This window comes from Ruditapes philippinarum, unplaced genomic scaffold (genome assembly GCF_026571515.1).
Source record: "Ruditapes philippinarum isolate M1 unplaced genomic scaffold, ASM2657151v2 ctg812_1_1_1_1, whole genome shotgun sequence".
Lineage (NCBI taxonomy): Eukaryota > Metazoa > Mollusca > Bivalvia > Venerida > Veneridae > Ruditapes > Ruditapes philippinarum.
Genome location: NW_026862783.1, coordinates 515,053 through 659,231, shown reverse-complemented (window position 1 = coordinate 659,231; position 144,179 = coordinate 515,053). Strand labels below are relative to the sequence as shown.

Below are 144,179 nucleotides of genomic sequence, written 5' to 3'. Positions count from 1 at the left end.
CACGGAAAAACGTGCGTTAACCCTATATTAACGTTTTGAGATTGGAAACTGATTTTATTGTTCAGATTTTAAATTGTTATTGATTTAATTAAAGATGTTGTAGATAGAACACCTATGATATATAATTTCCGTTTGTTTATTACAGCAAATGTTGATATACGACCCTGCTCTCAGGTTATCAGCAAGAGAGACATTAAATCACCCATACTTTGCCAACCTCGATAAATCTGCTCTACCAGCTAGATCTTAACAATGACCAGATAGCAGTGTCATAATAACCAGTGGTTTTGTTATGCTCAAAACAAACGTTGTAATTGTAAAACAGAAAGACTAGAAACATCTACGTGCTGAAAAAAACCCAACTTGTTGTGCATCATGTTTGTTTTCTCTCATGCGCTGTTCTTGTTAACCCATCACAGTCATTTATGCAGTTTTTCTCAAGTCATAGGAATCGCCTTTTAAAGGGCTTGTTAACTTTGATGTAAATGAAATTAACAGAGACTGGTAATTAATTATCATAGTATATTTTTGTCTGTCGGAGCTTTATAGTGTGTAAAGTCAACTAGATCATACCAGGTGATTTTAAAAGCATTTGTATGATGAGCAAAAAGGAATTATTTCTAGTAACAGATGAACAAAAAAGAACAAAAATATCTTTAAAGACAAGAAAATAAAACGAAGTAACATACATTTTAAGACTTGATGTTATATAAACAATTGAATTCCTACATATCAAGTTCATAGGTACCGTTTCTGTGTTGATAGATATAAAGAATCAATAGTAAATGCACTTTGAAGCATGAAATATGATCATTTAAAGATATATAAACTTGTTAAACATTCTTTAAACTTAGTCTTACCATTAGCCTTCAGTATCAAGTTATACTTATTATAGGCCAACAACCACCAGTGATCATGTGTTCAAATTGTCTCCTCTTCTTTTTTTTCTACTATTTTTTTGTAAATTGTTTTGTGTTCATCTCTTATATGTGATAACGTGTAATAATTGTGAAATACTGTTTGACCTGGACATTTTTATGTTTTCATGGTTTGACAATACTGGTATTTTATTTTGTGCGAGTGCTTTTGAATTGTTTTAACCATTCAGTGCTTAATGTATATATTTATATATAACAGTTTTGCTTTGTAAATTTTGGTAAATTATGTTATTGAAGTAAATATACACTTAGTAATTTAATAACCTACATTTAAAGTTTTCATCCAGCACAGTTATAAGTCGATCTCATTAAATTCAGATCATCATTTTCGCTCTGTTATTCATCTTTTGTACATTTAGACCTATCTGATAGCAGTTTTAAGACTTCAGTGATTTAATGCTGAATAAAGGCTAAAAGTATCATGCCTAATAAAACAGAACAGGTGTGCATGCTGTCCAAAATGCACAAACTGGCAGCATTAATCTGTTACCATAAAAAAATCTGGTGTCTAGTTCAGGGAGGTCAATGGTTTTACCCATGTGTTTATATATGCATATAATATTGAATTAAGAGACAGCATTTGTTACATTTTTTGCAGTAAACTCCAAACACATTTGGATTATAGGAATATCATTATTTGAAACTTGCATTAGACTAGATTTTTTCAGGGTAGGATCTCAGAAGACATGCAATGTGGTCTGTTTGAATAAAATTATGTTAAAGCAAAATTGAAGTAATAGATCAAGATACTTATAAAATAATACTTTTGTTATATACATGTACCTCCTAACTTTATATTCAACCATAACAAAATATTACATATTAACAATTTTTCATATCGTACTGACTTGTATATAAATCTATTGTATTTGTGCATGTCATACAGTTGCTTTTTGCACTAATTTAGCTTGAAGGCATGTTACATTCAAACTTTTCAAGTTGGATTTGAAGAGTTATAATAATTGAATATTGAAATGATGTATTTTATTGTGATGAGTGAATGGTTATGTTTGATATATATACTACTATATATAATCTTTTGATGTTCTAAATCAGTGAATGTTTGCTCTAGTGTTTCTATTTACATTTTCTCTCTATAAAGTTTTCCTCTTGTACCAATCTCACCTGTCTGTTACATCCTTCTCACTTACATAGTCTGTCTGTTTGTCTGTCTGTCTGTTTTATTATGAGCGAAAAAGAACACAAATAAATATCAACAATCTGTTATGCTTTGTGTTTTTATAATGTGGACCTGAGACAATCAGGGACCTGTATTTATCTCCTATTTTCACTATCACTTACATGACCCATATCTGTCCTAATATAAATAAATTAAATTATCAGCTAAGAGGATTACAAGAATTTCAGCACAACATATATGTCAACAAGTCAAGGGCAACATTGTCGCAAAATACGCCTGTCACAAAAGTTTTTGTCAGAGATGTTGGTATAAAACATATGCTGTGGGCAATATCTTGATATTTTATCATCTCTAGTGATTTTGCAAATAACCTAAATTACATGTGTCATGATAGTTATCATTCGTGTTACAATCCATCAACGAATGATGACTAAATGGTCACCGTACACAAACTTTGACCTCTCGATGTGATCTTGACTTTGGTAGCAGGGACCTGAATTATGTGCGAAATACTTAGCTTCACAATGGTATTCATAAAAATGATCATCTGTGTTTCAATCCCTCAATAAATGATGACTATATGGTCTGAATACACATTTTTATCTGAACTTTGATACCTATTTGTGACCTTGGCCACAGGCATTTGAATTTTGCACGCATGTAATTTTGCTCTGGACAAGCATTTTTCAATAACCTCTAAGTGACCTTTGACCTAGAGCTGGTTTATATGTGCTACACAGCTTCACATAGTGGTAAACATTTCTATGAAGTTTCATTAAAATTCCTCAATGTGTGTAGATGTGCTCTGAACAATAAAATACTGGATGCAGTAAGGAAGACAAAACTATGAAAGAAAAATCAATTATGTTTAATTATGTATTAAGTTATAGTAAAAAATAACATTTGTTTACATAAAGTTCAAGGGGAGTAATTCTGGAAATAGTCACACTAGAGTAATAAACCTTGTCACACAACGTGTGTAATAAGAAATATATATTTGCAGTAGATACCTTGAAAAGTAAAGAAGTTATAATATTTCTTAAAGAAAATCCTAAGTTCAAAGAGAGATAAATCTAAAAATATTGCTTCAAGAGTTATGACCCTTGTCACATAAGATGTAATTGATGATAAGGAATAAGTATTTGAAGTTTGAGGTAGATACCTTTAAAAACTAAAGAAATTATAGTCAAAAATAACATTTTTCAAGTAAAAAAATCGGGGAGATAATTCTTGCGATATTGGTGCTAGAGTATTGAACCTTGTCACATAACATGTGGTTTATGATAAGGAACATATATTTGAAGTATGAAGTTGATCCCTTAAGAAATAAAGAAGTAACGGTAAAAAAATAGTATTTTTTAAGGAAAATTCTAAGTTCAAGGGGAGATGAATCTGAAAATATTGGTGCTAGAGTTATGAATCTTGTCACATAAGATGTGGTTGATGATTTGAAGTTGATACATTAAGAAATGAAAAAGTTATAGTGAAAAATATTTTACTGCACCAAAACTTTGATTTGAAATCTGGATGCTGACGCCGGGGCAAGTAGGACAGCTCCCAGCTAAAAACTAAGTACAAGAATAGCTTCATGTTACCACCCTTTGTATTTAAATTTTCTTATGGAAGTATTTCAAGGGATTCCATTCTAAAAATGCTTTTCAAAGAAAAGCAACACCGTTATAAATGCAAAGGATTGGAAGTTACAATGTATATGCTTCTTAATGGGGAAAAACCATGTCTTGACATTGGGAATGCCTCCATTTACTGAAAGTGACTATCACTACATTGTATTTATGGCACATAAAGGATATTGAATGAGAGTAGGTTCAATACTAACTTTATTGAATGAGTTGAATAAAATTATATTATGCCAGCCTTTAGCGATCTTAATATTATTTTATTCGAGTTCAATAAATTTAGTAATGAATCTACATGAATATTCTATTTATAACATATTCAAAATAAGAACTTTTCACAGTAAAAAAGAACCAGTTTTTCATTGACGTGCTCATAGTGTAATACTATCTTTAGCATGTCTTTACGCTATGTTTATATAATGCAAATCAGGAGCGAAGCCAGCTTTTTTCAACTTGTAGGTACATAAAAGGGGGTCTGGGGGCTTAGCCCCCGGAAACCAAAAACAAGTTCAGATTAAAAATAGCAAAATGCATGTTCCAAAGTATGTTCAAGGAAAATTATCAAAACAATAATTTTAAACTATGAATTTGATTAGATGCATACTTTACTGAGGATGGTAAATCATGCGCACACACTTGATTCAACTATACCGCTTGAACTCACCAACTCCACTCTCGCTTGTTTTATTGTATTTTTGGGACTTTTGAAAATGTTAATTTCTTGACCAACTTGTAGGTTCGTGACTATATGGCCTAATAGAAGCTACGCCACTACAAATGACGTCTTGTAAAAATATATGTATGGATGTGCAATACCATTTTTATGGAGTTACGGATATGTGATAAAGTCCATTATCAATTTTGAGAATAACAACATAAAAATTTAACTTTAGTCAGCCAAGAAATTAGAGCACAATCATACTGTATGGTAGTGCAGGCTGGCCAGGCTATACTGGTGGTAAAGGCAATTTACACTTTCAACTTTAGTCGGATAAGGGTCAATGGAGTCTTGCCAAAGTTAAAAATGGAAATTGTATTTTAATGTCAATGGACACAAAAAACAAACACAATATTAAATCAATTTGATATTTAATTAATGACATATAAAAAATACAAAAAATTATTCCAGAACAGACATACTTCGTGACCGTTTCAGTAATGATCGTCGCTTTTTTTCCTGTATTCTTTTCTCATTAGCTGCTCTTTCCCTGAAAATAAATTGTAGTTTTATTTAAAGTTTTTATGATACTTTCTTTGAAAATAATTTCAATATTAACATTGTTGTTTTTAAAAATATTTTGAATTTTGATTGGCTCTCAAGTCATAACTTTGACTTGTTCCTTTTTTTGTAAAGAAATACCTCTGCTGCCTCTATGTTATTCCATTTGCTAGCAGGATACACCTGTCAATGTCATAAAGGTTTCTCGGATATGCCTTGAAAAATCTCACATGCTTTGACAAAGAAGTTCATGCTAATTTAGTAATGGTCTATGCAAATGAGATACTTAATACTAATTCTCAGACATAAAGAATGATTTTTTTTTTCAAAAACACACACAATAGTTAACTTATTTATACAAGAAGAACAAAATGGTACATGTACAAGGATTGATCAAAAAGTCCTTGGCCCGATGTACTTCCAGGAGTCAGAAAACCCAACTAATGGTCTTACTTTTAAATATAATCTTCCTATACATCAATGCACTTTGCCCACCTATCAGTGATTTTTATCGGAGTCTGTTAAATAAGCAAGAAAATCACTGCCTATGCTCCTACTTGTTTAACCCTTAAAAATAGAACTCTCTATTTTGGTCCCCAAAGAACTTACTGACCGCCTCCATGACACCTTCATTGCTTCAAAAAGGTCTACCACGAAGCTTGGTTTTCAGTTTCGGAAACAGGTAGAAGTCAGAGGGGGCTAAATCTGGAGAATATAGGGGATGGGGAAGAATCAATCTTAAAGCCGCAGTCAGTTGCAGCAGCCATCACAACTTGGGATGTGTGAGCTGGCGCATTGTCTTACCGGAGCAGAAGGCCTTGAGTCAGTTTGCCCCTCCATTTTACGCCCGATTTCTTGATGCAGAAGTCTTAATTTGTCTGCATAGTACGTACTGTTCATGGTATGACCTTGCTCAAGATAGTCAATCATGATTATCCCCCGACTATCCAAAACAAGAGGGCCATGATGGCCCTGAAATCGCTCACCTGTATATAGGCCCTTGGGGCGGGGCTAATTTTAAGCCAGAGGCTTCTTTTTTAACAAACTTGGTAGACACCCATTAGAAGATGTTTTATGATAAATATCTAAGCTCTAGCTCTTTGGGGTTTTTAAAAGAAGATTTTTTAAGTATTAACTATAGACATAAAAGGAAAATCAGACCCCCAGAGCAGGCCAAAATTGAACCCTGGGGCTTTTATTTGAACAAATTTGGTAGACCCTCACTAGAAGATGTTTCATGCTTAATATCTAAGCTTTAGCTCTATGAGTTATTTAAAAGAAGATTTTTTAAGTTTTTACTATAGACATATAAGGAAAATCAGTATCCCCGGGGTCAATTTTAATCCCAGGGCTTTTATTTGAACAAACTTGGTAGACACTCACTAGAAGATATTTCATGCCAAATATTAAAGCTCTACCTCTTTCGGTTTTTCAAAAGAAGATTTTTTAAGTTTTTACTATATACATAAAAGGAAAACCAATTACCCCCTGGGGCGGGGTCAATTTTGACCCTAGAGCTTTTATTTGAACAAACTTGGTACACTCACTGAAGATGTTTCCAAATATCTAAGCTCTACCTCTTTGGGTTTTTTAAATGAAGATATTTTAAGTTTTTTCTTTCGGTTGCCATGGCAACCAGAGCTAGGCATGGAATTAAATTCTTTGAACAATTTTTAAAGGTGACCACCAAAGGACCATTCCTGTGAAGTTTTAGTGGTTTATGAGGAGATGTGGTTTAAAGTAAAAGTTTACGGAAAACAGATGAAAAGTGATCACAAAAGCTCACCATGTCACTTTGTGACAGGTGAGCTAAAAACTGAAGCCATCATCTTCCCTGCTGATGGCATCCTCTTGAATTTCTTCGGAGGGGGTGAGCCAGGGTGCTTCCACTCCATGCTCTGTTTTTTGGATTTTGGATCAAAGTAATGGACCCTTGTTTCATCCTAAGTTACGATCTGGAAGATAAAATCAGGTTCATCTCGTAGCGAGACAAAAGACATCTTGAATGTCAAGCCTGGTCCGTTTCTGGACCTCAGTCAACTGTCTGGGGACCCATCTAGCAGAAACCTTTGACATGCCATAGACATAAGTCAGAATTGCCTGATCTGAACCAAAGCTTTTACCCACTTCCCTAGCAATGCTTCGCAGGTGTCGCCTTCTGTCTCACATCACCAGATTGTGCACAGCTTCGGCAGTTTCATCGTTGGTGGCATCTTTTGGCCGCCCATCATCTCCAAAGCTCTCCCTGCCCCTCTTAAATTCAGCAGCCCATTATTTCACAGTGCTATAGGAAGGGGACTCTTTCCACTTTCTCCATTTGGTCTAAATGACACACCCCTCTACTGATCAAAGTGTGTTTTACGTCACTTAATCTGTGTAAAATCATGTGTAACTCAGTCAGTAATCTTCAATAAGATATCAGTATCAACTTATTGTGTGTAAATGTCAGTGTAGTGGCTAGAAGTATATCGGGCCGAAAAGTTTTTGATCATACCTCGTATTTATGAAATATAAATGCCTAGTAAATTTAGTATAGGTACATTGACCTACAAAGAACATGGGTTGTAATTTGTTACAACTTACAAATTGATTTATTGAAATACAGATCTGTTGATAAAGTCCTACATATCAACTCTTAGTTCAAATGACCAATTAAAACAAAATTAAGAGAGTTTGGCCCTCCTTCGTGTTCTATAAGTTGTTTGGCCCTCCTTCGTGTTCTATAAGTTAATAACCTTCTGTTTTCTTATTTGTTACAACCATTCCAAAACAAACAGTCAAGTTATACCTTTTCTCTATTACAGCTTTTTGTTCTGGAGTAAGTTCTTTAGGAAGTATAGATGCCTGGAATATCATGTGTCTAATTTTGTCCAAACAGTCTGCTTGGTTTAATATCTGTTTTCTTGTCTTTTCTGAAGTCACTATAAAATCTCCATTTTTCGTTATTTTATTTGCTTGCTGTAATTGTAAAGTAAAATATGTTCACATGCCTGGTTTTTTTATGCATTAAATTTGCTTGGGAAAAAATGTACATTATTACATAGCAAAAAGTTCAATATATATAAATAATTCAATATATTATAAATAAAGATACCAGAAAAATATACATGAAATAGGGCAGCCATTGCACTGTTTTTATAATATATATATTAAATATTATATTCTATAAATACTTATTATAAACTTTCTACAGAAACATGTATGCAAGTGTCTTTGCCTGCACTGATCCCACCTTACAAGTATACAATGTTTACAATTCATATTAATCTGCTATATTCACCAGAGAAATTGTATAATTTCTGCACAAGCCCCACAATATCATGTTTCATAACATAAACAAATAAATACAAAAATAACTGATAAGTTTTTAAAAAAGATTATTGAGTAACATTTCTTTTTTACACTCATGATACAGCAAAATTGATTATAAATGGAAAATTTTATATCTAGGTCCCACGTCAATACCTCCACCTTAACTGTAGTCTCAAAAAAGATACAGGGACAGGTATGAAATTGTCTGCCTAATTTTCTAGAAACAATTACATTAAACATGTATTAAAGAGGGGCAATATTATTGATTCATATAAATATCATAAAAACAGTATGTTATTACCTGTTCTTTAATCTTTGGTTTAACCCAGTCTGGTATCCAGTCTGCATCATCTACATTAAATCTTACGAATACTTTAGAATTAACTGTAAAAACAAAATATGATAATTATTAGATTAAACAGATAAAAACTCTCAGGTTTATGTCCAATTAAAAAATATTTAGTAAGAATAACTAAAATAAAATGATTGAATGTTGGACAGAAGCTATCATGTCCAATCTGATAAAAATCAATTGTTTTCTTTCTTGGAGGCAATAAACAATAATGTCATTTAACTTAACAAAACTATTATTTCAAAATCAATTCTTGAATGATAAAATTGTTGACAAGAACAACCAATTTTAAAAATCAAATTCCTTTCAAATTAATGGTGGCAAATGTGAATCCTGCATGCAACACAGTCTCAATGTGCCACAAATGTATTCAATATTAACAAATATAAGTTAAAAACAATACCATCTATTTACAATCATATCACGACTTTGGATACAAAAATTGACCTTGACCTTTGTGATGGAGACTGGATTCTTAAATGTGACACATCATCACCATGTCAAAATGTTGACCATACAAAATTATCAATGCACTTTTATGAAAATTACCATTAAGTCTTAGTGTGACCTTGACCTCTGACATACAAACCTGGGTCTTGAATGTGATACATTATCTCCATATCTCAATGTGCCACACATTTAAGCAAAATAACTTCAAACACCATCAATAATGACAAATTCATGAACTGAACAAAAAGAAGGACTGGTGGATGGATGAATAAGCAGTCAGACGATGAGACAAAAAATATAAATATTCAGACCAGATCATAGATTTCTGTCTTCTCCTTTACCTCCTCAACAGCAGTGTAAATGATGGCTATGCCATGCCTTGAATTATTTGGAAAAGTTTTTTCAAAGTCTAAGAGATTTAAATATCACATCATCTACTTCTGATGGTCATGTGCATTTTGAAATTTAATATGGGCTTGACGAAAAAACTCCAACTGACTTTTAAAATATACTTAGTAAGTAAGTTCATTCAGTTCCTTTCTGAAAAACTTGACCTTTGAGGCTTTGAACTTGGGTCTAAAAAAAAAACATTGCCTACTTATGGTTGTCATGTGTACAAATTCAAATTTAATATTCCATCAATTCATGCATGCAGAAGTTATGGACAAGTCACAAAGTATACACACACATGTACATACAAAGGCAACACTATCTGCCCCCTCCACCTCATTTACACTTTATGGCTAAGGGCATGAAAACTAAGCTACCAATAGAATAGACTTGAGCATGGATGTTCAGGCTGGTCTGGCTCTATACTGGACTGGTGGCAAAAGGTAATAACTTTCAGTTCCAGCAGTTTTACAATTGAAGATTTTATAAATATAATTGTATACCTTTATTAACATTTTGTCCTCCAGGACCACTAGATCGACTATACTGTATCTGTATTTTATCTGAAAATATTTTTTTTAAAGTAACATTATTTGTTACTTTACATGTATAAAGTTGATATTTATGGCATTTTCAGACAAGTGAAAAGCAATTTGCTGATAAATAATGAATGCAATAAATGTACCAAAAATTAATTTTTTGGTCAACTATATTTTCAGTACAATTCCATATTTGCATTTATATAAATGACCATTCAAATGTTTCAACCAGAAAAGTTCTTGATTACAAGCAAAGAAGTGATTCCGTATCAACAGATTCCTCTTTTCTTAAACATTTTCAGTTCCTCAAGATGGATATGTGATATATTGTGACAGCCTATAATTAACTGGTACATTGGAAAATATAAAGGTAACATAAGACTTACCTAAAGGTATGACTCCGCTAAATTTTTCCACATCAGTATCTTCATCTATTACTTGTATGTTATCAACCTTGAGAACAAATAAAGCACTAAAAAACTTGACGCAAAATGTTGCTGATCAATTTTCTGTGGCTAATAGATAAAATGTTGTAAGTTAACTGTGAATTGTCTTTCATGATATAGCCCGGGGTTCTATGATATCAAGGTACTTAACATTTATCGGAAAATATTTAAATATAAATATCATAAATGAATGAGATTTTTCTAACCTTCTTATAAATGAACCTTTTCCAGAACTGTTTCTCAAAAAATTATTTCAAAAGAACCAATAAAAATGACATTATTTAGAATATTTTCAATGCCTGCCATTTTGGGTCATTTCAGAGGAGGTTACTACGGTATCAAGGTAATCCCCAAAAAAAGCAAGTATGGAAGGATTGATGGGTCAAAACTTTCAGGTTAAGTTGTGAAAAACTTCCATCAGTTAACTTGCTATAAAATTAAAACTTTATGAACAGACTATATGTCAGTATATGTGTTTATAACATATTTTAATTGACTGTGTAAAAACCATTAAGGAAAATGGTAGTCAAATATGAAGATTTTATAAAATAGTTTTCTTGCCACAAATAGAAATCTACATTCATTATTCACCAAATTAAATTTATTGGCAGATGAAAATGAATCTAGTGTGCAAGTTTTACAAAAATTAGCATCATCGTGTGTTGCTTTTACTAGCAGTCACAGAAAATTTAAATACCTTGATATCATAGAACCCTTGATATCATAGGAACCGAGTATATGTTTCAAAAATATTCTTCAAGTTGTCAGGAGTTCAATATTTTATCCAAAAAAAGGAAAATTTACAAAAAAGTTTATTTGTTGTTGAAATAATATTTACACTAGAAAGATTCACAGAATGAGGGTAGCCCAACAAAGTGTACGCTTTCGGGCTTTTTATTATATAAATACACATATATCCAAAAGTTCCTTATCCGAAAAAGTATCAAGTTTTAACTAACCTTCAGCTTTACAGGTCCCTCTTCCTGTTTTTTAGAATAGAGATTTGTCAGGGATATTTTGCTTGTGTATACTGAAGACAAGAACCTTTGATTATTATTCTCTATAAGAGAATGTGCCCTTAAAATAGCCCTACAAGCGCAGGCAAACATTTTTGTCGTCTAGCGGAAGTTGAAAATGAATTTGGGACTGGTTCCCTTGCTCCGTCCTAATTAAACCGAGCATACTTGAAAACATAGGGATTCAGCGTAAATATTATATTGATTATTTACAAAACAAATGTATATACCTCTCTAACTTCATGTGGTAGCGTGGCCGAGCGGTCTAAGGCGCTGGTTTAAGGCACCAGTCTCTTCGGAGGCGTGGGTTCGAATCCCACCGCTGCCAGATTTTTTTATGGAAATTGAATAAATGGCTACTGTACAGTATTTATTAGCAGCTTGTATAATGTGCATTTTTCAATTTTACTTTAAAACTGATGACATGCATCGATTGTTTTAGTCTATACAGTATTGAAAAAGTGGAAGAGGAAATCGTTCACTGTTGTGGGTGCCAATTAAAGTATACTTACAAAAGAAAGTATCACAAAACATAATGTTTTCACGAAATATGACAGCACAACGATGTTTAACATTCAAACAAACCTTTATTGTTAAAAATATATATTGAGATTAAATTGGCTTTAAACAAAATAATCGCCGACCAAAATTGCAGTTAAGCTTCATAATGTACTGAAGAGATGACATAAACAATCATCAACGTAATTACGGATCAATTACATAAAACATTCAATAGTTACTACTTTTTGTGTATCATTCTGTAATTTCAGCTAATAATTGAACAAGAGGGCCATAATGGCCCTGAGTCGCTCACCAGAAACAACTGCTTTTCAGTAAAAGATAAAAGACTACCTAAGAATGCTACAGACAAAGTTTGGCGATCATCTATCAATTAGTTCTGTAGAAGCAGACGTTTAAAGGTATTTCTATTTTTAGCTTTAGCGGCCACTAAAAGCGGCCAATCAAATTTGATAAAACACTACCTAAGAATGCTACAGCCAAAATTTGGTGATCATCCATCAATTATGTCAGTAGAAGATGATGTTCAAAGGTTTTTCTACTTTTAGCTTTAGCGCCCCCTACAAGGAGCCAATCAAATTAATATGAGCAAACATGATAATTTAAGACTACCTACTAATGCTACAAAGTTTGGTGATCATCCATCAATAATTTCAGTTGGAGATGATCGATGTTCAAAGGTTTTTTCTATTTTCAGCTTTAGCGGCCCCTGAAAGGAGCCAATCAAATCAATATGAGCTAACTTGATAAAAGACTGCCTAAGAATGCTACAGACAAATTTTGGTGATCAGCCATTTGTTAGTTCTGTAGAAGCAGACGTTTAAATGTATTTCTATTTTTAGCTTTAGCGGTCCCTTTAGGGGCCAATCAAATTAATATGAGCAAACTTGACAAAACACTACCTAAGAATGCTACAGACAAAATTTGGTGATCACCCACCGATTATTCAGTAGGAGATGATGTTAAAATGTTTTTTCTATTGTTAGCTTTAGCGGCCCCTAAAATGGGCCAATCAAATTAATATGACAAACTTGATAAAGCACTACCTAAGAATGCTACAGACAAAATTTGGTGATCATCCATCAATTAGTTCTGTAGAAAGAGACGTTCGAAGGTATTTCTTCTTTAGCTTTAGTGGCCCCTAAAAGATCAAATTAATATGAGCAAACTTGATAAAACACCACCTAAGAATGCTACAGACAAATTTTGTCGATCATACATCAATTAGTTCTGTAGAATCAGATATCTAAATGTTTTTTTTCTCTATTTTTAGTTCTAGAGACCCCTAAAAGGGGTCAATCAAATTAAAATGAGCAAATATGATACAAGACTACCTAAGAATGCTACAGACAAATTTTGGTGATCATCCATCATTTAATTTAGTAGTAGAAGATGTTTAAAGGCTTTTTTTTTCATTTTTAGCTCTGTTGACCCCTTAAAGAGCCCAATTTAGCTCTGTTGCCCAACCCATTTGCATTTTGATATATACTCATTATTTGTATAATATGTTTGTATACATGTATTTAATTCAATAAAATATTTTTAAACTAAAAGGGCCCACTTGAAATGACATGAGCAAATTTAAGTGTTACTGTCACAAGGATGCTACGGTAAATCTGCCCATCAATTTCAGGGAAGAAGATGATTGTTGACGCACGACGACGGAGTATCCCCCTTTGATACTAATAGCTCGTTCTGATGAACTAAAAAGAAAAAAAAATAGATAGATTTTCCGAAGTCTCACTAGAAATGTATATAATTATATTATTTATAGAGAAAGAGATAAAAATAACATTCTGCATAAAGGAACTCCACTGAGGCCCAAAAGCATATAAAATGACTTTCTTATACAGATCAGCTGATACGCAAAAGATAATTAAGAGAATACACTCAGAAATAAATAAAAATTGTATTTTTGTGTTATTCTTTGCTCTATTTGAGTGAAAAGCGTTGTAACAATTTTCCATTTTTTAGCCAATTTTCACAGTTAAAATAATTATTCTGGAAATACGGAGTGAGCGAATGATATGAGCTTTTGCACACAAGTTATTGGTCTAGACCTACATAAAATGGAACATTAATCTCAAAATAATTCCATTTTCATTTTACACGTACTACGTGTAGGAGCTGGTATATTGTCACATATGCTGACGTAGAATTAAAAAGAAATAATAGTGCTTCAAACTTTTAGGTGAAGTTCAATGTGAGCTTCATCTTTCTTCTCATTAGAAGGTACGATTATGAAATTGTATATTGTGTGTATATTAGTACAATAAAATATTATATGAAATATTATACAAGTTATTAGTTGAATTAGTTACAATAAAGACGTGAACTTGTTAAATAGTTCATTGACAATCGCAATCTGTCGTAACAATGGAGATGCCTCACTTACATTCCTATAAACATTACACAGTAGCTCTAGTTTATCTAATAATGTGGCACATCTTTTCGACAAAAATGTTATATTTTAAACAGAGTGCACATATAAATTTGACATTTACGTGTACATTATTTCTACAGGTTTAGCACGAAAGTCACGAAAATTCATAACATTAGTAATTACAAGGCTGCTCACTCACGATATTTGAGAGAGTGGTGTGTATACATTGGTCAAACATTATGTAAATAGGTCGAGACAAGGGTTATAAATGGAATTTCTTTCTATACGTTTTTACTTATTATTACTGAATAATGTACATTATGTATTCTGATATTTTGAGTTTAAGTTTATTAGTGTACAATTTTTAGTAAAGTAATATGATTATCATTTTTGCAATTTTGTATCTGCGGCCCCAGATGCCAATACTCATGACCCCACCTTTCTCCCACGAACCCTGCCACCGGAAAACTAGTAAAATGCCCGACTGCTTGTGGGATATGCATTACCTCGTCCATGAATCATATTTTTTTTTCTCTTTGTAATACAACTTTCTGGATTACTAAGTTATGTCTGCGTTAAAATGTACAAAAAAGTACCCTAAGATAATTTGGTAATTGAAAAATCCGAAGGGAAATACCAAAAACATTTGTGTTGTTAGAATGACCAAGAGCATTTTCAAATACCCTAGCCGAACCTCACATGTCTTCTTAACGGTTCGCGCGTTGCTTATATTACCGCGTGCGCACGACCTTTACGCGGGAGTTTCATTTTGTTTGACATAGAGCTAGTAACGTGTTTATTAAAAAAAAAAATGGCGGCAAACGAAGGCACAGCGGTGGCTAAGAAGCCCAGCACAAAAACTCATCCAACATATTTAGAAATGGCAAAGGAAGCAATAACTTCTTTGAGTGACAAGAAAGGATCAACTGTTCCGTCAATTCAGTCGTATATCGCTGGGAAATACGCCATTGACGGAGACACCGTGAGAATACATTTGAAACCAGCGCTAGCAAAAGGTTTGGAGAATGGCACTTTGGCAAGACCGAAAAATTCAGATGCCAAAGGATACACAGGAAGATTTAAAGTCGATAAAGCTAAGGCCACTAATGAAGAAAAAGAAAAGGAAAAGAAAAAGAAACTGAAAGAAAAGGAAGCGAAAGAAAAGGTATGTTTACAAATCACTGTGATACATTTTTATGCGATATATTTCCAGGGGTGTTTTCCTCTAAATTTCACAGACTTTACTAGCCGGTTGTAATTCCTAGAAGTTTAGTTATTTACCTGTCAGCTCTGCTGGGCACATGAAGCTTTGTGTCAGTCCAGCAGGGAACATGCTAGCTGTTCTTCTTGGGGCACAGACGCTTGGGGGTCAGATCCTGCCCCAACGTGATACACCCCTGTATCAAAAATATTTTAATATTTAAACACGAATGGGACACCTGTTACAACGATAAAACTGGTTTTCAAACAATTTTTACATATATGAAAAAATACTGTTTACCATCAAATCTCTATAATGTAAAGATTGCAGACTCCAAAATGTACATACGAATTCCCTAAACTAATAAAACCTTATAAATCATTATTAAATAAACCTTTCTGCAGGGTTTTATGAGACGCAGAATTCTGCGCCCCTATATATACGCATAAATTTTGACATGTTTTGGTTGGAGACCATAAACCGGACATTTTTTCAACATTTTTTCATACAAATTTCATAATTTCAAACCTAGAGACCTGAAAATTTGACACGGTTCAGCTAGGTTCTTCTCCTAACTAACAAACTAGTTTGTTTATTTCTGATTACATTGACGCTTGTATCTGAGGCTCGTCAAGGAGGGTATCAAAATTACCTTAATTGTCTACACTACAGTACCATGTGTCCAGACAGATATGTACATGATGTGATTTAATTCTGTTAAATGCTTTGGTATTTTAATTTTTCATTTTTAACATGATAAACAATATTTCAGCAGCAAATGCTAAAGTTTTGGATATTTTATTGTTTACTCTGCAAATGATTATAGCTGGTATATCAGGTCAGGTATTGCACTCTTAAAGCCCAAATTTTCAACACCAGCATTCTTGAAATAGACAAAATTTAATTACTTATTTATAGAAGAAACATGCAGTTACTGTTCTGAAAAAAAATGTCTGATAGACCGACAATCAATGAACAAAGAAAAAAAACTAAATTAAGCATTTTCGGGGCTGTCCAGGCTTGGTGGTTGTCAGGTTTTGATGGTCCCCAACCAGTACGCATGCAAGTTATCCACTTGCGTCCAAGTGTACGCACAAAAATAATCCTAGACAATAGATATTATTGTTTCTGACCCGATATGATTTTATCTCTTTCTTCTCGAAGCTCGCAAAATTCCAGTTAAAATCTTATATAGCGAGCAGAAAATGCTTGTATTTGTTCATTTCGGAAGTTAACATAATTGAAATCTACTGCGCATGCTATTGGCAAGTGCCCGCTGCAGAAACTGATGTTTACCGTGCAAGCTACAGCCTACAGTAACTGATGACGTTTACCGTAAAACTATTTTAGGTAGCTGTTTTTGGTTTTTCTGTGGCTATATTTAGACAGACTATTTATAACAGGCAATTACTATTGTTTAACGTATCCAATGTCAATCTACCGGTTCGTATTTTGTATAATAAAAAAGGCTGTGGTTTTTGCAAACTTATTTTCATAGTGTTATAGAAATTAAGTCACTGGGTATGTAATTATCGTTGGTGTTATAAATATAATGGTTTTGGCGAACTTAACTTATGAGGAGGTGCAAAAGCGGTTTCGGCGGCCTTGTGTTATATTTTTTAAAAACGCAACATATTTAGCTGACTGGTCTGTAAAGATATCTATTGCGTGTTTACTAGTACAGCTAAAATATTTACAGATAGATTAGTACAGTTTTCAGTCTGTTGGTGTAATCACCTATCAATAACAATATATGCTACTAAAACATGACATTCCAGCCACTCAAAGACTAAGCCTTTGAAATAGCACATGATATTATTGTAAAGGGCTATAATAAAAACCAAACTAATTTAAAAAGTGATAACAGATACTGATTATGAAAACAGTACAATATACACGCTTGTATCATAGTTTGGGTACCTTTCTGTTGAAAAAGTGTAAGAGTTAAATCGTATACATATACATGCACAGTGCGGTAACTGGAGTGCGGGTATCAGTTACCCGCACTCCAGATAATGCCCGTGGATTGGTTCATTTTTGCCGGGGTTTACATATTGTGACGGCAGAGAAAGGGAAAGGGGCAGAACTATTGTATTCAAATGCTCGTTCATTGGTTATTTTTTTTCTGGGGTTTCATATTATGACAACAGGGAACGTGCTGTCATGTTTGACTATGATACAAAAGAGAAAGAACACCAAAACACTCGGCAATCTGATTTATACTCGGGGGCTACGCCCCCTCGTACAAATCAGATAGCCTCGTGTTTCGGTGCTCTTTCTATTACATATTTCTTAAAGGGTAAATAAATAATTTTGAGCAAAATTGAGTGGTCTTCATAGTCTTTTACAGTGAATATAATTTTGGACCCCTAAAATTTAGACCTGGACCCCTACTTTTCTAGGCTGTGCATTCACTGGACCCCTAGAATTTCAAAGAGATGTAAAACCCTGCTTTCTGTGACTTTTCCGGTGTAAATTGATAGAATTTGGAATTATCATCTAGTTGCAATCAGAATAAACATTTATAAATCACATTTTAATATGAAAATCAATATTTAATTAAAACCGAAACTAAATTTTGCAATCTGTCCAAGCATTTCAAGAAGAGTATCGGGTCTGCCTGGAGCGCTTGACAAGCAGGTACATGCTTTCGACTACTCTAGCATTCTTTCGTCATGTCTCGCGAGTCAGCTGTCTGCAAGCCCTTGTTTAAAAGACATTAATTTGTAATAAAACTATTTCCAAGATGCACAGTGTGTTGTTTCACAAGTTTTTTATTTTGTATAATGTACAATATAAATATTTGAATTTGGTCATATTTGGTCTCCCGATAGTGATGAATTTGATACAAGTTTAGTTGTGAGATAATTATATAGTGTTTAGTCCCAGCTCAAAAAGTGAAACAAGAGCGCAATCATGTTAGTCTCAGGTCACATATTGGTTAAACTGTTGACATTTTGGAGTCTTCAATCTTTACTTTCTTGATACTTGATGGTACAGTGATTTTTTTTGCAATTTTCAAAACAACCTGTGGCTTTCTGAAGGGGAAAATATAGCGCGATAAATCAGAAAAGGGGAAATCAAATACCAACAACTGAAAATGGAATTAACCCAACATTTTATAAAAATTTCAATTTCATTTCAATTTAATATGCATGGTACATAGCAGAGGCTATCTATAGTAACAGCTTTATCTGCTAGATGATATTAATCAGATGCTGATAAGTCATGGTTCTGGTGAAGAATGTGTACAGGGCATTTTAGGGGAAAATATTAGCATTTTTAGGGGAAAATATACCTATTTTGGGCTAGGAGAAACAGCCTTTATTCGGCTGTAAAATACATGAAAAAAAATCACTGTGGTATATGGTATTTTTTTCATGTATGTAAAAATTGTTTGAAAACCAGATTTATCGTTGTAACAGATGTCCTCCTGTTCATGTTAAAATATTAAAATAGTTTCGATAGAGAGTTAACAGGAGCATATCACATTGGGGGGCAGGACCTGACACCCAAGCGTCTGTGGTTTGGGGCAGGGAATTTAGCAGTAATGATGCACCCCGAAGGGTGTGCATATAGTCGCCATTTTGTCCGTACGCCCATTCCCTATTGTCCTGGACATAACTTTGAAACAACAAGTGGTATCAACATGAAACTTTGTAGGTAGATCGATCTTTTTTGGTAGAAGTGCAGTGCAAAAGAGCTTTAACTCTTCCTTGCCTAATCTTGGAGTTATTGGCCTTTGGTAATTTTTTCACTTTGAACTTTGTCCGAGACATAGCTCTGAAACCATAAGAGGTTTGTAGGTAGATTGATCTCATTAAATAGAAGAGCAGTGCAAAAAAACCTTAACTCTGCCTTGCTTAATTTTGGAGTTATTGAACTTTGTTCATTTTTACACTTTGAACTTTGTCAGAGAAATAACTCCGACACTTCAAGAGGTATACTTTTCTGTGTCCAAAACCTACTCCGGGAACATCACCCAGTTCAACTGGTTCTTGTTCAGTTTTGTTAAGAGTTATTACCCTTGACTTAGTATAACCCTTGACTTAGTATAAGTTTTCAATTTTTAACTTGTTTATGCATAGTTCAAAAAGTATTTGACCAGTAGGCCTGAAAGTTTACAAGAATGTTGTTAAGCATCTGTATTTTTATGGTTTTGCTCTGTATCAGGGCATGAATGATTGTTACAAATTTTAACTGCTATACACCTATTCTAAGACAACAATTTGGGAGATTGTAAGTTTTGAAATAGCACAAGACAATTACGCCAGTAATCCATTAAGTCTGAAAGTTTTCATATTATCATTAGCGGCCGGTATCTTAGGGCTGTTGATTAATAATGCAATATTGATGTATCATGTTAAGTGAAATATCACCATTTTGCTATTTTGTATAAAGGGGAAAAGCCACCTTCCCTTTTTATATGCCCAAATTTTGGGCATATTCTGTTATACCCCCTGGCGTTCGTCCGTCTGTCGTTAGCAATTTGGTTTCCGGAGCATAACTTAAGTTCCATTTGGCCCACAATATTCAAACTTCATAGGATGATTGTCCATATTGGGAACTTCATAGGATGATTGTCCATATTGGGAACTTCATAGGATGATTGTCCATATTGGGAACTTCATAGGATGATTGTCCATATTGGGTAGAAGACCCCTATTGATTTTGGGGTCACAAGGTCAAGGTCACTATTAACTTAAAACTGAAAACAGTTCCCGGGGCATAACTTAAGTTCCATTTGGACCACAATATTCAAACTTCATACAAGGATTGTTATTTGAAGGAGGTAATACTTTATTTAATTCCCATGTCTTACAAATGCTTCATCTTTACTTTAAAAAAAAAATTTTTCGGGCATATAATGCTCCGCCTAGCGATGCTCTTGTTTAAACAGTGGATTTAATTTCAAGGGATCTGTAAGATATAAAACCAAATAAACATGCTTTCTTTTGGTATGCTGTGTTTGTATGTATAAAACATGTTTGAATTACACCAAGATGACAGTCTATTACACATATTCAAATAGTTTCCTCTGTACAAGCAATTTCATTTGATATATTGTTGATATTTGGCTTTTGAGATATCCATACAAAATTTTCCCTCAATGACAGTCCTACTGTATCTTAATTGGACCAAACCTAAAACTTTGTTAAGATGCTGACATTTTCCTTATTTACAGAAGACTGCTGCAAAGAAAACTGCAACAAAAACTGGTGAAAAAAAGACTGTTGCAAAAAAGCCTGGTGTAAAGAAGTCGCCTACTAAGGCAAAAGCTGGAGACAAAGCAAAGAAAGTTGTCAAGAAAACAGCGGGCAAGAAAACACCAACTAAACCAAAGAAAACACTTGTTGAAAAGAAACCAAAAGCAGCTAAGGTACATGTATTTAAAGTTATAGAAAAGTAAAATACATGTATATGAATTTGTCGGTGCCTTTTTCAAGTGGGTAGCATAAAAATTATGAGAATAGTTTGACTTAATAGTTTAGTTAAAATATATTTTATTTCTCCAAGTTTAATTATATACATGCTACAATTAACTTTATATATTTGAGGCATTTTAAATGAATATTCTTACAACAAAGGATTCAAATTAAAAATACACTCTTATAAAATTCTTCTACTCAAGTTCTCAAAAATATGCCAGATCTAACCTTTGTAAAGTACTTAATAAATTGTTTCACTGAACACTTCAATATGTTTTAAATTTCTTTGACCACAACATCTGTTCATAGGCAAGGGTAGATAACTCTGTTATTATGGTTTCAAAGATTCCACTTGCAAATTTTTGCGAGTACAAGAAAATCTTAACTCTCGAAAAACCAGACAGAACTTGCATTTTTTTTCCAACATAGTATTTACCAATATATGCATATACCTGTATTTGTTTATTGTGGCAGTGCAATTGCTATTTCAAATGAATTTCCGTTCAGAGTACCTGTATAGTTTTTGTTAAAATTTCATTTTTTACAAAGTTATATCAGTTTATGCTCATTAACTATCTGCTACAGTAGCAAAAGTTTGTGAGTTATGGTTAGAAAAGTTAGTGGCGTTTTTCTAATTGACTGCAACTTTACAGTAACTGCTTTGTTAAATATTGTTCTACTAACTTATGTAGCATTATGAGAATATAACGATAAATATTGCACTATGATGAATTAATTGGACTGCATGTAAAAATATTAAAACAGAGATTGTCTTTTCAGGCAACACTGAAGACACCAAAGAAAACAACCAAATCTTTGAAAGCAGCAAAGACAAAAACACCTGGATCAGCTTCAGCCAGCAAGAGTAAAAAGTGATTAGGACTTTATAATAATGTGAATTACAATGCAAGACTGTGATTTTCTAGTGCGTTATTTAATAGTGAGCCTTATAGTAGCTATATGATATTGTAAAAAGTGCATAATTTATATTTAATTTGATTTTTTAATCAATAAGAACAGTTGAGAATTATGAACAAGTGAAAATTACATGTAAATGCTTTCCGAATTTTCTTTCAAGATTACACGTAGACTGACTTCATTGTAAATATCATTTTGTTCTAATGCTCATAGATTACAATCATGGTTTTCTGGGTTGTTTTTTTTCCACTAACTGAATTTTTAAATTTGTACGTAATGTAGAATTTTTATGAACTAATCAATTCATTACATGTTTTAAATATTCAATAAATTGTTTTTAAATAAAAAGAAACTTTAACTATTGTGTAATCTATTCCCTTCCTCTTAATACCTTGTAGACCTTAGCCATGTTTTTATTCCCCTCTAAAAAGGATGGGGCATATAGTTATTGTAGCGTCTGTCCAAACTTTGTCCATTCCATAGCTTTCTCATTAATGGATGGATTTGAAATATTTTTTGTATAAATGTCTGGAGTATCTTGGGTTTTTCCTAGGCAATTGATAGGTATGAACTTTTAAAAGTTACAGCTTCGAAAATAATTGCACATGTTGACTAATCTCTTGAAGGGTAGTGCACTGTGAAGCTATAAAAATGTTTTTTTGTACCTACAGATTAGCTGGGAAAAAACCCACATTTGCGTAGTTCCTGATCACATTTATAGGTCGGGCCATAATAAAGTACACTGATCTTCTGCGGTCAACAATTGTCATTCCTGGAAGGATTCAAAAATTATGCCTAAATGTGTTCGCCATAATGACAGTGTTGAGCATAAGAATCTGGTTCCTAGCTCAAAGGTTGAGGTTACACTTGTAGATCAAAATTCATGATATAAATTGTTACAAAAAGTACACTGATGTAAATGTCTGGTCAACAATTCTGTCGTTCCTGGATTGATTTGAAAATGATAAAACTTGTTGGACACAATGACTGTGTCATGCGCATGAATCGGGTTCCTACCTCAAAGGTCAATTTGGCATACTGTGTAACACATGATGCATCATCGAACAGGTCAGGTCTACAGTTCAGTCACACTTTTATGTCAAACATGATTGTGAATAGTTTGTCTTTTGTGCATAGCTTTGACATTCATGGATTATCAGCACTTTGAAATTATTTGGCATAAATATGCTTCTTATCAAGATGATAATTGTGTAATGAACAAAATTTAGCTCTGCAACCTAAATGTCAATTTCATACTAGTGTCAAGTCATGATATAACAGTGCATTGATGGTTCAGAACTTGGCTTAAATTTATGGTTCTTTAAAACAATTTGTGATTAGTTTGTAGCTTAAAGATCAAGGTTACGCTAGGACTTCTAAGGTTTATAGTTTCATAAAAGTACATCACTGGTTATATCCAGTCAACAATTGGTCATCCATGAATGGATTTTGAAAGAACATCAAAATTATTTTAAATAATTATTTAATATATATTTAATATATTAATTAAATAATTCAAAATAACATCAAAATTCCTTTTGACAAAGGAAAATTTGTCACATGTCAATGCCAGGTTGAGAGTTTTAAAAGGTTAAACTTTAATGTCAAAATAGTACACTGATGGTTGTGTTTGGTTATATTTTTGTCATTCATTCATTCATTGATGCTTATAGAAATGATTGGGCTCACTGAGAAAATGAGAAACTATTTGTTTATGTTTCTATATTCTTTAAACACACTTTTTATAGTAACCAAGCTGTTGATGCAAGTCAAAGACTGAGTTTGGTAGCATGAAAATCTGCACCTACTGCCAGTACAGACTAGAACATCTAGCTGGCAGTAAATTATTTACAGCTGTAAGGAGGCTCACCAAGTTTCAGCCTAACAGTTGCTCCAGAGCTAAATATTCCTGTCTGTGCACCCAGTGTTTGATTCTTTCTCTTGCATACAACATATAAGTCATATTTCAAAAAAAAAAAAATTAATAAATACAAAAACTAATATTTTCACAGTGTGAAAAGCTTGGAAAAAAAGAAATTTGTAATATCCAACCATTTGCATCTTGACTTAAGGTAGTACACCCCTAATGCACTATCTCCTCTTTGAAGAGTATTCAAATAGGCTAGAATCACTGTAAAGCGTATTGAAACTGAGGGGCGTGGGTTCGAGCCCCAGTTGGGGCAACTTTTTGTTTTATTTCTTTTTTTCCTTTTTAACATTTTTAATTAATCTCTCAGATCCCTAATGGAAGAAAAAAGTGATTCATTTTAATTATTCTATGTATTAAATAATGCCAAATTTAAAAGCAAATACGATACCAGATATTTTCAAAGTTTAATAAAATAAAAACTACACGGTAAAAGTATTTTATATTTTGTAAGACCAACCAATATACATTAGAGAAAATTTAAGCAAACTTTGAAAACAGCCCCTCATTGTGGAAAATTTTAGGGATATTTTACAAAAGGCTTTTTACACATGGAAATGGTCAAATAAGTGTTAAAAGTGGGTGGGGTAGGGTAACATTTTTATACATATTAAAAACATTTCGTTTAAAAACAATCATTTTGCTTGTTTAATTTGTTACCTAAATGTCATTATTTGTTTCTGAACAATGGGCATTAGGAAAACATTTTTCATAATGATGATATTATAGATTATTTTGAGTTTCCTCATTTCTGAAAAAAGCCCTTCTAATGGCAAAGTTTAAGTTCAGAAATATGTCCATAACTCATAAACCACACGGTAAATTGTGTTTAAATTTTGCATACAGATGACATTTAAGGCATATAACTGTCCTATGTTGTCAATTTAACAGTTCCTTATAGGGCCCATTAGGGGTGTACTACCTTAAGCTAATCTCCACAAATAAAAGCCAGCTGCATGGTTTTTGCACTTGAAGAATAGGGTTGCTATCCTAGGCATCAGCATAACATTTGGTAAAAGTTAAAGTGTGTTAACCATGGGACATATTCAAATGAATCTTTGGAATCACTTGACAATGACCAAGATCACCATAACCAACATGCATTTTCTTTATTGGCATTTAATCCTAGACATTACCTGGATTATGACTGAATTAGTCCTTACCTACACAAAATTGATTGTACATTATCAAGGCTTTGTATCAAACCATCTTCTGGTCCTTTAAAAAAAAAAGCAAAAGTAAACCTACAAATGAGTCTAAAAAGATACCTTTACACTCAAGGGTTGTGTTTTTGTGCAAAACTTCATGGCACTGGTCTTGTTCATGCTCAGCAAATTTCAAGCCCACACAGATCATTTTGAAATGTAAGTTTGAGATATTTAACTAACTTAAGTGACAATCCATGCTAGAGTTATGAGTCTAGGACAATTAGTCACATCTAAAGTTATATTTAACATCTAGTCATTATTTAAAACCAAATCTTAGTCTGAAATATGAAGAGGGCACAACACAGTAATCAGGAATGCTCTAAGTTCACTAAGGGGAAAAATAAACTCTTAACTTGTTGGAATTGAAGTGTTTAGCTTTTGCCATCAGCATACAGCCATGCCAGCATACGCATCTGTACAGTCTGACCAGCCTCTGTATGGTGGGAGCTTGTAATTTTAAACTGATATCCCTTAAACTTTGTATGGACTGTTCCAAATTCAACAGACGACAAATCAATTAGACAAACTTATCAGGTGAAGTTGTAGAAGTGATCTACCAATGTGGAATTCCTTTATTGACTGATTATTTTAAGCAACATTACTCCAGATTCATGCCAATTTTCATGAAAATTTTTAAAATGTATTGATATATAGAATATTGTCAAGTGAACAAAGAAAACCTTTATCATGTGTTGAAGATGTGTGTAGGATAATGACCCTTTTTTATGAAACTCAGACTGGAAATAAAATAATTCTGAACATAATTCTTTAATACAAAGGCCTAGAACACCTAGAACAGAAAACACTAATAACTGGGAAAAGCCTTTTATTTTCTTTTTCTTCTTGTTAAATTTAACATATTGGGATACAGCCCTTATGTAAAAACTAAACAAAACAAAAGTAACATGGAAGAGAATTTTTATTGTCTTTATCTAAAATTGCAATAAATAGCAATCACTGTATTTACAATTTACAAAACAAGAGTTGGTTACAAGCTCAGATTAAATGTGTGCCTGAAAGAATTCCACTATCTACTATTGACAGTCTTTTTCACATCTGTACTTGTACCAGCCTTTAATAGTATGAAGAATTCATCTTGTTTCTGATCCTATTATTAGTATCAAATTTGATTAGTACCAAAGATGTGGCATTTATTATCTTAATCCGTCATTTGTGACTGTTTTGGCACCAATCACTAAGTTGATGTATATAAGGAAATTTACAAAATAAACAAAATATCACTGCATATCAGATACTTCAATGTGACTTCACTCTGAAATAGTGAAATTTGTCATTGTCACTGATTTCACTCGGAAATAGCCTTGTGATATGAATAAAACTCAAGAGAAAATAATAAATAAAACAAATAAAATAATAAAAGCCATGAAAATATATAAAAGAATGATCTGATGTTACAATTATTTGGTGCATTTCAAAAACTTGGCAAAAAAAAATCAAATAAGCTCCTACTTGGAATATTTTTAACAAATTTGTTATCTTTTGGGCAGATCATAGATTTCCACAAAGTTCAATCTTATAAGACACATAACGGTACAAAATTATATGAAATATGGCAATGATACATTAAGCATTTCAAACCAATTATTTAATTAAATTTTAACTTTTAATTTACTAGGCCTGCTTGGAAATATTAAAAAAAATAACACTTGAATTTACTAGACAAGATGAGTACTTCAAAACTCAGATCCTTAATAAAGTTTGGAAAAACTTATAGAATGATCAACATTTGATACCGAAAATCTGACCAAAAAGAAACAAAAACAATTATGTGTAACTTCATCCTACATTTCACCTTAAATAACATTAATGCTGCATTATGCTCAACACAAGGGACAGAAACATTTACTTTTAATAATAACAAATAGGCACTGCCTTAGGGATTCAAAAACTAAAAACATGACATAGTATCTACTTTAAAACACCAATACCTCTATACTTCCAGATTATGCAAAACAAAAATATTCTAGACATTTTGCCATTTAATAAAGCACTACTTGAAATATGTAATTCTGAAAAATATATACTAACTTAATATTCATATGCGCAAGAAATCACTTTTACCCCATAATATAATAATGCTATTTCTTAAAAATCATGCTCACATATAACAGTACAAATTCTGGACAAGTTTCATTCTTATGTTTGCCATTTGGTTAAAAAAGCTTTAATAATTTAGATAATTTTAATAATATTACACAATAGAGACAATACAGAAATATACATTAAATATCATCATGTGACCTTTCAATTACAACAGCTTCCGAATTACTGTGCACCAAATATTACAACATGTTTGATTGGATGTTCTTGTACAGATTTCCTTAAATGAGAGATAAAATACCGCACAGTGCAATTATAACAAAGTAGAAAGTAACACTGTAAGGCAATAAAAATATGAATAATTCATAATCAAATCTCACAATACTGAATGATCACTCGGATGTGTATTAATTCAGATCAAATATTAAATATCCTTTTAATATGTTGCAAACGCTAAAAAAATAAGTCCAATTTAACTAACAGTCAGCCACAGGGTTCAGTCCAAAGATAAAACATAATAAACCATCATTTTGTCATAAAAGCTAATTCATTATTGACATAATTATAGCTTTTCTTTTCATTAATGATTGAATATATACAAAAATTATGTAGTGAATGTTAAAAATAGTGTATTTCCTATTTCCTTATTTCAGTAAATGTAACAGTTTTGCTGTTGTTGTAACTTAGTTCATCTGCATGGCATGTTTCATGAATTCACCAAATTCCCACAAATGTTTGCTCTTGTTTCCTGTAGCTGTTGCTGCCGATGGGTAGCGACCAATATATCTGAAACAGAAAGGTAAAATTACATTATAATTGACACTTAATTCATCAGTTATGATAGCTTTCAAGCTCGTCATAACATTTTGCCTGTTTTTGTACAAACTGATACTATAGAAACTGGTAGGCATTTATCAAACCAGCATTTTTGGCTTCAGTAACCATCCCTCCAGATATCAAGTAACTTTCCTATTTCTACTGATAAATATATGAATTGAATTACCATTTGGCAAATGGTAGTTCAATTTGTCACTATATAAAATTGTACTTTGTGCCAACCGTTCATTTTATTAAGCCATGGTTCACATATGGTCAACATTTGTCCTTATTTAGAAAGTGATGCACCTATTATATTCACATTCAAGCAGATGTTTCACCATTATAAATGTAATGTGAAGCAATTCTCTATTTTTAATTTTAAATCATAAGTATTTCTAACTGAGCAATACTCACTCTACTTTCTTTGAAGCCATTTTTTCATTTGCTTGATCAGTTGCAGCAATTTTCCTCAGTACTGTACGCATACGAGGCTCAACATAAAACCATGCCCCCATATTCTTGTGTTCTTCTTGCACCCATGCCATTCTTGCACCTGGGTATCTCAACATTTCATCTTTCACAAGATCAAATGGAAATGGTGAAATCTGAAATATATCAAAAATATGTATCTTTAATACTTTTCACTGGTCATTAATGGAACAAATAGCTCAGGTCTTTTTTAAATGGATACATTCATAAAGTAATATTATCATAAGTTTCTGCAGACAGTATTAATTTTGGTTAAAACATTGTAGTTTTCATGTTTTCCTACATAAGTCTATATAAATATAATGAACCCCTTGCGGGGCAAATTTTGATACCAAGGGCATGATTTCTATAGATTTCTATAAGTTTTATAGAGGACAACAAGGTGATGCTTCCCAGGGCACTTCAGTTTCAGAAGACTTTTCAAACATGTTTACTTTATAGCTCAACTCTATACTGGTACAAAAGGCTAATAATTTTCAGTTCCAGAAGGTTAAAGGTTTATAATAATTCTATTATTCAGTAAATCAGTTATAATCAACATTTCAAAAGAAACCTCAGACTAGCAAAGTATTACTTTTTTAAGTCATTATCTCTGCATTTGTATTTTTGACCATACATTGCTTGATTGTGAAAAAGCTTTGTAAGCTAATAGACATTATTTTGTGCACAAACTGGCCCCTGGGTAGAACCACTGATGTTTTGTAAGCATCCTGGATAGCTTCCTTACTTGAAAGAATCTAGTCCCTACCGGGATTTGAAAACACAGCTGTCAGGGGCAAGTGGTTTCAAGTCAACAACCTCAACCACTCAGCTATGGAGAACCCCAAAAATGTATTATAAACAATTGCAAGTAATCACCTGTTCAATTCTAGCAATGGCTATTTTATCAACCAAATCCAACTTTTCCCTTTCCTTCACTAGATCGTAGTAAACTTTGCCTGTGCAGAAGATAAGCTTCTTTACAGCCTTGGGATTTTCAGATGGCAGGCCTTGCTCTGGATACATCCTGACAAAGCCTGTGCCTTCTACCATCTCATCAAAGCTAGACCTAGCTTCAGGCAGACGTAACAAACTTTTTGGTGTCATAAGTACAAGCTGAAAAGAGAAAAATATTCAATTTTTTATTCTTGTCAATTTTATTTGTTTAGTTTATAAAAATTTCTTTTAGTTTGTGTTGGAAGCTGTTAGCTTATTGAAACACTCTCGAATCCGTTCCTGGAACCAACTATTGCTAAGCAATGAGTGTAAAGTTTTATGCTCAAAAGAATGTTGGCTTGACTCTGACAGGGTTTGAACCCACAGTGCAAGCAATCTTTAGATTACTAGGCTGATAAGTTAACCACTCAGCCACGCCACCACTCTATATTTATTTTGATATTCGTAAAATTATCTAAGAATGATATTTCCTGTAGTAATATCTAACTCAGTATTTCAGTATTTTAAATAGATAATGTAATTTTCTTTTTTCTATAAACATATGTCTTTCAATCAAATTATTTTACAGAGAGAGATGTTACTCACAGGTTTTCTGAAAGGTAGGGCAATCTGTCTACGCAGGGCATGGAAGTAGTTGGCAGGTGTTGTCAGGTTACCAACAAACCAGTTGATCTCATGAAGCTGCTGAATCTCAAAGTCCTCACTCTCTTTCTACAATGTTAAATGTTCATGATATAACTATATTACGTTACGACACATTCCCTTAAATGAAAGCAGTAATTCATGGGCCTTAGTCAACAATAGGGAGCAAGGTCAGCCTCCACATCTGTTCATAATGACCATATTCTATACTGTTGGTGGCTCAATTTTTGCAACTTAAATAAATGTACATTGCATCAAAATGTCTTCAAACCATCCATGTCAGTTCAAAACCAAAACTAGGCCAAGTTCAACATACATATGTAACTTCAATGTAGTTAATTGCTACTTAAGTGATTCCCATTTTGTAAATATTTCGCAGATAATTTGTAAAATATAATAACATGTATAAAACCTGAAATGAAATTAACAAAATATAAAACATTTTAACTTGAACTTGACCTATATAATATACAATCAATTTTAAATTCAAAATGCAACCCTTTATACTTTAAGGCCTTTCATGCCTTATTTTAGACAGGAAACAAAGACCTGTCCTTTAAATCTCCCTTTCAGTTCACATGTTACAAGAAAATGAAAGATATGTATATGATATTTCAGAAAGCTGTCTCAACTGACCACATCAGGAAAATTGATATTTACAGCAAGATTTATTTTCAGCTGGTTTTGGTGTCACGGTACAAAAGACACCTAATCCATTTTAAAGATGATAAAGACTTGAAAACAAAAGACAGGGTATAATTGATTGATTGCCATAGATCAAACACATCAGTATTTATGTTGCCATGACAATAAACATGTAAAGTTATGAAATGACAACATCATGAAGTTTATACAAATTCCAGGAAAGCATTATTTATTAGGAAGCAGCACTTTGCATATGTACTTAGGCCTATAATCCTTATATCTGATATTATACTGGAAACGGCAAAAGATATCTTACATATCAACTTCATTTTCAAAAGATAGAATACCAGTAACAACAGTAAGGAACAAGAACATGCATTTAAATATCGAAGCTACCTCAAATTTACCTGATTTAATCCAGTTTTTTCAAACTTCTGAAAGAGCATTTTGTATATCAATCTACTAATTAAAACTTATGATCAATTTTTTTTTAATTTTTATTATTTTGAAGTATCTTGTGCAAAATATAACTGTGGATCTAGATCTACCTACAATGCTGCAAATGAAGCTGATTATCACTGTGCTGAATTTACAGTGTACAATCAAGCAAGAATATCACAAATTTCAAAACAAAATAAGGGATGGAGAGCACCTTCTAAACTAACAAACAAGATAAAATCATTCCCCTTGTGATGAAATCCATGAAATATCTCTTGCAGGATGTTAACAAAGTACAAATTGCTGTCACGAATCAATATCAGTCAGTAATAATATATCAAAATATCCCTCCATTAGCTCTAACTTCCGTCACAGCATTAATAGATTTATTTAAACCAGCACACTTCCAGATTAATGCTAATTTTCATGAATATTATGAAAATGTATTTAAAAGTAAAATACTATTTGAAGTGAACAAAGTATTTAAACTTACAATCCACGTAAATTATCAAGAAGAGGTCAAAATATGCAAAATAGCTATATAACGCACTAGAAATATTGTGATGAATACTGCAAAATCAGTCATTAATAACACATTACATGTAATTTATGACCTGAATTTTTAATATTTAACTATTCTTAAAATCTTAGTACATTTTTCTCAAGTTTAATTATCTTGAAATATTTTGGCTCATTTGGAGGCAGCTTTAACAAGCCATCTTGGGATTGTGACTGACTCAAAAAAAGAATTCTTTACACACTGGCAAAACAGTTGTCTTTTAAATCAAACAATACTGCAAGGAGATACTTTTCAGCAACAAGTCTATATCTAGTCTGACTTGTTACTTTGTAGTAATCTGTCTTGTGTTGAAAGATAAAAGAACATGATAATGGATGTATGACAATGGGTTTCAAATATCACCAATAGTAACATACATGCAGCACAGACTGGTAACTACCAAGTTGACATCAACATACTATATGATAATGTATGGTACACAATGGCAACAGCACATCATCATTATTACTATAACATTAATTAATAAATTAATTAATAAATTCCAAATGTCCCTCACATTATGCATGCTATTTTACTCATTTAAGGGCCACAACGCTACAAAATATTGAAGTCCTATATCATTGAATCCTGCCAAGATTCTTAGTTATAAACAGATGTCACCCAATACTTGTAAACAAATAGCCAACAGACCAATGTACTGATGTATAGTGAAGTATGCATTAAAAAGCATTAAAGAAATCAATATGGCTGCATTTTTAAGCCAAGAAATTTTATAGCATGAAAAGTTGTATTAATTTATTATGGACCAAGATGTCAAAGCAACATTGGAGAATATTACCTTCTTACAATCTGAGAGCATCTAACAGCACATAATATACATATATAATAAACATAGCATCATTCTTTTAAAACGTTCATAATATAAAGTTTTGGGATTATTTTTTTATTAAAATCTATCATAAAAAGATGTCAGTGTTTTTTTATTCAATGACATACTTTTTAGAAGGACTTGAATTGAAAACAATAAGCAAATATGTGTACAGCCACAAAGATAGCAGCTAGAACGTATTCATGCTTTTAACTTCTGGATGTCTCATATTTGACTTTAATACCATAATAATTGTATTAATTTTGTTTTTATTTTCAGTTACTGACATTCTAGAAATCATTGCAATGCTAAATGTTAATCTGCAACAATTCAATTGACACATAATTCATTAGAATAGTGTGTTGTATCAAATTTAAGGGGTAAATATAACAGCCAAATATTCACAATGATTGTATATATCAAGACCCTGCACAGAACATTCCTGTGAAGCTTTGTTGATAACTGAAGTCTTAAAACTGTAGCCAAAGGTAAAATAGCTGCCAGATACAAGACAGCAGGTTCTTGCTTTCACTCATTTCTTCCATTATGTATTAATCTAATTACTGTCATTTAATGTCATTGTAGATTGATACTTAGAGAGCTGTCAAGACACACTAGGCGCTGATTCTATATAAACATATATCTTTTACTTACTGGGAAATGCTCTGGATCATCATTACTCATTTGAAGGAATCGCTCAAGACGTGCACTAGAATGTTCAGGTCCCTGAAACATAAACATAAGTGACACTATGAATTCCTGCATAGCATCTGTGTATGACATATAAATGGTAAAACAATTAATTACACAGTGATTTTTTTCACTGTATTTTACAGCCAAATGAAGGCTGTTTCCCCTAGCCCAAATGAGGTACATTTTCCCCTAAAATGCCTAGTGCTCTTCCTCACCAGAACCATGACTTAACAGCACCTGACTTATATATGACAGAAATATGTCCCTATATATAGCCTCTGCTATGTACCATGCATGTTAAATTGAATTGATATTAATTTTTTACATAAAATGTGTGGGTAAATTCCATTTTCAGTTGTTGGAATTTGATTTCAGGTTTTCCCCCTTTGTTGATTTATCGCGCTATATTTTCCCCTTCAGAAAGCCACAGGTTGTTTTGAAAATTGGAAAAAAAAACACTGTTACAAAACTGACTGCATCAATTACAGAACCAGTAATAGTAAATTTACTGAGAAAGAATACATCATAGGTAACAGCAAAAAATGTTCATATATCAAGATACATAACATTATGGCATAAAGAGAAGCAAACCTTCAAGTCACAAATATATATTTTAGGTCTAGCTTAATTGGTTTCATCGGAGATAACATTTACATTACAACTTCAATGACCATCAATGTTTGCAATGATATTTAACAATATTTTGGGTACTTAATATTTCAGATTGCAGCAATAATAAGAGATCTATGCCATCAATTTAGAGCCAGGCGGCAAGCTTGCACATCCATATAGTCTAACCAGACTTACATTGCTAATTTAGTCACAAGTGAACTTTAACCTTTTACATCCTGGAACCGAAAGTGACTAACCTTTGCCACCCGTATAGAGCTGAGCTAGCCTGCAAATCAGCACAGTCTCTCCAGGCTCTATACTGTTGGCAGCTCAATTTTAGTATTAGCTTTTGAAATCCCTTAAAATTCAAATGGACTGTTCCAAAATCAAAGCAGGGCAAAATCCATTACATAAATTCAGCAGTTAAGAAGTTAAACTTCTAATAACTACTCAAAATACAAAGCATATTAATTCAATAAAATTTACCGATCCAATTTTAATTGAATCACATGTATAAAGCTGTTATAATAAAAGTATATACACACCATTCCCTCATAGCCATGAGGAAGAAGGAGAACAATACCATTCTGACGGACCCATTTTGCCTGTCCACTACTTATAAACTGATCTATCACACACTGGGCTGTGTTGGAAAAATCTCCAAACTGAGCTTCCCACAGAATCAAAGAGTTGGGATTGGTCAATGCATACCCAAGTTCAAATCCTGAAAAATTACAGAAACACTTAAAAAACCCTACCGCTTCATTTATTTGCAGAAGCACTTTTTTTTTAAAAGATGGTTATAACAAGAGGGCCATGATGGCCCTGAGGTCGCTCACCTGTATAAAGCCCCCCCCCCCCCCCACACACCCATAAGAAGATGTTTCATGCTAAACATCTAAGCTCTAGCTCATTGGGCTTTTTAAAAGAAGATTTTTTTTAAGTTTTTACTATACACATATAGTTAAAAACAATGACACCCCTGGGGCGGGGCCAGTTTTGACCCCAGGGCTTTTATTTGAACAAACTTTGTAGACACTAACTAGAAGATGTTTCATGCTTAATATCTAAACTCTAGCTGTTTGGGTTTTTTCAAAGAAGATTTTAAGTTTTTGCTATACACATATAAGGAAAATCAATGACCCCCGGGGCGGGGCCAATTTTGACCCCAGGGCTTTTATTTGAACAAACTTTGTAGACACTCACTAGAAGATGTTTCATGCTTAATATCTAAACTTTAGCTATTTGGGTTTTTTCAAAGAAGATTTTTTAAGATTTTGCTATACACATATAAGGAAAATCAATGACCCCCGGGGCGGGGCCAATTTTGACCCCAGGGCTTTTATTTGAACAAACTTGGTAGACACCTTTAGAACATGTTTGATGCTAAATATCTTAGCTCTAGCTCTTTGAGTTCTTTAAAAGAAGATTTTTTAAGTTTTTACTATATGCATATAGGGAAAATCAATGACCCCCTGGGGCGGGGCCAATTTTGACCCCAGGGCTTTTATTTGAACAAACTTGGTAGACACCTATAAGAAGATGTTTCATGCTAAATATCTAAGCTCTAGCTCATTGGGCTTTTTAAAAGAAGATTTTTTTAAGTTTTTACTATACACATATAGTTAAAAACAATGACACCCCTGGGGCGGGGCCAGTTTTGACCCAAAGGGGCTTTTATTTGAACAAACTTTGTAGACACTTACTAGAAGATGTTTCATGCTTAATATCTAAACTCTAGCTATTTGGGTTTTTTCAAAGAAGATTTTTTAAGTTTTTGCTATACACATATAAGGAAAATCAATGACCCCCGGGGCGGGGCCAATTTTGACCCCAGGGCTTTTATTTGAACAAACTTGGTAGACACCTATTAGAACATGTTTGATGCTAAATATCTTAGCTCTAGCTCTTTGAGTTCTTTAAAAGAAGATTTTTTTAAGTTTTTACTATACACATATAGTTAAAAACAATGACACCCCTGGGGCGGGGCCAGTTTTGACCCCAGGGCTTTTATTTGAACAAACTTTGTAGACACTTACTAGAGGATGTTTCATGCTTAATATCTAAACTCTAGCTATTTGGGTTTTTTCAAAGAAGATTTTTTAAGTTTTTACTATATGCATATAGGGAAAAGCCATGACCCCCTGGGGCGGGGCCAATTTTGACCCCAGGGCTTTTATTTGAACAAACTTGGTAGACACTCACTAGAAGATGTTTCATGCCAAATATCTAAGCTCTAGCTCTTAGGGTTTTTTAAAAGAAGATATTTAAAGTTTTTTCTTTCGGTTGCCATGGCAACCAGAGTTCTGCATGGAATTAAATTCTTTGAACAATTTTTAAAGGTGACCACCAAAGGAACATTCCTGTGAAGTTTGGATGAAATTGGCCTAGTGGTTTATGAGGAGATGTCATTTAAAGTAAAAGTTTACGGACGACGGATGGACGCCGGACGAAAAGAGATCACAAAAGCTCACCCTGTCACTTTGTGACAGGTGAGCTAAAAATGTCCTAAAAAAGCTAATCTTTAATCCTTAGTCTTCAAGTCTCTTTTTTTTTACCAAAGGGTAGATACTGTGAAACATATTGTAAAAGATAACTGTTAAAAGTTGGTAACAATAACAGCTTATTTTATGATTTATTAGTTTTTCAAATCATCACTTACAAGAAATGAATAAAATATAATATAATTTACCTCATCAGTAAGTTACAACAAGAATTTGTAACAGAGTTAACAACGTCCCCCGCCTCGGGGAAGTTTTATATGAAGCATAAAATTGTGTTATTTCAAAAGATTGAGGTATGGATGTCAGGACTTTCATTCCAAAATTATAATAAATGCTATATCTGCAAATGCAACAATGAATTTATTAAAGAAATACTAGTAAAATGTAACACGGAATGTAAAATTCTATCATGTTAACCTTTTACCTCTAATGGTGACCTTGACCTTGGAGGTAGAGGTGCAGGTGTTGTGCATGACATATCATCTAATTAATATTACTATTTGTGTCAAGTATTTTCAAAATCCCTTGAACTATGTAGAAGTTATAGATCGGACACAAAATATACCCTATAACAGACTATGTCAATCTTTGACCTCTAAGTGTGACCTTGGAGGTAGGGACCCATGTTTTGCGCCTGACATATCATCTTATTATTGTGATTTTTTGTGCAAAGTATTTTTAAAATTCCAGGGACTGGACACAAAATATACCCTATTACAGAGTATGTTAATGTTTGACCTCTATGTGTGACCTTGACCTTGGAGGTAGGGACACATGTGTTATGCATGACATATCATTTTATCATTGTGACTATTTGTGCCAAGTATTTTCAAAATCCCTTGATCTATGAAGAAGTTATAAGACGGGACACAAAATAAACCATATAACAGACTCTGTTAACCTTTGACCTCTAAGTGTGACCTTGACCTTGGAGGTAGGGGTGCAGGTGTTGTACCTGACATATTGTCTTATTATTGTGACTTTTTTGTGCCTAGTTATTTCAAAATCCTGAAGAAGTACAAAATATATCCTAAAATAGAATACGTTATCTTTTGACCTCTAAGTGTGACCTTGAACTTGGGAGGTAGGGATGCAGATGTTGCACATGACACATTGTCTTATTATAGTGACTATTTGTGGCAAGTATTTACAAAATCCTTTGATCTATAAAAAAAGTTATGGACTGGACACAAAATATACCCTGTAATAGACTATGTTAATCTTTGACCTCCAAGTGTGACCTTCACCTTGGAGGTAGGTGACCGGTTGTTGCACATGACACATCGTCTCATTATAGTGAACAATTGTGGCAAGTATTTACAAAATCCCTTCAAGGATAAGAAAGTTATGGACCGGACACAACGTATACCATCAAATAGACAATGTTGACCTTGAATAGTCAAGTGCGACCTTGACCCTTGAGGTAGGGGTCTGGTCTGGTTTGTTGGCCAAGTTATTTCAGATTCATAAATGAAAAAGTTATGGACCGGACACAAAATATACCCTGTACTATGTTAATCTTTGACCTCCAACCTTGACCTTGGAGGTAGGTGACATTCGTCTCATTATTGTGAACAATTGTGGCAAGTAGGAAAGTTATGGACCGGACACGAATATACCATCAATAGACAATGTTGACCTTGAATGAGCAAGTGTGACCTTGACCTTGGAGTTAGGGGTCTGGTTTTTGCACATGACACATCGTCTTATTATAACAAACATTTGTGCCAAGTTTTTTCAGATTCCTTCAATAAATGACAAAGTTATGGACCGGACACGAAAGTGTGACGGACGGACAGACGGACGGACGTTCTCACAGGACAGTAATTATGTGGCTACTCTAATGTTCTCTCTATTGTTCTTTTAGCCACGCAAAAGAAAATAGCCACATAAAAGCATTACGGAATGAATGACATCAAAGAGAACCTATTGTCCCTCTAGCCACATAATTACTCTCCTGTGAGTGCGGGCGGACAGACGGACAGAGCCTATTACTATATCCCCCTTTTTTCTTCGAAAAGGCGGGGGACAATTATCAGGTATTCAAGTCAATATGGATAATATTATAACATGAAACTCCAATACATTCAGAGAGATTATGAAGATAGTATAAAGCTTACCCAGTACACCATATTCGGACAGTGAACTGTTTACCACAGTGTAAGGTGCCTGACCCTTGTATAGATGATTCAGACAGATGTGTGTGTCCTTGTCTACAAGCTGGTTATGTAACACATGGTGACGGTGGCTGTAACATATTTACATTTATGAATTTTATTATTCCTTAAACAAACAAAATATAGTTATTCTATTTGAAATAATCAGCAAAATGTTGACAAAAAGGATGTCTTAAATTCTAATAGAAGTCAATGAGTCTCACTTGTGATGAACAAGAAATGCATGTTTTCTACGAGTGGCTTTAGACCAGTGCAAAGGAACATTCTATAAGGCACAGGCAAACCATCAACCTTCTATCTAACTGGGAAAAAATCAGTGAGGTACAAATGATTGCAGTCTGAGAAAAATACTTATAGAAATAAAGACTGTAAGTAACTTGAAAAAACTAAAAATAGATTTACAGAGTATATTACCTGAAAGTGCCTCTCTCTACATCTTGACCACTAAGACGTACATGGATACCTTCCTTTAGTAAGGAACCGAAAGCGAGAGCCTCACCAAGAGCCCAGTCTACACTCCTCTCATTAACCATCTGCATGTGACTCTTTAAAATTCTCTTCAAGCCTAAAGTTTTCATTAAACATCAGTGTTAACAACTTCCTTCTAATGAATATGTAATGTAACTCATTTTTTGCATAATTCATAATTCGCTTCTACCTAATTTTTGGACAGTGTCTCTTTTAAATTTTTTTTTTTTTTTTTTTTTTAGCAGAATATTTTTGTACTTTATTTTCAACAATATTTCACTAATAATTTTTTGACATTATTATTCTTATAATTCTTTTCCATTCTTTTTTGTCAACAAAATATTTTTCTTAACCATATAAATTGATTGGAAACAAAAGCAACGCTCGACAACTCGATCGAGTTGTCACAAGGGTGTTTCATTGAGTATAATACTGCTTACCAATATGAAATCATAAAATTTCCCAAAAAGGTACAAAGGCTTATTATCAGGATGTTTTATCGAGTAAATCACTGCTTAATTATTATGAATGCATAAAATTGTCACAAAAAAAGGCACAAACCTTTTAGTATTTATGGAGATACCAGAATTTGTATTCGAAAAAGGGGCATAAATATGCAAAAAAGCAAGTTATGGGACTTGTGCCAATCATGTTAGATAATAACAGAAAATAAGCATGTGAAGTTTCAATCCATTCCCTTCAGCACTTATGGAGATACCAGCTTACACGTAACAAGAGCTGTCCGTAAGACAGCGCGCTCGACTTTTTTATTGCTTGCCAATAAAAAAAGTTTTTGCAGTAAAAGGCAATACAAGAATCTCTGTATTTTTAAAGTGAACAATGGCCATGAGCATTAAGATATTTAGTGAAGAATTATTTTACTGAATTGTGTGATACCCTTGAACACTGCAGCAAAGTTTGAAATGTTTAAGTCAAAAGAGGGCTGGTAAGAAAGAAAAAAAAACTAGTTGTTTGATACCCTTGAATATTACAGCAATGTTTTATATGACATAATTTATGGTAAAAGTGAACAAGTGGATAGGAATGAATTTTTTTAGATTTTTTAAGTTTTTAGTGCTTGCCTATAATACAAAACATTGACAGTTAAGGGCCATAATTCAAATAAAATCTTTGACAGAATTACCTTCTCCTGGACATGTTTGGGAATCATGATTGTAAACAAGTATTCCAACTTTCAAATTAATATCTCAAACAGTTCAGTCAAAAGTGGACTGGTACTAAAAACTTAACAAGATTCTAAGTCGATAAAAGGCCTTAATTTTTTTTTAAAACAAATCCTTGACAGAGTTACCTTCTCTTGCGTACAGATGGGGGTAATGATGTGAAATAGCATTAAAAGTTTCAAAGCAATATCTCAAAGGGTTAAGGCAATAAGTGGATTTTACCCATATTCAATGTATTTTCTAAGTCAAAAAGGGGCATAATTCTGTCAAAAACCTTGACAGAGTTATGTCCTCTTGTCTGTTGATGAAGGTCGTGATGGTAAACAAGTATGGTCAGTTTCAAAGCAATACCTCCAATGGTTTTGAAATAAAGTGAGGTGGTACAAAAAACTTAACCAAGCTCAATACACTTTCTAAGTCAAAAAAGGGCCATAATTCTGTCAAAAACCTTGACAGAGTTATGTACTCTTGTCTGTAGATGGAGGTTATGATGGTGAACAAGTATGGTAAGTTTCAAAGCCATACTTGTAATACTTCTGAAATAAAGTGGGGTGGTACGAAAAACTTAACCAAGGTGTGACGCCGACGCCGACGCCGGGGCGAGTAGGATAGCTCCCCTTTTCATAGAAAAGTCGAGCTAAAAACTAAACCACAGGGACGCCAATGCCGACAAATGGGTGACTGCATTAGCTTGAGTATTCTGCGAATAGTCAAGCTAAAATTACACATGAGAAAGGAAAGATTAGATTAAAAAATTGTCAAGTGTTACAACATAAGTGAAAAGAATTGATTGTCTTAGCAAACCAACATCAAAATAAATAGATTTTCACAGTGCTCTTACCTCCATGTATGACGAAATCACCCGGAGGTGGGGAGCTAAATACTGTGCCTACATGTTGGAGAACATCTTCTTCCACACCGGTTTTAGGTAGCACCATAGCTTCACGGTTGTCAAAGAAACCTTCCCAGGGTGAGTCTAGCCAGTCCTTGTTTGAGACAGAGATCTCTTTCTTGGCCAGCATGTATGCTTCCTCACATATCTTATCATACTTGTTTACCTCATACTGTCAATGGTACAGTATAATTATACAAGTTTAATGTAAGAAACAAGATCACATGTGAAACATTAACATAAAAATCTATTTGAACCTCCAATTATTTCCTCAGTATAGAGTTTCTTATGTTTACTATAAATATCAGTCTGCATCTAGCATCAGTTTGTGTTAAAAGCTCAGTCATGTGCTGACAGACATTTGCCTAACCTGTATTACTGTATTATGAATTACCATTCTGTAGGAATTCTGATTAATAAATTCGTTGTTCATTTCTTTCTCATCGAGTTAAAATGAATTAACCAGTGTGTTCAAGAACAGGATCCGTAGATCTCTACTCAATACTAGAGACGTCAGTTCTTTCTCATCATACTTTCTATCTTTATGAGGCAATAAACCTCTTCCCCTAAATCTCTTTCATTAAAGATGGAGGTCAATTTATTTTAAACATTACTTTTTCCCAAGAATCACTCACTGTACTGGAAAATCAATGGCTTCCAAAAAAACAATAGACAATAACAACATTTCTAGCTGAAAACATTTTAAATTTTCTTTACATGTGCACACAACTGATTTAAAGCAATATGTTATATTAATTTAAAAGGATTATTTCAATATATCATTTCTGTACTAACCTCATATTCTTCTTGAGTGACTGTACCACTGGCCATCAACTTCTCAGAGAACTGAGCTAACACTGTTGGTGTTTTAGCAATCTGTTTGTACATGAGGGGCTGTGTAAACATTGGCTCATCAATTTCATTGTGGCCATTCCTTCTATAAGATACCTGAAATGACCCAAAGATTTATAATTAACGCAGATGGGCAAACATTATACAACAAGAATTTGTAACAGAGTTACCAACATCCCCCGCCTCGGGGAAGTTTTATATGAAGCATAAAATTGTGCTTTTTCAAAATATTGAGGTATGGATCTCAGGGCTTTCAGTCAAAGTTTATGATCAATGCTATATCTGCAAATGCAACAATAAATTTATTAAAGAAATAAAATGAAACGAGGAAATTAAAAATCTATCATGTTTAGCTTTGACCTCTAAGTGTGACCTTGACCTTGGAGGTAGGGGTGCAGGTGTTGTGCATGACATATTGTCTTATAATTGTTACTATTTGTGCCATGTATTTTCAAAATCCCTTGAACTATGAAGAAGTTAAAGATCGGACATAAAATATACCCTATAATAGACTATGTTTATCTTTGACCTTTAAGTGTGACCTTGAAGGTAGGGACCCATGTTTTTTTGAGCCTGACATATCATCTTATCATTGCGACTATTTGTGCCAAGTATTTTCAAAATTCCTTGATCTATGAAGAAGTTATGGACAGGACACAAAATACACCACATAACAGACTCTGTTAATCTTTGACCTTCAAGTGTGACCTTGACCTTGGAGGTAGGTGACCGGTTTTGCACAGGACACATCATCTCATTATTGTGAACAATTGTGGAAAGTATTTACAAAATCCATTCAAAGATAAGGAAGTTATGGACCGGACACAACATATACCCTCAAACCTTAAATGAGCAAGTACGACCTTGACCCTGGAGGTAGGGGTCTGGTTGTTGCATATGACACATTGCCTTATTATAACAAACATTTGTGCTAAGTTATTTCAGAAAATGATAAATGACAAAGTTATGGACCGGACACAAAATATACCCTGTAACAGACTATGTTCATCTTTGACCTCCAAGTGTGACCTTGGAGGTAGGTGACCGGTTGTTGTGCATGACACATCGTCTCATTATTTTGAACAATTGTGGCAAGTATTTACAAAATCCCTTCTAAGATAAGGAAGTTATGGACCGGACACGACATATACCCTCAAATAGACAATGTTGACCTTGAATGAGCAAATGCGACCTTGACCTTGGAGATAGGGGTCCGATTGTTGCTCATTACACATCATCTTATAATAACAAACATTTGTACTAAGTTATTTCAGATTCTTTGATAAATGACAAAGTTATGGACCGGACACAAAATACACTCTGTAACAGACTATGTTAATCTTTGACCTCCAAGTGTGACCTTGACCTTGGAGGTAGGAGTCTGGTTGTTGCGCATGACACATTGTCTTATCATAACAAACATTTGTGCCAAGTTATTTCAGATTCCTTTGATAAATAACAAAGTTATGGACCGGACACGAAAGTGTGACTGACGGACGGAAGTCTGGCCGAAATGGAATAAGGGGCCATTTCTTTTGTTATTTTCTACTGTTTAATAGAGGGCCAATGGCCCCTTACTCTATTGTTATGGAATGAACTCTATTGTTTTCTTTTGTTCTGTTTACAGTTAGATGGCCCCCTATCCCTATTCGGTAGTGCGGACAGACTGACGGAGCCTATTTCTATATCCCCCTTTTTTCTTCGAAAAGGCGGGGGACAATAAAATAATCATAGTTATCTTCGGGTATATAAAATGCAAAAAAAAAATATATAAACAATATCTCTTCAAAAGTTGCATAAGGCAACTTAGAAGTTCTCATAGAAACTTTATGAATACTAGCCTATTGACATGAATGATTGGTCTTTTCCTGTAGAAAAAAATAAGGTCATTCAACTCTTTTATGTATTCTGCCTTTAGTCTGCTGATGTTCAATAAGTGATTCAACTTCAAAACAAGCTTATCAAATAAAGTTTGCTCAATCAAAAAAATAAAGTTTGCTCTATCATTCTTACCAGATCAATGACAACATCTTTAGCAAAAGTAGCTCTCCATTCTGCAGCAACCTTTGAGACATATGCTACAGCCAGCGGGTCATCTGCATTAACATGGAAGATAGGAGCATTCACCACTCTGGCTACATCTGTACAGTATGGTGAAGATCTGGATGACCTAGGATCTGTGGTGAACCCAATCTGAAAGAAACATATTTGTCCATGGTTTTAATTCATTTCAGAAGCCACTCGAATATTGTACAAATGGTCATAAAGGATGTAGTCATGAAAAAATATTCAAATGTAGGATTTGCATTAAGTGAATAAAGGATATTGAAATTGCCTTGCAAAAATAAAAAATATTATGTATAAGGTGAATGAGGTATATTTCATTTTATTTTTAAAAATAAAAAATTTTATACTGAATAAAATTTTGCTTTTTACTTGATGATTATAAGCATGACTGTTAATACTAAAACTTGTTTCTCACTCTATGCCAATATATTACACAAGACATCTATATCACCATTAATATCTTACTTATGAATGCAACATAATTTTGAAGTGTATGTTATATACAAAATAGAAGAAGATACCTGGTTGTTGGCAACAATGTGCACTGTACCATGAGTGGTGTATGCTGGGAGATCACTTAAGTGCATTGTCTCATAGACAACTCCCTGTCCTGAGAAAGCTGCATCACCATGCAATAATATACTCATAACCTATAAATAACATGATACTAAATGAAATTCTATAATTTTGCATACACTTATACTAAATACACATATATGATATTATAGTTAAATCCTGATCAACTTTAAAGAGTAGCAGACTCTAATGAGCATATTTTATGCACACCACCATATTGGTATTTTATCAAGTGGAAAAAAAAATCCTCATGTTAAAAAAATATGTACACAAAAACAATGAAAATGAAAGAGTGGCTTCGGTGAATTAATACAGTATTCAATACTTTAATTTAGCCAACATCACTTGTTATCAATTCATAAGGCTTTGTAATAGTAAAATATACAGGAGGTTTACTCCACTCTTCTTCTTTAACCTTAATAAATCATGCATTTCATAATTAGATGAAAATTTAACTTACTATCACACTATGAAACATGCTGTTATCTTTTGTAATATTTACTTGATTTACAGGTCATTTAAGCAATTATGAACTTTTTGTGTGCACAAAAAGTTTATAGTAAAACATTAATGAAAACTTTTAAGCAAATTTCTTATATACCACAATCGTAGTTATAGCATATTATACCAATGAACAGTTTCTGTTTTTCAATAGAATGTATTTTGATAATTTACCTTTTTACCATCAGTATCACCCCTGTAGAACTGTTCAGCTCTTGTTTTACCCTGCACCACTGGGTTTACAGCTTCTAAATGAGAGGGATTAGCTACGACAGCAATCTTAATCTGTTTATTAGTGACCCGGTTCAACCTCTCAACTGACATACCAAGATGATACTTTACATCACCAGAACCCTCATCTTCAGCCTTCAACTTGGAATCAAACTGACAGAATATCTTCTCTAGAGGCTTACGACATACATTAGCCAGTACATTTAATCTTCCTCTGAAAAAAAAAGACATATATATATCAAAATAACAGTATTTGATTTTTGCTTGTATGCTAAGGAAATAAACCTGTTGTTTGTATACTGATCACACAACTAAAGGCAATTATTTGTTTCACAAGCTTTTGACTCATTTTACCTATTGTCTAACAGCAAAATAGTCATGACCTCTGCCCTTCAACTCAAATTCATTTTTCTTGTAATGTATATTAATTGCACAAGCAAAGACGAAGGCTTGGAACCTATTTATTCAGCAAAATGCCAAATATATCTTTCTTACCACATGCCTGTATAGTTTACAAGAGTTAATTTTCTTCTTAACTATTACGGAAATAACTCTGTACGGGTCTATTTACTGAATTTATCATGTGTAGAAATAATGTGAAAGTATGAAAGTTGAATACATATCTGATGATGTTTAATGCACAGGTGACTGCAATTAAATATTTAAGGGCATAAGCTGTAAAATTGCTAGCGAAAAAAACTATTTTGAGAAAAAACAATAATGCTCAAGGACAAATGAGCTGGAACTGACAGGTTTGATGGGTATTTCCTTTTATGACCTTCATTACATCAAATTATTTATTCAATAAACATCCTATTTCAACTAATAATCACTTTACATTTAGATAAAATAAGTGAAGTATATCATCCATCATAAGTCATACAACTTTGAAATACAATATTATCATACAATTACTGTCACACATGACATCTTTTAAATAGACAACGTGTACAAATAGCCAGTTTTTTCTCCGATCTGTACTTTTCTCCGAGTGTACTTCTCTGAACTCCAGTATTGATACAGGCAGGCAACTGCCACCAAATATAGAAAAAGGCCATCCTATACATCTGGGTCATCTGACTAGACTGTTGCTGGTTATAATCTATACTTCAATGAATAATTTTAAATTCAAGACTGTACAAGCACCTTTCACTGACAAAGCACATATTATGAACTATTTTGATTGTTATGTTAACATACCTGTGGGGCATTCCAATAACAATACTTTCTACACCCAGTGCACTTGAGCTGTCTATCACAGTTTTCATTGAAGGTATAAGGACCTCACATCCTTCCAAACCAAATCTTTTTTCTGATGACCATTTTCTAGCCAGAAATTCTTCAAACCTGGAAACCGAAATTAATTACAAGTGAAGATAAGTGTTTTCCTAAATTATTCATAGAATATAAATCTCTTTACCTGACACTGGGCATGTTTCATTCCTTTAGAGAAAAGTGTAACTACATGTGAAATGAGGAACAGTGAGAAGTATTTAAATATGTATGTGAAGTAATTGGTAGACTCAGCCTTGACTAGGTTACCATACTATATCCAAGACATCTAACAACAACTTAAGTTGGAAATTTATCTATAACCAGTTTACAAGGAACCAATAGAGCCCTGGTTATGAAGCCGAAATCAAGACATTTTCAATCAATCATCTTTGATTTTAGTTAGTAAACATTTTGTTGCCCATTCCAGGATGCTGTTTAGTGCAGACATTTTATGTCTATTGCTAATAATTTCTATCTTTTTTACAATGAATCTTAAAAACCTGATCAATTTAGCTCTGCCAAGAATTTGTCTGCTGAGAGCTGGCTGCAATCCCATAAAACCAGGAGATTTTCCAATACATGACAACAGCCATTCCTGCAGCAATTTGCAGTTATGATTATGGTGTTTTTGAGCAGTCAAATTTTCTCTGGCTTAGAATGATTTATGTGTTACAAGGTGTTATGATTAAACATCTCTCCACAACAAATGTCATCAAATGATAGATTAAAGGAAGGAAGTAAAGTCCAAATTTGGCTCGAAAATGCCATATACTAAAAGCATTTTCTTTTGCTGATTACACATCTCGCAAATTTCGTTATTTATGACTGACTTTAATGCAAATCTATTACAGAAATATGACAGCAGATGAACAGCTTGTTATCAGATAGTTTATTGGAAGTTATTGAAATTTGAGCAGTGTGGCAAAAATACAAAAACATCTCAATTAAATTTTCTTCTGAAATATGATGACTGCATCTCTGTTTTAAAAGCAGGTCATATAACATTTTAGTTAGGAAATAGTGAACTTTGTTTTAGAAAAATAGTCAGGTATGAAATTAGCATTTCTTGTCTAGTTTTCATATAAAAAACAAATTCCAGTATGTAAAAGATTATTTAGAAACCAAAGTCTGTGCATTTACCTAAAATTAAAGTAAACTGTATTACAATGTTAAATAAATCCTGATTTTTATGATCCATAATAATCTTCCCTGAAAACTTCCCAAAAAACACTGTACTTAAATTTCATTACCATGTACCTATCTATCACTTGAATGACTAACAAATTCTATGAAAATAATGGTGAATCACAACCAGACAAACATTCTACCAGGCCAGTAATAATGCACAAACCTGCTTTATCAAGTAACATCTAAGATACCAATAACCTTAAACTGTATTTAAAGACAGAAATTGTCATGTGACTAAGGTATATGTTTCCTAGGGATTGTTGGTTCAAGTTCTACTGTATCTACCACATTTTCTAATATGGCACCAGTCCTATTTAGTTTCAGGAAGCAAACACAAGAACGATTCAATTTAGCACTAACCATTGGTCATTAATATGTTTAAACTAACTGTAAATTGATTAAAATAAAAAATTATATAAAAATATCATAATTCTAGTAAGAAAGACGTGTCATTTTCTTATAATTACCTTTGAGATCTAATGACACGGGCCAGCATAAGTCTTTTCTCCTCATCATTAAATTCCAGTACCCCAGGTGTCTCAAACTTCTGTTTAATCCAATCAGTCTGCTCTCTGTTGTTTATAAACATAAACTCTATGCCTATATGGTCACAGTAAATTGTCTGAAATTCAATTCAATAGAATTAAAAAAACCTTGTATGTGAATTCGGAGAACAAATTGCTCAATCTACAAATGTAAATTTAAGTTTGGTTTTTCTTCTGGAAAACCTTCCTCAACCTTTAAAGGTATAAAGCTTTAGGAGGCTGTCTGTAATTGATAAATTACTTCATAATATCCTGAAAGATAAAGTCACAGTAGGTAACCTAAAAGAATGATGTTTGTAAAATGCTAATGAAGCTGTGGTAGAGAACAACAATTTTCTAACCCTACTAAAACAGCATTTGTATTCTTTGTTTAGGAATGCTTTATTCTTTTGGATTTTTTTTTTGGTTACAGAGACAATTTTTGTTAACTTTCCCAGATTGACCATGAGAACATGAAAACATTCAAAACAACAATATGTTGTTTTTTTATTCTTGATATGTTCACAGTATATTTCTGCATTTATATCTGCTTTATAGAGGTACTGGGTTTTAATTAAAGCGATTTTTTAAAAGACGTTTTTAATCTTTCATTTACATATTAAGTACATAGGGTTTTTGTAAAAGAAGTGATGTGTTTCAATCAAAGCATAAACACAATGTGACTATACTTACCAAACTTTGCACAATTTGTTTATTTTGACATCACTTTATTCAAGTAGATACTAATCATATCATGCATCATGTGAAGTACATAAATCAAGACAATTAGTGCTTTGATCAGCTACAAAACTGTGAACCTTATGTATATTATCATGTGATGCAATGGTTTTTAATGCCTACTTGGTAAATAACGAAAGAGACTGCTATGTCACTGACAAAAATTAAGGCAAATGCATGTATTAATAATAACACAAGTAACTTTCAGTTAAGTAAGATAAAACTTGTGTTGAAGCACTTGTGTGAACAAGGTTGTTCTTATTCAGTACCAATGTGTGTTAAAGTAATCGCAACTATTCCGAATATATACATGTTTTTAAATCAGCCCTTGAGGTCTAACAGCTTAGAACATGCATTCAATGAAGTAAATGAACACATTGAATGTTCAATACTTTCAAAAATTGACCCGAGCTGAACTTCTTTCGTATGGTCTCTTTATAAAACTTTTACAATATCTACACTACAAAAGAGTTAAGGATTTACATGTGGTGAAATTAAATTTCTTATCTTAGACTTATTTATTCAAATTGATCATAAATATATTAATAGCCAACTCTTCAATCAAGTCAATCAATATTCTAAGGTAAGCTTCACTTGATAAATTTATGTCAATGTTTTGTTAATTGACAATCTCTCACCTTTAATCTATTGATGATTTCTTTCAATGGCAATGACTGTTCCTTGCCACCTATATAGGTCGTCTCTGGAAGACGGAATACTCTGTTCAGATCTGTATTATCTGTAAATATAACAAATATTTGTACAGTTTCAAATGTTCTTCTTCCTTAATAGCAACTTATAGTATAAAATGATTTCTTTTATTTAACTCAGGTTGCATGAGGCAACAGAATCTACCCATATAACCAAAGCAGACCAAGATCAGCCAGCACAGATATTATCGTCTGCACTGTTAGCTATTCAGTCAGTACTTTATTGAAATTTCCCCTAACAATAATAAATGTATTTGTCCAGACTGAAATATGGAAAAATCCTTTTAAGATTCTAGCATAATAAGGATTTGAGATTTTATATGATTTATTACCATATATCATAATTTATAATAAACATTATAATTTATGTAATGGCTGTATAACTTTTTACTACCAACATACAGAAACATTTCTACTAAATTTTTAATGAAGTAAGACATTCTAAAACAGAAAATTTAGACAACATTTTTAATAAACAAGTAAATTATTTTCAGAAGTATAGATCTTTTTTTGTATGTATATGAGAGTCACATACATCTCTCACTTATCCACCACCATTTGTTGAAACAAATAAATCAGATTACAAATTTAATACAGTTAATAAAAACTAACAAACTGAACTGTTAAATACCTTTAAGACTGTGAAAAAATGTGTATTTAGACTACTGACAGGAAAAAGATAATCTTTAAAGAAACTCTGGTTGAAAAAGGATAGGTAGATACTACAAGGTCATAAAGATCACTAGTTACCTAAATGTTCTTTACTAAAGTTTAACTAAGTTTATATTTGACTGAACTAAATGTAAACAAGTCTTTAATCTAAACAAATACTCTCAGAAATATATGAAAATTTACAACTTACAAAGAGAGACACAAAACAGTATGATACATTTAATAGAACAAAGTACTCATGTGAAATAAAGACAGACATTTAAACTGACATATGAAGAACAAAATAATGGAAGAGTTTACAACACTAACTTACACCTCTTGTATCTATCTGATAACAAATTAAATGGTTTTCTTGTCATCTTTGAAATAACGTATCAATTTCTTAAGCTAACCTTCAATGCACTTAAGCCTTTAGTAAGTCCATATACATACAACCTAATCCACTTTTACTGTACACCAAAAAGTAATTTAACCATCACATATGACAATGAAAGAATTTATTAGGTACCATTTCCCCACTTTCTCAAAAATAAACAAGAAGTATTGCTAAAGGCAATGTATGCTCCCAAATCTGTATATATGTCAATGTATCTTAAAGCATAATTATCTGTCAATAAATTAGGGCAGTATCAGCTTAAATGTAAAAATCTATTTTAAGCACCTGTGACCTTGACCACAGTGGCCCCTGAAAGTTAGGGGACTATCTAATGTACCTTTGTTATATCTTTTTAATTTCTGTAATATCAAAGACACCAGCCAATAGATGAAGGGTACATAAGCAAAATTGTAAAAATTAATTTTGATCACTGGTAACCTTGACACGAAGCATCTACATACCAAATATGAATGACCTCAGTTTATGAATAGAAGCTATATAAGCAAGTTTTAAAATCTCTGGCATTTGTGACCTTGAACTTGACCAGAAAAACCCATCACTTCACCTTAAGCTAGAGGACCATCCAAATTACCTGTCTACTAATTACTGGAAGTTGGATGAATCCATTAATGAATTACAAAGGTTAAGGTTAAATGGTTCCCACTTTTGAAACATCCTGTTGATATAATACCAGTAATGCAATTTCATGTTTAAATTCTTGATATACTTGTTAAATGGATGTTTCAGTTATTATCTAATATTATTAAATAAGGCTTGAATAAGTAGTGTACACTTCATAAAATGTTGATTGGATTAGATAGATTATTAAATGTGCTAGTATTAGTCATCCACTACATAACCTGTTGTTTTAATTAGATTAATACTTTTTTGCAATATTTTTTATACATTAATTTTGTAAAATGGTGTTTAAATTAAAATCATTCAACTCAAAATGGTGTTTGGATTAGATATACACATTGTTCAAATTAGACATTAAAGAATCAATTGATAAAAAGCAGCCATAAATTTAATGTATTTTCTCAAACAGACAAAGAATGAAAGCATATCAGTGTCACATTCAACTAGTTGCTGTTTAATAATAACTTGTAGTTTTTTCAAGGAAAAAGGAACCAAGAAATACAAAGAAGAGTGTATTCCTTAAACCAACAGAAGTACACAAAGATTAAGAGAATATTAATGCAAGAATGAGGTGCTGCACTGGTTCCAACATAAAGTAAGCTGCACACAAAGTAATTCACAAAATAGTCAAAACAAAAACTATTATGTGATATGAAGAAAAAACAAGAAGCGCCGCAATGCGACGAAAACCAGGTTTTCAACGACCAAGTTTTGATGTGACAGCAATCAATAGGTCAAAGTGCACTGAAGTTATTGAGTAGATGCTGAAAATTCTATTGTAAGCAAATTTCCTTGACCTTGCTCCCAGATATCTAAGTGGCAATCCAAAGCTGCCACTCAGCAAGTTTGGTGTCAAAAGGTAAAAAAAAACTAAAGTTATAACATGAAAACTAAATACATTAACCTTGATCACAGACACCTAGGTAGCAATCCCAAGCTGCCTCTTGATATAAGCTACCATTCATCAAGTTTGGTGTCAATAGGCCAAAACACAATTAAGTTTTTGAGCAGAAACTGAATTTCTATTTTTAGTAACAGTGTCCTTGACCTTGGTCACAGACACTTGGGTAGCAATCCAAAGCTGCCTCTTGATATAAGCTATCCATACACCAAGTTTGGTGTCAATAGGCCAAAGCAAACTCAAGTTATTGAGTGGAAACTGAATTTCTATTTTTAGTAACAGTGACCTTGACCTTGATCACAGACACTTGGGTAGCAATCCCAAGCTGCCTCTTGATATAAGCTATCCATACACCAAGTTTGGTGTCAATAAGCCAAAGCAAGCTCAAGTTATTGAGTGGAAACTGGATTTCTATTTTTAGTAACAGTGACCTTGACCTTGATCACAGACACCTGGGTAGCAATCCCAAGCTGCCTCTTGATATAAGCTATCCATACACCAAGTTTGGTGTCAATAGGCCAAAGCAAACTCAAGTTATTGAGTGGAAACTGAATTTCTATTTTAGTAACAGTGACCTTGACCTTGATCACAGACACCTGGGTAGCAATCCCAAGCTGCCTCTTGATATAAGCTATCCATACACCATGTTTGGTGTGAATAGGCCAAAATAAACTCAAGTTATTGAGTGGAAACTGAACTTCTATTTTTAGTAACAGTGACCTTAACCTTGATCACAGACACCTGGGTAGCAATCCCAAGCTGCCTCTTGATATAAGCTACCTACACACAAGTTTGGTGTCAATAGGCCAAAGCAAACTAAAGTTATTGAGGGGAAACCAAAGTTGACGCCCGCCTGCCGTCTTGGGCATTACAATAACCCGGTTTTCATTGAAAACCAGGTTAAAAATAGAAATAGTAATATAACATCAGATTAAATAATTCAAGTAATGGTAACAAAACAACTGCAAGTATAATATTAATAAAAAAAACTTTGCATTCTATAGTCCATGCCACAAAGAGTTATGGCTCTTTTTTCATAAACTGTGCAAAAAAATCTTATTTTCTAGCAAAATAAGAAACTAGCATGTTTATATACATCATATTTGAAAATTTCGTAATTATACATCACAAATAAACTGCAATGTCAGTGTAATCGATGATTCACTGCATAATATAACCAGATCTAGCTTAGAGACATCCATTCTTGGCAAGCACTTGTCACTAAAACATGCTGTTTATTGTACAAATAGTTTGTTGTTGCAAATTAGCAAGAAAACATAATTACATGTGAGGATTGTTAATTATATCTATTACTTGTAAAAACAATGTGTATACTTTATTTTACAATGTTCCACAAATAATTGTTATTCATTTATCCACCATCTCAAGATAAAAATGGTATTTACCAAATTCTATTTCAAGATATGAACCAAGACCTTAAAATTTCACTTTTTTCATGATGATTTTTACTAACAAATTTTGTAATGGGTATAATGACCACCTTTCTATCATCATTCTACAATAAATTGAAACAAATTAAACTTTATGTGCTTCTTTTTACATCTAGAGAATCAATGTATATAAAAGTGTATAAATGTTATCTTCATTATTAATATAGGTCAGTCAAAACATTTTGAATAGGTTCCATCAACCAAAAAAATTGGACAGTCCAAAGCAAGTATCAAAATACAGTAAAACTCAAAGTCACTAAGGTAGCACAATATCAATTTTTTCATCATTTTTTTGTAATCAGAAACAAAGCATTTTCTAGAAAAAGTGAATTCATTTCAATCAATATAAAACCAAAAACTACTAAGAGGGGCATTAATTTCTTATAAAAATGAATTGGAACAGTCAAAAATAAATTCCTATAAAATTACATTGGAATTGTATAGATACTTTAAAGGTTATCCAAATATTTGAGTTTTACTGTATTTAGCAAAGTATGATGTAGCTGCAATTAAAATTCCAAGCCAGGTTGAAATATCCAATTCAAATGGATCAAGAAAATATTAAAGTTTGCCAAAAAAGACTAAAGAAATCATATGTTCTTTTAGTTTATTTCAATAAAACCTTATTCTGTTAGAAATTTTAAAAAATAACATCAATTAACTTAATGACGAAAAATGAAATGGCCAAAACATTATAATTAAGAATGAAAATTTCTATATCTATCTTTGGTCAAAATAACATTCTTTGAAATGAAGGAAAAGTTGAATAAATATGGAAGTAAGATATGTATATGGAGCTATTTGTAATGTTATAGATTTTGTCTCGTCTGGCAAGCTTAAATATTTTCAGTGTGTCAAAAAGATAATCCTTGAGAGAAAGTCTGAAGAACCATCTGTTCCTCTTACCAATAACGTGGCCGTGTCCTAGATGGTAAATAAAGATTAAACATATATAAAATATACATGTATATACAAAGCATTTGTTCATTCCATCACTAAACTATACACCTAGAAAAGAAAAAGTGTGGAATCACATGCATATAAATTGGTTTATCATACATGCAACATTTAAGAATGCCATCAAAAAAATCACAGAAAATATAATACAGTAGAACCCCACTATTGAGACTGCTTCTGGTTCTGAAGAAAGTAAGTAAGTAAGTAACGCCTCTATTTAACGTGGCTTACACATTCCATGTGGGCCTCAGCAAGAAAAATGGTCTTAATACTGTGGCGGTCTTAATTTCAGATTGTCTCTAAAAGTAATGTTAGAGTCAATGGACATCTTCTGGGGCATGGTATATCCATATGATTAAGTGATTTGTAAATTATACTCAATGAAAGTACTAAATGGAGCAATCAGAAACAATTTTTGTATTTCATGACTAATAAGTAAAAAATAGCAACTATCAACTGTAACCGTTGAAGAGCAGTAGTAAGATGCACATAAAGATGATATCAGAAATACAAGGGCTGTGCGAACACTGCATAAACAAAAGTAATGATTACGGTCATCATTGCAGCATCATTTATAACTACTAGTATTTTACTGAAGTTACATTATTAAAATCGAAAAATTTGCTGTAAAAAACAAAATGTAGCAACTGAATTTTGTAAATTTTGCAAATTTACAGATTTATACAAAATTATCTGCATGCCAAAAAAAAGTTCACGCTTTGAGTAATTATGGATTTTATTTCACTGATAAAAACCCAGTTTTTCACTACATAAGATCAAATATAGTAAATTGATTAAATAGTGAACAGCAGACTACTGCAGAAATACAATGAAAAATATCACCGCATATGTTATATATCATATAATTCTATTAACTTATATTTTCTGTATATATTTTAGCCACATCTGCCATTGTTAATATTATACTTTCAGGTCATGTAATTTCTAGCATTTGATAAAATTATATCGGAAGTTCATCACAAGTAAGCTAAAAACATGTACTATGTATCTAACAAATCTATGTGTAAAATTTATCACATAGCAACAATATAACTTTAATGACTGTTATGATAAAATTAAAAAGATAAATGTTGAATGTGATATACAAGTGCACAGATATCTTGACATAAAAAAATACAGGTGCAAGTGTTACATAGCGCTTAGTAATTTGCAAATGAATTTGTTAAAATCATTATGTCCAGAGATATGCCACATCAAAAGCCAAGGTGTTAACAACCATGCAGGTAACAATATACTATCACTTTATTTCTGCCAACCTTATTAAATTTACAGTAAATAAAATGACTTTTTTTTTCTAGAAAATCAATTTTGGCCTTAAATAAATCAAAGAACAAGATTTTAGTATGAAAATACCTAATAAAGATAGAGGAAAATGTGTGGACATTTTGCCAGTGGTGGTGAGTGTGTCAGATAATTATGTCTGTCATCTGCTATTATTACCACTAAATATTGCTTTTATTTTTAGACAGTACACAATGGCATACAATGGCACAAAACTTATAAACCTTACAAGCATACCCTTGTATTTTGACAAATACAAATTTGTTACTAACTTATCTTCAAGTATAAGAAGATATCTCACAACAGGTCCTTTATGAAATGACCCAATAACCTAGTTGTGTGACATTAAAGGGAGTGCTTATCAGATAAAATAAAACAGAAATTTTATTATATCAAATTTAGAACAAACATGAGGTTTAAGATTGATGTACTTAACAATAAAATCAAATGTAAACTATACCAGGAAACTGTGGTTTTAGTGCATCTAATCAAATAAATACAGTATCAGTACATCAGGAAATGACATTCAGTTTAATGTCTTTATCAATGCCTAAATGATGTAAACATGTAATGGTTGCGATGCCATTAAAATATAACCTAGCAAGCATGTGTGCATTTTGTATTGATATTATTGTATTGTCTGTAAGTGTATCTCTTTCATTTGAAATGAGTGAAAATGGTAAATGAGTGTAAAAAAAGTCAAACAGTATAAGACAGAATGAGACAAATGTAAGACAAATCTTTCAAACAAGGCCAGTATTCAAACCTATAACGTCACCCTCCATGGATCAAGTGATTTCTTTTATAGTCATGCATGGCAGCTTGCTTTAAGAATTGTTATGACAATGTCCTACATTAACTAAAAAACATAATAGTGTCTGTGTTATGCAATATTATAGCCAAGGACACAATGAAAAACATCATAATTCTTTACCTACCATGTACTCTCCACTAAGCCCCCCCTGGGGGTATTACATTTCCCCAAAAGGGCATTAATTAAAGTACAAAACATAAAGTTAAATACCATCAAAAGGAAACAAAATTTTTACCATTTTGTCTTATTTTCTACTTGAGTATTTAATTTCTAAAGGAACTAGCTATATTAAAAATTGTGCTTACTTTCTTGGATTTTTATTTTTTCAAAAGATAGTGGGGTAGTTGAGGGAGGGGCATTTATTGGAAAATATACACTATACCTATTTTTTTAAAAGTGATATTTAATATGTATATTGATTTCAATGTTATCCACTGATTAGCTGGCAAGACCAAAAATATTCTATATTCTGAAGTAAGTCTATTAACATGGATCTATTATGATCAAAGCAGGTTAATTATATTAGAATTACTGATAAGATCTAAGATTTATGCAAAAATATTGTTATAAAATTATAGATCTTATAAATGACTTGACATTTTAATATAGTTCGGAACTTATTAATCTTAATCAACTAATCAATTTATAATATGTATTGATATTGTATTTATTTGAATGTTATTTAGAACAATATACAATGTATAAGACTTTACAGATTTTTGTAGCAATTATGTGCAAGATTTTATAATACAGGTTCTTTTTTGAAGTCAGTAAAGTTATAACATAAAGTTATACTTTATTTTGTTTATTGTGTAAGTGAAGTAAAAATGCACCATAGATTCTCAAAATGGTGTTGTTCTAAAAGGCGTTTTTTTCCCAGACAGGCAAGACAAATTTTTTTTACACTTCTGGCCAAGCAAAAATTCAAACTTCCCCAAAAAATCATTTAAAAAAACTTTGAAAAGCCACCAATCTTTTTTTCTTAAATTACACAAAGATATTTGGATGTTACACAGAGTACAACAAAATACACAAAAGCATGAAAAGTTTGCAAAAGAGAATAAATATGCGCTTCATTTAGATGTGTTGAAATATATGTGTTTACATACAAGTTAACAGGAACAAGAAACAAGCTAAACAATTTAAATGGTAAAAATGAACATGCACAACAATTCATTCACATTAAATATATCTTATATTATGCGCTGTTTTTGTAGTTCTACTGAAGGTGGATTGAATCTCAACACAATGTTCCGTTTTATATTTTAATGTTAATCTTTCTTAGTGGAATACCACAAATAATATATAACATAATTTTTATTCACAGGTTATCCTTATGTTAACAAATAGATATTGAAAAACAGTAACAAATATTTCTAGTGGAAAGCCACAATGTTATCACTTGGAAATCCAAAATCTAACTGTCCCTGAATTTTCTACATGTATCTTTACAATAATTCTAAAAATTGATTTCGTTTTAGCTGACCAATAGAATTTATAACAACAATCATCACCTGGACATTTTATCAGTCATAGGGCTTAACAACATGATAAGTACAGACAGCTTAATTGACCTTATCACCTATATATTATAAAACTTTTAGCACAGTTGATTGGACAAAGAGGAAAAGCCATATTTAATCTTCTGGTTACATAAATATTAATTTGACATCTGTTATTAAAACATATAATATTTGTAACTTAACATATTTGAAATTTCACACATTGTTCTGAAAATTTGACCTTTTAGAAAATGATTATATTTATAAATATTTTTGTTTAAAAGAAAATCATCATGCATATTTATTCATTTATTTTTTTAAAAGAATTTTATCATTTTTCTGCTGCACAACACTTCTCCCTCCTTTAAGATTATTTCACTCCTGTGAAATGAAACATAACTATGTATGTAACAAAAATAAATATTATTAAAAGAATACTGTTTACGTAAGATATTCAGTCACAGAAATACATTGTGAACGTAAAGCACCGATTTTGCTAAAAAGCATAAGTACCATCCACTTATAATATATCCTATTTACTGTTTTATTATAAACAATACATTTTTAATAACGTCTACTTCTGTTATACTGCCCCCTCTGTCCTTGCTGTCTTCCATGATGAAATTTGCTTCCTGATCTATACTCGTGTGGGAACCCGGTTTCACATGCTGTTGAAAGGTCCTGATTACTATTTCCTCTTTTACGACAAAGATATTTTGTTCTGTCTCTAAGCTGAGTAATCTCATCTGTCAAGGTTTGGTTTTTATTTTTGAGGTCATCTATTTGGTCATTCAATGATTCTGTCATCAATGCTTCGTCATAAGCTTTCTGTTTGTATTGGAGTCTCAATTCTACATAATCATCACTCAATTTCTTATATTCTAAAATAAGTTTGTCCATTTTCTCTAGTTTTGACGAGTCAGCACTTAATTTTTCTTTTAGCGAGTTGTTTTCTTGCAACAATGCTTCTTGAAAATTACATATTTGTGATTTCTTGAGGGAAATCTCATTCTGCAGGTTTTCATTAAAGTTTTTAAGTCTTTGATTTTTCAAAATTAGAGCCACATTTTCTGATTTTAAACCGTGAATTGTTTTATTCATTGAATCATTTAAAGATTGTATCTTCTGAAATTCTGCTTTAGAAACGTTACTAACAGAGTTGTTTGTTAAAATATACTTAAAGAAGGCATCGTCTTCGTTATAGAATGGTAACATGTTTTCTGCTGTCTTACGTCTGATAAAAGTTGTCATACGTTCTTGATCCCGTTGTTTAGATAGACTTGACTTGACTGCTTGATTTCGGCAAACTCGTGCAAAATGTCCAATTCTCTTGCATTTGTTGCATCTTGCCATTTCTGCACAACACTTCTCCTTTCTGTTATAATGATTAAGTCCACATTGTCCACATGATTTTTCACTTCTAAATGGTATTCCATTTATGAAACTCATTGTTGTTTTTCTTGGGGAAGTTGAATTCGTAGTCTCGCTTGCTAAATTGAGAGGTTGGGAAAGACACTGATTCCCACCAAGTATTATGCGCTGAAATTATAGGTCTACTGAAGGTGGATTGAATCACAACACAAAGTTCCGTTTTATATTTTATATGTTAATCTTTCTTAGTGGAATACCACAAATAATATATAACATATACACAGGTTATCCTTATGTTAACAAATAGATATTGAAAAACAGTAACAAATATTTCTAGTGGAAAGCCACAATGTTATCACTTGGAAATCCAAAATCTAACTGTCCCTAAATTTTCTACATGTATCTTTACAATAATTCTAAAATTGATTTCGTTTTAGCTGACCAATAGAATTTATAACAACAATCATCACCTGGACATTTTATCAGTCATAGGGCTTAACAACATGATAAGTACAGACAGCTTAATTGACCTTATCACCTATATATTATAAAACTTTTAGCACAGTTGATTGGACAAAGAGGAAAAGCCATATTTAATCTTCTGGTTACATAAATATTAATTTGACATCTGTTATTAAAACATATAATATTTGTAACTTAACATATTTGAAATTTCACACATTGTTCTGAAAATTTGACCTTTTAGAAAATGATTATATTTATAAATATTTTTGTTTAAAAGAAAATCATCATGCATATTTATTCATTTATTTTTTTAAAAGAATTTTATCATTTTTCTGCTGCACAACACTTAGCTTAGCAAAAACACACTTAAAGTAGCCTAAAAATGTAAAAAAATCTTTCAAAATGGCAAAAAAAAAAATGTTGATGTTTTTCGTATTTTGTTTGTTTGTTGTTTGAGTCACATCAACACTCAGAAGACATACCACTAGTTTCTAGCCTAATTGATAAAGTGATATTCCAGGTACATTCCCTACATCACTTCACACAGTAGCAATGGGTATAAATACAGGTCTTCCCCATACAGAAGAATTTAACTTCCCCTGTAAGGTTCAAATCCTGTACCAGTGGAGAGCAAGTGATTCAAAGGTATTAACATTGATCACACAGTCTCCAAAATGGTATGTAAAATATGTTATGAATCATTTTTACAAAAAACACACACTAAATTTCTCTTCCTGATGCATATGTTTTGGTGATATTGTCAATATTAAAACGACTTCCTGTTGATCATCAAGCTGCTAAAAAAGATAATAATGTAAGCAATCGGTCTACAATTTATTTTTTTTAAAAATTTGTAAACTTATCAAAAAAAATTGCCATCAATTTGTTACAAAACATACAATCTATGAGCTTAAATACAGTCTAAACTCTGGGTCAAGATTTAGCTCACTATGTGATGTAACAAACATAATTATTTCACCTTTTTACTTGTCGAGATATTAACATTATACTTTTTGTATATACTTGATCAAAATTACGTTTCTTGGTCTTCTTGCTCATATAAACTCATTATCATAATTGGTTAATTCTACATTGCTGACATTTAAGTCTGAGGAGAGTCAATCAGATTTCAAAGAAAAGAAAATGAAGATAATCCAACATTTGTTTTATAATTACTTCTGGTTATTTTGGTCATATAAATGTATTGCTGCTAATTGCTTAGTACTGAAATTTGAATTATCTATACAATTCAAATGGGGCATTACACAATAAGTATGATGAAACTAGAAGAAACACTGTGGTTTGTTTTTTTCATTTAAAAACATGTGCATATTAAGATGTTTAATGAGTGCCTGTTATCAGCATAACCATTCATGTAAGGCAAACCTGTACATCCAACAAATTTTATATCATTAAATGTATGATTTTTGCTTTTTAATATTCATAACAATATATTGTTCCAAATTAAAGAGGGACTTGTTCATTATTTAAATTACTGTTACGTTAGCAAAATCATATATGCTTTAATATGACCAGAACAAAAAATCTTATAACCATTCTGCTCAGATGTTACTTATATTTAAGGTTTCACATACTCCTGTCCTATATTGTTGTAATATTTTCAATTAATCCTGTATACTAAATAGCTTTTCTCAGAAGAATAAAGTTTCATGCATAGCGTGTATATAAAGTTTTACCACGTAATCAAAATGAAATTAAATTTAGATAGTTATAACAAGTGCAAATGTTATTAAAATATGAAAGAATTAAAATAAAATGGTGGTGTGAAGATGCAGTCTGTCAGTGAAAAATGAATCTAACAAGCAAAGCAACACCAGAACACATCCACTGTACACACATTTTTTTTATATACAAAATGTTTATCTTACCAAAGGTGCTGGGTTCGAGATTTTCCATCGAGGGTTTATTGATACCTAGAGGATCTAAGTCTGCAGAGTGATGCCCACGTAACTATATAGATAGAAATATGTAACAAGAAAATGTTAAGAAGATTTCTGTACAAATTTGATGCATGTCCCTTTTTGCAATAATGCAACTTTGCAGTATGTATCAAAATAGCGTTTTAGCAAGAATGTCCCCTGATTGAATGTATGAGCATTCAAAAAGGTGCAGATGAGTTTCAAAATGCAGTGTCATTTGCTGAAAGAACAAAATAAGCATCAGTTATAACTGCTCTGAAAAAAAGAGTAAAAATACCAAAACCAAACTCTATGAGTTCAATACTGTCTAAGGGAATAAGTTGTTAGTTCCTGAAATAAGGTAAGGACGAAATCAGAAATCAGACCATAACAACACACTACAATATGCACTTACATCATGATTCAGTGAATTATCTCCCCTGATACATTTACTCCATTACAGTGGAGCAATATGTCAGTAAACAAATGTGAAATAAAGGAACATTAGTCACTTAAACAAACAATACACATGACTTAAACACACAATGCACTTTCCTATCATAAAACTATTTCTTTACATTTGTGCCATTAGTTCCTCATGCACAGCAAAACCCTATCTACAATTGACCTTTATTTACCCACAGGGAAAGTCCTAAACTACAGGGAGTTTCTGGGAATATACAATATATCTTACTACAAGAAGCAAACAATAAAAAAACAAACATCAAATTAACAAAGCTCAAAATGTACAAAACATTAATAACAAAAAACAAACAAACAGAACATCGGCCTTATAAGATTTAGTTGCTATGACAACAAACCATTTAGACCCTCTTCTCAGCTTACCTCCGAGTGAATAGCTTTCGAGAATAAGTTCTGATGGAATTGCGGAGTCCAAATCTGCGTCAAGTATTCCCAGTGGGTCTAAAGACGCTACATTGTGGCCCCGTGTCTATAAATAAGATTTTACTATATGTAAAGCAATACTTTTATTTCACATTTTATGTACGTCCTCTAAGCCAACTACATAATTGGATTTCTTTTTGTAATTTTTAAGTTCCCATATTGTGAATAATTCTTATTAAGTTTTCTAGAATTTTGACTACAAAGACAAAAAAGATAAAGACAAAAAAGACCAAAGATTAAGAATTCAAATTAAAGAAATCCAATTTGAACAAAGGACACAATATACAATAGCAAAACTAAATATGTTTATAGAAGCTAGAACAAAATTTATCAAACATAAAATCATGAACATAAATAACACAAAATTTTCTAATATTTGCTTTAACATTTTTCATCCCATCTATAGTATCTAGTACGATGGTATTCTACCATATATTTATTGTATATAGACTTAATCTCATTTTTATCTTGCCTAAAATCAATAGCTTTTATATAAACATAAACTAATGGAGAAAATAGCACAGAGGTATAAGAAAAATTTATCAGAATCATAATGAAGAAAATGACATGCACAGAAGATGCCATGCTTCATTTTATTTCCCTGTGGGTGTCACAGTTTAAAAGCTGTAATTGAAAGCTACAAATCTATTTCATTTTATTCTCGGCCAACATCAAAAACTCATTTTGTAATTATAACTTGGATTGCAAAAGATTTTATTTTATCTGAGATCAATATTACAATATCCTTACAAGATCTTAAATGATCCCCATGTATTGTTGTAAGCATTTGTTTCACACCCACATCTCATAGTCATTGACTGACAAAACTCTTGTAAGGCACTGTATGAATTGCCTTGATAAGATAATGATACACAATAGGTGAACTTAGTCTCCATGTGAAAGTGCCTGCATGATAATGAATGAATTGCCTTCATGATACTGGTGGAATTGTCTCCAGGTCCAGTTCAATCATCTTGCTCTGTCAAATGTAACTGACTAAACTACCTTATTGTCAAACAGAAGACCTTAAAATTTTATCAAAGCTGTGCACACAGATTTGATGTTTCATTTATTTCTTGTAGTCAAGTCTTTTATCTAAATCCTTAATTGGCAATCGGCTATGACAATTAGTTTTAATAACTATCATAAGGACAGACTTTAAGATTTTTCTTAAAGTATGAAAACAATGTTTTAAATACTGGTATCAAACAAGGCTTCTTTTTAATATTTCTAAATTATAAACCCCCATCCAAAATATTTTTTCTAAAATCAGTAAATTTTTATAATTGCATTGTCCCAAATTTATTTATTTTTATACCTTTATCCTAATCTTACAGACCTTAAGTTCTATTCTGGTATAAAATATTACTGTAACATACTTAGCAACTCAAGTATACAATGAACTTAGCTAGAAATAATAAATTTTCCATATATAAATATTTTCTGACAGTGAACTAATGAATTATTCATAAAACGTTCTAAAAATATCTAACATTTATGTGATTCAGAAACAATTTCCATGGAAGATTTTACTGGAATAAAGAATGTCCTTACACAAGGCCGTTACTGATTTTTTTTTTTGATTAAGTGGCCCTGACTTTACAATGTACAGAAAATATTACAATCTACAACAGTCAGATCAGGTGAGGTAGTCTATGCTTTATGAGAGTCCATCCACCCTTTCAGGCAAAGGGAGTATGGACCCCCAGATGTCAGATTCTGCATGGTCCTTTGTGAAGTATAGGTTTTGGGGCAGCCTAAATTGAATTTGGCTTCAACAGTCTTGCAAACATCATAGTTCAAGTCAACTCCAAAAAACCTCCAAGAAAATAAAACAGTCAAAAAAGATAAAGATTAAGAACAAAATCCTTTCTGCACAAGTGAAGTTATATATTAACTGTAGGAAAATATCAGCTGTATGAAATGCATACACTGCATAAAGCTTGAAATAAACCTGCAAAAACATGAATATGCATACTAGGCAAGAGTAGTTTATTGGCCTACACCATATAGATTTCAGAAATATGTCATTATAAAATAAGATTTAATACTGCTTTAATAGATTATTCATGGTTCAGTTGACAACATCTCCTGAATTGTTTAAACAAGAAGAACAAATAAAGTGTAAGTCAGTGTACTGAATCAAGTTGTCAGCAATACTATTTTTAGACCTGCAATTGAAAGAAATATGTCAATTAAGTATGTCACAATAGCAAATATTAAACACTGTTGATAACATTTGAACGAAAAGTTCAATCTCTTCAAATCATGACCTCATTTTATCAAATATCTTCTGAAATAAATAAGTATTTTATTAACTTAAGTTGATGTTAATTAGGTATTTTGGATCAGACATAAACAAAAGATACTAACTTACAGCATTATATCTAGTAGGGCCAATAAAATTGATCTACTTGCCTTCACAAAAATAAATAGAGGTAACCTTTGTGAAGAAAATAATTATGATGTACTGATATTTGAAACTGATTCAAGTTGGGTTTTTTTTACAGGTAACTACATGTTTATACTTTGTAGCTAAAAAAACAATTTGGCAAAAATACTGAAAGTAGATACTTTTCTGACATTACTCCCAACATAAACTAAATTTGATATATTGTGAAAGTAAAAATCTTTTCTGTTTTTGACAAAAGAACACTTCCTTGTATCCAAAAAGTTATTCATGTATTAAAAACAATCTGTTCTTAAAAGTATTATATGATAATCATGTAAGGTAACTAATACAGAAAACCATATAATCAGCAATGGTTTACTGTCATCAAAATAGACCTAAAATAAAACATGCTTAAGCTAGAAGATCAATATTAGAATCTAGATTATGTTGGGCAATAAAAACAAGAATCGTTATAAATAATACTTCTTTACACAACTAGAAATATCTATGTCCAAGGAATTATACTAATACTAAAAGATTAAAAAGAAGATAAGTCAGAAGATAAACCAGTGACAGCTTTTGACAGGTAAATAGATATACCTGAGGCAATTATTGCATCACTTATTGTCACTAGGCAATACATTATGCAATATTATGTTGTTCAATTGAATAATTTGAAATGCCATTTTGACATGTTCAAATGACCAGCTGAATCAAGTTTTATTGTGTTTACATTTAACAATGTACATTTATTAATTACTAGGAAGAGAGATTTACAGATTTGTGGTTTTAAATATTAACCAACCACAATATAAAAAATGTTGCCTGATCATGCTAGTGAAATGAATGTAAACAGTTCATTTGGTAAGATATATATAGTGTTAAAGAAAAACTGTTTTTTTTATAGGCTGACTTTAATTATATCATGTATACATTTGGTAATTTGATACCTATCTTAATTAACACATTATGGTATTTAATTGTCTTATGACATGTTATGCAATCTTATATTGACCTTATTACTGAAGAAAATAGATTAATGATCTGGCAAGTGTCCATACAAACTTATAAATGTTTGAAGCTTAAATGTCTCCTAATTCTAGGTCAGTTGTAAATTATATACAGATTAAAGTAACATGTTATTGTTGTAACCAATGTTATTGAACATATACATACATTTAATTCTTGTTTAGTTAAAACCACACTCAGATGAGTACTAAAGCAATGCATGAAATTGATCAAATTTTAATCATGGAAACTGCACTCATAAAAGTATAATTCCTTGAACATTTATCAAGCTTTATAAAATAATAAATACTGTATTACAGATCATTTCAAAAGATATTCTTCAGTGAAACCAAGTTTACAGTTTACTTGTATGTAAAACATTCATAGAACTGAAAGAAAAACTTCACAAATAAACTGACATTTTGACATGTACACATGATATAAATACTTTCTTGAACAATATATCTCCAGGAAACAAAATAAAATATAGTTTCACCATATTTGCTTGAGCCAAGCCTTAAGGCATAAAGTTAATATATTTTCATTCAACAAAAGTAAATTCAAATTGTCAACATATATTTACCTTTAAAAATTTAAAATATGATTGTAATCAAAATATTTGAAAAATGTAAGGGGCTTATTAAAATTAAAAGAAAAAAAGACTTTTAATATTCACAAAAGAAAATGTAAGCACCTGATAAGATCTGATGATAGTTTGAACAGACAAATGATCCTCAATAACTTTGTCAGTAACTGGTTCTGTCATGGTAAGCTGTGTTGACTGAGGTGCTACAGACCCCTGTGCCAAGGTTGCAGTAGACGCTAGAGTTGGTGGCCGAACATATGCTGTGCCTGGAGGGGCGCCTTGAGATATTTGACGAAAATAGGCATCCCATGACTGAAATTTAGATACTCTTTTTTTTTTAACAAACACTATAGCAAGCAAGGCATTCTCTCTGATTTATAATTGAAGTTTTTAAAGTACATGAAAGTAACACAAAAAAGTGATTAAAAATATATAATATTTACACTGGTATATATATGATGATATATTTAATATTACCTTTCAAAAAAAATGTCTTAAGCAGTGCACTTATTTATTTCAACCTACAATGTTCTAAAATCATAAATATACTGTTTGAACATTTATTTAACACATTAGTTCTCATTTGGAAACATAAAGATTTAGGCTGTACATTGTCATGAAAACAATATAAAATTTTGACTGAATTCAACATCATATAAAAATATTATTATTTAATTCTTTCTACCACAATGATATCTGACACAAGGTACACAAATTGTCAAAACACATTTTGTACAATCAAAATGCATTCTGAAAACTATCATTATGTAAGCTGTTTTTATTTTTTCATTCATGTTACATGTCTAATAATCAAGTATTTCCAGAAAGATACCATCCTCCTGTATTTTGGCTGTGTAAAGCTGTAATGTGGAAAAGTATAAATCAGTATTACATCACTATACTATTATTATATATAAAATATTTGGCTTTGATATTGCATGAGAGATCAAATTTTTGTACATGTTCTATATGTAAATTATCATATGAAAAAACAATTTAAAGTAATTCACATAGCTGTGATACTTTCAAATTTTCATACTTCAAATGATGTTATAAACAAACTACAGCAGCTGCACTAACCTTTATATAAAATACTTACAATTCAAAATTAAGTTTAGCATCTAATATAATCTTTATATTTTTACTTCAACAGTACTGTGGGGAATTACCAAAACAAATACCGGAAAAAAAAAAATACCTATATCCTATTCATTATGAACATATGAAGAGAATATTTAATATTTAACAGAGATAAGATGAACATAAATCCATGCAACCTTCATCACATACACTAGATAACACCTTAGGTTTATACACTCACTTTGTGAACACTATTGGGATCAGTTTGCCAGGCATTATACATTTCTTCCACATACACAGAGGAACTTCCACTAAGGAAAGGCTCTGCTGCTGCAAGCGTAGCATAGTTTCTACCGCTTTTGTTTGATCCTGCTTGGGAAGAACATGTTCGACAAGCCAGCTTGTAACCCTCTACTGCACTTGGCCGTGCACATCTCCAAAGAGTCTTTACACGAAACATGGTTGTTTAGAACGTTCTTATAAAATGGAAATGTCTTCTGCTATGACACAGACGCCAGTGATAAAGTTGAGCCAGTGTGCCAAATTAAACCCAACTTATCAGCTTGTAATTCATACAAGTGACCTTGTCCTTCCTTTTAATTCAATAACCTTCCAAATAGGACAGACACCTAACTTGTTCAATTCTCCTTTTCCACTGACAACTTGAATTATAATATAAGTATGACGAAACTGATTTTCTGTTGACACTTGATTGATGTAAAAAATCCTGTCTGATCTGGCTAACTACCTGGGAAATCCCACCTTGACTTTCTGGATGTCGCGAAAATGGCGTCAATTCTGAAATGAATGATAAAAACAACACTGACATAATGTATAAAAGAGTTAAACAATGTAAACCTAAGCTTCCATAAACACCTATTTAATAATTGATTGATTTAAGTCAGTTGCAAATTAGAAAACAACAATAAACACAGTAAATTTACCAAATCCGTATGCTCTGTTAAACTGTTGTGAATCAGTGATAGAATAATATGACGTCACACCGGTTTTATTTTTGTAACGGAAATTTTGATTGGATAAGAACGGGAGCACCCTTTATGTGGTTTAGGTTACACTACACTAAAAGAAAATGTATTAAATAATAGAATGCACAGAAGGCGCTGAATTAGTTTGGGTCTCAGAATGACAGAAATGTGAAAGTTGTATGATTATAAACCAATTTGTTTATAAAGTTGTCACCAATGCTGTTACCAGTGTTATAACTATAGTAAATTGGCTATAAGACTAATTGCAACACTGATATTCAATTCAATGTTTATTTGGCTTAAACAAAAAAAAATGTTGCCTGAACTTGGCTTTGAACTCCAGACCTCTCGCTTCCGAGGCGACCGAGTAAACACCTCGACCACGGGGAGTTATAAGATAATCATCATCATTTCAAGTAATTGCGAGTAAACTCCTTGCGGAGTGATGCAATTACTTGAGATGATGATGATGAACAACCTGAAGAATACCAAATTATTCTAAATAAGAGTTTGTAACCCTTATTAATTTCGATATATTTTGTTCACGGTAAACATGTTGTTTAACACTGAAGTAAATAATTATGGAGCTGAATATAAGCATGTATATCTATAAGAATAACACAATATTAGAAATCTTCGACAAATCGGGAACTATTTTTCGTTACGAAAATTAATGCGCCTGTCTGAATCTGAATCTGAATGTATACACTGCAGAACCTTCCGGTATGTACGCAACGGGAGAGAGGAGCTAAGTAATTTAGTAGCACTGTTGGAGAGCTGTTTTAAAGCTCTGTACTGTCTCTGCGCACACAACGGCACTGTCTACACTGTCTAAGTTATTCCAATCACTAATAGTCTTAGGAAAGAATGAATGTTCAAATTGGTCACTTTTTGAGATAATAGGTTTATAGCACTTATGATGGTTTATAGCTTGGTTTTCTACAATGTTTTTAGTTATGTAATTGTCTAGTTTCTTAGGTTTAATTAGGCGTTTACCACGAATAGGGGTCAGATAGGTATCGGTGGGCATGGCTGGCACCAGCCCCTCAGCCACCTTGAAGAAGAATGTCAATCGTGCCATTTTCCTTCTGTCTTGTAATGGAGATAGCTCAAGTTGCTTCAACATCCTGGTAACGCAGCCTTGATCTCTTGATTTGTAATCCCCAGAAATAAATCTAGCAGCCTTCCGTTGGATCGACTCAAGCTTGTCTATATCTTTCTGTAGGAATGGGTCCCATACAATTGAGCTGTATTCAAGAGTGGATCTAACAAGGGATAAGTAAGCTGTTTTCCTGCAGAGTAGTGGGCAGTGTTTAAGGTTTCTCTTGAGGAATCCGAGTGTAGAGCTGGCTTTGTTGGTAATCTTCGTGATGTGGGTTCCAAATTTTAGATTGTCTGTAAAAGTGACACCAAGGTATGGATTTTCATCAACTTGTTGTAGGATATGATTGTCTAGTTGGTAAAAGTTAGTGGATCTGTTGTTGATACTCATAACATAACATTTTTTGGCATTGAATTTCATACCCCAAGTAGATGCCCAAGTTTCCAGTGATTTCAGGTCTGTTTGTAGTTGGAGATGGTCTTTTCTGGTTTTAATTTGCCGGTATAGGAGACAGTCATCGGCGAAGAGACGGACAGTTGATTTAACGCAGTCTCGTAAGTCATTTATATGGCAGAGGAAGGCTAGAGGTCCGAGGACAGTACCTTGCGGAACTCCTGAGTCTACTGTGACTGGTTCGGATGCTTCACCGTCTACCACTACTCTCATAGTTCTGTTGGTGAGAAAGTCTCGAAGCCACCGGTTAATGTTTCCGTCAATACCATATAATGACATCTTGTGAAGTAAGCTTTCATGAGGGACGGTATCGAAGGCTTTAGAGAAGTACAATATCATGATATCTATCTGAGATTTATTGTCATGATGTTGTAGTAAATCATGAACTGTGGTGAGGAGCTGGGTTTCACATGAGTAGCCTGATCTGAAGCCGTGGTTTAGTGAGGTGAGGATGTTGTTTTGTTCAAGGTGGTCAAGGATGTGCTTGCAGATAATGTGTTCTAGTAGTTTACAGGAGACTGATGTGAGTGAAACAGGACGATAATTTTCGGCAAGGTGTGAGTCGCCCTTCTTGAAGACAGGGGATATGTTTGCGCTTCGCCAATCTGAGGGTAGTTTTCCACTGTCAATTGATGTTTGGAAAATATGTCGTAAAGTTGGTGCAAGGGTCTTGGCACAGGTTTTAAGGACAATGTTTGGAATTCCATCTGGACCTATGGCTTTGCTGGTTTCTATATTATTAAGTAGTTTCTCTATGCCTTTAGTAGTTATTTTCAGTGGAGGTATTGGTGCTTTAGCTCTTAATCTTGTCGATGGTTTATTGTTGTTTCCTTTGGTAAAGACGGATCTGAATTGTTCTATAAGTATTTCTGCTTTTTCTTTGCTGCTATTGATTAGTTGTCCTTTTTTCTTTATTGGTTGTACGCCAATATTGTCTTGTCTTCTTGATTTAATTAGCCGCCAGAAAGGTTTACTGTTTTTTTCTTCTAATCCTTTCATGATAGTACTGTTTATGTGTCCGATTTCAGCCTTCTTGAATTCTTTTTTACATTCACGTTGAAAGGTTTTAAAGTGAGTCCAGTTTCCAGTCTTCTTAGCATTATTGTATAAGCGGGATTTTCTTTTGACCATACGTTTAAGTTTATGATTGAACCATGGTAGAGACTTTCTTTTCTTGCTCATCTTAGATGGAACATTTTCTTCTACACTTTTGAGAATCCTTAATTTGAAGAGTAACCATATATTTTCTATGTCATTTTCATTGCTTGAGATGATCTCCCTTTCTAGCTTAGTAAAGTCTTTGTTCAACGTGTCCCAATTTGCTTTATTATATTGAAAGAATTTACGTGGTTTCTGTTTGATGTAATGAGGTAAGATGTCAATATCTGTAACAATCATGGCATGGTCGCTGATGCCTGGAACAGATGTGGAGGACTTGACAAGTGATGGGTTGCTTGTAAGTATGAGATCTAGGAGGTTGTTGTCTCGTGTGGGCTGTTCGTGTACTTGGGTAAGGCCAAATTCCACGGCTAGATCTATTAATGCCTGTTGTACATCCCGTTCCGGGGCACCCTTGTCCACTGTCGTGTTGTTCCAGTTGATGTTTGGGCAATTGAAGTCGCCAGCAATTATTACATGGCTATCCTTAGCTGATTCACGTAGCTTGTTAACTGAGTTATATAGTTTAGAAATGGATTTCATGTTTCGGTGTGGCATGTAGAATGAACATATATATAAGTTATTTTGGTTTTTCATCTTTATCTTGGACCATACAATTTCGCAGTCTGTAACTAGCTTTGGCTGTGGGTCTGAGCAGATGCTGTTGGTTGTGGCTATGAATACACCCCCTCCCACACTGTTTGCCCGGTCGTTTCTGTTTACCATCAGGTTCTCCGGAAAGACTTCGCTTGATTTAAACGCATTCTTTTCAGGGTCTTTCCCAGGTTGGACACCTTTGAGCCAGGACTCAGTACCGCATATAATATCTGGTTTGATGTATTCTGTGGCTGAGTGGAACTCTGCTCTGTTTGTACGCAGGCCACAGCAGTTAACTGTAAGAAGACGTAGGTTTGCAGACTTTGCAGGGTAATGTTCTGGGCCATGGGTTTGGGAAGCTTGGCTTACCGATGGATGTTTGTTGTGCCGGCTGCTGTTAATTGATGAGTTACGTGGGCTGCTGGTGTGTATCGGACTGAAGCACGAGGATGTAACTGAGTCTAGAGTTGAATCAAGGTTTGCAATTGGTGTGAAAAAGTTGGATGTAGTTAGTTCATAACTGTTGAATGTGAAATCATCGACGTTTATGCTATCACATCTACAGCAGTGCCATACAACACTGGGTCTGTTCAAGTAGGACATGTTTTTAGAGATGTCTTCACAGCTTTTATGGTACCAAATACTACAATTACTGCAGCATACTCCGTCGGTAGACCAAGTAACAGGGGCTTCACATGTTCCACAGGGGAAAATAGATGCATTCCTAGGCCCTGGGTTCATTTGGATGTCACCAGACAGTAGAATGAGCAGCAAAAAGATACATGGTTTGGCTTTCGATTCACATTGATTCACAGCCTTGTTTGTATAAATATTAAATTCACTAGCATAGGTGAAACCTCTCGGATGAGTACAGTTAAATATGATGTCATTTCACAATCTTTACGCAGTGATCTCCCCTTAATTTTTCGGCGTTAATGTACATATGAAGGGAAGTAACCGCTTTGATGAGTTTGGACTACTTTCGGCATTTGCAAATAAGAACATCAGGGTCTAAAATTTCGCTACCATAATTTGTTTGGTCTGAAGACCCAAACAAATAAAAACCACACCATTTTTTTAAACACCCTTTGCAAATAATATAATCAACGAATGCACATAACATAATTTCATAAGTTTAGGTTTAATACAAAACTTACCAGATATTCTGTATATGCATGGAGTTTAATAGACATGGAGTTTAATAGTATGTATATCTGTGGTATATGCACAGTAACTGTACTTTAAGATTCGTATCAGCTGAAGAAAGTAGCTCTTAATATGAAATTATTTGTTTTAAAAGTAGCAAAATGTTAATAAAGTGGTATTTTGGCTTCCTTACAATGAATTGCTATAATTGTACTAGTTGCCAAAAAAAAAAAAAAAAAAAAAAAAAAAAAAAAGAAAAAAAGAAAAAGAAACAGTAACTTTTTTGGAGCAATAACAGGACATCAAAATTTTGAAAATTATAAGAAAGAAAAATAAAAACATTTCTAAGGAATAATAAACCTTTGAATATTATGCTGATAATTGTTTTACCTGAATAAAACATGTATAATTTTATCGCTTACCGACAACCAATGTTTGCAATATAATTATGCAGTATTCCTGATTGTGACCTGTAATAACCCATAGATTTGACAACATTGAATTGAAGTAGAAAAATACGTATTGAATTCTTTTTAAGAATATTTGAAAACAACAGAAGTTTGCATGATGTTACGAGGTTTGCTCCCATATACAACAATATATCAGACAATTTATTGATTTTTCTGACATTTCATCGATGTAGACAAAATAAGCTAATTTCTCACTAAGCAAACACACATTATTATGTGACACAATACAACGATTTTCAAGGAATTGAACGATACATGTTTTTTATTGAAAGTTCCATAATGACTGGTGTGTTCATGAACGCATATTCAGATGTCAAGGAATCTCCAAACTACACCATTTTTATATTTAATTCAAATGTTAAATTATGCTCCAGTCTTTGCAAGGGGGAAGGGGGAGTAGGGGGCGATATCATATATTTACAAAGTTATAAGCCATTAATAATTTATAATTCAATAAATGATGATACAATATATTTTCAACAAATTTCTATTTGTACCATTGTTTGTTTCTAAACATAAACATATGAATTAAAGATTAAATTGGTATGCATATTTGGCATGCTGTTAATTAAATTCCGGATAAAGTGTCTCAAAATTATTCTTTTGACTTTATTCTTATTTTTCCACCACAACGATCAAAGAACAACGGGGATATATCGTATTATATGTGATTATCGCATGGTTTCGAACTTTTTCTTTGATTTTACTAACCCATCATACTCAGTACACTTTCAATGACCATTTGAAAACTGTATAACTATAACAGTGCAATTATTTTTATTGATTCATTTAGAAAAAAAACACAACTCGACAAATATATATAACAGTTGAGTTTTTTTTCGCGTCTTGTATATATCAAGTAGTTATTTTTTAACGAACATACCCAGTAGCGCAAAAAAAGACAGAAAGAAAGATAATCAATGATAATAACTTTCTCCTCAAGGTACAGTTTACAATCCGTCTGTAACATTGGACATCTTGAAGTTTTCAATATCATAAATAGCTGTACATCATTAGCTGGTATTTGGTTCATTTTATTGGGGAGAGTGGGAAGGGTGGGTGAAAAAGTGAAACGACACAAGAGAGAGAAATGCAAATGTATTTTTCTTTACTGATTTCTATTACAAAAAATATGAAATTGCGATAAAAAAAAGTTGTAATATATGAAACTCGTTAGTTATGGGGGTATAACACTGGCTGGGGCGACATCTTGGGATATTTCTGCAAAAAATCGTCTCTGCCTGGTGGTCTTGACATTTTTTTTTCAGCAGAAACATCCCTCAATGTCACCCCAGCCAGTGTTTTATTCTCGTAAATAACCCGTTTCATATACTATAACTATTACCCATTTGCTTGGGTAAGTATAAAAATTCAAATTATTACATTGGTTATTTTCGTACACTAAACACAACTTTGAAAGTGTACATCTCGAAAAAAAACACACTATTTAGTGATTATTTATTTAAACATTGACTTACAAAACCAGAAAGTGTATATTTTATCATATAAAAAATGTCTCTATGAAAACGAATGAGAAGTGTAAGGAAACAAATTAGTGGTGTGTGATTTTTGTATTGGCGCGCACGTTCTAAGGGAGTTAAGTACGCACGCTCAACATTTATAGCTATCGATTTCCCCCTTTCTGCACAATGGAATAGTCCTGGATTCAGCAGCAGCTGTAACATTACAACGGAAAATGTCAAATTGGTAAGGATATTATTTGTTTGTCGCTTATTTTTGCGTTGTTATTTTGCTAGTATCATATCATAAGACTTACCTTTGGAATTATGGTAAGGTCATCTTATAAGTTAATGCTAAATTGAACTGGTTATTGTAAGTTAACAGTAATTTAATTAGATGAAAATTGTGAAAATGTTACCGTAAAATGTCAGCTAATTGATTCACCGGCGTTGTCTGAACGCGAAGGTAAAATGTGAATTAATAATTTTCAATATCGATTGGAAGGGTTTGTTACTTTGTCATTTAATGTCATAGCACAATAAGTGTGTGTTAATTTGGTTCTAAACTTTACTAGTTAAAAGAAGTTTATTAGTACTATTCATGCAATTTGAAAGTAATATAATTTGATATAGTAAATCATGCCTATATATATTTTCAGTTTATGTCAGTTAGTAAATTAAGATAAAATGATTTTATTAAGTAACACTAAACATTTGGAAATGTCTGTTAAAGTATTTATTTGTTGGATTTGTTAAATTATTCAGTTAATCTTGCTGCCCAGTCTGGAAAATGATTTTGGTATCAAGAAAAGAAGGGCTACTTCTAGTACATAATACTATAGTCTTTCTTTTCTGTGTTTCATATTTCTTTTTGTGATAAGCTTACTTCTTTCAACTGAGGATGTCCTGCGTGTTGACAAAGATGCATTCAGAATTTTAATAAACATATGGGTACAAAAATGTTGACTCTTTCAACAGTTATTATGTATTAATGAAAAAAGTTGTGTACTGTATTAAGCAATTCAAATGCATATAATATTCATTAGTGTTCAGGCAATTTAAGTTACCTCAGTAAGAAATATAGGATTTAATACATAATATGATATATTTTAAAGTATTCCTTGTTTCACTTGCATGCATGGCATTGACTTTAAAAATTGCAAAAAAAAATGTTTTAATATGGTAAAAAAAAACTATATTTCTTAACTTGTCTTTAAACTGTCATGTTTGGAAATGCTTTCTGAATTGTTAATTTAATGTTCTTCAATTGTTTAACAGAATGATGTCTGAATAAAATGTTTAGTCAATTGTGACTGTCAGTGCCAAGTTTTATTTAAATAATGTTGATTTGTACGCAGTATTCCTATATATACTTATAATTGGAAAGTCAATAATTTTTATTCAAGTACTTAAGTAGAAACATTAACATGGCTGAAAGCATTTTTGTGGTGTAAGACTACAATCACATAAGTAATTATCATAATTTCAACAATACTATCTGAAGTATATAAATATTTTGGTTTATTTAAAGGTTATATTCATAATTTAAAAAACTGAATTATTCATTTGCAAAGTAAAAAAAATGATAATAGATAAATGAATGCACTTTTTTAAGACCCGATTCATTCTTTTGTTTAGAAGATACATATTATTTATTTTATGTTTCTGATTCCTAAGTAAATTTTACTATAATTAGAATCTGTTTATTTCTTCAATATAACAAACAGAAAAACCTTAATTTTTAGGCATTCAATTTTTAACAAAATCATTTCTTTTACCAAATGACAGCCCATTCATGGCATAATAATGAACTTCAAGTATTAATTATTGATTTGCACATTCCAAGGGAAATAAAAAACAATGGTAAAATTTTTTGTATTTATAGATAAAAAATTTTGTGGGGAAAGAGTATTATAAAAAAAAATCCCAAGAAAAATTTATTGAAACTTTAGGGAAAAAACCATTTTTTGGATAAAAAAACCTTTAAACGGGGTTCAATAAATTTTTGTTTAAATTTAAAAGGGTTTAATTAAAAAAATTTATTCACCCCTTTAATTTTCTTTTTTCCGATTTGTATTTTATATTTTTGGTGATAGAATTTGGTGAAGACCCCCAAACCACCCTAACTATGACCATTTTGACACGGGACAGTTTTAAAGCGCTTATTCCCGTTTTGTTTTGATTACCACATGAAATTTGTAGCCCAAACGGGAAAAAGGTTAGTACTTAATACTATATATTTTCATAACATTTATCCTTTTATAACTTACAGCAATGGAGTTTTTTTTCTGGAATCATCCATTCGGGCATTCCAATGAAGCAGCCTCACAATATAGTGTCATAAATACAAAGTGGTAGAAAATGCTAATTGCAGTACATGTATAGTGTTTCTTGTATGTATAAAATTAAATTATAATGCACCTGTAATTACCACTTGTATAATTCAGACGAGCTTGTCAGTAACACATTTGGCAAAACTCTAAATTTTGATGTCAAATGACCCTTTAAAATTACTTTCCAGATTTAAGGCACAAGTTAACCGGGTTTTAAACCAAAATTTGTTTTAAAATAAAGCTATGTTTCTTAAAAGGGGGGTTTGGGCCCAATTTTTTTCAACCATTCATTTTTTGGGGAAATTTTTCTAAAAATTGTAGAAAACAGAAAGGCGAACAGTGCAGACCAAAGGGGTCCCTGCCATCTGATCTTGGTCTGCATTGGTTGCATGGGTAGATGTCACTGCAAGTTGGCAAAAAGTTATAAGAAATAAGTCCTACAACAAATGAAGTCAACATCAGTTCTGAGGTAAATGTCATATGTTTTGAAATACTGGCCTAAATGTACTAAATTTCTTTTGGTCATCTTTTATAACAAGAAGCTTTAAAGAATAAGAGTCCTTATTCCTTGCATTGCATCAAAAATATTAGTTATGCAATCATGTTATGGGATATGGGTATTTTTGAATGACAGTGTCTATATCAATGACAGTATATTTTCCAAGTTTGTATTCATGTGTTCAGAACTTGTATTGTTGTCTGTAAACTTACTCAGCCATTATTGGGCAATAAACATGTCTTTATAAGGCAGGAAAAGCACTAAATTCTGCTTTTATGACCAAAGTGTTCTAAGCAAAAATTGATTACAGAGGGTATGTGAATAATTTACAAGAAAAGCTTGGCTTGTAAGTAAAAAATGTGATTAATTCTTACAATAACAGGTTTTAACTAAAATAAAAATACATTGATACATATACATCCTTCTCCATGAATTATTAACTCTTTAAATTGTTAAGCAATACTCTTGACAGTAAAAAAGCTATTTGGTCTCATCAATTTATATAATAGGTGCTGAATATGGATCTATTTTAGAATTTTTCAACCCCTTGTCAATCATGTTTGTATAGATAATAATTATAAAACTATTTAGTCACCATAGTGACTAAAAGTCATCATCGATACTGAGAAAAAAAAAGTTCCAGAAAATAAAGGGGTATGATCTAATTGGAACTGGCAGTATCATAGTTTATTTTTAGATTTTGGATTGAGATAATGATGATTTTGGATCTTTATAGTTAAAGTAATAATTTGCCAGTAACCCTTCTAATGAGTTTTAAAGTTAGTGATGTCATATTTAACAAAACAGAACAGAAATTTTATTTGTCTAACTTGAACATTTAAAATTCATTTTTAAATACATTATACATACCTGGTACATACATTTTACGTACATGAAGTAATATGACATTTTAAATAATATACCAATAGGTTATATACTCATATATATTTTGCTGTAAATAAATTTCAATTTCTTTTAAATTTTCTTAAAATATATGTCTGAATAAACTCTAATACATGAGTCAAATTTAATGTTTACCAATAGTTTAATGACTTCCTTTGAAAATCAAATGCCTTTTTATAATAAACAGCATTTTTGCCTTGATTATTTTATTTGTGCATTGTTTGTAATTAAATGTAGGTTTCTCATCTATATTGCATGTTCTTTAAAGGGTTTTATAATTGGTTCTCCCCGTTTTGGACTGTATGTAACTGAACTTCCTGAGGGAAAATCTCATGGGAGGTTGACCTCACAGTACCAGACTTTTAGCTCTAAGCTTAAATCTCTCATAAACAAATTGTTTTTTGGGATGGTTACTTTACATTACTGTCATATGTCTGTTTGATTCCTTTAACTCTTAATACAAATATCAGATAATATATAATAGAAAATTAACAGAACAGAACAGAACAGAAACTTTATTTTCAGACTTGTACAAAATACATCGTCTTACACAATACAATCAATTAAATATATTTAAGTATAAGTCACATTACATTAACATACAAATATACATAATTATATAATATTGATAATACTGATTTTAGACAATGATAAAATGAATTAAAATCTTTACCAGTATTAAAATTAAACACACTACCCTTTTTTGTATATTAGACAAATTTTATTCCTTTATTTTTATTTGACCATTGACTACTGAAAGAGGTCTTGCTTCCCCATATATTGACATGGTTTCAGTGACATTAGATTTATTCCTGCCTTTTAATGATTGAGTTACATGTAATTCTCATGTCTAAAAATAATCAATCATGGAGGGACATGCAGTCTTCCTGACCACCTGGAGTGTGTACTGTTTCAAGCTGTGAAACATTTTAAAAAAAGTGGGAAAATATAATGTATATGTGTACATTTTAAATAAAAATGTGTCACTTGACTATGATATAATACCTCAAATGACTTCTGAATGCTTCATAAAATTTGATAATTGATATGACATTTATATTTCCTATGTTTCATAGCTTTATATTCACTGATATTTATGATATACTAAAATGTACTTATCTAAATGTCAATGAGAAAATGATGTTGTTTTGGAGCAATTTTTGTATCTCAGTTTCACAGTTCTACATAATCTGTTGACTATCATGTTTATTATTTCATTTAACCTTTAAAATGATAGCTAGAATAAATATATAACTTTATTTTATCTCCCAAACAATATTTAGTTAGAAATTGTTAGAATTACAACTAGAATTTCATTCATGCTGACTAGAATAAAGTTATGCATGATCACTTCCAAAACATAAGTATGGTTAGAAACAGAATTGTATTTTATTTAACATCCATTCAACAATAGTATTCCATTATTAAGGCAATTAGCTAGAATGGAAATAGACTATCATTTTATCTTTGAAGGAAAATAGAAATCCATTTTACATTGAATACAATACAATAGCTAGAAGAAAAAAATAATCTTATATTTAATGGTAAAGACAATGGCTAATTCTTTTCAATAGTTATAGATAATAGCAAGAATAAAATAAGAATTGCAAGAATGAAGTATGAATTTAAATGAACCCGAATGTTCCATTCAATAGTAAATGCAATAGCTAGTTTAAAAATAGAATTACATTTAATACTAAAGACAATAGTAGAATGAAAAAGCATTTTATTTACCAGTAATAGTATTAACAATAGCATGAATGAACTTTAAATTTCATTTGACCCCCAAGATAAATTACCTGAATGGCAATAACAAGAATAAAAGTAAAAAAAACTTTTTTACATAAAATAGTACTTAAGACAATACTGAATAAGAAGAATAAAATAAGAATTTCATTTAATGTAATCCAAGACAGAATAGCTAGCTGAGAATAGAAACATAAATGTTCCATTTAATAGTAATACTTATAATAAAGACAATAGCTTGAAAAAAAATAGAATAACACTCAATAGTGAAGGCAGTAGCTTGAATGAAAATAAAATTATGCTCTATACTTAAAATACAATAGCTAGAATATAAAAATAGAATTATTAAATTTATTATATTAAAGAATGTAATATGAAGAATGAATGTGGATAATTTTATCTAATAGAAAAGACAAAAGCTAGAATGAAATTAATATTTTATTTGACTTTCAAAACAAATATTTTAGCTTGAATGGAAACATAAATGGTCCATTTGATTGTAAAGACATAATAATAACAAGAATGAAACCATAGAATTACATTTGAGATAAATTAGCAAGAATAAAACATAAATGTCCCATTTAATAGTAAATACAATAGCTAGAATAAAATTAAAATTCCATGTAAAAGTTTGTGTAAAGATAATAGTTAGAATGAAGTTAGAGTTTCATTTGACTTCCAAGACAAAGTTAATTAGCAATAATGAGAAAGGATAAATGATTCATTGAATAGCCAGAAAGAAAATAGAACATAGTTACTATTTAATAAAAGAGACATTGATAGCCAGAATGAAAGAAGAATAACATTTGACCTCCAAGACAATAGCTACTGAACAGTTGAATTAAAAAGGAAAATATCTTGACAGTGTTCCTGTTGCATCAGGTATTGAGATAATGGACCCATGACAGTGATTGCAGTTTCTGTGCAATAACAGCATCTTTTGCTTGCAATTTTGTCACTTTTTATTGGCTATTAATATTCCATTTGGAGTCAAAGGCTGTACAAAAGAGGGAATGCTGCTTTTGTTCAAGATGTAATGCAACGAGTAATGGTTGATTGACATTAAAGGTCCATTAAATTAAGAAAGAAAAGAAAAAGGATCTCATAGTTTTAGTGTTGCAAACATTAAAAGTGGACATAATTTTGAGCCTAGACATGTATTGTATGTAATTTAGTTACAAACAGAACTGAGATTTCAAGTCAGGCCAAAAAGGTTTGAAAGAACTGTATCACATATCAAATTGATAATTTGTGATATATGGAGGTTGCTGCTTCATTCAACTTGTTAAGCTATTGGATTACTGTAAACAATATGTTTGCAGAAATGCATATGATTTGTAAATATAGTGCTTAAGCTAGGCAAGCCTTCACATCCATTGTAGATTCTGTGCTACTGGCAGACTAGCCATTCGCTTAGCTCAATAGGTAGAGCATTGGGCTGCGAATCAGGCGCCTTGGGTTCGATTTCCAGATGGTGTAGGTCACTTTTGTTTTGATTGATCATGAATTCTTTTCTACAGTCAATTGTACTGTACCTCTGCACTGGTATGTACAGAAGTTTTGATTCCTTGCGAAAATGAAGGCAACTTTTACTGGGAATTAAAAAGCCTGCCCAGGAATGGTGGGATGGCTGAACTGGGCTGTGGTAAATTCAATGTGGCTTACTGCCGTAATCAGTAGTGAAAACTACACCACCACTACCACTATTGGCAGACTTTAATTTAAAAATTAGACTGTTCTAAATTCAAAACTGGACTAGTCAATTAGACAAATTGAGTGGGATGTACACAGGTTGAAAGCATAACATGCAATAATGGTTGGAAACTAAGATGTCTGGTTGGCTAGCATATTGATGAGTTTAGTCCCTGTCATTAAAGTTTTACCAGGCTGTCTATCAATGTTAATACAGCAATTCTTCCTCTCTCTGCTGGTAAATGAGTCAGGCAAATGTGTCATTCCTGAGAAATAGAAGGCTGTGTTTAGAATACTAATGTGTTAGTTACAAGAACTTTTACAGATATTATCTAATGATTTAGTAGATTGGCAAATAGAAACATGCCCTTTATGTATCTGTATATTCTGGAATAATTTGATATTATAAATGTAATATTTTGATGTCTCAAGGGAAGAACTTGGGCTTCTCTCTTTGCGTTTGATATTTAATATCTAAAGTGGTCAGTAATATAGAAGTCTGTCTGTTTTTGTGTTTTTTCTCACCCAGTTTGTTTAGTTTGTTTTTTTAAGTCATTTAGAAAATAAATTTGTATTTTTTCCTTAAGCCTACTTCATTCCCAAGCAACAATTAGACATGTACAGCTGCACTGTTCCCTACATTACATATTTTGAAGATTTCCCAAAAAAAAACTTCCACTACATTACATATTTTGAAGACTTCCCAAAAAAAAAACTTCCCAAAAAATTGATGAATGGTTTTGTCCAGATTGAAGATGGACAAGTCCATTTTAGATATTTAGCATTGTAATTGCCAGTCAATTGTTTGAACTTAATGAATCAGCAACTGAAACTGTCATTATAAAGCTACCAAGTACCAGTACTTTCATGATTTTCCATATTGTTTAATGTAGAAATAAAACAGAAAGGTCAGAGGATGATTAAATAAATGAATGCTTAGATTTGAAAGACTCTATTTTTAACAGTGGGTAGATAAATGGTTGAAATAATGTGTGTCATGGGAAATTAAGTGAATAGCTTTATTGCTACCACTCCATATATCCTGCCATTATCTATCTAAGTCTAATATGTAGCTATCCATTTGTCTGTTCACACTACTTTTATATTTGTTGTCCGCAATTTAAGCTGATATATTGGAATTGGAATGGGTTTCTTTTTTGACAGCATTTTTTTACTGAGCAACATTGAATGTTTTATGAATCTATCATGTTGCCATTAAATATTTTGATATATAATCATCAAAACATTTATGTCATGCCAAGCAGATGTTCATCATGACACAGATAGTTTAAAAGAGGCTTGAAACAGGTTATATTACCAAACTTCAAAAATAGTATACGTGTACATGTATATCTTATAACTTAAATTATTCATGTTTTTATCCTATCTGTCATACCTATCAATTCTTGAGTGACGCAAGTAAGCTGGCATTGTGTGATTATAAGTCTTATGCTGATTGCAATAATATGCTACCAGTATTGTACTGAAACTTAAGCCAGTTAAAACATTGGAATGGGCTATTCTGTTCACCATTTAATCAGTGTATGAAAGAATTGGCCTATAATAAGGTTTCTGTATTTTCTGATCGCAGATCAGTAAATACATATGCAATTCCAGGTCTACATAATTTGCTAACAGACCTAACAACGCAAAGTGTATAAGTTACCATTGACTGTATATGAATTCTCACTTCTGAGTGCATGAAAACTGACTCTTATTACAATGTATATAGTTAAAATGTGTCATATAAATGCTAAAATGAATAAGTTATAGTTTATAAGAGAATAGTTCCTTACATACCATGTATCATATATTTACTGCATGTATAATATGATTGATTTTATACAAGTTTCTGTCATGCAACCATGATAAGAATCACTCACTGCCTTTTATCATTGTAGTTTTCATAATTCCCTCTACAGATCAATAATGTTCAGACATTTGACTTTGTGATATACAACTTTGCTATAATGAAATTTTGGCATGGGAATTTCAATTCCTAGGGATTTTTTCCTACCAAAAGTCTAATAGTATATTACAAAAAGTTTCAACACTGTTTTGTCCAAAAGAAATGATAAAAAGTGTATAGTTACTCTGACTGTGATATGAATGGGTTCTGAGTGTCCTAATTTCTGAAAGCCCTAATTTCTTTGCTTATTGTACTTGTCTGATATGTTTACATACACATATGTATATTTTTATGATGAATGAAAAATACAACTTTTATCTTGGAACCAAGACCCTGGAGTTATTATAATGAGGTTAATGTTATAACGGGTGGCGTTTAACGAAGTGTCAGTGTAAATATGAAGTAATTATAAAAATATAAATTTCAATATTTAGTGCCTTTTAACATAAAATGTGGATTATAAGAGATGAATGCACATGGTAGCGTAAACTGTCAACTCAGACCAATTGCTCTTGGACTTACTGACCATATTAAAGGCTTAGGGTGGTTTTAAAAGAAAATTTTTGAAATGCCATCTTTTCTTTAATGACTGTTGACTGACAGCTATTATGTTTGTTAAATAGTACATGTATATTTTCTACACTATGATCATTTTACCTTTTGTTTCCCCCTAGCACTTTGTGAAATTCGATTTTTGTTTGGCCTTACTTCTAACTATTTAAATGATTAAATGTATTATTAATTATATATACATATACACACTGTATAAGGGCTTATTGTTTAGTGTTTCATAGAAATATGAACATGTTCATGCCATCATTATTCTGTTTGTATGACATTTACAATACTGGAAATAGTCTTTGATTTCTCCGTAATAGGAATATGATAGAGATATAAATTGATCGTAGCCAATTAAGTTTGTGTGCGGGCCAAAAACCATGATTGATTCTTCCCTATCGGAATTCATCTGTACATAAAAGTTTCCCAGAATGCATTTGTTTCCCATTTTTATATTGATTTATTTGTGAGGTTATGGTGGGGGGAGCAGTTATTAATTGCTGCTGCCGTTAGTAAATATTTGTATGGAAATTGTCAACATGATGATTAAGCGAGGGTCAGATAAAACATTACACGTGTCTATTTACTGGACTATAGATGTCCTCTGCTCGTGCAGCTATTGATTGGTAGAGTTAAAGGCGCTTGATTGGTCATAAAAGAGAAATGGAAGGACAATAAAACGCTATCAGTTGGTTGTTTATTGAAGAGAAGCGTATTGTCAATTTGGTCAGTTGTTTATGTAGTTAACAGCTTCTGTATTAAGAGCTGAAACTTCAGCTGAAATGTTGTAGATAAATGTACTATTGTCATGGTAATATAAAAGCAAAACAATATAGCAGGAAGCAATAATAATGAGAATAAATTCGGTGTTTGTCATAATAAATATTTGATCTTGCAATTTTAAGCAAAGGCATGTTTTTTATGTAAATAATGGATGCCAATTTAGTGTTCAATAAAAATCTTTGCAAATATGAAGTACATAGATGCAACAGACCCTTATTTTAACAATTTTAATTTAGTTGACAGTATATCAATGTTCATAGGATAATTGTTTTTAGAAGTCTTATGTTCGAGAAGCACATAAAAACTACATCCCTGCAATATTTTGAACATCTATTTCACCATGTGTGTAAAAAACAATGATCTTGAAATTGTAAGACAATGACAATTACACCATTATAATTATCAAGTTGCAAAGCCAGTTTAGTGCACAGAGTAAAGTTTCAATACCCGGTATTTATGTTGACTCCGGACCATATCAAAGATTTGTCAGTAGTGCAGGAATGATTATAAGGTTGACAATTGTTATACTCCAGTATACATCTGGTAACAAAAGCCATATAGGAACTTGGACTGATAAAATGTCCGCTGGCACATATTTTCAGAAATTTGATGAATTCGGCAAAAATTATAAACATTTCCAATTGCGAACATTCCCAATCTCAAACTTTACCACTTATACAGTATTTTACTTTTAGTTTGATCATTTCATTTAATTTTATTGGCATTCTTTGATGTAACCAGTGTCTTAAAATTCAAAATGCTTTTATATGTCAAACAAGACATAAACACAGATGCTAGTTCAATGCCTTAAATTTATTTATATTTTAGGTATATAATAAATGTTTAATATTATTGTCTATTTTGTTAATACACTTTATAGTGTTCTTTTTAATCATAAATATTTCTTTAAAACTTAATTAATCATTCTTAACAAAAACATGATAACCATATTAATTCTATTGACTGTTTCAGAATATTTTTTAAGCAGCTTTCTTCAACTTTATCATGATGAAATGGGTGTGCTTAAAACCAAATCATACTGTCTCCAGTATTACCATGGTTTACAGACAATTTAGTTACACTGTAATGTAAATAAGAAACTGTTATTTTGCAGAAGACATGTTATTTTCATGATGTGTTATTCTCATGATTATTTTAATCAGGATCATAGACAAAAGTACCAAAGTAATTGCAAGTTTTCTGTCTTGCTCTTCCTCTCCCTGAATTGATTTCTGTAGAAATAGACACCACTTTGGGATTCTTTTTTATTCTTGAAATACTTGAATATGCAAAAATCGATCAAGAATAGAATTGCTGAGAAAGAATATGAAGAGAAATGCATCTTATTTCTTGCATTTTTTCATTGATTTTGGACAGAGTTGATGCCTCTACATCTATTTTACATGTATAGATTATCATGGATGGATAGATGAAACAGTCATTACTCATTCCCAGGTCAATAAGTCTAGAGTTGGCCTGTATGTTGTGTGTGAGTAAATTGTCTGACCTATTCAATGTAGACAAATATTTGTTAGACCTCAGATTCAAATATATAAGACAGTTTTATGTTTATTTAATGAAATCCTGGCAAATTCAATCTATTTTAATCATGTTCTTTAGCTTTTTTATGTATTTTAAAATAGGGAATGTTAAATCAGCATTTTTGGTGTCACTTTTATGTGGCCTTGTATGTCTTAATAGATAAATTTTGTATGGAAGATTGATCACATTTATTTACCAGAACATTAAAATTATCTAAAAGAAAAGGATAGCAGTTATAGAGATGTTTTATGTTAAAAATGAGAGATTTAAACAAAGAAAAATGCTTTAAAACTGTCAGAAAAAGATGAAAGGTACATAATGGAAGAAACTTTTGAAGTTGACAGTAGTATTAGGACTAAGACGATTTATGAGCAACCGTGTGTGTACATGTACCCAATATCATATAAATCACAGATTAATATGGTATAAAATCAGGGTAACCCATCAACATAATCTTCACATCAAAGTAATGAATGGGTATCTATGCATTATAACTTAGAACTCTATCATTGTAATGGAAAATAGAATACTGAATATGATGAATATTGCAGATAAACATTGTTCGAGGATCGATGAATGGCATGATTCAAGATAGTCTATTGCCTGCATTTATATGGTCATATAGAGAGTTATGAAATATTAATGTTTGTTTTTAGTGAACAACATCCTTTAGACAAGATGCAGAGATATTCGTATCCTGGCATTATAGTATTTCTGTATAGGTTTTATGAATATTTTATAACATAGACGCTGTGTTATTTATCATATAGAAAGGTTAATGGTGGAGCATGTAATATGTATAATAATTAACACCCTTTAGACAACTTCGACTAGGGTATAATTCATTTCTGTTTATAGGTATAATATCCATGTAAACTCAGAGTGTCTATATAGAAATTTCATATAATTTTGCTTGTGCATTTGTGATATGGTTGCATAAGTTGGTATGTCAAGTAAAAAAAGTTTCTACATAAGTTGGTCTGTCAAGTACAGTTTCTTCATAAGTTGGTCTGTCAAGCACAATTTCTACCTAAGATGGTCTGTCAAGTAAAGATTTTACATAAGTTGATCTGTCAAGTAAAGTTTTTATATATGTTGGTCTTTCTAGTAAAGTTTCTACATATGTTGGTCTGTCAAGTAAAGTTTCTACATATGTTAGTATGTCAAGTAAAGCTTCTACATAAGTTGGTCTGTCAAGTAAAGTTTCTATATATGTTGGTCTATCAAGTAAAGCTTCTACATAAGTTGGTCTGTCAAGTAAAGTTTCTACACAAGTTTGTCCTTCATGTAAACCTCTTCGTAAGTTGGTCTGTCAATTAAAATTTCTACATAATTCGGTCTGTCAAGTAAAGCTTCTACATAAGTTGGTCTGTCAAGTTAAGTTTCTTCATAAGTTGGTCTGTCAAGTAAAGCTTCTACATAAGTTGTCTTGTCAAGTTAAGTTTCTTCATAAGTTGGTCTGTCAAGTAAAGTTTCTACACAAGTTGGTCTGTCAAGTTAAGTTTCTACACAAGTTGGTCTGTCATGTAAACCTCTACATAACTTGGTCTGTCAATTAAAATTTCTACATAATTCGGTCTGTCAAGTAAAGCTTCTACATAAGTTGGTCTGTCAAGTTAAGTTTCTTCATTATTTGGTCTGTCAAGTAAAGCTTCTACATAAGTTGGTCTGTCAAGTTAAGTTTCTTCATAAGTTGGTCTGTCAAGTAAAGTTTCTACACAAGTTGGTCAGTCAAGTTAAGTTTCTACACAAGTTGGTCTGTCATGTAAACCTCTACATAACTTGGTCTGTCAATTAAAGTTTCTACATAAGTTGGTCTGTCAAGTAAAGTTTCTACACAAGTTGGTCTGTCAAGTTAAGTTTCTACACAAGTTGGTCTGTCATGTAAACCTCTACATAACTTGGTCTGTCAATTAAAGTTTCTACATAAGTTGGTCTGTCAAGTAAAGTTTCTACACAAGTTGGTCTGTCAAGTAAAGTTTCTACACAAGTTGGTCCGTCATGTAAACCTCTACGTAACTTTGTCTGTCAAATTAAAATGTCTACATAATTCGGTCTGTCAAGTAAAGCTTCTACATAAGTTGGTCTGTCAAGTTAAGTTTCTTCATAAGTTGGTCTGTCAAGTTAAGTTTCTACACACAAGTTGGTCTGTCAAGTTAAATTTCTACATAAGTTGGTCTGTCAAGTTAAGTTTCTACATAAGTTGGTCTGTCAAGTTAAGTTTCTTCATAAGTTGGTCTGTCAAGTAAAGTTTCTACCCAAGTTGGTCTGTCAAGTTAAGTTTCTACACAAGTGGGTCTGTCAAGTTAAATTTCTACATAAGTTGGTCTGTCAAGTTAAGCTTCTACATAAGTTGGTCTGTCAAGTTAAGTTTCTTCATAAGTTGGTCTGTCAAGTAAAGTTTCTACACAAGTTGGTCTGTCAAGTTAAGTTTCTACACAAGTGGGTCTGTCAAGTTAAATTTCTCTATAAGTTGGTCTGTCAAGTTAAGTTTCTACATAAGTTGGTCTGTCAAGTAAAGTTCTACACAAGCTGGTCCATCATGTAAACCTCTATGTAACTTTGTCTGTCAATTAAAGTTTCTACATAAGTTGGTCTGTTAAGTAAAGTTTCTACATTAGTTGGTTTGTCAAGTAAAGCTTCTACAGAAGTTGGTCTGTCAAGTTAAGTTTCTACATAAGTTGGTCTGTCAAGTAAAGTTCTACACAAGTTGGTCTGTCAAGTTAAGTTTCTACATAAGTTGGTCTGTCAAGTAAAGCTTCTACATAAGTTGGTCTGTCAAGTTAAGTTTCTACATAAGTTGGTCTGTCAAGTAAAGTTCTACACAAGCTGGTCCATCATGTAAACCTCTACGTAACTTTGTCTGTCAATTAAAGTTTCTACATAAGTTGGTCTGTTAAGTAAAGTTTCTACATTAGTTGGTTTGTCAAGTAAAGCTTCTACATAAGTTGGTCTGTCAAGTTAAGTTTCTACATAAGTGGGTCTGTCAAGTAAAGTTTCTACACAAGTTGGTTCGTCATGTAAACATCTACGTAACTTGGTCTGTCAATGAAAGTTTCTACATAATTTGGTCTGTCAAGTAAAGTTTCTACATAAGTTGGTTTGTCAAGTACAGTTTCTTCATTAGTTGGTCTTTCAAGTAAAGTTTCATTCTTAATTGACTTAGTGCCAAAACAATGATTGTCCACTCCTGTATAATTATTACAGTTTTAAGGTATTGTGTAGCTTAAGTACTGTTTATAATTGCTGTCACAAAAAGTTAAAGTCCTTGAGTCTGTCATAATATATTATATTATACATAAGTCTCAGTTGCAATTATAAGTCAGACATTAAAGTTAATCTAAAGTATGTAATGAGAGTGTATGACTGACATTACCATGTGGCAGTATTTGATTTCTGTCTGGGAGTTTCTATTTAAGTTTAATGCAAGCCTTGCAATACAAATTAATTGTTCCATTGTTTACATGAAATAGAAAAAGAAGACACAACTTGAAGAAGCCTTTCAATGTAAACTGTCAGACAGATTTTCATTAGATTAGACATGACTTTCCATCTTCTGACATCAACATATTTTGGATGTGTAGGATAACCATAAAATTTGTTGTCTGTGGCCTTGACCCTCAGTGGACTCGTCCTGGTTTGAATTTTTGAGGTGCCATTTACTGGTATTAATTAGTTTTAGAATCTGAGCAACCAGAAGAATTAAGCCTGGTATGACAGTATTAATTTACTGACTGATATGGCTTAATACTCATGGCTTAGATTTGTTGTTTTCTCAGTTGTGTTGAAATGATTCAAATTATGAGCAGCAGCATATAAAACAATTAAGACAACATTGCAGAAACCTTACAATATGGTAATACAACAGTGGCAGATATTGTAAGTTGTGGATGTTGTGAATCATGGTAGAAATCAATGTTTCGTATTGATCTATGAGCTGTTGATGTTGACCTGAAAGTACCTTAGTCATACACTCCAGGCTAATGTTGGATCATTGTTAACAATTGATCTTTTCATTTACAATATTTGATATCAATAAAATTATGATATGGTGTGATATTTATAATCTGAATGTTTAAATTACAACTGGGAAGAGATTATTGAACTGACAGGAGTGAAACTTTAAATGATAGGATGCTGAATTTGATACCTTTTTAACCAGGTTTTCCGAAGGAAAAAACTGGTTATTAGATTGAGGTATGTCGGCGGGCGGGCAGATGGGCGGACGGGCGGGCGTAAACAATTTCTTCTGTGCGCAACTCCTCCTACATTTTTCAACGGATTTTGACCAAACTTTCACAGAAGCTTTGTCATCAAGTGACCTGGCGCATATTGTCGGGGTTTTGTGATTGGATAATATTTGACCTAATAATGGCCCTTTGTTTTTTTTCCCAATATAGGATATATAGTGAACAATTTTCTGTGCGCAACTCCTCCTACATTTCCCTACGGACTTTGACAAAACTTTCACAGAGGCTTTGTCATCAAGTGCCTTAGGGCATATTGTCAGGATTTTGTGATTGGATAATATTTGACCTAATTATGGCCCTTTGTTTTTTTTCCTTATACAGATTATATAGTGAACATTTTTTACCATGCGCAACTTCTCCTACATTTCTCAACAGATTTTGACCAATCTTTCAAAGAAGCTTTGTTATCAAATTCCCTGGCGCACATTATCGGGGTTTTGAAATTGGATAATATTTGACCTAATTATGGCCCTTTGTTTTTTTTCCTTATACAGATTATATAGTGAACAATTTTTACCATGCGCAACTTCTCCTACATTTCTCAACAGATTTTGACCAAACTTTCACAGAAGCTTTGTTATCAAATTCCCTGGCGCACATTATCGGGTTTTGTGATTGGATAATATTTGACCTAATTATGGCCCTTTGTTTGTTTTCCTTATACAGATTATATAGTGAACAATTTTTACCATACCATGATGCGCAACTTCTCCTACATTTCTCAACAGATTTTGACCAAACTTTCACAGAGGCTTTGTCATCAAGTGCCCTGGCGCACATTATCGGGGTTTTGTGATTGGATAATATTTGACCTAATTATGGCCCTTTGTTATTTTTCCTTATACAGAATATATAGTGAAAAAAATTTTCTGTGCTGAACTCCTACATTTCTCAACGGATTTTGTTCAAACTTTCACAGTAGCTTTGTCATCCAGTGCCCTGGCACATATTGTCAGGGTTTTGTGATTGAATAATTTTTTATTTAATTATGGCCCTTTGTTTTTTTTCCTTATACAGAATATAATTATAGTGAACACTTCCTCTGTGGCAATTCCTACATTATTCATGTTTTACATTGCACATAGTTACATTGTTTGTTGCTTGTATTTGTATTTCAAATACAACATATTTATCTACAATGGTGATAATTGAAAACCTGGTTTCATGGCATTGCCATGTTTCTTGTTTAATTTGCAGTTACCATATTAATAGTAAACTTACAAAGTAGTCATAGACTTTTCTTATATTTTCCCACTGCTCTTATGAAAATAAGTTCTGGCAACACATTGACAACAGACTGAAATTATCTGGCAACACATGAGCAACAGACTGACAATAAATGTAGCTGACTGGAAATACATATACAGTAATACTTGCAGCGAAACAGACATACATAGTAACAAGTAAAAAGGACATGTGACAACAAGTCTACAATGATTCTAGACTCTTTTCAGCGGACAATACATTAACAATGGCTTGAAATAGTCAGTCTTTTTATTAAACTGTCTGAAAATAGTGTTTATGTTTTAAATCTGACAATAGCCCAGATATGAAATAAATTATATTGTACACTATTATTTTTCAGCTGACAACACATAAAAAATACAGATTTGAATTATATAATTACATTTTTTCTTTTCTATTACGTTGAATACATCATGAAAATATTTTTTTTAGAAATGAAAAAAAAAAGAAACCAAAAAAAAGCGCAACATATAGCAATTATCACATACGGTAATAATCTTAGCATGAAAAATTGCAATTGTCAAGGATTTCTGATACTTAGGAATGCAGTTATTACAATTAAATGTTCTTGATTTTCTGGAAGATGAAGTATTGATTTTATTAGTTTGGGAAAAACTAAGAAAAGTAAACAGCCGAGAAGCCTGTCATCTGTATTTAGTATTAAATGTTGTTAAACTGCTGAAACTGCAGATACCTTATACCTATGATCAAGCAAGAAACATTTTTTTTTATTATAAGGAACAATTTTTAGTCCCCTACCGGTTTAACCGGAGGGGACTTTAGGTTTACCCTCCGTCCGTCTGTCCGTCTGTCTGTCCGTCTGTCTGTCTGTCAGTCTGTCAGTCCGTCAGTCCGTCCGTCCACAAAACTGGATCCCGCGATAACGCAAAAAGTACTGAAAATATTTTTATGAAACTTGATATATGGATAGATGGCAGTATGGAGATTATGCACGTCTTTTTTTTTTCTTCCTATGTTGAAAATTCTGGTTGCTATGGCAACAAATAGTCTGAAAATATGGCAAATTTAACACATAAACTGGATCCAGTGATAACTCAAAAAGTACTGAAAATATTTTTATGAAACTTGAAATATGGGTAGATGGCAGTCTGGAGATTATGCACATCTTTTTTCTTTTCTTCCTATGTTGAAAATTCTGGTTGCTATGGCAACAAATAGCCTGAATTTCAAGATTTCTGATTTAAATTTTTCAGCTTTTTCACTATATGTTCTTTATTTCTTAAGGTGTTTACTTCAAACTTTAAATATAAGTTCCTGGTCATCAACCACATCATATGTGACAAGGTTTATAACTCTAGCACAAAAAATATCAATATTACCTCCCTTGAACTTAGATTTTTTATGAAAAAAAATGTTGTCTTTTTTAAATAACTTCTTTATTTCCTAATGTATCTACTTCAAACTTCATATATATGTTTCTTATTATCACTCGACATTTTTGAGAAGGTTAAATACTCTAGCAAGACTATTTCCAGAATTATGTCCCCCTTGAACTTAGATTTTTTTCGAGAAACTGGTATTTTCACTCCAACTTCTTCATTCCTTATAGGATTTACTTTAAAATCCCACATCGTAATAATATGACAAGGTTGTATAAACATAATTTCCTTACTAAGCATGGAAACTTAACACATTACTGTGATATAGACAAACTTATTTTGTTATGTTTTGTGGTCGATATTTTCAAATACAGACTTCATCCTCAAATTCATTATAAATGGCAATACACAGGAGTGTATGACAATTAAAGAACTTTTTGAGGGACCGGTAGGGGACTACTGTATTGCCCGCAATACTATCAAATGCTTGTTTAAATAGTGAAACACTAGCTTTTTTTGCTAGAAAATCTTTCCTACTTTTCAAAGGCAGTGTCTTCTTCAAGGGATTTTATTGTTATCAACATGTAAAAAAATGCATATCATTTCCTGCTGTAATGCTACATTTCCATTTTCTGTCTCGAATACTCTTCATTAGGGAAGATGTGTTTGTTACAAGATACTTAACGATTTTGGCTGATACTGTGTCTTGTGAATTCAATAATAGGGAAACTGCGAGATGTTTTTTAATTAATTATTCATAGAAAAATCGGAGGGAAACAGGCATACATACTGTATATATATGTATGCCAAGTGATTAACTACCAGTGGAAGTCATGTGACCGAATCTTGCTATATATGTACCGCACATTTTCCGTTAAGTTGTGTTTGATTTATTGTTGCGATTATAACTATGGCAGTTATTCCCCTGCTATTTTGCGCTTAAAGTATTACAGTTAACTGATGTAAATTTCTCAATTTCTGGCTTTGTTTTTCTCCAAAATAGTCTTATTGTCTACACCTATATTGAAAAGAAGGCACTGTAATACCGGGAATTAGTGACGGCTTTTAACACGAGACAAGCATTCGATAAACATATTCTCAGGGGAGCCTATGAAAGTATTAAACAAGGAAAGTTTGTATTGATTTTGTTAAACTATGTAATACCTTGTGGTGGTTAAATATGCAATGAAAAAGAATCATTTTGTATATGTTTTGAAACAACACCCTATAGCACAGTAACAATAAGATTTTATTTAAGTTTTTGAGTGTTTTTAAGCTATAACTAAAGGTTATGAGAAGATATTGATTTCTGTAAAAGACAAGGTTGGTTTTTAGAAGTGAGAAAAAATGTCTCTGATGTAACATAATTGTTCCAGGAAATGTGCTAAATGGTACCAATTAGATATCATTTTCTCTAGCTATTTTCCTTGTATTTTGATAAATTATTGAGAGTTTTCTTAACCACAATTCCAATTAGTCAGAGAAGAAAATTGTTGTTTTGTTTGTTTTCTGTTTACCAGGAATAATCTTCATTTCTGCAAGTTTTTGTGTCAGTAATTAATGATTCTGAAATATAAAGATTTTAAATAAATTACCAATTATGGTGCATTTAATCCAGTCTATGACTAGTGGATTTGCAACAGATTTCATTTATGATGTCTGACACATAGTAATGTTGTTGTTGTTTTGTAATGTATGGTGATCAACCTACACTACCACTAGGGCTGCAACAATTCACCAAATGTTCGATTTGATCCGATTTTGATTTCTGGCACCCGATTCGATTATTTTTGATTTGATTCATATCTGATAACTATTTGTCTTCAGTTAACAATTCTGCTCATTTGCACTTGAGTGGCCCTTTACATAGTTTTTTGCATTTCTTTAGATCTCAACTAATTTATAAGTGTTTATGAAAATAAAAAGTGGTCTATTTAAAAACAATTTTAATCAAACAAACTATCACAGTAATAAGAATAGTACACTTACAGATCTGACTTTTTTCTGAAGTTAAACTAGACATTTTAAACACATCTTTTACATCACGCCTTTTATTTAAGGTTTGTTGGATGATTTTTTAGATTTATATTTTCTACTTTGACATTTGAATCCATTCTGATTTGCTTACCAAAAATACAACACTATGCGCTAACTGATTGGATGACTGAGTTAAGTTAACCAATGGCATGTAACGTTATAAAGCAATAGACTTGCCAGACAGGGACTGAAACTCATATTTTTTAAGGGTTTATTTTTGGTTGTGAATTGAATCGAAATTGTTGTAGTTGACATTGGAATTGATTTGGAACTCACAAAACCTTGGATCCCAACTTGAAGGGGGGGGGGGGGGGGGAATACTCAAAATGAGGTATATGTGGGTAACATCATAATGTATTTCATGCTTTCCAGTGTTTTATTGTAATATATCAGATGACTATATTCCAATAAACCACTAGTGAAATTTATAAAATATAATTTTCACTGTAGCCGGACTATATCTGAATGCGGATGAAAAGAAAATCATAACTAAATGGAATAACAGGCAGAAATAAATGCTGTCATACGTAAATTTTGTTTCTTTAGGAAAAGAAAGTCGATGGCATCATACATCATGATAAAAAAATGTAACAAAATTAGAGAATTTTAACAGAACTATATTTCAAAATTGATGTCGTGACGTCATGATGTGATGACGTCACAAAGGAGAATGCGCGACGTTACGCGGCAAAATCAGTAATAAGATACTTGAAATCACTTACAAAGCAGCATGAAATAAAAAGAAAATTTATTTGTTTTACATATAAGATTAAAATATATTTCATTCGTGAACACCAGCTATTATGTTTTCACTCGTGGCTACGCCACTCGTGAAAATATTGCATCTGGTGTTCACTCAGTGAAATTATATTTCAATCTTACATGCAAAACAAACAAATATCCTCTATGTAATTTTTATGTTGAATTATAAGATTATCTTTTTGACTTAGCAGTTAAGAAAGCTGAGTACACAGTGGGCAGCGTGGGCATTTTTAGAAATATATTTGTCAAGTCAAAATCCTTATAATTTTCCTTATCCAGACAATCTTCTGTTTTCCTCTACCTCAGGGGATTTGAAAATTGGATATTGCTTTGTTATAATTGAGATGTTTCAATGCGGTACTGTGAAACATCAGAATAAACAAAACAAAGTTAATATTGGGCAAATGGTAAAGATAACTTTCTCTCTGTTAAGAAGCATTAAATATTTATTAGATTGTGAAATGGAACAATGATAAATGGCTTTAATTTTCTGTTGTTTTCACATCATTCATTTACTTTGTACTTGCTTGAATATCTCTGTTGATATGAGATTTGAATTAAATTTATTGAGAGGAGATCTATTAAAGTAATCAAACAGTTTTTGTCTGTTTGTTTATAGTTGTTAGAATGTTAGAATAAGCACTTTAGAAGTGTTCAACACTTCTGCAACATATTAATATAAAACTGAAGAACATAATCAGAATTTCTCCCCAAACTACCCAAAACAAGTCTTTCTCAATCCCTTCTCATATTCTTTTTATTTCTGATATTAATTCAGCTATTTTGAACATTTCCTATTTCGAGTTTACTATAAATTATATTCTTACAAAAAAAGTAGTAGTAAAATTCTCATTTAAAACTTTTGAAGAACATGTTGGGGGAAAAGGTCAGAAAAAGATCTTAAAATGTTGTCATAGCTAGGACAAGAAAAATCTTGATTGAAACAGTGGACATTAAAGAAAGGACAGAACAGTTCTTGATTGAAACTATGGTCATAGCTCAGGACTAGAAAAATCTTGATTGAAAGAAACAGTGGACATTAAAGCTAGGACACAACAATTCTTGAGTAAAACTGCGGTCATAGCTAGGACAGGAAAATACTTAATTAAAACTGATCAGATGTGAAAATCTCTTGCTTTAAGCTTTCTCACTCACAATATAAGTTGACCATCGGAAAATAATGTAGTTGAGCTTTACTACTTTTTCTCTCTGAAATTCCAATAAAAAGAACTTTCATTCACGTAACTGACAAAAAATATTTGGTTCAAATTAATCCCTCTTGTGAAAGTCTGTCTAATTTACTGCGGGGAGTCCTTGCAATAAATTCAATTTGTCCATTCTAGAATGACGCTGTGTGACAATATAAAAATGACTTCTCTAAATTAGATCATTTTTATCTTCGGGAAAAAAAAACAACAAAACATTTGCTTGCAGCAGTACCCCGGTACATGTACGCAATTTCTGTAAAAAGCCTATATTTAATATACTTTGCTATATTAAATTTATTATTATCATATTAACCTTATTAGTCCCCTACCGGTTTAACCGGAGGGGACTTTAGATTTACCCTCCGTCCGTCTGTCTGTCCGTCTGTCTGTCCGTCAGTCCGTCCGTCCACAAAACTGGATCCCGCGATAACGCAAACGCAAAAAGTACTGAAAATATTTTTATGAAACTTGATATATGGATAGATGGCAGTATGGAGATTATGCACGTCTTTTTTTTTCCTTCCTATGTTGAAAATTCTGGTTGCTATGGCAACAAATAGTCTGAAAATATGGCAAATTTAGCACATAAACTGGATCCAGTGATAACTCAAAAAGTACTGAAAATATTTTTATGAAACTTGAAATATGGGTAGATGGCAGTCTGGAGATTATGCACATCTTTTTCTTTTCTTCCTATGTTGAAAATTCTGGTTGCTATGGCAACAAATAGCCTGAATTTCAAGATTTCTGATTTAAATTTTTCAGCTTTTTCACTATATGTTCTTTATTTCTTAAGGTGTTTACTTCAAACTTTAAATATAAGTTTCTGGTCATCAACCACATCATATGTGACAAGGTTTATAACTCTAGCACAAAAAATATCAGTATTACCTCCCTTGAACTTAGATTTTTTAGGGGAAAAAATGTTGTCTTTTTTAAATAACAATAACTTCTTTATTTCCTAATGTATCTACTTCAAACTTCATATATATGTTTCTTATTATCACTCAACATTTTTGAGAAGGTTAAATACTCTAGCAAGACTATTTCCAGAATTATGTCCCCCTTGAACTTAGATTTTTTTCGAGAAACTGGTAATTTCACTCCAACTTCTTCATTCCTTATAGGATTTACTTTAAAATCTCACATCGTAATAATATGACAAGGTTGTATAAACATAATTTCCTTACTAAGCATGGAAACTTAACACATTACTGTGATATAGACAAACTTATTTTATTATGTTTTGTGGTCGATATTTTCAAATACAGACTTCATCCTCAAATTCATTATAAATGGCAATACACAGGAGTGTATGACAATTAAAGAACTTTTTGAGGGACCGGTAGGGGACTACTGTATTGCCCGCAATACTATCAAATGCTTGTTTACAATATTAACCAAAATATTTGTGGAGCATTTGAAAAAGCATTTGCTTAGGTTTATCAAATTTGTCACAGTAATTTCAGATGTTATGTAGAAAAGTGTTTAATATATTCTAATTCAGATTGGATGTCTGTCCAGCAAAACTAGTATTAGATAGATCTCCCTATTTAAAATGTTAAATGACAAATGAAGACATGTCTTGTTTAACTATAAGATGCAAAAAACTAGAACACATACTGTTGTGAATACTTTTTACAATACTGATATTCTTTTGATATGTTTAACCATATTATATTTTAACCATATTATGTTTTCAGAATCATGAAGGACTTTATGATGAGTGGAAGTCTTTTCCATTTGTTGACAACCCTGATCATACAGGAGAAATGTTTGGTGAATATAATACTAAAATAGGTAAAACTGACAATACTAACAAACTGCATGATAAATACCAACAGCTTTATGAGAAATATAATCAAGAAAATGGTAGACTAATTGGTGATGGGAATAAAAGTGATACTATTAACGGAACTGATGATAAAAAACAAGATGTTGTAGATAGTGATAATGATATAAAACCAGTGGAAGGAGGACTAGAGGATATGACCAGTGAATGGACTGTTGCAGAGAATAAAAAAGAAAGGAAACATAGAAGAAATAGAGAAAATAGAAAATCACATAGGCATCATAAATCAGTGAAGAAAGATTTATCTGAAGAACAGAAGGAATTAAAAAGAGAGAAAAGAATAGATGCAGATACTAATGATGAAACCAATGATGCACTAGATGGAATTGATATTGATAAATTCTACAAGGAACATCCTTATTTTAAGAAAAATGTTGCAACAATTACAGACACTGTGAAGGATAATGTTGATAAACCAAGTACAACTGATACATATGCAACTGGTGATTCATCTGAGGCCAAACAAGTCATCACTGAAGATAGCGATAGTGAAGATGATGCAGATCAGAAAGATGCTGATGATTATGATGAAGATGATGATCATGATGATAAAGTGGCAACCAGTAAAGAGAGTGAATCGCAAGATGAAAGCAGTGAAGCTTACAATGACTATTATGATTACTATGATGAAGATGGTGATAGTAGTTACAGTAGCAGTGAAGAAAGAGCTGAACAAGAAATGCTTAATCAGACTCCCCATGACTGGTTCAAACAGTATGATAGAATGTATGGTGATCAACCTGCACAAACTGAGACCCAGTCTGAAAATAATTCCAAAGATGAGGATGAAAAGAAGGCAAAAGAGGTAAAGGACAAGAAGTATGTTGATAAGGAGAAGATTGTAACAGATAAAAGCAGCATACCAAAGACAGATGTGGAACCAAGCACCAGTCCAAACCCGCCCACACCAAAAAAAGATATCAAGTCTACTGTCACACAACCTGCTTATCCACAATGGAAGGAAAGAGTTGAAACATGGAACTTGATAGAATCTAAGCCAGTTGGTATGTGGTAAAAATTTGGTGTTAGTTCAACAGTATGCTTTGTAACTCTGCTTTGATTAGTTGTTTGCTTTTAAACCCTGGCTTTTTAGTTCGCTGTATAAACTAGTAACATGATTAAAACAAGTAGATAAACATTAAAAGATAGAAAACTAATGAAATATATCGCATTGCGTAGAAATTAAAAAAAAAATGATTATAATTAAAGTGTAGTTTATTTATTCACATTCTGTCATTCAAAAAGTCTTTCATAGTTTTATTTTTGTTATTATAAAAATTATAAAACTGTAATATGATTCTAAATTATGAAGGAAAAAGGTAATTGAAATTCTTTGCAAAATTTTATTTTTTACATATTTTAACACTCAGTTTTGTAGACATGTTTTCTTCCCAGTAAAAGGATGTATCATATTGATTCTTATGAACCTTGCAAAATTGAATTTTCCTGTGCATGTTAGTTTTAAATTTCAGAGTCCTGTAATGAAGATGCAGGCTGTGCTTCAGGACGTATGTGCAAGTTTGGACTGTGTCTCTGTGGACAACCTGACTTCTGTGATGGCCATTACAAACCAGTCTGTGGATCTGATGGTAGACTGTATCCCAGTCATTGTGAGCTTCACAGAACAGCTTGTGTTCTTGGTGTACATATTAGACTGGACCATGACTCTAACTGTGAAGTCAACGGTAAGTTTTATGGCAAACAAATGTAAAACTAATCTATGAATTTGGCACCAGAGTTGTAGTACTTCAAAAATGAGCTAGATAGACAATGTTTGGATTAGACAATTTTTCTGTGAGGCTTTATTGTGCTTACAAAGCAAATTATCAAATCTGTTATTGTAAGCAACAATCTATCGCCCACTAGCAACAATATCTTACCAGAAAGTGAAATTAATGATGTCTGGACAAGATGCATGGTTAATTCCATTACTTTGAGAGTTTTTCTTATTGACTGGCTCTGTAGTTTGCATGTCTTTACATCATTGGAACACAATGATGTTTCCGCATTACTGTAGGCTAAGTCTTAAAATAGACATGTTGATAGTAAACATGCAAACATTTATGTCTCTGACTACATGCTGTGAAGATTGTAAACTTGGCATATATTTTAATTGTTTTTTTTCCAAACAGTCTTTGAAAAACCTTTTTAACCTTATCTTTTTTTTTTGAAAGGGAAAATAATCTTCAATATTTGCTTTTGCTATTGCTTTCTGAAGCCTTGTTTTGGTTATTAAGCTATTTATTTAAGATCTTGCAACTGAAATTGATCAAGTGCCTGCTTCCTTGAACTGTGTAGAACTGGTGTCATATTAGGAAACATGGTCATGACCCCTGTAAAACTTAAACTAAAAATATCTGGGATGAGAGGTTAGACACCTGTACCATTATACCACTTCTTGCTCAACCTCTGTGTGCTTGTTTGCAAAACAGACTGCTGTTCAGTTACTTCATAGAATTCCAGCAAAAATAGGGACTTGTAAGCATTTATCACAAATAAATTACATTGTTACATGATAATCATGTTTTAGGACAAAAAATGAACAATTTTCAATTTCACTATAATTCAGTTTGCAAAGCTGAAATTTACTTAAGCATTACTCAAAATTTTTAAATATTGATCTAAATCATTTAAAATGAGAACTTGAGATGTCAGTGTACAGTAAAATGTTTTGACTTTATAAAAAATACTTAATAAATATACATGTATAATCTTTGATTCTACAGAAATTTTCATAAAATAAATATATCCTGTTATTTGAAATTTTCTGTCATATTTAATGGAATGAAAATGCTGCTTATTGTGCCAAGAACTGACTATACAAACAATTTAATCAAATTTTCCAAGAAGTGCGTAATTTCCCCTTCCTTATTGTCTAGCATAGAGAGAAAATTGCTGTTTCAATAAATTACTAAAAAACCGGCTGTTTCTCTAAATTTGACTTAACTCAAGACAATCGGGAAAATAAACATTTACCATACATGGGTTTTCAGTATTTTGAGATAACAAAATATTGGATAGATGAAATTATATTGGTTCAAAAAGAAAAATGAGCATTTTGTAATATTTTATCAGTTGAAAGCGTAGCTTTAGGTAAGATGTTATTGATTCAGATGGATGAAGTTTGTAAGAATGACGTATGACTTTAATGCATATCTTTAAGAGGGAAGTTATATTGGTATGGGAAGATGTTTTATTGGAAATGTTGTCTTAATTAAAATCGAAGTGATTGTGCGAAATGGCTGTAACTATGTCTATATGTCATATAAGTTACATATGTTTTGCACAAAGCACTCAGATTGTTTGAATATGGTAAGATATGAGACTGTATTGACGTAATATAGCTGGAAACTTAAACAGTCTATTCTGAGATATCATATGTAATTTACATTTATTACCAAAGGTTCAATTGTGTTTGTGCTAGTTAATTGTTTGATAAATAGCTACTTGATTTGTTTTATTTGTTTGTCTGATTTTACGCCTTTTCCCAACAGTATTTCAGTCATATAGGCGGGTAGTTTCCTAACCATCGTTCCTGGAGAGTTACACCAGTACTTAAAAGACTACCTGCCTCCGCGCTAAACTACCAAAGCATCTCCCGGGGATCGAACCCACGCCAGAGAGGTAACTGGATTAGAAGCCATTAGACTCTCATCCCTCTGTCTATCCATTAGTCTGTCCAAACATGTAATAATAACACCTTCATTTACTGTCCTTTGTCTTAGGGTAGGTTTATTGTATATAGACTTCTTCTATTGGCTTAATTTGGTTACATTTGACGTTGACTAGGGTCAAGATTTGACCTTGGACTAAGGTCAAGATTTGACCTTCAATAAGGTCAAGGTCACCTTGGCTTGAAATATACTTTTGTGTACTTACTCATAAAGTCCTTAAATATTGAATGATATTGTATTTAAATTTTGAATGTGGGTATTTTTAATGGGCTATACTTTTTGGTTATTTTTGTTGATGATTCATCTAGATTTTTCAGTAGCACCTTCATTAATTGACTGATATGTGAGATATTTGTACCAAAAAACCTTTATATTTGAAAGTGGAAGAGATGTGCAAATGCAGAGTTTATACAATTAAAGAAATGATATAAGCAAAATAAGTTTCTGGTAATCTGTTTTCAGAGAAGAATATCTTGCATATTTCATGAATTTTAAATTGCTATATCAGAAACAATTTATGTGAACAAATTTGACATGGTGCATACAGGAACATTACTGGTGTTTAGTTTTGTCTCAAATATAGACATTCAGGGGTTAATATAATAGTAGTGCTATCTATGTTTAGAATGTCTTTTAAATGTAATATTGTGTTAAGTCTATAGTGTGAAGAAAAAAAGTGAAAGTTGTGGTAAACCCATTTTGTACTTTTGTATTTTTGTGATTCTCATACAGCAGGATCTACTCTTGAATTATCTGTTCAAAAATGTTAAAAGGTAGACTTCCGAGAAACATTTGTAGAACAGTTTAAACTAAATTATATATGTATGAAGTAAATGTCATCCAGCACCTCTGTTTGGTATTAACAGGGAGATGTTAGATTTTTGCTTTTAGACTGTGTTTTACTTTAGCTGAATTCATAGACTGGTTCTTTGGTTGTCTGGAAGTCGTCACTGTCTGCTTTTATTCAGCTGATAAAACATACCATTGTATAGAAATATCAGACAAATTTTACTCCCATGGGGCTGTCATAAAGTAACATCTAGATTTATCTTCTTATGTACATCTTAGGCATATAATAGTTCGGTTCAGCAGGGACTATTTTCTTTAAATTTTCTTGATTTTGATTGAAATGTTTTAAGGCTGAATCTCTTCCTGATTTATTTGCAGAATTTTTCAAATTATAATAAAAGACAACAGACTAATTTGCCCTTTTCTTCGAAGTATGCTTTGGTTTTAGCAATGGGCTTTTCTATGCCATATAATTTAATTATTCGAATTCATTAACGACAGAGTAACGGCCCTTGATTTGAGGAGAATGTTTTTCACTTGCTGAAGTGAGGTGCTCTTACATGTGATTAAGATAAGCTTCAAAATGGTATATAATCGAGCAGTTTGGAACAAAATTTCATAATTTGGAACAAAATGAACCACGCTTTTAATATTTCAATTGTATTCTAAACTCAATATAATACTTGAAGCTTACAAATTCATGTTTGCAAGTGAGAAGTGTACTGAACAGGGGCGAAAATTATATCCTTTATTATATTAAATGCAAAAGATATATTTTTGTGTTTGAAAATATTTGCCCTATATGTTAGTAGAAATACAATGAATTTTACAAAGGGACAGTTTCTTTGATGAGAAATTATGCTAGATATATGATTTTCTTATGAAATGTAATATTCTGAATATTAGTTATATGATTTTCTTATGAAAGGTAATATTCTGAATATTCTGCAAAAACCAAATATTCTTAACAAACTGTGACAAAATATTTTCTATAGATCTGTTTTGGTCAACATTGTATAATGAGATACATGTAACTGTTTAAGTTAAATAAAATTTTCTTCTTTTTTTTCTTCTCCCTTAACTGAGCTACTTTTGAGCTCATAAATTGTCACTCTACTATTAGTTTTATGATTTTCTTATATTAAATACCAAGAAAGATTTTCATTAGTCTTGTATTTTTCTTATCATTGATACATTCCATAAGAGATGAAAGAGATTTGTACTTCAATACAAAATACAAAGAAATTGTTTCTTTCATCTTGGATGTTTGTTGGTGGTTTAATTGATTTTTCCTTCCAGTAGAAAAACAGATCTTATTTTTGCTATGAAGTTTTTTTATGGTAGGTCAAGACTTGTTAATTTTCCTTTAACATTAATATAGTTGGTACACTGAAGTCATTTGGGTTAATTTAAGAAAAGGGTTGGTTGGTATAATTGCAATATTTTTCTTGTGAGACATTTGATACTGAAAATAATTTTGTCAAACTAGATTAGTCTGTCACCAGTCTGAGATTTCCATTCTTCAATTATTCTTTGTTTTTCTTATCCATTAGTTCCTGTTCTTCCATTATTTTACATTATTCTGTTTCTCTTCATTTATAACTTTATGATTTAATTTCTTCTATCTCTATATGTATACTTTTTGACAACCTTTGAACCAGTACTTTCTGACTGACATTGACTATTTATAAAACATTAAGTATCCAGGTGTAACTTGATTTATCAAGTCCCATATAAAAACTAGATGCCCAATGGCAACATGTCAAACCCGCTGTCACATCTGATCTTGACCTTGAACTTTGACCTAGTCAAACAGTTCTTGCAGGCGACACGCCGTCTTATGATGTTGAACATTTGTGCCAGGTTATTTTGAATTCCACCTGCGAGTGAAAGAGTTATGGTGCGGACATGCTGTTGGAGACCACTTTTTTGCATTTGACCTTAAAGTGTAACCTTGACCTTTGACCTAGCCACATTGTTCTTGTGTGCCACACACTGTCTCATTATTGTGAACATTTATTATGAATTATGAATTTATTGTGAATTATTGGAAATTCTGCCTACTAATGACAGAGTAACGCACCTGGAGGGATTACACGCCTGTACTTACACCAAACTGACATTGTGACAACTATGTCGAGCTCTGTGCAAGCAGACTCAACAAAAATTGTAATGATATGATGTAAGTTGTGAATGGAGATAACAGTGAAATTGTTTTAGAAATAAATTTTGTTGTGCACAGATGTGTGACAATGTGACTGTCACAACAACCAGGAAATGAATAAAGCAGACGAAAGTTTTGCACGGAATACTGAATGCAGCTAAATCATTTTGTTGCAAGAATCAGACAGCTTCAATTTAAATCAAGTGAAATGAAAAAAGAGAATCAAAATTATTCTCGTCTGAGTATAAGAGACCTGATTATTGTTAAATCAAACAAAATTGAATCAGAAAACTGAAGTTTACAATGATCTTAGTAAATTGGAAGAGATGTAAGAATGAGATTGGTCATGTTCTGTTAGTCTCTGAAATGTCCTGGTAATGAAATATTGATTGTTAAGGGCAACCCATTGATTGATCAGAGCTTGATTGGGATAGATTTAAGCTGACTTTGATTGAATAATTGGATAAAAACAGCATTGTAAATTGAGTTCATTTAAAGGATATTTGAAGCAATACAGCTAGCTTAAATCAAATTATTTAGTCAAAGGACCTTGAATTAAGCTTTGATGAGTGTCAATGTTTTAGTGATATTATAGAATAGGTTAAAGATGGTTTAAGTGAATATTTCAGGATTTCTTTTATATTGTCACTCATTCTAATGTAATACTTTAAAACATTCAAGTGCAGCTGTTTTTGAAAGCAGCCTTGAATCCTTATTCCTTATACAGACTCTCAGCTTTTACATAAATCTACATTAAAACGATCTGCATATTAATGGTAGTATAACCCTTTGATATTTTAAAACAATTAAATGGCTAAAAATCTGGATTTTACTATTATTCTTGCATGATGATCTTGCCTTTTTCACCAGTAAAAAGCAAGGCCAGCTTGTACAGCCCTTCTTAGCAGGCTTTACCAGCTTCAAATCTTGACTTACCTAAATTCGAAAATGGACAGTACCAAAAATGGAAACTGGACAAGTCAATTCAAGAAAGTTAGGAGGTTATGAGTCAGCTGTCAAGTGTAGCAGTGATATGAGTACTTGCCTTTACCACTACCAATACAGTGCCAGCCAGCTAGTCTGCACTTCTGTGTTACTCAATTATGGTGGTTTCTCAGTTTTAGCATTTTAATCCTTTAAATTCGAAGGAAGTGGACTAAGCTTTCAAGTCCACAAATTTTGCAGATTTCCGATTACAGGTTAAAGATAAATGAATTTAAAGTATTTGAAAATTAAATTTTTCAATTCAATTGCATATTCTGACAGACAGCATGCAATATCAGGAAAGAATTTATATATAGAAATTCTTTCTTGGCTTTTATCTTGCATGGTTTCTAATCAATACTGCACCATTACATGCATTCATTAGTATCAACCAGTTTAATTTAGTCTATTCAATTTTATGACCTCCAGGTGAAATTTATTGAAGGGCATTATCTAATCTGCATCTATTTCAGTCATAAATGTTTATTAAGCTTTCTGGTTTCTTTAAAATCAATGTAAACTATAATTATAAATGCATGATACATGTATAATAAGCTGTATTGATAAATTATTTAAAGAATTTGAAAGTCCTTTTTTGATATCTTCCTCATACTCTCAAGGATTTTATACAATTACTGTTATCTTCCCTCAAACCTGAAGAGTTCCATGAGAAATTCATTGCTAATACCTTCTCAATCATTCAACAATTCCATCAGGTATGCATTGCTGATATCATCCCTCAAACCAGAAAGGATTCAATGAGAAATGCAGTGTTGATAACTTCCCTCAAATCTGAATAGTTTCATGAGAAATACATGCTGATACTTTCCCTCAAACATTCTGGGATTTCATGAGACGCACATTGCTGATATCATGAGAGATGCTGATACCTTCCTTCAAACCTCAAGGGTTCCATAAGAAATGCAGTGCTGATACCTTCCTTCAAACCTGAAGGATTCCATGAGAAATGCATTGCTGATACCTTCCTTCAAACCTGAAGGATTCCCCCTCTTTAAGGCCTCAAAAAGTGAAAAAATGTCCTATTTGGGCCCAAAACACATGTTTACGTTTGAGAAATGTTGCTGAAAAAAGTGAGCACTTTTTTGGCGCCACCCCCCCATCCAAAAGATACATCAGGGGGTTGCCAGAAGGGGGATGTGCCTCTCATCGCCAAGAAAATTTTGGACTTGTGAGAGGCTAAAAATGACCCCAGGTCGATCATAAGGTAAGGTGTAACCAACGCTGAAAAGCCTTTGACTCTATCTCAGTCCCTTGAGAAGTTGCAGCACTTTGAAATAAATTTTGATGGAAAAAAACAAGGCAAAATAGTGATTTTTGGCAATTTTGAGAGTTCCCCTCGTTGCCATGGTAACAGGAAATTTAAGACTGAGCATGTCGTTACAAAGGCAATGGTCCAGTCAACATTTGTGCCAAGTTTGATTAGTATTGAAGCATTTTTCATAGTTTCATAGCAGTTTGAACTTGTAATAGGAAGCTTTTCAATGAAAACGGCCATTTTTCACAATATGCTCATGAGGGAAAGGGTTAAGCAATTCCATGAGACATGCATTACTGAGTATACCTTCTTTCAAACCTTACATGATTCCAGGAGACACACATTGCTGCTACCATAACTAATTTTATGTACAGTCGACTATCGTTATCTCGACATCGCTTTTCTCGATATTTCGTTATCTCGATGAAATTTTGAAAGTCCCGATTTTCTTCTTTCTTTATCTATATTGGAAATATGTGTTTATCTCGATATTTTTATTTCGATATTTTCAGTATCTCGATGTAAAATTTCAGCCCCAATAGATATTTTCACACTGTCATCCTTTGTTTATCTCGACTTATAGTTTTCTGTCGTCTGTTCCCTTCAGACGTGTGAAAAACACAAACTAGACGATAATTGCTCAATGGCGTGTGTCATAATGATGATAATGTTTGTAACAAGTTTAGCTGTTTTTATATAAGTTAATCTATTAAGCGTGTTGATTGACTTATGTCCAAAATGAGTGAATTTTACGTTCTTTATAAATATTCGAACACTGTATTAATTCATTATGTTATGTTATGTTATGTCATTATGACTTTAAATGTAAATGAAAAAGTGAAAGTATAGAAACGCTATCGTTGCAACATTGTTTTGCAATATCACGACCAAATCAATCAGCGGTCGAACACTCTCGAGAAATCCCCGATAAATAACCTGGGAGGATATCCGGATCAACCACCCTGAAAACAATGTTTTCACTTTATTGGTGTATTACTGAGTAAACCTCACTATGTGTTTTTATCACAGACACCCATATTTCTGCTGGTAAACATCCGCTAATGTTACTGTGTTAAATATTGGCTAGGCCTATGAAAATAAGACTTGGGGATATCATAGTTTATTTGGCATAAGGTTTGCACATGTCTTTTGTAAAAATCGGTTTCTGCCTTATTCAAACCCTAATATGTTTATCTCGACATTTCGTTATCTCGATCTTTTTTGGACGGCCCCGATGACTTCGAGATAACGAGAGTCGACTGTAGTTTATATGCTTAGTTGAGAATATAGATTGTGTATGACAAATCAATAACTGAGAATAAAAATATGAAGATGTAATATACTAGAGACAGCATTTTGTGGACAGTAGTATCAAGCAATAATCTGGATGTTGTCTGCGCTGCGACTTTGCTTTACTTACATGAATTTGAATTTCCTCTCAGATAGTCCCTCTTGAGACTTTATCAAAACAAGTCTGTGCATAATAAATTTTCCTCATATTATTCTTATTTTTTTATTATTGTCAAACATTTCCAACACTTCCACCATTAAAAAAACCTGTTTTTTTGGAGAGCAGACAAATATTCATCCCTATTGATTGTCATAAAATGAGACAATATAACTTATCTTTTGTATGAATTCAGTATCTGAAACCTGGAACTGTTTCATATTATTACCTCCTACAATTTGGCACAAAGAGGAATAACTTTTGAAATGCTTTACTAGTAAACTGTCTGCTACTCAGATTGATTATTTCCATAAAATCAAAATATATGAAATTTCTGATTTAACTTTGTTTATAAGGGGCTTTATCAATAGTTGGCAGAACATAGAGAGTATTAAACAGTCATTTAGTAAGACTTGAATAAATGTTACAGACTCTTTTGATAGACATTAACAGATTTGAAAATACACATATAGCTAACAGAGTGGGAAACCATGATTCTTGAAATTATTTCAGTGGTTTTCTATAGAATTTATTGTCCCATGCTTTTTCAAAGAAAAAAGGGGGATATAGGAATGGGATTTGTCTGTCTGTCTGTATGTCCACCTCTCCTTCCATCACACTTTGTCTGGTCCATAACTAAGTCATTTATCAAAGGAATTTGAAATAACTTATATAAATATTTTTTATAATAAGATGATGTGGCATGTGCAACACATGGACCCCCAGTGTGTTAAACATGTTTTCACAACTTAAATGTTTAATAAAAAGGCCTCTTTGAGCGTACATGTACAAACAATTGAATACCTGAACATGTCTTAATGTGAACAAGAAGAGTTGTTGTTTTCTTTTCTGACTAGTGAATGATTTATATTCTTGTACATTAAGAGACAGAAAAGCTCATACAGCCTTTTAATCAGAGACATTTGTGGGTGTTTCAATTGATTTTTCCCTGGTCTACTTTAAAGGTGATATTTAGGAGGGACGTGTCAATGTTGATGTTCTGTTGTCCAAGAGATTTTTCCTTCACTTACTTCATTTATGTTTTATCTTTTAAGCTCTTGACTATTTGAAGACTGAATATTTGATTAAAAAAATGATGTTATGTTTTCACACTGATGATGATCATTTGTTAAACTCTTTGTTTAATAAAGCAATAAGCTGCTGCCAGCAGATGGTAAAAAGAAATAAAAAAAAAAAATTCAAGTGTTTGCCTTAATTTTTAGTCCATTGAGAAGGCCAAAATAAGAGAATTTGTGCCTGTCTGTTTTGCAAAATCTTTTTTATTACTATTAAGTACCGAGAATGTACTCATGTATGTCAAAGATGCTGTAGCTTTTGTTCCTTTAAAAACTTACATGTATGCTTAATGGCAAGAATTACCAGTCAAACAAGAAGGGTGAAATTTTTGCTTCTGACCAAAGAAAAATACTTACGATGATTGATCAAAAAGTTCTTGGCAAATGGTACTTACTGTTCATGTGAAATACCAAAAACTAGGTCAAAATATGCAAAAATACTTCTAACAGCATTAGAAATATGGTGATAAATACTCATTAATTGCACATACCATGTAAATTACTACTTGAACCTTTTTATTTTTCTTAAATTCAAAGTACATATTTCACAAGTTTAATTTTCTTGAAATATTTTAGATCATCTGGTGGGATGCAGCTTGAAATACTGTTAGATAGGACTTTTAATTTTGTTTAATATATTGATCTGTACTGAATGGAAATATTATCACAATGTTATTAAGAACTAACTTGATAAATTTTCTCCGCCTTCTGGGAGATACATGCATCTTTTGAAATCTGTCTGAAGTCACTAGAAAGATGCCAATGAACTTTGTTTTATTGGAATGAAACAAAAAGTGCACAAAGATATTACATATATTTCAGTGACCCCAGTTCCCTGTGAATATAACTAAATTACTTTGTAGCAGGAATCATTTTCAGACAACTTGATTTTGTATTGAGTGTATTGTAGAGAAAGTCAAAGTTATTCTATGTCTGTGAATAACAGTCCTGATTATTGCTGGAGCAGACAAAATTGAATCAGAAAACTGAAGTTCTCATGTTCTAAGAGAATTGGGGATGATGTAAAAATGAGATTGGTCATGTACTGGTAGTCTTGGTGAATGGAAGATTGTCCAAAACTACTGAAGTCAAGATTTATGGTAGTAGGAAATCACCCTGAAACTTTATTATACAAACCAATTTATGATACAGTCGACTCTCGTTATCTCGAAGTCTTCGGGACCGTCAAAAAAATATCGAGATAACGAAATGTCGAGATAAACGTATGAGGGTTTGAACATGTAAAAAACTAATTTTTACAGAAGACATGCGCATACCTTATAAGTCAAATAAGTACGATGTTTCATAATCTTGTGTCAATCCTTATAATAAAAAATAACAATTTGTTACATAATTTAACGGATGTTTACCAGCGGAAATACAGCATTTAGGTGCTATGTGATAAACACATAGTGAGGTTTACTCAGTTATACACCACTAAAACAAAAACGTTGTTTTCTAACCTAATTTATTTATTTATTTAGTACTTTAACATTGCATAATAACAACATATTACATGAACATATTTCATAGCAATCATTTTGTAAAGTAATAGCACATTTATAAAAGCACACAATTATGAATAGTTAGCACGTTTATTAAATTTACCGATTATTCGATAACAAGTTTACAAAATGATATCACTTGCAAGTAAAGTTTATTCGAATGATAGCACACAGTATTAAACACATTTTTAATCACTTTTCTTAAAGAATGATGTAATGTCCGTTTGTTTTCCGCATCTGACTGCTAGGTGTTTCCTTGAAATGTATCGCTCGATGTCATCGAATTTGGAAATGATATGGTCGTTGTTGTCTATGGATTCAAGAAATGATCGAATTGTGTCACATGCCTCAGTATCGCCATTTCATCTGAAGAACAGGACCTTCAACAGATATGTTTTGTGACCTAGCATTTTCAAACCATTTCAACATCGCTTCATCTACTTCTGTATTTTCAACACGCTAATTAGATTAACAATTATTTCAAAACACCTTGACTTGTTACAAACATATCATCATCAATTCTTATGACACGCGCTTTGAGCGATAACCGTCCGCTTTGTGTTTTTCACACCTCTGCGGGAGGGCGCAGACGACCAATTATTTGTCGAGATAAACAAAGGATTATAGTGTGAAAAGAACTATTGGGACTGAAATATCACATCGAGATACTGAAAAAATCGAAATAAAAATATCGAGATAAAGAAATATATTCAATATAGATAAAGAAGGGGAAAAAACGGGACTTTCAGAATTTGATCGAGATAACGAAATATCGAGAAAAGCGATGTCGAGATAACGATAGTTGACTGTACATTGATGAAAGTTTTAAACATGAACAATTCTAGATAAGTAAACAAATTTTTCAAAAAATGATATTTGAGAAAAATATAGTTTATAAATATTGAAAATCCAGATGGCACTTTGCTTGTTTTTGCAAAATGAGACAAAATTTGTAAACAGGTTTTTTCGGTCACAGTTTTTATTTGTTTTGGTCGTCAGACCAAACAAATAATGGTAGCGAAATTTCAGACTCTGATGCTGTTAATATCAAATGCCAAAAGTAGTCCGCTTTTTTGAAGCGGTTACTTCCCTTTATATGTACACTAACGCCGAAAAATTCAGGGGAGATCACTGCGTAAAGATGGTCAAATGACAGGCGCATTAATTTTCAAGCAAAATAGTTCCCGAATGGTCGGAGATTTCTAATATTCTTTTATCCTTTATAGATATACATGCTTATATTAAGCTCCATGATTATTTACATCTGTGTTAAACAACAGTTAGCGTCGTTATAAACCCTAATTTAGAATAATATGGTTTTCTTCAGGCCATTAACATATAACGTCACCGTGGCCGAGGGGTTTGCGCGCTCGCTTAGGAAGCGAGAGGTCTGGAGTTCAAATCCCAGTTAAGGCAACATATTTTTTTTTCAAATTGTTTAAGTCAAATAAACATTGAATTGAATATCAGTGTTGCAATAAGTCTCATAGCCAATTTACTACAATTAAAACGCTGGAAAGCATTGGTGGCACTATACAAAAACAAATTGGTTTATAATCTCACAACCTTCACCCTTCTGACATTCTGAGACCAAAACAAATTCAGCACCTTCTGTGCTTTGATTCTATCTTGTTGCCAACAGTCTCAGTAAAAGATATGATATTTTTAACATTCCTGTGGATACTTAGTGTACAAGGTTGAAGATACTGTGCACTTAATATGATAGTGTGCTGTTTTAACAGTAATATTTAGAAATAAAAAATTGCTGGAACAATGTTACTGTGGAAAAAATACCCTGACATTAACTGAAGCCTGTTTGGATTTCTAATAAGCTGTATTAAAATAGCAACATATTAATAATATAGTTTTTATCTCCATCAACTTTTAATATGTCTGGAGTACTGTGTTCTTTTTCTTCAAAGTTATTTAAGTTCTTTGGAATATGAAGACACGATTCTCAGATTTCTTTAATGTTTTTTCTGTCTTGCAAAAAATTAAGTCTTGTTTACAATCATCTATATTATTTATCATATAGTCATAAAGGTTTGTTGACAGGTTTGTAGTGCAATTAAATAGAAATATTTTAATTAAACAACCAGACAGTTTATGGGTGATGACAACAATAAGAATACAATATAATATTTCATAAATGCAGGAAAGTCTTGAATTACAGTAATATGTAAAAGTTAGATTTCCAGACTTGTTTCTGCAGCATAATAATCTAGTTTTCTTTTTGGGCACACATTTCTCAGAGAGGAGCTTTTATGATAGTATGATGGCCATTGTGGTATGGTTTCTATAATAAATAATTAGAAAGTGTGGGTTATGTCCGCTTTGTCAAATTAATGTGTGGGATTTTGTCCACTCTTTAAAATTTTGAGGTGTTAGGTTTTTCGTTTCGGGGGGGTATATAGGAGTCACCCAGTGGTCGGTCAGTTGGTCGGTCTGTCCAGACGTCCATTGCATTTTCCTTGTCCGGAGCATAACTTGAAGACTAATGGTTGGAATTCAATACAACTTCATACAATGGTCAAGCACATTGAGAGAAAGTGCAGTGCACCATAACTCTATCTTCACTAATTATAGAGTTATTGCCCTTTGTTACTTTTCCTTGTCCGGGGCATAACTTGAAAACTACTGGTTGGAATTCAAGACAACTTCATACAATGGTCAAGCACAATAAGGGGAAGAGCAGTGCACAAGAATCATAACACTATCTAAAGTAATTTTAGAGTTCTTGCCCTTTGTTACTTTTCCATTGCTTTCTTTTGTCCAGACCATAACATAAAGACTAATGTTGGAATTCAATATAACTTCATACAATGGTCAAACACATTGAGAGGAGGTGCAGTGCACAAGAACCATAACTCCATCATGACTCATTATAGAGTTATTGCCCTTTGTTACGTTTCCTTGTCCAGGGCATAACTTGAAAACTATTGCTTGGAATTCAAAACAACTTCATACAATGGTCAAGCACAATAAGAGGAAGTGCAGAACACAAGAACCATAACTCTATCTCAAGTAATTACAGAGTTATTGCCCTTTGTTACTTTTCCATTGCTTATTTTTGTCCGGAGCATAACTTGAAGACTAATGGTTGGAATTCAATACAACTTAATACAATGATCAAGCACATTGAGAGGAAGTGCAGTGCACAAGAATCATAACACTATCTAAAGTAATTTTAGAGTTCTTGCCCTTTGTTACTTTTCCATTGCTTTCTTTTGTCCAGACCATAACATGAAGACTAATGTTGGAATTCAATATAACTTCATACAATGGTCAAACACATTGAGAGGAGGTGCAGTGCACAAGAACCATAACTCCATCATGACTCATTATAGAGTTATTGCCCTTTGTTACGTTTCCTTGTCCAGGGCATAACTTGAAAACTATTGCTTGGAATTCAAAACAACTTCATACAATGGTCAAGCACAATAAGAGGAAGTGCAGAACACAAGAACCATAACTCTATCTCAAGTAATTACAGAGTTATTGCCCTTTGTTACTTTTCCATTGCTTATTTTTGTCCGGAGCATAACTTGAAGACTAATGGTTGGAATTCAATACAACTTAATACAATGATCAAGCACATTGAGAGGAAGTGCAGTGCACAAGAACCATAACTCTACTTTTCCTTGTCCAGAGCATAACTTGAAAACTACTAGCGCATTGCACAGAAACCATAACTCTTTCTTGACTCATTTAAGAGTTTTTGCCCTTAGTTACTATTTAATGTCCAGTGCATAACTTGAAAATTAATGTTTGGAATTCAATGAAACTTCATACAATGGTCAAGGGCAGTGAGATGAAGTGCAGTGCAGAAGACGCATAACTCTATTTTGACTAATTACAGTTATTGCCCTTTGTTACTTTTTTGTCCGGTGCATAACTTGAAAACTAGAAGTTGGAATTCAATACAACTTTATACAATGGTCAAGCGAAATGATAGAAAGTGCAGTGTACAATAACCATAACTTCATCTTTGTAGAGTTATTGCCCTTTGTTCCTTTTCCTTGTCCGGTGCATAACTTAAAACTAATGTTTAGAATTCAATGCAACTTTATACAATGGTCAAGGGCAATGAGAGGAAGTGCAGTGCTCAAGAAGCGTAACTCTTTCTGGATTTATTACAGAGTAATTCAATAAAACTTCATCTATGGTCAACCATGTTGTAAGGAAATGCAACATACAAATACCACAACTACCGGTATCTTTAATTGCCCACAACCATAACTCTATTTCAATTCTTTTACAAGGTAAATCTGTTGCTTGTAACTTCCTCATTTCCGAAGCAGTCTTGCGGGGGTATTAGTCACATTTAGTGATAGTTCTAGTTCATTTAGTGATAGTTCTAGTTATGTATGGAGTTTTGTCTGACTTCCCATTTCCTCCTGAACCACATGGTAGACTTTGACCAAACTTAAATCACATGAACTATCCCATGTTTACCCTCTACAAAAGTTATATGTGCACACGGTTCCAGTATGACAGATAAGCGGGACTCATGAGCTGTAAAAAGTCTTCAAAACAGAATCTTAAAAATCTTCTCCTCACAACTATCATTGTTAAGAGCTTTGATATCTGGGATACGGCCCGGTCAGGCAACTGCTTTTCCTTTAAAGAATTATGTTCTTTCCTAGCCTCAAATTGTGATCTAGAGTCATCATTTAAGATTTGAGAGCTGGTAGATAATAAAAGTAGACTGTACATTTATGCAATCTGAACAAACTAAAATCTTTGTTTTTCACCCTAACTTACAGTTCCAAATTCAAACTTCATTACACACATGTATTACGTTTCAAAGACAAACAAGTTATATCATTTAAATGCAGACTGTCTCTGGTTAAGGGTTTTCTCATTAGTAATGTAAAATTGCTGAAAAGAGTAGTAATAAATTTGCTTATTATAATGGACTGGTGGTGCTCTGAATTTAGTACAGTTCACAGTTGAGTTTTGGAATTTCAATATCAAAATACATTTGTACTGAAAATCAATCAGTCAACAGCAAAGAGTCTTATCAGTCTGCATAGATTAGTCAACAAACTGGCCTGGTTCAAGATATAATCACTGCTAGCTCTCGTGATGTTAAATGACAAGCATTAGAACCTTGTACAAGCCTTGTTGGTTGGTTAAATGAGTACTTTTGCCATTGTTTCCCATTGTTAGGAAGTAACATCATGCATATTTAATGGGTTTTATGGAATGCAGCCAGCAGTTATGTGTGCTCTTTAACCCATCTGCCTGCAGAAAATCAGATACAGTTTTTTTCCTGACTGATCAACATGGAACTAACTACAAATGTATATATAAAATACTTTTTGAGTTGACAATCTTGTTTTAACAAATACTTTATTTACATTATTTGTAAGAAAAGTTTTTTTTGTGAATTGAATTGCCCCCTCCCCCACCCTCCTCCCATACATTAGGAATGGTTTGCATGAATGATATTAGGACATAGAATACATGATCAGCCTCACTTTTAGTGTGCCAATTTTCTTTAGTTTTATGTTGGTTCAATAGTAGGCATATGAAACTCTGGAAATGTATATGAAATTGAAATTTTAAGGTATGAGAATGTTAGCAGGTGCGTTTTAAATTGATTATCTTTGTCAGGGAAAGCAAGCTTTGTCATAAAATATAATTGTATTTTCCATATATGCATGCTTCTATAAATAGTTGATGCATATTGCTGAAGCCTTACGTTATTTTCATAATATAAATTTGCATGAAACAGACTGAAATATCAATTTGAAAACAAACTAGAATGAACTGTGAGAGCAAACATAAATGAGATATGTCTTACTGTATATGAATTACCAGGGGTAAGCAACATGTTGCTGACGTCAATTCACATTACTCCCTGTGAATTTAAAATTTAAATTTGAAGGACAACTCTTAATACTTAAATTTTTAGCATGACATGACAGTAAAGAACAGATAACTAATAATGGAAGAGAGTGTAGGAGACTGGCTGGCTGAATCTGTAAATCAGCAAGGCTTTACAGAGTATAACTTAAGTCATGTGTTCATATGTAGAAATTTGTTTGAAAGCTGCTTGAATATAACCTGATAAAAGGTTCTTAGTGATTGGTCTTTATCTGAATAGTTTAACCCTAAACAAAAGATTATTAAATTGATATCTGGACAAAAACATTCATCATTTTAGGGAAATTTTCAAAATATAGCTTGTAGCACAGTACAGACCATGAGGAGTTGACACAGATCTAAGACTGCACTGGTCACATGGGTAGAGACAGTTGCTACAAGTAGGCTAAGGGTTAATTTTGTTCTTACAATGATATTCAAATGTTGTCTTGAAATGCCAGCAAAGCAATTGGCACACAGCCTGAATCTGTGGAAAAATTTCAATTTTTAACAACATAGGTATATAGGATTGTGAATGAAGCATCTTATAAATAATTGACTGGAAAAATTTATTGCAATTAAAATAAAAAAATGATGAGAAAAAGAAAGAAAAGCTAGAGAGGAAAGATCAATATTGCGTTTATAAGTTCACAAAGAAGTGTCTGGTTAATGCAGTGAATGATTTGTTATTGATTAATGTATAATTATCCCCCGCCGATGGAATCGGGAGGGGGATATAGTTTTGGCGTTGTCCATCCGTCCGTCCGTCCGAATTTCGTTTCCGGAGTATTTCTCTGCAACTTATGGCTGGAATTCAACGAAACTTTATGGGAATGTTGATCAGCATGTGAAGTTGTGCACCTGGGTATTTTCGTCTGGATATTTTTAGTATTTTTAGAGTTATTGCCCTTGACTCAGTAAAATTTTGTCCGAATTTCGTTTCCGGAGTAGTTCTCTGCAACTAATGGCTGGAATTCAACGATACTTTATGGGAATGTTGATCAGCATGTGAAGTTGTGCACCTGGGTATTTTCGTCTGGATATTTTTAGTATTTTTAGAGTTATTGCCCTTGACTTAGTAAAATTTGTAATTTTTCAACTTGTGTCGCATGTAACTCAAAAAGTATTTGACCTAGAGTCATGAAACTTTACAGGAATGTTGATCAGTATGTGTAGTTGTGCACCTGGTATTTTTCGTCTGGATATTTTTAGTATTTTTAGAGTTATTGCCCTTGACTTAGTAAAATTTTGTAATTTTCAACTTGTGTCGCATGTAACTCAAAAAGTATTTGACCTAGAGTCATGAAACTTTACAGGAATGTTGATCAGTATGTGTAGTTGTGCACCTGGGTATTTTCTTCCGGATATTTATAGTATTTTTAGAGTTATTGCCCTGACTCAGTAAAATTTTGTCCGAATTTCGTTTCCGAGTAGTTCTCTGCAACTAATGGCTGGAATTCAACGAAACTTTATGGGAATGTTGATCAGCATGTGAAGTTGTGCACCTGGGTATGTTCGTCTGGATATTTTTAGTATTTTTAGAGTTATTGCCCTTGACTTAGTAAAATTTTTGTAATTTTCAACTTTGTGTCGCATGTAACTCAAAAATATTTGACCTAGAGTCATGAAACTTTACAGGAATGTTGATCAGTATGTGTAGTTGTGCACCTGGGTATTTTCGTCTGGATATTTTTAGTATTTTTAGAGTTATTGCCCTTGACTTAGTAAAATTTTGTAATTTTCAATCACAATCATCAGTCACAGGGCCAGAAAAGGAGTTTCAAAAATGCAAAATTAAAAAATCTTGTTTGAAGGTACAAGGCTTCAAGTTCAAAGAATATTACAGTTTATGCCATGATTAATATATAAATAAAGCCTTATGTCTTCAGTTAATAATAACCAGTGCTCGGCGGGGGATATAAATTCAACGAATTTGCTTGTTTGTTATTGATTGATTTATAATTTGTTATTGATGGATTTTGATACAGGGTTGTTTATTGATTGTTCATACAAGTTGATTTAAAGAGTCTTTTTGTTGTTGATTGCAAGTTATGTCATAATTCTGTCAGATGATTAATTATCTTCAGTTTTATTCACTAGGGAGTTGTTGAAGAAGAGATGTAATTATTTTAAGAAAGCATATCTGATATTTTATTGTCCTCTATGTGGTTTATATGGTTGTTATCTTCACCCTGTTGAAACCTAAAGTGATAAACCTTTGCTACCTGTATAGTGCACTGCGCAGTCTGGCCAGGCTCTATAATGTTGCCAGGGTGACAAACTTCAAATTTTCATCTTGATAAATGCACAGTCTCTTTAATGGAAGCTGGACAAATAAAGTGCATACAATTTAGCAGGTTAAGATTTAAAACAAAGTTTGATGCTTGAAATGTTTAAAATCATTTTATCAAGTGATTAATGATTATCTCTTTATTTCTTGTTTTTTGCTTGTTAAAGATATATATGTAAGATTTATTGCCACAAGTATGCAGACTTAAGAAACGTTAAAGTGACTGATATATAGGCACTTTATATAAACAATTAGGCGGATGTGGTAGTTATTCATTTATTCAATTTTAGAAATTATGGAATGCAATAGTTGAAATATAATAGCCTAAGGTGAAATTTAAAAGGAATTTAAATATTCTTAGAAATATAAAATTAAGAAAATTTTTAAGTGACTTAAACATTAAACTTGAAATAAACATAGCACTTTTATCCTTTTTTCTCTCCAATTAAGGAATTAAACCAACTTATTTTTCACTTAACAGTAGTCACTAAATTATTATAAGTGTCTCTATAGTTTGTTTCATTAAATTTAAAGTGTATCTATAGTAATATCCATGCTCTTTAGTTTATTTCTTAAAGTGTTTTTGTTTTTATAAAAATGTCTGGGAAAACGTGAAGCCATAAAATTGATTATTTCCAGAAACAAAATGATAGCTATCAAGTTTCAGCTTAAGTTACATTGAATTTCAATTTCTCTAAATGCCTTAGAAAATGAGAAACTATAATTTTCTCAAATGTTTTTGTAGTAATGCAATAAATACTGATAAGATTTTATAATTTTCTGAACTCTGTCTTTTCCAAATGTCAAATCAATGTAAACTTAATGTTTACCGAATACAAATTAAATTGTTTCCATACAGTTTGTTTCAATATGACTTTTTGGACAATCTTATTTTGTTCTGCAGTTTGAAGAATAAGGCAACAAAAAGCCCAGCTAAAACAGGACTTGAAATTTCATCAATATTAAAGATGTAAAAATATGAACTTAGTCTTTGAAATGTAAAATTACCCATGACTTGTATTCTTTTTCCATGTACTGATGTTTCATTGTACAAAACATATGTTGATCTTAATGCATTGGTATTTTTTGTGGCAGCTAACCCTAACTCTCTTCAAAATTTCTTAACAATCTTTACATGTACATATTGATGCTACAAAGGGCAAAAAAATATTATGCTGTTTAAAGAGTAATGGTGTGCAAGTCATTGAAAGGGTTATTGTGGCTTGGTTGATAACATTTTTGCCATACATTGAAACATATGTATAGGGAATTTGTTGTTAGTTAGTTTTTAAATGAAAATGTAAGAAGTTGTCTAGTTGAATATTAGAGACAGACCTAAACCTTGAAAATGTTGCTATACTAGATATTGTAAAATGAATACAAAATTAAAGTAAAATTTAGAAGTATAAGGAAATTAATGTTGGCTGATAATAAATATATGCCTTGAGTACTATGGTTATGTTTAGCAAATAATCAAATTCTTATTTGTGTTTTACAGTTGTTGGACCATTGGTCATTGAGAAGAAAGTGGATCAAAGCACAAGTCAAACATCTACTGTTGTTGACCCCAAGACTGACGGATCACAGGAAACAACAACTGAAACAACAACATCAGAATCAGCAGATAATGTCAAAATTAACAAAGCTCCAAAGATAGCCGAAATCAGACTTACAGCAGTGCATGACCATCTTAAATCTTTAGAAGAAGATGAATCAAAAGACAGTAAAGTTGATGTGAATATCATTGAAGGAAGTAGAGATGAAGTATCTGAAGATGTTGATGCAGAAAATACTCAGCAAACATCAGTAGAGAGTAAAGAGGACAGTTTTGTTGTCAGTAAGGACACTGAAACTACTGCTGCTGATGATGATAGTGATGACGATGATGATGATAATGATGATGATGAGGATGTTGGTTTAGAAGATAATCATACTTTAGATGGCAAATTTGACTTTGACGATGATTATGACTCAGATGATGATGACTATTATGATGATTATTATGATGATGATGACAGTGATGAAGAAAGTGAAAGCACGGAAGAGACTGATGACTCCTCTGAGGAAGACACACCAAGTCTGGTACCAATGTTTTGCACACCAGATCTGTATCAGAAGTTTAAAGCAGACGTTCTAGAGTACCATTGTATCTTCTTTGATGAGGAGCATTGTGATCGACAAACACAAGAAGGTAAAGTATAGCTTAACATTGTTTTCCTTCATGCCATTGAACTGTCTTAATGATTATTTATATACTAATATGTCATAGTTTGTGTCATATTATAAGAAGCTTATAAGGAGTTGCTGATAATGTCCAAATATGTGTGAAGAATGTCATTTCTTTATTATGAAAACGATGTGTTTTGATGTACATGTATGTGAAATAAAAAAAATTACTGATAACATTTGGTGTAGAATTTAATGTATGCAGTAAAGTTGGTTTTCTTAATTTTAGAATAGACAATATATTTAATTCATTGATTTTTTGAATTTTAATGATTTGTCTTGAGTTTATATAAAATTTGACATACAGATGTTGAATTTGTGTTGCTAGGGTAAGCTTGGAAAATATTTTCAGTTTTTGAACTTTATAAATGATTTTTTGAAATTATATTTCATATAATTTATATCATATCAAATTGTTTGTTTTGTGGTAAAAATACTAATAATTGATTCAATGAAAAAATTATTTTTGATGAAATTTGTTTTCCCTGAACAGAAAAACAGAAACTTGCAGCGGTCATGTTCAACTATTTCGACAGAGATCTCAGCAACCATATTGAAAAGGAGGAATTGTGGGAAATGCAGCTTCTGGAGAGAATGGATGAGATTTCCTCTTTGTGCACATTACTTGACATTGTAACCTTCGATGAACTTGGAGAGAGGGATTCCAAGCTCTCTATTGATGAATTTATCCAAGCTTTTGGTGAGAATGATTTTTACATTACATATGGTTTAATATTGGGATTGAGCCCATGGGACACAACTAATTTATCTAGATCTATTATATTGTCATAAAGCTATGAGTTTATCATTTATTAATGGGAAATATGTAATGCCAAATATGATTTTACCAGACATTGCATATTTGGTGTAGATGGGATGGAAAATAGACAAAAAAAATTTCTAGTGACGTGTATAATGATGTAATACTTATTAACTGCAAAAAACCCTAACCTAATGACACATTCTTTAACATATCTTGATACCATGTAAAGTCCATGCAATGTATCTTTACTGCGCCAGCAATTTTTTAACAGATTGCTTTCCCTCGTGGCTGAGTGGTTGCCTTAAAGGGTTCATAATTGCAGCGGCCATTTGTCCCTGGGTTATTGTAAGAGGCAACTAAATGGGTTCAAATAACTGGAGTATATGCGTCTCTTAGCTCCAGCAGGTGAGGGGGTTTTGAACCCTGGTGTTGCTTTGTAACACCCTAAGGTTAGCCAAAAGCATTAATAATTGACAGCATTATTTTTAATTATGAAACTTTTCCAGTCAGAATTTTTAATAATGGTCTGCTTAGCTCAATAGATAGAGCATTGGATTTTGAATGCAGCGACCCAGGTTCGATTCCATGATCATTTAGGTCACTTTCATTGATTGATCATGAAATCCTTCCTAAGGTCATTTGCACTATACCTCTGCTCTGGCATGTACAGAAGTTATCCGTTCCTTGCCAAATATAAGGCGTAGTGGCTGAACTGTGCTCTGGTAAATATAGTGTGACTCACTGCCTTGATTTGAGTGAAAAAACTACCACCACACATCCTATAGATATAACTCCCGAGTATTGAAACTCCGAACCATTATAGATCACACCATAAACAATATGAGCCTTGACAATGCATCATAATTTGTAAGTGAGAAAACTGCAATATTTTATACTATTCAATGAATATTCTGACATTTTCTAATGCAATTTATTTTTTCCAATTAGGTTAGAATACAAAACAAAAATAAATTGAACAGTTTATTTTTTTCAATATAACATTCCCGTGACAAAATAATGAAGAGAACTTCCCTGCTAGATGAAAAATGACAAACATAGTTAGGTTGCTATTTAATTCCTGTAACGAGGTTGAATCATAGTTTGAACAGGGTTGCATTTTTTTTGCATCGGAAAGCGGTTCCATTTAATCTTATTGATTCGCATATAGAAACAGCGGTTTGTGGAGGACTCTCCATTATTTGCCAATTGAAACTGATTGAATAATTGATTGTCTTATTTGAACGAGTATAAACCAAGTTGAATCTGGAAATTTTGTGATAAATTTTCTCAAATAGATTTTCCTTGATATTGATGGTGGTATCACATGACATAATACATTCACATCCTGGCCTAATGTTACATCATTTCTAAGGACGTTTTAGAAATTTTGCATAGCACAGCATGATTTGAAATTGCAGTGAATTTTGTTTTAATCTTTCTCTGCAGATTGCCAGTTTGGTGTTTTCCTATTTACGTGATCAGAATAATATACATGAATATTTATGCTTATTAAGAAATTTTACAGTTTACTACTTTCTTTTTCTTTGACATATGGCTTACCGGTATAAGTAAGGCATCGAGGAGTACCCGAGTACATACATGTTGAGTACTAAGTGTCTGGTAACTGGATCCAAATAAGGAACCAGATATCCGTCTGTTTGATGTAAAAGATAGATACAATTAAGCACAAACTTACTTTTAATATAGGTAACTGAAGATATCTTTGAACATTCTTGGTAAATGTACAACCATTTTCTAGAAACTGTTTGATACAAATTCGGACCATAAAGGCTCTTTGACAGAATGGATGCTCTAATATTTTGGTTTTATGTGACTATTATATTGTTCTAAAAAAAGTCACATAAAACTTTATGGAATGAACAGGATCAAAGAAAATTTTACTGTTGCCTATTGTTTCCATAGTCACAAAAACTCAAAATGTTTGCTGGGAAAACAGTGTAGCAGAAAGATGTATTTATTGATGAAAGATATTAGCAAACCTGCAGTGTTAGCAACATCAGTTTTATAATATTGAGACATGCATTTAACATAGGACAGGTCATACTATTTCAAGGCTATGTTATTGCATGTCTTGATTTCTGCATCTGAGATGATATCATATTTCCAAACTGAAGTATGAAAATGATATGCACTAACTTATAAGAGACATTAAAGGTCTTGGTTTCTAGAAATCATTGTAATATTCCATTTAGGAGCAGAGAAATTCTTTTGAAATTGGGAAACAGTTTGATGTGTAACTTTTTTCCATTTTGAATTTACAAAAAAAATAATATTTTAGTTTGTAAAAAGAATATTCAAATTGAATTGAAAGATTATATGATATATATGAAATTTTGAAAACCTTTGAAAATTTACAATTTTGCATCCTTTTTACATCATTATTCTGTTTGTATGATAGACAAAAATTGTATTTGTATTGCTCTGAGTTGCAGCTAATGGGAAAACATTTTCTGGTATTGCGCAATTCGTCTTTCCATTGCCAACTGTGACAATCCTGTCTTACATAGACATGCAATAGTGCATGTTTAGAAATCTTGTTTCATTTATTTAAGATTCTAATTGCCTATAATCCTCTAAAATATTATAAAAATATACAGTAGGTTGTGACAACCTTGCTTACGAGTTTGTTGACATTCTAAAGCTCACAAAAAATACATCAACCCAAACAAAAAAATGTTATCAATCCTTCTTTCTGCAAGACTTTTAACATGCAGAGGTACACCTTAAGCACAATTGGGAGGCCTAGATTCAAATCTCATATTTGCAATTTCCACTACTATTTTTTAAGGTTTGGATGGCTCTTTTTGCTGGTGATTTCGATATTTTTTGGCCGGGTTGCACAGGTGCAAACCAGGGTTATATTATGGTGAATGTTGGGCGGCGGGCAGGGAAAAAACTTTCGTAACAGCTTTCTCAGCAGCTACTTATCACAGCCTCTGGATATTTGGCATACAGCATTAACATGTGGTCCCATACTGTAGGATTCCATTTCTGGTCTGTCGCTCATCCACTTACTGTTTGCCGACTTAGTTAAATTTTCGACATTAATGGTCAATGGTAGGAAATTTTTGTAACAGTTTTCTCAGCAACTACCTATCACAGCCTTATGATATTTGGTATACAGCAGTAACACATGGTCCCATACTGTGGGATTTGATTTCAGGTCTGTCGCTCATCCACTTCCTGTTTGCCAACTTAGTTAAATTATCGACATTATTGGTCAATGGTAGGAAATTTTTGTAACAGTTTTCTCAGGAACTACTTATCACAGCCTTTTGATATTTGGTAAACTGCATCAACACATGGTCCCATATGGTGGGATTCGATTATAGGTCTGTCGCTCATCCACTTCCTGTTTGCTGACTTAGTTAAATTTTTAACATTAATAGTCAATGGTAGGAAATTTTTGTAACAGTTTACTCAGTAACTAGTACTTATTACAGCCTTTGATATTTGGTATACAGTTTTATCACGTGGTCCCATACCATGGGTTCTGATTTCAGGTCTGTAGCTCATCCACTTCCTGTTTGCTGACTTAGTTAAATTTTTGACATAATTAATGATCAGTAGTAGGAAATTTTCGTAACAGTTTTCTCAGCAACTTCTTACCACAGCCTCTTGATATGTGGTTCACAGCATTGACATGTGGTCCCATATTGTGAGATTCCATTTCAGGTCTGTTGCTCATCCACTTCCGGTTTACCGACTTAGTTAAATTTTCAACATCAATGGTCATTGGTAGAAAATTTAAGTAACATCACAGCCTCATGATATTTTGTATACATATGCAACCCAAACTTTTCTGTCTTTGACCCATTTTTTTCCAATATTTTTTTTTCTAAATGAAACGAACTGTGGTTTGACCTGGCTTAAGTCATGTTAATTTAATCTCTTGTAGAAAGATACAAAAGTTACGCAAACAATGCTAATGACATGCCTATGCCTCCAGTTTAAAGTCAGACCTGCCTTCACATTGTGTACTATCTGCTACGCAATTTAAATATTGATATACTGGAATTCCTGAAACTATAATATAATAGATGGTTCCGCATTGTAAATGTTAAAATGCCATTATTGGCGGCAAGTGATATTAAAACTTGGAGCGATCATGTACATTGTGAGTCATGCTAGACATAAATTGTTTATAGATTCTGACTAATGATTTACATTTGATCATTATGTAAGTTGTTAAACCAGAGTTCATGATGTAGTTCTACAATGAATTATCATTAGTCATAATTTAAATACCCCGATATAACCTTGTCATTACATCCATTCAGAAGTGGAAAACAAACTTGCGAGAATACTTCAAATCAATAAAAAGAGCATAAAATGAGAGAGCCATTTTTTCTCTCTCAATTTTCCTGAAAGGTTGTTGCCACATCAAAGAATTGCCATATATTTCCATGTTCGGAATTGAAAGCTATTCTTTTAATCAACCATGAGTGTGGGAAGTGTATTGACTTCCCTTTAGGACTAACCGGCTAAATTTTATAGACAAATCTGTAGTTTGGTTTGACTCTTTTATGATGCTAAAAAAAATGCTATTATTCTACTGAGCATCTTAAATGCACTTGTCTAGCTTCCATTTATTTGGAACTTCACTGTCCATTATCAATTTTAGGCATTGAGATAGTAAATTGATTAACCAACAGTATAATGAAAGCCTTTTTAGTTTGTATAGATTCATTCTACAGTCTGGTCTGGCTGAATACTTGGTTGGTATAGGGTGTTCACATCAAAGTCTTTTTTTTAGGGTAACAATAATAGTACCATCACTGTTGTAGTATGTGTTACAGTTATATTGGTTGACATATTACAGACATACCTGACCTGTTGGAACACAAGACAGAGATTGTACCACTATCAGCAACAGTTGGTAATGGACTTGATATCAAATGTGACATCACAGAATCTTCTGACATCATCTGGAAGAGGAATGGAGTTGACCTTAGCCTTATTGACTTCCCAGGAATTTCAGTAAGTTATGATAGAATCTTCTCCTTTGTCCATAGTTTACACTTTCAAAGGAGTCTTTGTGACAAATATTATGTATCCTAGGCTTTCATATAAAAATCCAGTTTGTACTTTGTACTGCATAAGCATGAAGAACGATTACATTGTGTGATTGGCAATCACTGAATGGTTATTTAAACATTTATTTGTAAATGATGCAGACTGCAACAAATGTAAAATAATTCCATTGCATTTTTAAATTCTTACAAAAGAAAAGCAACAAGTTTCCAATGTTTTAGATGATTATTATTTTAAACTTGCAAACTACTGTGAATTCACTTAATTTTGAGGGCCTGAAATTTTGTGGTTTTGTCAAAAAAGAACATTTTCGTGGGTTCTTAAATTTGTGGATTGTCTGATTTTGCAAAAAGAAAAAGTGCAAAAGCAAAAAATGTAAAAAAAATAATCATACAGCATGAAAAATAAAAATTTGTTTGATCTTTTAAACAACTGGAATTAGTATCTCTGAAATTATAAAGATTTTGTACTTTGTTATGTTTCAATGCTTGTGGTATGCATTAAAATATAAACTATAAAAATTATTGTGATTGACAATCACTGCAATAGAAAATACTGTAATATTGTCAAATTTTATATGTTAAGACGTGTTTAATGTTATATATGTCCGTATAAAAGCTGTAAAAGCTACACATCATGTTTTCTTGAGGTTATAATTATGCAGACATAAATAACTGGGAGAATATTCTAGTGTATCTTGATGTCTGTATGTGTAATACAGTAACATCCTAGTGATTTAATGTTACCATCACACACTATTGTAATAGTCTGGTATGAGAAATTATTAAGATTTACCAGTCACTGACCTCTCAAGGGATGCCGCAAAAAAAAATGTCCATTTTGAGAAATTGACAGAAATATTGGCTTCTGGTTAAAGAAGTGTGTCTAAGATATCGTCACATTATCTAGTGTGACTTCTTTGACATTGTCACATTATCTGGTAAACACTTTAAGTGTACAGCTGTCAGATATAAATTAGAGGCTTATAGACATCTCCTGTCTGAAGAAGTTTTTAAGCCTATATTTAGACAACATTAGAATTTGCCATTTAATAACGCGCAGGCTAGCATATGGGCTAATTGTGCTAAATGCGGAAAGACATAAGTTTCATATTTTATCAGTAAATCTTGATATTATCGTATTTAAGTAAAAAATGTATTTTACTGTTTTAAATAAAGAATCTTCATAAGGTACTTATTGATTATTTACTTATTTATTTTTCTTCCGATTTTAAGATAACTAACTCTTTTAAGGCAATATATTTTACACTTGCAGAAATCATGATGCATTTAAATATTCCAGGCAAAAACATAAACCTACATAAAATGGATAGCTGTTTCAGTAAATGAGGTCTAGATTATAAACAGAGCATTTGTGATTGCATATAGGCTTGCTTTCATTTGATGTTTAAATTACAATTAAAATATCACTGTAAAAGTTGATGAAAAAAATTAATTTTATAAATAAGACTCTTTAATTTTTGCTTTTTTGTTACATTATGTCAATTAAATAAAAGAATTGATCAGCATTTGTTTCAAAGCCAAGTGAGTAATGGAAATTATTTGTAGTTTATCAAAAATATTTATTAACTTAACACTTACTTGTTTTATCCCATCAGTAAATGTCAAGGCAAAGCAATGCTGTGACAAGATTCACTGTTTCAGATTCTTTTAGTGTGAATATCAAGAAGATTATTAAGTTGAGTAGAAAATATATCTCCAGCTTAACACATAGGAGACACTTAATGGAAATTTCAGTACAAGTACACGGAAGTTTCGTGACAATTTTCACAGTAATCTTACAGGTCACATAGCAAAATATGTTACAGTGTATTTTGGGAAGGTTTCTTCAATTTGATTACAGTTAATTTGTTGTCTTGTTGGTAGAATTTGTTACGTGATTTTATATGTTTGCTGTTTTAAGTACATTTATAAAATAGGTGGTATGAGCTGTCACAATATAGAAAGACATGAGAAAATCTAAGAAAAAGGAAATGGAAAATGAAATTGCAAATCATTTTAAATTCGATAAATTTAAATGACAGACAGATTATTGAGATTTGATTTCAAAAATAGATCTGTTTTTAATGCTACAATTAAATAAGACATAATTATAGGCAGAATTAAGACTGTATCATAGAATTTATTTAATCTTTGCATGATCTTAGAAAAAGAGAACAGAAACATCTTAGTGACAAAATAGGGGTCACCAACTTTGTTTTGGAGTTATCTGCCAATAAATTTAAGTTCCCAGCACACTTAATCCAAGTCCATATAGTCATGGTCAAAGGCACAAGTGATGATGAAATGTCCAGATTATGTATGTAGAGATTTTAGTATTACTTGATACAAAATGGTTAACATTTGTATCAAGCACTACATGTAGGTCAGTAGGTCAAAGGTTACCAGTAAGGTATCACCTAAAAATATGAGCCACAACATATATGTGCTATGTGCAAAATTCAGGACGACAGGCATATTGTATGACAAAGACATCTTTGTTGATAAAGATTTACAGATAATGTTATATTTGTAATTGGAATAAACAATTGTTTACAGGTGTTAGGAGAGGGCAGCTTGTACCTGGATACAGTTGGATTTCACATGGTTGGCAACTTGACATGTCATGAGAGACAAAAACCTTCCATCAAACAGGTCCATCAGCTTACAGTTCAGAGTATGTATATCTAGCTATCTAATTGTTGATCAACTTGTGATTGACTTCTGTAACAACACATATAGTGAAATTATCTGGAGTAGCATGACTTGAATGCCTGTAATTTGGATTTCATTAAAAGTGTGATACAATATTACAATAATCTTAATGTGTTATATATTTTGTTCATTTAAATAAGAAAATTTCATTCTGAATAGGATTTGAAATGATAACAAACTATTATTATATTAACTAGAGCCCCCACATGTGCTGATCCATGTTGACTCACACGAACAAGGTCAAGGTATAAGCTTTGATATCCGTTGTCATGCTGAAGGTTACCCTAAACCTACAATCACCTGGATGTTTGAAGACCAACCTGTAAAACAAGGAGCTAAATATCACATACAAATGTGTAAGTATATATTCAGTCACATAACATACTGTAGTTTCTAGAAGTTTGCCGTGATAAGTCATTTAGTTCATAAGTTAAAAACCTAAAATGTATGTGTCTCAGGACATTTGTTATCCTCAAGTGTATCAGTTAGATAAGTTTAATAAGGTCAACTGCAACTATAATACTAAAGCTATACACTTTATACACATCAATATATTATACATGTAGTTTTCAGAATATAACAAATGAATATAGTAATATTGTTCTTGACAATTGGGTTGTATAATACAATTTTTTGTCTACTCTGATGCCATTTGCTTTTGAAATCATTTATTAAGAAAATAAATTATAATTCACTCTAACAAAAGTGTCATTAAAAATGGGAGAGCATATTAAGTTCTAATAAATATCCTTTCATTTTAGTTGACAACACCCTAACAGTACAGGACCCAGACTATGTGAAGGATACTGGGGTATATAAATGTCTTGCCAAAAACCCAGGAAATGGAGAAAGTGAAGCCTCAGTTACAATAACTGTACACAGTGATAATGATACCAGCTTTTATGGTGAGTTTGATAATTTTTGTGAAGATTTCTGGACAGGATAGAAAATAAAGGCTGTAATCAAGGATACATAAATGCTTCAGTAGAAATAAGGGTTTGTAGTTGCTATGGGAACATCATCAACTCAACATTACTGGTAACCTTTTAGAATGTAACCTGGAGATTGCAATTTAAATCCTTCACTACTACAACTAATATTACTAATAGTGGAATGATACTATTGAGCAAGGTTCTGTATTGACTGGTGCTTCATTCATGCATGTTTATATAGACTTATTTCTTAAAAGTCTCCCCCCAAAAACATGATATAATGAACTCTTTCCTGTTTATAAACTTATACACAGAAAAGGCTTTAGAAGGAAGGTTAAGAGCAAAGAAGAGCTTTTGTTTTAACTACAAATACAAATGTAGATCTAGTTGTCATTTTGTAATGTCTGATATACATAATAACATTAAACAGATTGGAAGGTAGACACTTTTAATGTCAGATTTAATGGTATCTTATTCAGACAGACCTTCGTGTGACAATCCAATAAATAAACTATAATTATGTTGCCATAGTTGATACCAAAATCATTTAACAAGATTTTACTATTTGCTGCTTTTAGATAATGGTGATTTTGAAGAGACGTTCATCATATTCCATGACAATGGCTACACGTTGCATGAGCCTAGAGAGTGTCTTACCCAGCGTCATGTCTTACCCGACTTTGGCAACTTCTTCTTTGTCCCAGACGAGCTTGATGCCCCACCTTCTCTGTGTGAACCTGGAATACCTTGTGTTTGGGGCGGGGCTATAAATGTTAAGAATACCTTTGTTTATGCAACTCAGCCAAGAGAAAATAGAGTGGTTGTCATTGATATGGATACATTTAACCCAAATCAGGTAGATATTCTGAATTATTTTGTATTAATTATAAAATAGTTTCTAGTGAAATTTATTTTTATCATGCCATGTTAGTATAAAGGACATGTCTACATCTTCATCATACCATACTTGTACAAAATAGATGTCCTAATTTTAATCATGCCATGTTTATATAAAGGACATACCCTTACCATTATCATGCCATATTAGCATGAAGAACAATGTCATGTCCTTATCTTTATCATGCCATATTTGTATGAAGGACTTGCCCTGATATTTATCGTGCCATATTTGTATAAAGGATTTGCCCTAATCTTTATCATGCCACATTTTCATTATGGCCAGTTGGAACAATCCATTGTGTGGTTTAAAGATTTCCCATTATATTAAAATGATAAGATTATGTGTAGTCAACAGCATAAAGCCTGGGTGTTCAGAATGGTCAGTCTGGTTCTAGTATTGTTGCTATCCAAAGAATTTATTCAGGAAGTTAAGTTATGTACATTATTATTATGTTGAATACAATACTTGGATAAAATATAATGATATATATCACAAATGTTGTGTTGCAGGTGATTTTCACAGACCACATGCCTGTATCTCTACACTACATTGCTCACCTGGATGAAGTATGGGTGTTGTGTTGGAATGGTGAGGATGATAATGGATCTAAAACTGTAGTTATCATCAGGAATGCCAGTCAGAAAACACAGCATCATGCAGTACATACACAACCTATTGGAAACAAATTTGTTCAGGTATTTGCTCTAATTGCTGCATAAAAATGTTTATGCCCGTACTACTTTGGGATAGGGATAAAGATTTGCCTTTGTCCGTCCAGAGACAGACAAAGAGTGGAATGTTGAGGCATCTGTGTGTTGAGGACATATTTCTAGTTTACCTATAATATTGTTTATAATACTGATACAATACTGGCAAGATTTGTAGGGATCTAATGTTATTTTCTTAACATTTTGAAATTATTATTAGAGACTAAGTTTGCCTGCTGAGAGAAGCAAAAATAGTTTTGATCATACAGTGAAGAAATTTGGTCTAATTTGATTATGCTCTTGGTCATTCATATGTCAGTGTTCCCAGTAGCATAGTTGTAAAGCTGGGTGTAAAAAACAGCATTATTCTTGAATTATTTACCATCTTAGTAACACATATAATTGTAACAAAACCTGCGGGTACTGAATAATATTTAGGTGTGAAATATTCCCTAATTTGGTGTATTTTGAGAATAATGTAAGTAATAGTAAATTGAAATTGAAATTGATACAGGGCAAAATAGTCATCCATAATTTACGTTATTTTCCCTACGTCTGTAATGGATTGACTGTAAGGAATACAACATATAGTGTAACATTTTAAGAGTACATAAGAAGAGTATTGAAGATATGAGCCGCGTCATGACAAAACCAACATAGTGCTGGTCGTAAACGCACTGTTGGTTTTGTCATGGCACGGCTCATATGCTATATTATATTTCATTTACAGGTTCAGGATATTTTCTTGCCAAATGACAATGAGTTCCACCACCCATACAAGTTTGGTTACACTGTACACAATGGTCAGCAAGGCTTATTTAAGATTAGTCTTGAGGAGAAGAAATATACCAGAGCTGTTGACCTCACCAAATATGACTGTGTTCCAAAGTCTGTGGCTTTCGTACCATTAGGTAAGTTTTAAAATATACCCCAGCTAAAAACAGTAAAGAAAATTTCAATTTTGTAGGCATAAGAATTGAATTGTTGTTTTCATTACACATTATATTGAAAAGGAAATTGAAATCCATACTCTATTATTTGTACTGATGAACAAGAATGGGTGCAGTGAATAATGAAGTAGACATTTGATTATTGAATTGCAAATTTAGAAAAATATATACAGTTGCTGCAGTACAAGCTCTTAAAAAACTCTAGATTACTATAAGATGATGGATATTTTAGTCTTGCTGCTCAAATGATATAAAGATGCTAAACTAATATAGCCAACATTTTATAGCATGTACAGGCTGCAGTTTCATGTATGTTTGGCTATGCTCTTTGTGCAGTCTGACCTTTCTCTATACAGTATATTGTTTGTAGTTTTTTGCTAAATCTTTGCATTTTCTACTGGACTCTTTCAGAATTATTGCCTTAAGCATTTAATAAACATTTTCTCCTTTCTATCCTAAAAAATGTCAAAACTAATTAGTAAATAATTTGATATTAACTATGACTTTCTGCTGTATGCATACAGAAAATGAAGGTATCTTATTAAATTTACAATTGTTTAACCATTATATATTATAGGAGGACATTCGTTGATACAGTGTGTAAAGAAGACATCATATGACACCACTACACATATTCTGACCCTGGATTATATCACAGATACTGTTAAAGACAACATGACACTAGCAGCCACACCATATGTATCTCCTGATGTCAATAATGTTGTGTTTGTTGAGGAGGAAACTGGCAAAATTATTATCAATCAAATCACAGATAATGGTTAGTTAAATAATAAATCATTGTGTTATATAAAAAGCCCTTGTTTTTATTAACTGTTTGCCTGATCACAGCAACATATTTTACCCATGTTATTATATCAGTACAGACAAAGATCAGCCAGCACATCTGTGCCATATGGTCATGGACTGCACTGTTTGCTATTCAGTCAGTATATATTCTGATTTTTTACCAAAACTGGATTTTTGTCCAGATTGAAAACAGAAATTGGAAACAGCACATAAAAAACCACCTGTTGGTTTAAAGATTATACATTACTCAAAATAAATAAGATGATAAATTTATGCACAGCATCTGACAGATGGTTCTATATTTGAGTTGCAGCTACTTTACAACTAGAGAATATTTTGGAACATATTTGGTGAAACTTAAATATTTAATGAACATATTTATTGTACCAGTACTTAAAACAGAAAGTTCAGAATGTTCTAGCTCTTTGAATGTTGTTTGACAAGTCTATATCAACATTATAGTGACAAGCCTGGCAGCACTTTCATGCTGTATGATACCAGACACTATATATACTGTTGATGTATGCAAATTTTTGTATTTTGATATTGAACATTTAATGGACAGTTCTAAATTTCAAATGAGATAAGTCCGTTAGAGAAGTGTAGTGAAATATAGCAGGAGGAATATTGATTTTTCCCCATTATTTCAAATGTGTCTAGATGGTTTGCTCTGTTCTCAGATTTTCTTGATTAAATTATAAGGACATCTATCCAAAATCATTTGTCAATTATTTTACCATTATTTACATTGCCACAATCATTTTTTTAGAGAATATGCGTATAAGTGTATGTAGTTTCAAAAACATGACAGTAAAAATGCTGAAATTTGATTGTTCTATTATTTACTACAGGGAAGATAGTGCACCAGTTTGATGTGACAGTTGGTTCATCTGTAGGTCATGTGACCTTCCACAAGGCAAGATACAGCCATGGATACGACCTTTACCTTACATCAACACAATATCCACATATATACTCCATCAGTCTTGAAAATGGAAAAGTAGACACCATCAAAGGTGAGTTCATCTATAAGAGTCACCTTAAAAGTAACAGTTGTTTCATTCAAGGGATAAAGATTATTAATAACTTATTTTTTTCTTATTGTTGTTGTCAAGAGGCTATTGTTCTCCAGAGGGTCTTTCCTTATAGGTTGCACTGTATTTAAGCTTTAACTATATTACAGCAATAATTAATTTTCCTATTCCGCCATTACAGAGCTAGGTCAGCATGTACATATATGTAGAATCTGACTTAATTATACAGCTGCTTGCTTACTTATGTTATTTGGACTTTTTGATCAGTAATTGACAGTTCCATCTCTAAAGCAATGCAAATTTTGCTTGTTAAGAATGACGTGTTTTACACATAATTCCTAGGTTGACATGATCTTGTCAAGTGTGAATATTTTGTCCTATCATCCTCAGTAGGATATAAAAGTCATTCTGTTACATTGAACAAACACCTAAAGAGTCTGTGGAAGGGAGGTAACTGATAAAGAAAAGAATAACGATGTCCCTGACACCTGGCTGTTTAGTAATGTCAGCAGGCCAAAACGTGATATTGCCGTCGAGGTTATGGATTGTTAACCTAAATTGTCACAAATGTCTATAATGAACCACATGTAATCATATCAGGCAACATGATAAATTTTATCATATGAGGTAACATGAAACTTTTTATCATATGAGGTAACATGGATACATTTATCATGTGAGGTAACATGATACATTTTACCATGCAATTTTGCTGTGTGTAAAGAATGTTTTTGTTTTTTTTTCATGTAAGAAAAATATATCCCAAACTGTGATTTTATCGCTCAATAACATCACTGTTTGGAGTTCGGATGCGAGGAGTTATATCACAAGGGCGTAGGCTGAGTGATATAATGATGCGCAACCGAATGACAAACAGTGATGTTATCCAGTGATAAAGTCACCGATTTGGATATATTATTTGGTTTCTATTATGACATCAACAAATAAATGCTGCTGTACCTGATATTTAGCAAAATTGTGTCTGATTTGTTTCCGTACTTATTGTCAACGCATAGGATTTTATAGTGGTTACGTCACATGTATAATGATTACGTCATTGTCTAAATATAGAACGTCAAACAGTGATTTTATACCATAATAACACACACTTTCGGTTCTTCTATGTTCAATAGGGAAAAATGCGGGTCATGTTAGAATTAAATACAATCATGATCATTGTTCAATTAAAGTATTAATATATTTGCTCACTGTTGAGTGTGTTAGAAATTATTATTTTGATCATTGTTTCTTTTTTAGACATTGGACAACCAGACTCCGAGATGTATTTGCCATGGTTTAAGAAAGGCCGACCCTTGGAAACAGGAAATGTCTTCAGTGATTTCCTGGGCACGACGGCAATGTCCTCAATGTTGATACTGAATGGAAGACATCATAATATACAGTGTGACTATAGAGACCTGCAGAACCCTGCCGTTGTCATATATGCACACCTTACATTGTAGGAGAAACAGGGGAGATAATAACAATGTGAAAATTTAAAAAGGGAGATAAAACAATTTGAACAGATATAAAGGGAGAAAATAACAATTAAAAATATCTATCAAGGGAGATAACCAAGGATGCAGAATGAATTATCAGTAAAAAATTAACATTTTGATTTGAACTCGGAGAAAAAAAAATTGTTTACAGAAAAGCAATAGTTGAGAAAAAATGTTTTTTATTCTCTCTCGAAATAGTTCATTATTCATACGTTCCTGTGTGTGCGTAGGAATATTTTCTTATCTAGAATTAGAAATCATGTTTTTACATCACATCCTTTTTGATTCTTTGATTAAATGGTAAGTGATATGTGGATTTATGACAAGTATGTTTTGATTATTTAATGAACATGTGTTTCAATGTTAGGCAATGTATAATAATCTCTAGACAAATATGTATATACATTTGGAATGAAAACCAATGTATAAATGAGTTGTATTTTCTCAAACAATTTAGAAATTTCTCTCTCCATAGGCATTAGAATTGAAAGTTATAAGAACTGTTTTTGGTGCAAAAATAATGTAAGAAAGTCATAAATAAATACCACTTGTTGGTAAATGGAACCTAGATATATTATTCAAACAGGGTAGTTTGTATGTTGATATCTGATGTAGAGGGATGTAACGATATAGCCCAGGTTAGTGTCAATGTTTTCCCTGAAATATTTTACCTGTGTATTTCCTAAATGTATTAAATATCACACATTATAATTGGCTATATTATCCAGTACGTACAAAACTATTGCATTTTGTCACTTATGTATATTGTATTGTACATGTGTCTGCCCAATTAACAAGTTTATTTTCCAGTTTTTTCTTCTTTGTAAGCATTTTTTTGTGTGTGTGAAAATGCCTTATCACAGTCTTTAATCTACTTGGGCTGTTACATCACTGTATATTAGATGTCAATGTACATGATGAAAGTAAATGTACTTGATTAGAGTACATGTACATGTTTGAAATACATGTACTTCATTAAGAGTTTATATGTATGTTTGAAATACATGTACTTGATTAGAGTACATGTATATAATATGGTACATGTACATAATTAGGATGCATATACATCTTTAGGGTAAATGTACATATTCCTTGACAATACAAAAGGTCATGATTTTAGACAAAAGGTCGTGATTATAGACAAAAGGTCGTGATTCTAGACAAAAGGTCGTGATTCTAGACAAAAGGTCATGGAAGTTTAACCACCAGAGTTTTTCTTAACTGCTGCTGAATGTTTTTTTAACTAATGTTTATTCAAGAAATAACAACATGGAGGGTCACAAACAAAATTTACATCAAAATATTTTATCATGATCTTTCACCATGTGTTTTGTTTTATTTGATCAAATTAAATAAATACTACACATATATAGTGTATGAAATCATATGAAGGGTTTAAATAGGCTGTATATTGTTTGTTCTATACAAGTTTTGCTTGTTGTATTAGAGACCAGAAGTTAAGTGTCTTGAAAACATTTATATTCATTCCAGTTTCAGTTTATAAAACTGCTTACTGCTTTTATTTCAATGTTATTTTGTGAAGCTTATTTGTAGCTTTGATACTTCTCCAACAAAAATACTGAGAGAAATGAAAATTCATTACGGTAATTAAAAACAAGATAAATCTTTCACATAGTGGATGAACTTCATAAAGATGAAAATGTTATTAAATTTCCCAAAGATATTATGGCATGCAGTCATAATCTTAATGGTTTTTAAGTACCAAATCTTAATGGTTTTCAAGTACTAAAATTTGATCAACTTTTGAGTTTTGTTATCCTTAACTTGTAAATGGTCCCTGTTCAAACAGTGAAAGTAGATGGCTAAATAGTGCTATGAACTAACGCTCGTATGTTATAGATACCCAACAAAAATATTCTTGAAAAATTGGTAAAACCAAAAAAAAATGTGTATTGTTGAAACTTGATGTTCAATAGCTCATGTTCAAGTATGTAAAACACTAATTTATGTATATGTTTGTATGTATATATGTTAATATAACTGTTAAACAGCTTGTTCAAAGTGTACACATTTTTTTAAAACATCCATTGTTGCAATATATCTGTATGTTTTACATTAAGTTTATATAATCTACCTTAAGTTTTGGTTTTTTGTCTTTCAAACTTTCCTCTTTGTTAGTACATTCCCTCCTGTAAAAGCGTGTATTTGTACAGTGATTTTATTTTCTATTGTTTGTCTACTATTTTTACTTTATATTCTTCATACTTAACCATTGCTTTTGTATGTTTTTTATTTTACACATAAGATGTACATGTATGGGTGGTCCCAAGTTTACCTGCCACTTTTTAAAAAAATCTTTTTGATTTTATTTTTACACACTTTGAGAAGTTGTGATTTTTGAAGATACTTTTGGAGAGTATATTTGTGTTTGATGTTTAGATAAGAATTACTGACATGTGTACAAGATGTGTAAGTGATTAACACAGGTATCTTGTTGTTATTAATCATGGTTTCAAATATTCAAGTTTTGATAGGAAAATCTCCAAGCTTTTGTCATCACAAGATAAAAACATTTTTGTCAAATAGTTTATAGAATAATCAACACCTTTGTACAAGTATTTCAAAGGTAACTTCAGAAGAATTTGATTGTCATTGTGAAGATGTTGTTAAGCTAAGATTTTTAACTCCAATTTTAATGCAAGATTATTGTGTGTGTGTAACATATTTTGCATTTTTTTGTAAAACAAAATGAAGATGAAAGAGTTGTTCTTTGAAAATTATCAATATAATTTTTGAGTTATTTCTGTTTTGGAGTTATAACATTTGTAGGTGGCTGTATGTGGTGCTGTTGTTAAGGAACAATTGTTGTTGCATTGAGGTGTTTTTTTTTCAAAATTGAATTGAGAGAATTGAACAATATTATTAAGGTAGCATTCCTCCAGATCTGTGCTGGAAATATAAGTATACCGTATTAAAAAAAGTAACTTAAACTAGTTCACACAGAAGATAGTTACAGGTACCAATAAAATATGAAAATATGCACACAAAAAAATAATTAAGGTGTTAGTATATTTTGATGACCAAATAGTAAAGTTTTCATAAAACATTTCAAGTATCATTTCAGTTAGTCTTTGATTAATGAGGGTGCATCCATCTGCCAGGTAAGGCACAAAAAGCAGCTTTTGCTATGATTACAGAACAAGACATGTCACCAATCATGCTAAGGCCTTTTGAGGTTTATTTTGTAGTAGAAAGTGGTGATTATTAACCTCCATGCAATTTCTGCAGAGCATTAGCCAAAGATATGAATTTTGAGCTGAAAGTAGCTTATTGTACTGCAGTTCAATGGCATCTCCTGGATTGCAAATATTTTTATACATTTCTAAAGTTTTGACATTTGTAGAAAATTTATTCACTCATGTGGAGGTATGCATCTTTAACATACATGTAATTGAGGTGATTAAATTAATGTAACTGGGTGAAAGGATCATGATTTAAGCTTGGTAATATATTTAAGCCATATATAAGTGTTGTGAAGTAGATGTTGTTGGTTTTCTTACATTGTCTTGTTTTATTATTATCTCATGTGGCTTCGTTGTCATGGAAACATGCAATATTTCTGTGGCTGTAACATGTATAAATGTATCAGTACTTATCAAACACGTGTTTTAAAATCTCCTTGTCAGAAATATGTATATTCACAGGTCATATTTCATTACTTCATTCTAGTCAAATCAAATTAGTACATCAAAAACGATAATAATATGAAGACATCTATAGATAGTTTTACTGGTAGGAAAAAAAAAAACTTTTAATGATAAGGCACTTTGAAACTTGCATTCATGTAAATGGTTTCTTATTATCATGTTGAGACATTATTGTATTATAAAGATAGCATTGTAAACTAATGCTTTTTTTGGTACTTTTTCTAACAAAATACCGAGAGTGGAAAGTCTTGTGTTTTTCAGGATTATAAAAGATATAATCTCCTATATTAAGTATTATTTTTTCTAGTTATAACAATTTCTTTCTCTCCATGTAAATGTCAGCATCTCTACATGTAACTTATAATGTTTGTAAAGTTGTAATCAGCCATTGCTACAGCTTATAGACTTTGTTTTTTGTACATGTATAAAGGTATTTCAACAAACAAAACTCAAGTTATTTGACTTTTTAACAAAATCCTTTTATCCCGGTCTTTGTTTGAGGTTAGTAAATTTTGATAATGTTGTTACCATTTAATGGTCTAGAACTTATTTCTGTTGCATTAGAAATGAAAAAAAAACAACTTGTTCACAGTGTATTGGTGTGGAAATGCAATATTTGCTTCTTGGGTAACATAAATTTATCACTCTGTAATGCAATTAAGTTCTAGAAACCAATATGGTGCCAGATATATCTCTTAGAAAACATAACATTTACAACACCAAATTTGTATTTATTATCAGGAAAATGTATTATATTACATTCCCTCCAAACTCTTCAATATTTGAAATGAGAATTTTACGCTGGTAGTCTCTTATATTTGTTTTATTATTTGATAGAATATTGAAGTTTACATACAGATATTCTAACCTCTAGAGCAGATTTTATTCAATTTAGAAATAATGTATTTGGTAAAGTACACTGCAATACAATTCAAATTTGTAAAAACTAGGTTAATACAACTAAGGGAATAATTTTACGATTATTCCATCATATTACAACAAAATTGAAATGTAATATTTCTGAAACCAGAAGAATATGATTTGTTTTTCTTTGTTCAACAAATCATTAATGTGATTACTATTTATCTGACTTGCATAAAGTATTATCTTTCAGTGTTCAAGTTTTTAAAGTATTTAGCGAGAAATAAAAAAAATGTTAAGATCTATAAGAAATTTCACATGTTATACATATTCACTCACAATGAACATTGAACTCAAGATCATTTTACTGTCTGCTGTTAAAGAATTACAGTAATCCTACTGTCAGGGAAAATCTGTCAACAGTTTCACTGTCACTGAGGCCCACAGGGAAGACTGGGCTTGCCCAACTGTGTTGCCTCATTAAATAAAGTTGTTACTTACTTACTTACTTACTATACCTGGATGCTACTAGGCAGAAATGTGCAAGTCTAGATTAATTAATGTGTAAACCTTTGAAGATCAATCTGACATTTTCTAATTATTTGTATAGCAATCACTGTTAGGGCATTTGTCACCTTTAAATGAAAGTTATCACAATTTAACTACTGTTCTTATTAATTTTTTTTTTTATAAAGTACATTTTTTCAGCGTTAGACAAGATATGTATAATTATGTATTATGCATTGTAGTATTAAACTAAAAAGTGGGTATGTTCCAGTAATCGTGATATATTAACTCTGAATCATGTAGAATTTCCTGTGTGTCTTGCTTGTTTTGATAATCATGCAAACTTCATTCCATTACAATATTCCATTTTATTGTGAGCTTTTTTGTTATCTTCGGTCATTGCTTTTAATAAAATGGCCTAAATAAACCAGTTTTGTTTCCTTATTTTACCCAATATTGTGTGAATGAATAT

The 144,179-nt window shown here is 32.1% G+C and overlaps 5 protein-coding genes and 1 non-coding gene across 14 annotated transcripts in view; 4 read left to right on the top strand and 2 right to left on the bottom strand.

Moving 5' to 3' along the window:
• The window catches only part of LOC132720210 (cyclin-dependent kinase 1-like), a 9,890-nt gene extending 7,730 nt beyond the window's left edge, over nt 1-2,160 (top strand). For both annotated transcript variants that reach the window (XM_060704285.1, XM_060704286.1), the window contains exon 8: nt 146-2,160. In XM_060704285.1, the coding sequence (XP_060560268.1) occupies nt 146-250 (105 nt within the window). In that variant the 3' untranslated portion in view covers nt 251-2,160. The remainder of the gene's footprint in view (nt 1-145) is intronic.
• Nucleotides 2,161-4,788: 2,628 nt separating this feature from the next.
• Nucleotides 4,789-11,587, bottom strand: LOC132720209 (large ribosomal subunit protein mL62-like). Its single transcript, XM_060704284.1, has 6 exons — nt 11,384-11,587; nt 10,365-10,431; nt 9,943-10,002; nt 8,549-8,631; nt 7,724-7,893; nt 4,789-4,924 (listed from the first exon to the last, which is right to left on the bottom strand). Exons 1-6 carry the CDS (start codon nt 11,531-11,533, stop codon nt 4,837-4,839), a joined length of 618 nt encoding a protein of 205 aa, XP_060560267.1. The 5' UTR covers nt 11,534-11,587; the 3' UTR covers nt 4,789-4,836.
• Nucleotides 11,588-11,686: 99 nt separating this feature from the next.
• On the top strand, nt 11,687-11,768 carry Trnal-aag (transfer RNA leucine (anticodon AAG)). The gene has a single exon. It is a non-coding gene; the product is annotated as a tRNA-Leu (tRNA).
• Nucleotides 11,769-15,091: 3,323 nt separating this feature from the next.
• On the top strand, nt 15,092-22,242 carry LOC132720207 (late histone H1-like). 2 transcript variants are annotated; one of them, XM_060704282.1, is made up of 3 exons: nt 15,092-15,507; nt 20,729-20,923; nt 21,738-22,242. In XM_060704282.1, the coding sequence occupies exons 1-3, from the start codon at nt 15,154-15,156 to the stop codon at nt 21,846-21,848; spliced, it is 660 nt and encodes a 219-aa protein (XP_060560265.1). In that variant the 5' UTR covers nt 15,092-15,153; the 3' UTR covers nt 21,849-22,242. The 2 variants fall into 2 exon arrangements, with proteins under 2 accessions (XP_060560265.1, XP_060560266.1); XM_060704283.1 differs by having other exon boundaries at nt 15,093-15,507; nt 21,753-22,242.
• Nucleotides 22,243-25,926: 3,684 nt separating this feature from the next.
• On the bottom strand, nt 25,927-69,043 carry LOC132720206 (2-oxoglutarate dehydrogenase complex component E1-like). 7 transcript variants are annotated; one of them, XM_060704276.1, is made up of 22 exons: nt 68,921-69,043; nt 68,218-68,774; nt 67,005-67,208; nt 62,851-62,956; nt 54,581-54,598; nt 49,564-49,664; nt 48,131-48,285; nt 46,401-46,547; nt 45,144-45,414; nt 44,414-44,542; nt 43,839-44,018; nt 41,769-41,921; nt 40,923-41,145; nt 38,844-38,994; nt 38,373-38,500; nt 34,294-34,472; nt 33,098-33,169; nt 32,414-32,434; nt 29,916-30,041; nt 29,253-29,489; nt 28,320-28,510; nt 25,927-27,872 (listed from the first exon to the last, which is right to left on the bottom strand). In XM_060704276.1, the coding sequence occupies exons 2-22, from the start codon at nt 68,434-68,436 to the stop codon at nt 27,770-27,772; spliced, it is 3,114 nt and encodes a 1,037-aa protein (XP_060560259.1). In that variant the 5' UTR covers nt 68,437-68,774; nt 68,921-69,043; the 3' UTR covers nt 25,927-27,769. The 7 variants fall into 7 exon arrangements, with proteins under 7 accessions (XP_060560259.1, XP_060560258.1, XP_060560261.1 ...); XM_060704275.1 differs by lacking the exon at nt 32,414-32,434 and adding an exon at nt 31,025-31,051; XM_060704278.1 differs by lacking the exons at nt 32,414-32,434; nt 62,851-62,956 and adding exons at nt 31,025-31,051; nt 61,975-62,056.
• An 18,588-nt stretch (nt 69,044-87,631) lies between these two features.
• On the top strand, nt 87,632-142,787 carry LOC132720190 (follistatin-related protein 5-like). Its single transcript, XM_060704231.1, has 15 exons — nt 87,632-87,736; nt 99,859-101,011; nt 101,480-101,692; nt 122,582-123,274; nt 123,803-124,009; nt 128,916-129,073; nt 131,686-131,803; nt 132,039-132,197; nt 132,603-132,746; nt 133,352-133,629; nt 134,184-134,369; nt 135,112-135,292; nt 135,909-136,109; nt 136,990-137,154; nt 138,430-142,787. The coding sequence occupies exons 1-15, from the start codon at nt 87,632-87,634 to the stop codon at nt 138,633-138,635; spliced, it is 4,167 nt and encodes a 1,388-aa protein (XP_060560214.1). The 3' UTR covers nt 138,636-142,787.
• The last annotated feature ends 1,392 nt before the right edge of the window (nt 142,788-144,179 follow it).

Coding starts and splice junctions, on each gene's coding strand:
- LOC132720207 (XM_060704282.1), top strand. CDS start 15,154: ATGGCGGCAAACGAAGGCACAGCGGTGGCTAAGAAGCCCAGCACAAAA. Junction 15,508..20,728: donor AAAAGGAAGCGAAAGAAAAG/GTATGTTTACAA, acceptor CCTTATTTACAG/AAGACTGCTGCAAAGAAAAC. Junction 20,924..21,737: donor AGAAACCAAAAGCAGCTAAG/GTACATGTATTT, acceptor ATATTAAAACAG/AGATTGTCTTTTCAGGCAAC.
- LOC132720209 (XM_060704284.1), bottom strand. CDS start 11,533: ATGTTTGCCTGCGCTTGTAGGGCTATTTTAAGGGCACATTCTCTTATA. Junction 7,894..8,548: donor AACCAAAGATTAAAGAACAG/GTAATAACATAC, acceptor TTACAATTACAG/CAAGCAAATAAAATAACGAA. Junction 4,925..7,723: donor AAAGCTGTAATAGAGAAAAG/GTATAACTTGAC, acceptor ATTTATTTTCAG/GGAAAGAGCAGCTAATGAGA.
- LOC132720206 (XM_060704275.1), bottom strand. CDS start 68,436: ATGTTTCGTGTAAAGACTCTTTGGAGATGTGCACGGCCAAGTGCAGTA. Junction 44,019..44,413: donor ACATTGTTGCCAACAACCAG/GTATCTTCTTCT, acceptor TGTTTCTTTCAG/ATTGGGTTCACCACAGATCC. Junction 28,511..29,252: donor CCATTGCTAGAATTGAACAG/GTGATTACTTGC, acceptor GATATATTTCAG/ATTTCACCATTTCCATTTGA.
- LOC132720190 (XM_060704231.1), top strand. CDS start 87,632: ATGGAAGAAACTTTTGAAGTTGACAGTAGTATTAGGACTAAGACGATT. Junction 101,693..122,581: donor CTCTAACTGTGAAGTCAACG/GTAAGTTTTATG, acceptor TGTGTTTTACAG/TTGTTGGACCATTGGTCATT. Junction 136,110..136,989: donor CAATCAAATCACAGATAATG/GTTAGTTAAATA, acceptor TATTTACTACAG/GGAAGATAGTGCACCAGTTT.